The sequence below is a fragment of the Gorilla gorilla genome, chromosome 16 (genome assembly GCF_029281585.2).
Source record: "Gorilla gorilla gorilla isolate KB3781 chromosome 16, NHGRI_mGorGor1-v2.1_pri, whole genome shotgun sequence".
Taxonomy (NCBI): Eukaryota; Metazoa; Chordata; class Mammalia; order Primates; family Hominidae; genus Gorilla; species Gorilla gorilla.
This window is the reverse complement of record NC_073240.2, coordinates 20,848,748-20,960,011: the sequence shown is the minus strand read 5'-3', so window position 1 is coordinate 20,960,011 and position 111,264 is coordinate 20,848,748. Positions and strand designations below refer to the sequence as shown.

At 38.9% G+C, this 111,264-nt stretch overlaps 2 protein-coding genes, 1 long non-coding RNA gene and 1 pseudogene across 3 annotated transcripts; 1 reads left to right on the top strand and 3 right to left on the bottom strand.

The window, feature by feature from the left end:
- The first annotated feature begins 6,757 nt into the window (after positions 1 to 6,757).
- LOC134757227 (uncharacterized) lies at positions 6,758 to 13,357 on the top strand. The gene is made up of 3 exons (XR_010130916.1): positions 6,758 to 6,848; positions 9,064 to 9,230; positions 9,485 to 13,357. It is a non-coding gene; the product is annotated as an uncharacterized lncRNA (long non-coding RNA).
- A 2,327-nt stretch (positions 13,358 to 15,684) lies between these two features.
- On the bottom strand, positions 15,685 to 95,755 carry LOC129523572 (phosphatidylinositol 3,4,5-trisphosphate 3-phosphatase TPTE2-like). Its single transcript, XM_055364155.2, is given in 21 exon segments — positions 15,685 to 15,811; positions 15,814 to 15,908; positions 17,697 to 17,767; positions 19,180 to 19,272; positions 29,192 to 29,271; positions 31,195 to 31,300; positions 34,926 to 35,006; positions 36,785 to 36,846; positions 48,740 to 48,828; positions 48,927 to 49,008; positions 49,828 to 49,888; positions 63,049 to 63,113; positions 63,847 to 63,910; positions 64,057 to 64,156; positions 65,822 to 65,941; positions 72,484 to 72,645; positions 74,127 to 74,177; positions 81,039 to 81,098; positions 91,403 to 91,456; positions 92,002 to 92,055; positions 95,720 to 95,755. Coding segments are annotated over 21 exon segments (1,599 nt in total). The 5' UTR covers positions 95,731 to 95,755; the 3' UTR covers positions 15,685 to 15,773.
- LOC115933428 (cytochrome c-like) lies at positions 56,941 to 57,307 on the bottom strand. Its single transcript, XM_055364166.2, has one exon. It carries the CDS (start codon positions 57,305 to 57,307, stop codon positions 56,987 to 56,989), a length of 321 nt encoding a protein of 106 aa, XP_055220141.1. The 3' UTR covers positions 56,941 to 56,986.
- Positions 65,408 to 65,504, bottom strand: LOC129527330 (uncharacterized; annotated as a pseudogene).
- Positions 95,756 to 111,264: the final 15,509 nt, after the last annotated feature.

Below are 111,264 nucleotides of genomic sequence, written 5' to 3'. Positions count from 1 at the left end.
TGCGATGAGCCAAGATCGCACCACTGCACTCCAACCTGGGTGATAGAGTGAGACCCTGTCTCAAAAAAAAATAAAAAATAAAAACTCAGGGTGTTGAAAGAGAAGCAGAAAACCCCACCTTATTAAATTATCTGCACTGAAGCTCAGAAAGAGCATTAAATACCAAGTGAGTAAGAACTGGTCAAAGCGAAAGACAAGCATCGCAGGAGGGTTATCTAATGCTGGTGCTGGGGCCGCAGCCAGGAGCTTGCAGCAGGTTCATCATCCACAGTCACAGGATGGAAGGCAGTGTTTCAGGGGTGCCAAGTGGCCAGATGCAGTGGTAAGAGCTTGGAAAGTTAAGTTTTTGGTTTTCTAAAATTGAATTGGTTTGCTAAGATTTGGCCTCATCATCAGCTTCTGACTCTGAAGATTGCATTGAACAACCATAAAGGCCTTTGAGGAGATTAAGAATGTTCAAGTACAGTGCCATGATGTTCTGATCCCTGTAGAGGGAAATTAGTTCCATTTCAGTGATCACCTTAAACTGGGGATATGCGGTGTCAGGTGAGAAGAGCAGTTTGAATATAGCTGACCTCCCCCCCTGGGCCCACTCTGACCCATACACACATCCTCAAGGCAGCTCAGAGCAACATCATAGACTTTGAAAAGACCCAGCTGTGGGCTCATGGGACATGTTCCATTTCCGCCAATCCCTTTGGCACCACTTAGGATCTGTAAACATAATGGTTACCATTTCTTAACAGTCAGGCCCTCAGCCGAGTTTTCCACATGCAGTACTTAATTCTCTCAGACTCAGATCATTCTGATTTCAACGTCCAGATTCTTAACCAGCACACCATAGTGCAGCATGGTAGATCATACAAAGCGAAGGATCCGGAGTTTGTAAGGCTTAGCTTTGAATTCTTGCTTATTCTTTCTAGTGCTGTGAGTTTGGGAAAGTTACTTAACTTTTTTGCGTCATTTTCCTCATGTGTAAAATGGAAATAATAATATCTGCCCATCAGTGTTGTGGCTATTTGATCTAATAAATGTAAAGAACTTAGGGATTGTCCTTATGTGCAAAACAAATTATGACAAGGTTACAGGGAGAGGTGTGTGTCCTCCATGCCTTACTTGGTATTAGACGACTTGTACCATTTGATATTTCAAACCCGAAGAGGCCTGTTCCCTGGGGAAGTTTGCCCCAAAATAACTTTCGATTTAGCAGTGAATTTCTCACTCGTTTTATGATGAAACAGCTGGACTGTAGACTGAGCTTGAGTATCCAAGCAGAGGCTGGGGTGTAGATTCTTATATGTGCATGGCTGATACATTTTGACCCTTCTTGGAAGAGATTAATGATGTTAAGCTTAGTTACATCATGGTTTTATCTAATGGAAGAAAATTAAGATGTCAAAATTTGTTACATTATATTAGTTTCTGTTCTAAGGCCTGGTAAAAATACTTTTATTATCGTCTAAAATTATTGACCTTTGTGAGTGCCCAGCCACACAGTGTGATATGCAAAGAGAGTGCAGCTGCCACAGGCCTGATGTCTGGGGACTCCTGTGCAAAGGCGGGCCTGCTAACTAGAACAGGCAGGAAGGCTACTGAGTCAGAAGAAACATTAATCTACACCAAGTACAATTAGATAGTGATCCTGATCATCAAACTCAGGGCAAGCATACATGCCTTTGAGGGTTTTGTAAAACTGAGGAAATCCAAGAGAGGATGAGAAGGAGTTCCATGCACAGTCAAGGGGACAGTGTCTGACGTCCTCCCAGTCAGTACTAGGTGGGCCCCAGTCCTGGTGTCTCCCAGCCAGGCACACTCTAACCATTCATTGCAGGCAGCGTAGCCCAGATCGCTGAGAAACTCCAGGACGCACCTTTGCCTCATCTTGGGTGGCTGGCCAGACCGGGATTTCAGGAATCCTGCCCACTGGCTAGCGAGGTATTCATTTGCAGGATGGCAAGAGATTCTGTCTCCAGGACGGTGCTGACCTGCTGATTTGGGGAGACTCAAATTGCTCATATTAACAAGGACTCCATGAAAAATTTTTCCTGGCACCCTACACACCCTAGGGGCAGCCAAGCTTGCAGCAAATCCAGGTGTAGACAATGTTTTCAGATAAGTTAGATTTTTTTTTAATTTTTCATTTTGGTGTCTTCCCTGGATTATTGATTACAGATCATTAAATATTTTTGCCTTATTATTGTCACATGTTAGAATCTTACTGTTTATTATATGTCTGGGGGGTTTGTTCTTAATTTTCAAATATTTAAAGCCTCCTGCCTTTTCCTGAGTGAGGGAGTGATGAAAACAGTCTGTTGGAAAGATTAATTAGATAATAGAGACAACAGAGAGTAGTGGAGAAGACTTGATTCTGGAAGAACCAAGGCACACAGAGATGAGGAGCTAGATGAGGGCTGTGTAGAGAGGGGGAAAGCCACAGAGAGGTCCCCAGGAGGAAAGGCCAAGTCCTGAGAGCCGATAGGATAGAAGGGCTATTCTGGAATCATTTCCAGCCAACATGGCATGAAGGAGGCATCAAAGCCCACACATGAAAGGGGCGATTTTCCAGCCGTCTTAACAACAGCTATATTGCCTCTGCTAAGTCAGTGTTGGTAAGACTTCAGGTGGCTTCTATTCCAGTTGGACATGAATGAACCACCTAACCGTGGGACTGGGGCATTTTATCACATGACACTAGCTCTCCATTGCAAAAGTGAAGCCAGGGTTGGGAATTTGAGGGGCATGATACAAATTCAAGGAAATTCAAATAAATATGCCAAATCATTTTAAATTTGTCCTTGTTCCTGCAAATGTAGTCCATGTGGTCTCATCAGATGTATGGATTTTTTTCTTCTTCAGGTCATTGTATTTCAGACATACACAAATAAAAGGCATGTGCCCATTGAGGCAAAATATATCTTTCCTTTGGATGACAAGACCGCTGTGTGTGGCTTTGAAGCCTTCATCAGTGGGAAGCACATAGTTGGAGAGGTAAGGCAAGAAGATGCATCGTGCCCGCTCTCTGCTTTCAAAGTCAGCTTCCATTTCCCAGAACCTTTGTTTTCGGAGTCCCCATGGCTATAAGGTTGAGTAGCAGCCTTATCATAAAACGAGAATATTCTTTGAAGAACCAGTTCTTGCACAGTGAGCCTTCCTCAAATATCCCTCCCTGATGAAGGGTTTCTATCCCTATCTATCCAGTCTTCATCATCAGTGTTTTGCACATTCTTTCCCTTGGCACTGTAAGAGTGATTTCAGTATGAAAAGTTTAAAAGGGCCGGCTGTGGTGGCTCATGCCTATAATCCCAGCACTTCGGGAGGCTGAGGCAGGCAGATCACTCGATGTCAGGAGTTCGAGACCAGCCTGGCCAACATGGCAAAACCCTATCTACTAAAAATACAAAAATTAGCCAGGTGTGGTTGTGCACGCCTGTAATCCCAGCTACTTGGGAGGCTGAGGCAGGAGAATCTCTTGAACCTGGGAGGCGGAGGTTGCAGTGAGCCAAGATCGCACCACTGCACTCCAGCCTGGGCAACAGAGTGAGACTCCATCTCAGAAAAAAAATAAAAAGAAAAGTTTAAGAGAGGCACATTGGAAAATTGGTGAAGCCCTTATATATTTTTGTAAAACCTGATCTCCAGCATCCTGCTATAAAAGTCAAGCTGAAATGGAACCTATTGTAACTTTCTAAAAAAAAAAAAAAAAGAAAGAAAAGAAACAACAGTTTATTAATTCTTTGTATATTGTAAGGATTAGACCACAGTTACAATTATAAACTATAATTTACTAAATTTAAAGTAATTATTATTTTTTGTTCCACATAAACTCCCAACCAAAAAAAATTTTTTTTCACTATTGATTCTGAAATATTTTGATCCCAACTGAAAGAGACTTCTCTTTAGTTGGCCTTTCCTGGTTCAAATTCTTATCAGATAAGTACATTTTGATGATCACTTTATTTAAGTTTCCATTCATCTTAGACTCAGTTTTTAGTTTTTGCCTGGGTTTTAATAAACATTGATGTTGTTTTCTTCATTAAAGCCTGAAGTCACTCTTCATGTAAGGAATGATTTAAAACTCATCTTTTCCAGATTAAAGAGAAGGAAGAAGCCCAGTGAGAGTACCGAGGAGCCGTGACCCAGGGCCATGGCGCTTACCTGATGAGTCAGGATGCTCCGGTATGGCTTGGTGTGCATGCTGCGTGCATACAGGAGAGGGAAAGAGAGTTAGAACAAGATATGAAATACGAATTTCATGCTAGAGGCTGAGATAATTTACACTGTTGTAGGCCCAGAGTTCCACTTGCTCTAAGTAAGGGGAAGCCATGCCAGTCAGACCCATTTGACTTATCTAAACAAAAGAGGAAACGGCATCAATAGTTCCAGACAAACAGGAAGAGCTAGGCCTGTCATTGGGAACTGAGTTTCCCAGAAGGAATGACAGACAAAAAGATAACATTTGAGATATGTAACTTTCATCTTCTGATAAGAGTCTGATATATTGGTCATGCACAATGGCTCACACCTGTAATCTCAGCACTTTGGGAGGCTGAGACGGGTGGATCACCTGAGGTCAGGAATTCGAGACCAGCCTGGCCAACATGGTGAAACCCCATCTTTACTAAAAGTACAAAAATTAGCTGGGCGTGGTGGCAGGCACCTGTAATCCTAGCTACTGGAGAGGCTGCAGCAGGAGAATCTCTTGAACCCGGGGGGCAGAGGTTGCAGTGAGCCAAAATTGCGCCATTGCACTCCAGCCTGGGTAACAAGAGCGAAACTCCGTCTCAAAAAAAAAAGAAAAAAAAAAAAAAGAAGAGTGTGATATATTTACAATTTCCCTGGAAGTAAGCTCACCTAGCAGATGGTCCAAACATAAAGAAGGGAGGAATTTCTGCCAGGTCCTGTGCGGGCCCAGCTCCTGTGCTTTTAGGTGATTAGCTTTAGCAGGGATGTGACCTGGACAGCGTGGAAGAGGGAACAGCTGGCAGGTCCACTGGACTACTTTCCTTAAATGTCAGGTGTTTTCACGAGGCCTCTGGCAGGTGCTAGATTGCGTGCAGTCAGCGTCTAACTCTAGTGCAGGCATTTTAGTTATTTTTGCAGATGGGGCCATATGTTTGAGTATCACCTCTGAGGGTGACAAATGGCCATGGTGTTTTGAAAATTTAATGTTTGCTGGGGCTAGGGGCACATTCAAGATTAATATAGATCGAAGGGTTAAATTATTGCTCTTGACATCTAAGATATCCACTTGCAGGATGGGAATAGGCAATGAAGAGGTGATTATTGAACAGTTAACAATGCTAACTCTATGTATGGCCAAACTGTATGTACAGAAGCCTGGGGTTCATTATCGGGTTATCCTCCTATGTGAGTTGGTAAATGTTTCCTCCTAAATACGTACGTATTTCCCTAGGAATATGGTCCACAAGAAAACAGTCTTCACAAAAGATATTACCTATGGGTAAAGTCTGATCAGAGCTATTGCTAACCCAAGACTTCAGGTCTCCCAGAATGTATTTGACATCTTGTGACTATAATGTTCTCATATCATAATATATGGTATTCACTTTGGGAGGCCAAAGAAGGAGGATCGCTTCAGCCCAGGAGGTTGTAGTGAGCCGTGGTCAGGCCACTGCACTCCAGCCTGAGTGACTGAGCAAGATCCCATCTTTAAAAATAAACAAAATTTTGAAAAAAGGAAGGCATATGATGGAGAGTCTGGGTGTGCAGCGGGGGAGCCTGCTCCAAGAAGAGACTGTGCCAGTTAGCACCGCCCATGCCTGGAGGGGCTGGGATCCGTTCTGCTTTTCTGTGGAGTTTTTGGGATCTTTCTGTTTCTCCCTCATCTTCCAAGCATGTGTTTGCAATTATAAACTCTATTAAAGTGAGCTTTCCAGGGGTAGAGACCATCAGGCCTCCTCCTTGGCGTGAGTCCTGGTCCTCTGAGAGCCGCCCTGAAGGAGCACAGGAAGACTGCAGCCTGCCTTGCTAACGGGCGGAAGCTGTAACTACCAATAACCCATGTTAGGGATCTTCTAGTCAATGTTATGATCATCACCAATTAATATGCAGGGTAAAGATAAATCCAGTCTTTATCCATAGGTTGAAAAACATCTTGGAAATTGTTTTCATAAGCTCTTTTTCTGAAAAATAATTGATGTTTTCTTTAATATTTCAGGAGGAACTCCTCTAAGCAAGGAGTTCTTGATAGTTGTAGAATTATTGTAGAGAGAAAAGTAATAGGGCACTTGTCATTTAAATGTCAGAGATGCTCTTTGCTAGAGTGAGAGTTGCTTCTTTATGCCTTTTGCTATGTTGATGTGTATCAGATTTTAAGAGGTAGACTTTATTCACTCTTTGCCAGCTCTAGGCCTTTGGGATCAAATTCAGGTAATATTGTTATTTATGGAAATTAAGTTGATATCTTTGTCAGCATTCTGATACTTTATAGGGTTGTTTTTAGAGTCATCTACTCCCTCCCTCAGGAATTGAAAGTCAAGAATTTCAACTTTTTTCTATTTGAAGGATAAGTTAGTCCTCTGATAGATGGGAGCTTAAATTAGCCAAACTTTCAGATGTTTCCTCCCATTATCACTTTCTCTGTTTAACCTCAGCTACACATGAGTACATTCTTCCCCACTTCATGTCTCTCCTGTTGAGTTGTGAGCTTTCTCAACACTGTTAACAGGTACTTCAAAAATATTTCTCCAATGTCTTCAAAATTAAAACGTGAAATGCGATCAGTTCTACAGCAAATCGTTACATCCTAAGGATTTTGTCCCAGTGTGGTGCCAGAGTATTTGAATATTTTAATGCAAAATCCAAGCATAGTTGGAGAAAACAGATATGTTTTTTAAACATCTGGTTTTATGTTTACATGTGGAAATCTCACATTCTTCCAAGGCTAAGGAATAGGAATATCTGTGTTTCCTTGAGTGAGAGGGGAGCTGTAAAGAGGCAAGCGCTGCCACAGGTGTGAGCCCTGCCTCAGGACTGCACCAGCGGGAACACAGGAGTTCATCATCTGGTCATTCTCCCAGCTCATAGTTTGATTTCTGCCTTAAAAATCATGGACTGATTTTTTAAAAGTGAATTATTAAATATGTTTTGCTGAAATTAATTTTCTTTATTATAAAATTTACCATTTTAACCTTTTTTAAGTGTACAATTTAGTGCTGTTAGCTACATTCACAATTCTGTGCAACCATCACCATCTTCAAACTATTTCATCAGCCCAAACAGAAACTATGTATCCATTAAACAGTAACTCCACATTCCCTCCTACACCCAGCGCCTGCTACCACGACTCTACGTTCCGTCTCTATGACTTTGCCTGTTCTGAGTATCTCATATAAGTGGAGTCATAGGACATTGTCCCTTTATGTCTGGCTTATTTCACTTAGCATGATTTTTTAACATCCATCTATGTTGAAGCATGTGTCAGAATTTCCCTTCTTTTTAAAGCTGAATAATATTCCATTGCATGGATGGACCACATTTTGCTTATCCATTCATCTATCTCGGTGGACACTTGGGTTGTTTCTGTCCTTTGGCTATTGTGAGTAATGCTGCTATGAGCATTGGTATACAAGCGTCTGTTTGAGTCTGCTTTCAATTCTGGATATATGCGCAGCGTGGGATTGCTGGATCATATGCTCATTCTATGTTTAGTTTTTTTTGGGAATTGCCATGCTGTCTTCCATAGCAGCTGCATCATTTTACATTCCCACCACCAGTGCACCAGGATTCCAGTTTTTCCACATCCTCACCAACACTCATCATTCCGGTTTTTTCCATATTGATTGAAATCAGTCAGCTTTTCTTTGGTTTGTTTTGGTTTTTGAGACACAGTGTCACTCGGTCATCTAAGCTAGAGTGCAGTGGTGCAGTCATAGCTCACCACAGCCTCGACTTCCTGAGCCCAAGCAATCCTCCCACCTCAACCTCCAGAGTAGCTGGAACTACAGTTGTATGCCACCACTTTTTTTCCTATTGTTTTTTATTTGTCTGTTTGGTTTTTGTTTGCTGTTGGTGTTTTTTGAGACAGCGTATCACTTTGTCGCCCAGGCTGGAATGGAGTGGCGCAATCTTGGCTCACTGCAGCCCTGACATCCGGGTCTCAAGCCATCCTCCTGCCTCAGCCCTCCAAGTAGGTGGGACTACAGGCCCACACCACCACACCCAGCTAATTTTTTGTAGAGACAGCATTTCGCCATGGACCCAGGCTGGTCTTGAATCCCAAGCTCAAGCAATCTGCCTGCTTTGGCCTCCCAAAGTGCTGGGATTACAGGCATGAGCCACTCTGCCCAGCCACCACTTGTTTTTTAATAACAGCCATCCCACTGGGTGTGAAATGGGATCTTGCTGTGGTTCTGATTTACACTTCCCTAATGACTAGTGACATCAAGCATCTTTGCATGCACTTGCTGGCTTTTGTGTATCTTCTTTGGAGAAATATCAAGTACTGGAATCTACTCATACCAAGGCTGCATATTAATTATTAGCTAAAGGCGTAATTTCAGGATGCTTTGTAAATGTAAAGGATATGATCATGCTATTATTTAAAATTCTAGCTGGGTGTGGTGGCTCATGCCTATAACCCCAGCACGTTGGGAGGCTGAGGCGGGTGGATCACCTGAGGTCAGGAGTTCAAGACCAGCCTGGGCAACATGGTGAAACCCCATCTCTACTAGAAATACAAAAATTAGCCAGGTGTGGTGGCACATGCCTTTAGTACCAGCTGCTTGGGAGGCTGAGACAGGAAAATCACTTGAACCTGGGGGTGGGGGGAGGTTGCAGTGAGCCAAGATTGCGCCAGTGCACTACAGCCTAGGTGACAGAGCAAGACTCCATCTCAAAATAGAATAAATAAATAAAGTAAAATAAAATAAAATTCTGTTTAAAATCTTTTTGGGAAAGTACCCTGTAGCAGGAGGGAGAGAAAATACCATAGAGTTATAAAATTCCCGAAGGATAGAACGTATACTTTATTTTAAGTGTGAAGTAACTATTTTCTGGATGGAGCATTGAAAGGGAAATAATTCCTCTTTTATAAATAGACAGAAGACCAAATGACCAGGCTATGTTCTCCGAGTTGCCACTCTGTCTCCGTCAAATGGCAGCAACTCAATCCAGATGCGCCCGAGGCCCTGCAGGCCCCAGCCCAGGTGCCGTCCTTGTTTTGCAATGATCGACTCCTTGTCTATGGATTCATTCCTCATTGCACACAGGTAAGAAGGCACAGAGTTTGTTATTCTATGGGAAGACCAATATATTTTGCTAATTTTTTTTCTGTCTTATTCCCTCCCCTTCTCACCAGCAGATTTTCTTCTTCTGGGAACACAGCTGGTGGTTAGCCAGGGCTCTGGGGAGGCTTCTAGTTTTTATTGAAAGGGGAGAGGAAATCACCAAAAGAATTTCTGTTAAACCGAGACACTGCAGAGTGGAAAGGCTAATGAGGAATTTATTTTTTTTCCCATTTCAGGCAACTTTGTGTGCACTAATTTAAGAGAAAGAATTTTTGTACAATAGTGTCGACTATTGAGCTTCAGAAGACAACTGGAACTTTAAGATTCAAAACCTAAACTATCGACCCATTGTTTGAAAGTTATGATTTTATAACTCACGAGGTGGACCTCGTGATCCACCCGCCTCGGCCTCCCAAAGTGCTGGGATTACAGGCATGAGCCACTGCACCTGGTCAAATAAATTTTTGTTTAACCAACAAAAATTAAGGACAAAGAAGAGCATTCCTTATAGAATGTTAAAGGGCACAATTCAACCAGAAGACTTAGCCTAAATATGTACACACTCAACATTGGAGCACCCAAATTCATAAAACAAGTTGTTCTTGGCCTACAAAAAGATGTAGACACACAATAACAGCAGGAGACCTCAACAACCCGCTGACAGCAATAGACTGATCATTGAGGCAGAAAACTAACAAACTCTGTACTTGCACTTGACACTTGACCAATTGGACCTGATAGACATCTACAGAACGCTTTGCCCAACAAACACAGAAGATACATTCTCATGTGCACACAGAACATATTCTAAGATCAACCACATGCTTGGCCATAAAGCAAGCCTCAATAAATTCAAAAAGTTTGAAATCATACCAAGCACACACTCTGACCACAGTGAGACAAAAATAGAAATCAGTATCAAGAAGATCTCTCAAAACTACATAAATACATGGAAATTACATAATTTGCTCCTGAATAACTCCTGGGTGAAAATCTAAATTAAGGCAGAAATAAAAAAATTCTTTGCAATTAATGAAAATAGGGACACAACATACCAGAATCTCTGGGATGCAGCTAAAGCAGTGTTAAGAGGAAAGTTTATAGCACGAAATGCCTTCATCAAGAAGTTAGAAATATCTCAAATTAACATTCCTACTTTGCACTTAAGGGAACTAGAAAAAAAGGATAAACTAACTCCAAAGCTGGCAGAAGAGAAATAACTAAAATTAGAGAAGCACTGAATGAAGTGCTTTTTGAAGTGCTGTTTTTTTAGACTAGATGCAAAAATCCACACAAAACATCAATGAAACCAATAATTAGTTTTTCAAAAAATAAACAAGATGGATAGCCTGATAGCTAAACAAAGAAAAAAAGAGAAGAGCCAAATAAGTACAATCATAAATGACAAAGATGACATTACAAACAATCCCACAGAAATACAAAAGATCCTCAGAGAATACTACAAACAACTCTATGCACACAAATTAGATAATCTAGAGGAAATGGAGAAATTCCTGGAAACATACAATCTCCCAAGATTGAACTAGAAAGAGATTGAAACCTTAAATAGAAAAATACCGAGTTCCAAAATCAAATCATTAATATAAAATCTACCAACAAGGAAAAGCCCTGGACCAGATGAAGCCACAGCTGAATTCTACCAGATGTACAAAGAACTGGTACTAGTTCTATTGAAACTGTTCCAAAGAACTGAGGATGAGGGGTTCCTCCCTAACTCAGTCTATGAAGCCAGCATCAGCCTAATACCAAAATCCGGCAGAGAAACACACAAAAAGAAAACTTCAGGCCAATTACTCTGATTAATGTAGACACAAAAATTCTTAACCAAATACTAGGAAACAGAATCCAGCAGCACATCGATAAGTTAACACACCACAATCAAGAAGGCTTCAGTACAGGGATGCAAGGCTGGTTCAATATACGCAAATCAATAAATGCTATTCACCACATAAACAGAACTAAAAGCAAAAACCATATCATCATCTCAATAGATGCAGAAACAGCTTTTGATAAAATCCAACATCCCTTCACATTAAAAACCTCAACAGACTAGACATCAAGGGAACATACCTCAAAATAATAAGAGCCATCTATGACAAACTCACAGCTACCAACCTACTGAATGGGCAAAACTTGGAACCAATCCCCATGAGAAATGGAGCAAGACAATGATGCCGACTCTCACCACTCCTATTCAACATAGCACTGGAAGTCCTACCTAGAGAACTCAGGCAGGAGAAAGAAAGAATAGGCATCCAAATAGGAAAAGAAGAAGTCAAACTATCTCTCTTTGCTGGTGATATGATTCTATATCCAGAAAACCAGAGACTCTGCCAAAAGGCTACTAGAACTGATAAACAACTTTAGCAAAGTTTCAGGATAAAAAAATCAATGTATCAAAATCAATGGTATTTCTATACACCAATAATGTCCAGGCTGAAAGTTAAATCAAGAACAGAATCCCATTTACGGTAGAAACAAGGAAAATGAAATAACTAGGAATACAGCTAACAAAGGATGTGAAAGATCTCTACAAGAAGTACAAAACACTGTAGAAGGAAATCAGAGATAACACAATTAAATGGAAAAACATTCCATGCTCATGGATTGGAAGAATCAGTATCATTCAAATGGCCACACTGCTCAAAGCAACTGACAGATTCAGTGCTATTTCTATCAAACTACCAATGTCATTCTTCACAGAATTAGAAAAAAGTATTCTAAAAGTCATATGAAACCAAAAGATGGCCTCAACAGCCTGAGCAAATCTAAGCAAAAGGGCAAAGCCAGAGGCTTCAAACTATAAGGCTATAGTATCCAAAACAGCATGGTACTGGTACAAAAGCAGACATATAGACCAACGGAATAGAACAGAAAACCCAGAATAAAGCCTTACACTTACAACCAGCTGATACTGCAAGCTGACAAAAACAAGCAATGGGGAAAGGACTCCCTATTCAATAAATGGTGTTGGGGTAACTGGCTAGCAATATGCAGAATAATGATACTCGACCCATACCTTTCATCATATACAAAAATTAACTGGAGATAGATTAAAGATTTAAATTTAAGACCTCAAGTGATAAAAATCCTAGAAGAAAACCTCAGAAATACCCTTCTTGACATTGGCCTTGGGAAAGAATTTTTAACTAAGTCCCCAAAAGCAATTGCAATAACAACAAAGATTGACAAGTGGGACCTAATAAAGCTAAAGCGCTTTGGCACAGCAAGAGAAATGATCGACAGAGCAAACAGATAACCCACAGAACAGGAGGAAACATTTGCAAACTATGCATCCAACAAAGGTCTTAGACCTTAGACCAGAATCTATAAGGAACTCACACTAATCCACACGCAGAAACCAAATAACCCCATTAAAAATGTGGAAAGAACATGACACATACTTCTCAAAAGAAGACATACAAGTGACCAAGGAGCATCTGAAAAAATGCTTCACATCACGGATTGTCAGAGAAGTGCAAATCAAAACCACAGTGAGATACCCTCTCACACTAGTCAGAATGGAGATTAATAAAAAGTCAAAAACAACAGATGCTGGCAAGGCTGCAGAGAAAAGGGAACCTTTATACATTGTTGGTGGGAGTGTAAATTAGTTCAGCCACTGTGGAAAGCAGTCTGGAGATTTCTCAAAGAACTTAAAATGAGCTACCATTTGACCCAGCAACCCCATTATTGGATATATACCCAATGGAAAAAAGACCATTCTACCAAAAGACACACACACTGATATGTTCATTGCTGTGCTATTCACAATAGTAAAGATACGGAATCAACCTAGGTGCCCATCAGTGGTGGACTGGATAAAGAAAATGTGGTACATATACACGATGGAATTCTACACAGCCATAAATATGAGTGAAATCAGGTCTTTTGCAGCAATATAGATGGAGCTGGAGGCCATTATCCTAAGCAAATTAATGCAGGACCAGAAAACCAAATACCACATATTCTCACTTATGAGAGCTAAACAACAGGTATCTTTGGACATAAGCTTGGGAACAATAGACACTGTGGACTACTAGAGGGGGATGGGGGGGTGCGGGTTGAAAAACTACCTATTGGGTACTACGCTCTCTACCGCGGTGCAATATACTGATGTAACAAACTTGCACACATACCCCTACATTTAAAATTAAAGCTAAAATTTTAAGACATGAGTATCATTCTGATCTAAGTTTCTTGAGTTCTTCAAAGAATCATTCATTTTGCATTCTAAGAAAGCAATACCCAAAGAGGCCTTAAATGAGTTTTCTTTGAATAAGCAAAAGCAGAATAGTGTGACAACTCATAATTTCCAGAAATTTTGGTGGGTCTTGGAGGTCTGGGGAAGAGAAACCTTAATGGTAATCTCCTTATTTCAAAAAGGGAAATTCTTAAAATAAAAAAGGGGGTTTCCTTCCTTCCTGTGTTTCTAGTATTAAAAAGACAGATCTTATTCTTCCCTGAGCCAGCTAAGTATTTTCCTCCCTATTCACCTAAACCCAGGACGTAATCTGCCCTCTGTAGATTATGGCTGTGTGAATTTTAAAGGAAACAGTGTAACCTATGTTGTGCCTACACATGTTTCTGTCATTAATGGCAGGGCATAATATTAACATGAAAGGAATTTGAAAGCAAGTTCTATGATCTTTTCCTCAAAGGGGGAGTCAGATCAGGGGGAGTAAAGGAAAAAGGCCTTAGCTGGGCTGCTGCACGGGCAGTTGGAACCTTTTTTGGAATATTTAGAGGAGAAAAAATCACCTGCAGCGAGGCGGCTCACCAGCCTAGTGGGGCTCTTGGCTCCTGGCAGGTTGCTGCCTTCCATGCCCACCATGGCTCAGGGCTCTGCTCTCGTCTGTGCCACTCTGGTACCCACAGCCCCTATAGCAAGTATTTTTCTATTTCCAGTCAAAAATTAAAAAGCTCTATGGCAAACTCCCAACATTCAGCTGCTGATGTGGGTGGTCCCAGCGGTTAGTGTGTTGGTTAGAAAGTTGCTATGCCGGACAGGTTGGCCCTGGACTCTCAAACTCTGTATTTTCATGAACTGCTTCTTTTTTTAGTCCTTTCTGTAGAGTGCCAGGTTTTTCAGGAATGAGTATATTGTGTTTTAGCAGTGACACTTGTCTTATTAGTTGTTACCTTTCATTTCCTGATGAACTCATCTTGGTCTAGATTGTTGAGGGCCTTGCCAATAAAAGGAAAATCATTCAAATAAGAATAATTTCAATAAAGCCAAGATAGAAGGTTTTCAAGGACAATCATGGCCAGAAGATACAGTGGCAATAAAGGTATTTTGAATGAAGTAACACCCACAGACTGGGCATGGTGGCTCATGCCTTAATACTAGCACTTTGGGAGACTGAGGCAGGCAGATTGCTTGAGTTCAGGAATTTGAGCTCAGCCTGGGCAACAACGGCAAAACCTCATCTCTACTAAAAATACAAAAAATTAGCCGGGTGTGCTGGCATGCGCCTATAGTCCCAGCTACTCGGGAGGCTGAGGTGGGAGAATCAACTGAGCCTGGGAGGTTGAGGCTGCAGTGAACCAAGATCACACCACTGCACTCCAGTCTCGACAACCAGAGTGAGATGCTGTCTCAAAAAATAAAAAATACAAATAAAAAATTTGTTAAAAAAAGTAGAACCCAGCACCAAAGAGGAAATAATAATGATTTCCTGTAGACATAAGGCTAACCAGTGTTTATAATGAAAAGATAACCTCCCTTCAGAGTCCCCCCAAGCTTAGGTGAAGTTGGTTGTGAGCAGGAGTAGTGTATTTCAAAATAATACACCTAGATTACTCTAAGAACATTTCTTTTGACTTCACTTACAAATTTATACAAAAGCAGAAGTTACCAAAGATTACTTATCTTCATATTTACCACCATCTTCTTACCCCAACCCCCATGTCTGTGTGTGATTAAAGGAAGCTTGTCAAGTAAGCTACCTATTTAGTGCTCGGAATGAGAGACTGTGTGTTGGGAGTTGGGGGACTGCTTGTGTGAAACACTTCTCTCTTCTGGATTTAAAACTGAGTCTTGGTTGCCAGTCTGTTAACAGACAGTTTGTAAATGAAGGGGAAGAAAAATATATAAATTAGCTTTCTAATAAATCTGAAATTACAAATGTGAACCAAAGCAGGGAATAAATACTTGACCAAAAATATGTAAGTAAGTGGGGGTTGGGGAATCACAAATTCTAAATATCTCAAGTTTTTGCTATGAAAGCTCTATTTCAAAGTTCTTCAAAATGATGCCTGATGTTCCTGCATACTGTGTTCCAAATTTATGTAAATACAAGATGGAAACTGTGGAGTATGTGCCTTCAAAAAAGAAGAAAAACACTGACATTTTATCTATATATATTTAATAGATTTATGAAGAACATATATAAACATATATAAATATAGATGCATCATCAAGGAAGACTTAGGACATATGAACATGTGGCAGGGGTTGGAAAGAACATAATTCTTTCCCAGAAGGGGAAGGGGTAGCTATACTTAATCGGATCCAGCTACAACGTCATTGGAAGTCATTTCTCGCCAAAAAGTGTCTCCACGGCAAATTCTGGTGGATAAATTTTCCATGCTTTTTGTTTATGTGGATTATCCAATTCATTTTTGGGTAGATAAAGCCTAAGAACAGAAAAAAATATATTACATTTTATACTGGGGCTCACCGAAAAGCCACACAGTTGGGTACCCACGTTAGAGCTGGAAGAAACAAAAAAAGAACCTCACCATGAATAGAACTCCAGCCCCTTTTTTGTGTCTCAGTTGGTTCCTTCCACCTTTTTAGTGAGACTTAAAAATACTTTAATCTTCAGCAACACATCAGTAACACATGCTGACTCTCTTAGCATTGCTTTATATGGAATTAATGACATCCAAGTTTAATAAAATATCTAAATTTCTCTATGCGACAAATATCAGGATAGACATGAATGAAAACCCAGTAATAAAATACTATATCTCTTTTAATTTATGTGTGAGGTTGCAATTTTTTGAATTTTTACAATCAGACCTTGGAAATGACCTTGAGCAGTAGGATATAACTCCCATATGCTTAGCGTTCCAATAATGGAACACCAGGCATAAATTGGTTGACCCATTTATGCCTAGTGTTCTAAATGACAGAAGTTAGCATTTTTGGCTAAACAACAATCTCATAGCTAACAAAAACAGCTTTACCAAGTAGTATGTAAATTTAAATGTTACAGAAATCTTTAGAAATTTATATAAAAGTAAGAATAAAAGTGATCTAGCTTATCACTTCTCCAAAATGAACACAGTGTTTTAAAGGAAAAAAAAAACGGTATCCTTTAGCAAGAACCACTTTTGAGGAGCAGCATCAAATGAAGCTACACCTAGGTCTCACTTTTTGAGGGACTTTGCTCATGTTAGAAGAAAAAGCTTATTGTTTGTATGCATCCAAAAAAAAAAAAACTTATAAAAAATTTCCATCGAATCCAAGGTTGACTCTATCAAAATCCATTAAATGTTTTGCATTGCAAGTGTGTAGACCAGAGGTTTAATTTCCTGTTGCCTTGCTGGACTTAAGGAGTTATTCGATCCAGCTCACATTTGAAGAAAAGATTAGGACTAGATGTAAAAATAACTTTCAAATTCATGCCACATATAATCATAGCCACTTCTTCAACTCTGACCTAAATCATTTAAAAAATATTTTGTCCTTTTGTATTGAACATTATGGTTGATATAAAAAAAATCTCAATTTTTCACCATCACAAAACAAATGCTACTTATAGTGGAGAACTTCTAGATTGAGAAATGAGTTTCCAAATAAGGTAGAAGGTTTTTTTGGAACAATAATCTCCAAATCCAATTAATAATTTTTCAGAAAGGTTTCCCAATTCAGTTATTAGAAAGCCACATTTGAATGGCTATTTAAATAGACTATTACTTAATGATATTTCTTAGCTGTATTCCTTAATACTGTGTCTTGTAACTTCTCCCAGATATAAGTGTGTCCGTCAGCTTTTAATCTAGCTGAAGCCTCCCTAGGTCCTGCCTTACTTTAGCACAAAAGGTTGATGGTGGTTCGTCATTGGTAAATCAGCACCTACTGACAGGGACCTGATATATTGAAGGTGCTCAGCAGCCTCATATTGAACTTCTCTGGGAGGAATTTACTACCAAACTTAAGATCTGATGATAATACTTTTGAACTCATAACACAGTCCTATGGCATGGACCCTGAGGATACTGCAACAGTGGGTCTCAAGAACAAAGGTATTTTTAAAATAACCAAAGTAAGAGGAGTAAGGCAAGGAATAATGGTGGCTCAAGGATTTTGCTTTCTATAAATTAAGTTTATGACAACCAGCAAAAGACTTGCCATTACACCTTATATATAGACATTGAAGATTAGGCTGTTTCTATGGGTTTCTATTATATTCATACCTGTTATTTTGAATAAAAGATGTGTTGAACCAGAAGAAAAATGGACAATTGTCATAGTATTTAGGAAGATTCTAAAAAGAAAAAAAAGTCAAAGTAAAACTGACACCAAGAACTAATCATTCCAAAGAAATTAAAGTTCCTTTCTTTATTCCTTTATATATTTATCAAACAATTATAACCATTAAATAGGTAGCACTCTGCAATCTGTAACAATACACTCAAGACACAAAGGAGGAGGCTTTAAGAAAATGCTATTGCATTCTCTTGCTGTTTCTATCAAAATTTTCAAGGAATAGTGTTTTTCCCATGATAGGTATTTAATTTAAATGCTGCTATTTGAATCTGGTTTAGATAGTGCCAAACAGACGCTACTAAGGACCTATGCCTATATATACCCAACTACATTGTAGTGAATTCTTATAATTTTTTTGTTGCCTCAGCATCCCTTTTAATTATAAATTGGATTTTCTGATATCAGAAGTGGGGTTCAGTCACCCTCAGCAGTTTCCAGTTCACCTCCTCCCAGTTTCTCCATGTGACTGATCCTGATATCTACCTTATACAACCTTCTCCTGATGACAACTTCACTATGGGACAGCTATATATAACCTACTTGACTCACCCCACAGACCCCCATACTCCACAGGGACCATGTGGATATATCAGTGACCACCTCTCAGTCACAGCAGAGACTCATGGCTGCTTGCGTTAAACCAAATTAGACTTCCCCGCAGGAAACCTGCTCAGGTAACACCTTACATCCCAATAAAGGCTTCCACTCTCAGGTCCCTCCCTCTCTCTCGCTATTGCTCCCAACCATCAGTCAAGCACAGGTCTCCTGGATGGCTCCCCCTTCCAGTTGGCCCTGTGAAGTGTGCTGCCCTCTTCTCTCTGGAATTAATAAAAAACTGCTTTGGTTATTTCATGTGTTGTATTGTGCTGCCTTCTCTGTTTCACACAACTGAGTCACCCAAACCTAACTCTCTTTCCAATCAGTGCTCCCAGCTACTCAGGAGACTGAGGTGGGAGGATTGCTTGAGCTCAGGAGGTTGAAGCTACAGTTAGCTATGATCACGCCACTGCACTCCAGCGTGGGTGACAGAGTGGGACCCTGTCTCAATTTCTTAATTTTTTAAAAAAGATGCAAAACAAAATGTAATCATTGCTATGCAGTAAAACATACCTTTGGGTTTTTTTTTTTTTAGCATCTTGGGTTTTACTTTTTTGTGTTTATTTTGTATTTTTTGTATTTGAGAATACATGTAAATTTAGAAAAATTTAGAAAATTTACAATTTAGAAAAAAACAAATGAACAAAAATTATTTAAATTACATATGCTCTTTTAAAAAAATTAGTTATAGATCTGATTTATTCTTTTCCTCCCCCTCCCCCTCCCTTGTTGGGAATTGTAGTAAAGCAAATCTTAAATAAAATCATTAGACCAGACAAGAACAATGGCAGAGGCTATTTTGTGATTACTCACCAAAGAGAAAAACTGCACTTTCACATCATCATACAGAGGTGGACCGTCGAATACATCAATTAATACTTTGTCTGTTTCAATGTCATGCAATATCTATGAATGAACACATGGAATTGAGAACTATAAACCTAGATAATAATAACAATGAAGTTCCTTTTCACTTATCATGACTTCCTGTATTTATCAAGTACTTTTGGTCTCACAGCCCAATCACTACATGCATAAATAATTATTAATAATCTTTTCTAGTTGCAATACTATTGTTTATGTGTGTGTGTGTTTTCATTTGTTTTTTGTTTTTTGAGACACAGTCTCACTGTCCCCCAGGCTGAAGTGCAGTGGCATGATCTCAGCTCACAGCAACCTCTGCCTCCCAGGTTCAAGTGATTCTTGTGCCTCAGCCTCCCAAGTAGCTGGGACTATAGGCACCTGCCATCACACCCAGCTAATTTTTGAATTTTTAGTAGACATGGGGTTTCACTATATTAGCCAGGCTGGTCTCAAACTCCTGGCTTCAAGTGATCTGCCCGCCTGGGCCTCCCAAAGTGCTGGATTACAGGCATGAGCCACTGCACCCGGCCTGTTGTTTATGTCTTTTAAAGGCCAACATGTTTGAGGGTTATCATGAAGCACTTTTCTTTTTTTTTTTTTTTTGAGACAGATTCTCACTCTGTCACCAGGCTGGAGTACAGTGGCATGATCTCGGCTCACTGCAACTTCTGCCTCCCAGGTTCAGCTGATTCTCCAGCCTCAGCCTCCCAAATAGCTGGGACTACAGGCATGTGCCACCACGCCCAGCTAATTTTTGTATTTTTAGTAGAGACGGGGTTTCACCATGTTGGCCAGGATGGTCTCGATCTCTTGACCTCGTGATCCATCCGCCCTGGCCTCCCAAAGTGCTGGGATTACAGGCATGAGCCACCGTGCCTGGCCATGAGGCACTTTTCAAAAGTGCCGCACTTTTAAACAGTATTGAACTTTCCATTCGACTTTAATCAATTAAATATTATTATTTAATGTGTGTCATTTGATATTCATGTGTTAGGGCCTTTTTTGAGAATACATTAAGAAGCTCAATTTTAAAGCTAGCATTGACAATCAAAAAGCAATGCATAACTTATCATGGTTTTTTATTTTCTTTTTTTTTATTTATTTATTAGACTTTAAGTTTTAGGGTACATGTGCACATTGTGCAGGTTAGTTACATATGTATACATGTGCCATGCTGGTGCGCTGCACACACTAACTCGTCATCTAGCATTAGGTATATCTCCCAATGCTATCCCTCCCCCCTCCCCCCACCCCACCACAGTCCCCAGAGTGTGATATTCCCCTTCCTGTGTCCATGTGATCTCATTGTTCAATTCCCACCCATGAGTGAGAATATGCGGTGTTTGGTTTTTTGTTCTTGCGATAGTTTACTGAGAATGATGATTTCCAATTTCATCCATGTCCCTACAAAGGACATGAACTCATCATTTTTTATGGCTGCATAGTATTCCATGGTGTACATGTGCCACATTTTCTTAATCCAGTCTATCATTGTTGGACATTTGGGTTGGTTCCAAGTCTTTGCTATTGTGAATAATGCCGCAATAAACATACGTGTGCATGTGTCTTTATAGCAGCATGATTTATAGTGCTTTGGTTATATACTCAATAATGGGATGGCTGGGTCAAATGTATTTCTAGTTCTAGATCCCTGAGGCATCGCCACACTGACTTCCACAATGGTTGAACTAGTTTACAGTCCCACCAACAGTGTAAAAGTGTTCCTATTTCTCCACATCCTCTCCAGCACCTGTTGTTTCCTGACTTTTTAATGATTGCCATTCTAACTGGTGTGACATGGTATCTCATTGTGGTTTTGATTTGTGTTTCTCTGATGGCCAGTGATGATGAGCATTTTTTCATGTGTTTTTTGGCTGCATAAATGTCTTCTTTTGAGAAGTGTCTGTTCATGTCCTTTGCCCACTTTTTGATGGGGTTGTTTGTTTTTTTCTTGTAAATTTGTTTGAGTTCATTGTAGATTCTGGATATTAGCCCTTTCTCAGATGAGTAGGTTGCGAAAATTTTCTCCCATTTTGTAGGTTGCCTGTTCACTCTGATGGTAGTTTCTTTTGCTGTGCAGAAGCTCTTGAGTTTAATTAGATCCCATTTGTCCATTTTGTCTTTTGTTGCCATTGCTTTTGGTGTTTTGGACATGAAGTCCTTGCCCATGCCTATGTCCTGAATGGAAATGCCTAGGATTTCTTCAAGGGTTTTTATGGTTTTAGGTCTAACGTTTAAGTCTTTAATCCATCTTGATTTTTGTATAAGGTGTAAGGAAGGGATCCAGTTTCAGCTTTCTACATAGGGCTAGCCAGTTTTCCCAGCACCATTTATTAAATAGGAAATCCTTTCCCCATTGCTTGTTTTTCTCAGGTTTGTCAAAGATCAGATAGTTGTAGATATCCGGCGTTATTTCTGAGGGCTCTGTTCTGTTCCATTGATCTATATCTCTGTTTTGGTACCAGTACCATGCTGTTTTGGTTACTGTAGCCTTGTAGTATAGTTTGAAGTCAGGTAGTGTGATGCCTCCAGCTTTGTTCTTTTGGCCTAGGATTGACTTGGCGATGCAGGCTCTTTTTTGGTTCCATATGAACTTTAAAGTAGTTTTTTTCCAATTCTGTGAAGAAAGGCATTGGTAGCTTTATGGGGATGGCATTGAATCTGTAAATTACCTTGGGCAGTATGGCCATTTTCACGATATTGATTCTTCCTACCCATGAGCATGGAATGTTCTTCCATTTGTTTGTATCCTCTTTTATTTCCTTGAGCAGTGGTTTGTAGTTCTCCTTGAAGAGGTCCTTCACATCCCTTGTAAGTTGGATTCCTAGGTATTTTATTCTCTTTGAAGCAATTGTGAATGGGAGTTCACTCATGATTTGGCTCTCTGTTTGTCTGTTGTTGGTGTATAAGAATGCTTGTGACTTTTGTACATTGATTTTGTATCCTGAGACTTTGCTGAAGTTGCTTATCAGCTTGAGGAGATTTTGGGCTGAGACAATGGGGTTTTCCAGATACACAATCATGTCGTCTGCAAACAGGGACAATTTGACTTCCTCTTTTCCTAATTGAATACCCTTTATTTCCTTCTGCTGCCTAATTGCCCTGGCCAGAACTTCCAACACTATGTTGAATAGGAGTGGTGAGAGAGGGCATCCCTGTCTTGTGCCAGTTTTCAAAGGGAATGCTTCCAGTTTTTGCCCATTCAGTAAGATATTGGCTGTGGGTTTGTCATAGATAGCTCTTATTATTTTGAAATACGTCCCATCAATACCTAATTTATTGAGAGTTTTTAGCATGAAGGGTTGTTGAATTTTGTCAAAGGCTTTTTCTGCATCTATTGAGATAATCATGTGGTTTTTGTCTTTGGCTCTGTTTATATACTGGATTACATTTATTGATTTGCGTATATTGAACCAGCCTTGCATCCCAGGGATGAAGCCCACTTGATCATGGTGGATAAGCTTTTTGATGTGCTGCTGGATTCGGTTTGCCAGAATTTTATTGAGGATTTTTGCATCAATGTTCATCAAGGATATTGGTCTAAAATTCTCTTTTTTGGTTTTGTCTCTGCCAGGCTTTGGTATCAGAATGATGCTGGCCTCATAAAATGAGTTAGGGAGGATTCCCTCTTTTTCTATTGATTGGAATAGTTTCAGAAGGAATGGTACCAGTTCCTCCTTGTACCTCTGGTAGAATTTGGCTGTGAATCCATCTGGTCCTGGACTCTTTTTGGTTGGTAAACTATTGATTATTGCCACAATTTCAGCTCCTGTTTTTGGTCTATTCAGAGATTCAACCTCTTCCTGGTTTAGACTTGGGAGAGTGTATGTGTCGAGGAATTTATCCATTTCTTCTAGATTTTCTAGTTTATTTGAGTAGAGGTGTTTGTAGTATTCTCTGATGGTAGTTTGTATTTCTGTGGGATCGGTGGTGATATCCCCTTTATCATTTTTTATTGTGTCTATTTGATTCTTCTCTCTTTTTTTCTTTATTAGTCTTGCTAGCGGTCTATCAATTTTGTTGATCCTTTCAAAAAACCAGCTCCTGGATTCATTAATTTTTTGAAGGGTTTTTTTGTGTCTCTATTTCCTTCACTTCTGCTCTGATTTTAGTTATTTCTTGCCTTCTGCTAGCTTTTCAATGTGTTTGCTCTTGCTTTTCTAGTTCTTTTAATTGTGATGTTAGGGTGTCAATTTTGAATCTTTCCTGCTTTCTCTTGTGGGCATTTAGTGCTATAAATTTCCCTCTACACGCTGCTTTGAATGCGTCCCAGAGATTCTGGTATGTTGTGTCTTTGTTCTCGTTGGTTTCAAAGAACATCTTTATTTCTGCCTTCATTTCGTTTTGTACCCAGTAGTCATTCAGGAGCAGGTTGTTCAGTTTCCATGTAGTTGAGCGGTTTTGAGTGAGTTTCTTAATCCTGAGTTCTAGTTTGATTGCACTGTGGTCTGAGAGAGAGTTTGTTATAATTTCTGTTCTTTTACATTTGCTGAAGAGAGCTTTACTTCCAAGTATGTGGCCAATTTTGGAATAGGTGTGGTGTGGTGCTGAAAAAAATGTATATTCTGTTGATTTGGGGTGGAGAGTTCTGTAGATGTCTATTAGGTCCGCTTGGTGCAGAGCTGAGTTCAATTCCTGGGTATCCTTGTTGACTTTCTGTCTCGTTGATCTGTCTAATGTTGAGAGTGGGGTGTTAAAGTCTCCCATTATTAATGTGTGGGAGTCTAAGTCTCTTTGTAAGTCACTCAGGACTTGCTTTATGAATCTGGGTGCTCCTGTATTGGGTGCATATATATTTAGGATAGTTAGCTCTTCTTGTTGAATTGATCCCTTTACCATTATGTAATGGCCTTCTTTGTCTCTTTTGATCTTTGTTGGTTTAAAGTCTGTTTTATCAGAGACTAGGATTGCAACCCCTGCCTTTTTTTGTTTTCCATTTGCTTGGTAGATCTTCCTCCATCCCTTTATTTTGAGCCTATGTGTGTCTCTGCACGTGAGATGGGTTTCCTGAATACAGCACACTGATGGGTCTTGACTCTTTATCCAATTTGCCAGTCTGTGTCTTTTAATTGGAGCATTTAGTCCATTTACATTTAAAGTTAATATTGTTATGTGTGAATTTGATCCTGTCATTATGATGTTAGCTGGTGATTTTGCTCGTTAGTTGATGCAGTTTCTTCCCAGTCTCGATGGTCTTTATACTTTGGCATGATTTTGCAGCGGCTGGTACCGGTTGCTCCTTTCCATGTTTAGCGCTTCCTTCAGGAGCTCTTTTAGGGCAGGCCTGGTGGTGACAAAATCTCTCAGCATTTGCTTGTCTGGAAAGTATTTTATTTCTCCTTCACTTATGAAGCTTAGTTTGGCTGGATATGAAATTCTGGGTTGAAAAGTCTTTTCTTTAAGAATGTTGAATATTGGCCCCCACTCTCTTCTGGCTTGTAGGGTTTCTGCCGAGAGATCCACTGTTAGTCTGATGGGCTTCCCTTTGAGGGTAACCCGACCTTTCTCTCTGGCTGCCCTTAACATTTTTTCCTTCATTTCAACTTTGGCGAATCTGACAATTATGTGTCTTGGAGTTGCTCTTCTCGAGGAGTATCTGTGTGGCGTTCTCTGTATTTCCTGAATCTGAACGTTGGCCTGCCTTGCTAGATTGGGGAAGTTCTCCTGGATAATATCCTGCAGAGTGTTTTCCAACTTGGTTCCATTCTCCCCATCACTTTCAGGTACACCAATCAGATGTAGATTTGGTCTTTTCACATAGTCCCATATTTCTTGGAGGCTTTGCTCATTTCTTTTTATTCTTTTTTCTCTAAACTTCCCTTCTCGCTTCATTTCATTCATTTCATCTTCCATTGCTGATACCCTTTCTTCCAGTTGATTGCATCGGCTCCTGAGGCTTCTGCATTCTTCACGTAGTTCTCAAGCCTTGGTTTTCAGCTCCATCAGCTCCTTTAAGCACTTCTCTGTATTGTTTATTCTAGTTATACATTCTTCTAAATTTTTTTCAAAGTTTTCAACTTCTTTGCCTTTGGTTTGAATGTCCTCCCGTCGCTCAGAGTAATTTGATCTTTGGAGGAGGAGAGGCGCTCTGTGTTTTAGAGTTTCCAGTTTTTCTGTTCTGTTTTTTCCCCATCTTTGTGGTTTTATCTACTTTTGGTCTTTGATGATGGTGATGTACAGATGGGTTTTTGGTGTGGCTGTCCTTTCTGTTTGTTAGTTTTCCTTCTAACAGACAGGACCCTCAGCTGCAGGTCTGTTGGAATACCCTGCCATGTGAGGTGTCAGTGTGCCCCTGCTGGGGGGTGCCTCAGGGACCCACTTGAGGAGGCAGTCTGCCCGTTCTCAGATCTCCAGCTGCATGCTGGGAGAACCACTGCTCTCTTCAAAGCTGTCAGACAGGGACATTTAAGTCTGCAGAGGTTACTGCTGTCTTTTTGTTTGTCTGTGCCCTGCCCCCAGAGGTGGAGCCTACAGAGGCAGGCAGGCCTCCTTGAGCTGTGGTGGGCTCCACCCAGTTGGAGCTTCTCGGCTGCTTTGTTTACCTAAGCAAGCCTGGGCAATGGCGGGCGCCCCTCCCCCAGCCTCGCTGCCACCTTGCAGTTTGATCTCAGACTGCTGTGCTAGCAATCAGCGAGACTCCGTGGGCGTAGGACCCTCTGAGCCAGGTGCGGGATATAATCTCGTGGTGCGCAGTTTTTTAAGCCGGTCCAAAAAGCGCAATATTCGGGTGGGAGTGACCCGATTTTCCAGGTGCGTCCGTCACCCCTTTCTTTGACTGGGAAAGGGAACTCCCTGACCCCTTGCGCTTCCCAAGTGAGGCAATGCCTTGCCCTGCCTCGGCTCACGCACGGTGCACGCACCCACTGACCCGCGCCCACTGTCTGGCACTCCATAGTGAGATGAACCCGGTACCTCAGATGGAAATGCAGAAATCACCCATCTTCTGCGTCACTCACGCTGGGAGCTGTAGACCAGAGCTGTTCTTATTCGGCCATCTTGGCTCCTCCCCCCCGGTTTTTTATTTTCTAAATTTAAAAAATAACAACGGGGGTCTGTAACACTTGGGGGTTGGGCCTGCATGCTCCTCCCAAGGGAGGGGGACAGTTGGGTCCCCCTGCTCATCATGTTTTATCAGAACTCTTGTGTTTGTCAATGGGATCTTTGAACTTGACCAGTGCAGGCTGCTGGATGGAGGAAAGATAGCTCATCTTTGGAGCAAAAATTGACCAAAGATAGCTCAAGTTTTGGAATGAATGACTTTGAAGCTGTACTAGTTCTCTGACTCATTCTCATAGAAATAATGGCACCCACAATAAGAAAGGTCTATGCTAGGCCCTGTGAAAAACACAAAAGGAGGTGCAGACTCAGTTGGCCCCTTCAGGGAGCTGTACATTTAAGAAGCAATAGTAGAATGGTACATAACTCAATCTGTATGACAAAGACTGGGTGTGCTGTTATGCACTATTGGTGGCTAATTAACAGAAGGTGCAGAATGCAAAAATTTCATTAAGGAGGTAGAAATTGAATTGGGCATGAAGCAGTTTAGATAAAGGAAGAAGAGCTCTGAAAATAGAATCTAGTCCAAACGGAGGGAAAAAGACCAGCAATAACACAAAGTAGAAATTAGAAAAATGGACCAGGCATGGTGGCTCAAGCCTGTAATCCTAGCACTTTGGGAGGCTGAGGTGGGCAGATCACCTGAGGTCGGGAGTTTGAGACCAGCCTGACCAACACGGAGAAACCCCATCTCTACTAATAATACAAAATTAGCCAGGTGTGGTAGCACATGCCTGTAATCCCAGCTACTTGGGAGGCTGAGGCAGGAGAATCGCTTGAACCCAGGAGGCAGAGGTTGTGGTGAGCTGAGATTGTGACAGTGCACTCCAGCCTGGGTAACAAGAGCAAAAGTCTGTCTCAAAAAAAAAAAGAAAGAAAGAAAAAGAAAAAAAATTGGAAAAACAACAACAAACAATGTCGGGCAGTGTGGCTCATGTTTATAATCCCAGCATGTTGCGAGGCTGAGATGGACAGGCTGCTTGAGGCCAGGAGTCTGAGACCAGCCTGGGCAACATAGCAAGTCCCAGCCTCTACAAAAAAAAAAAAAAAAAAACTGGGGGATTGCTTGAGCTCAGGAGGTTGAGGCTACAGTGAGCCATGATCATGCCACTGCGCTACAGCCTGGGTGACAGAATGAGACCCTGGCTCAGGAAAAAAAAAAAAAAAAAAAAGGAAAGGAAGAAATAACCAATTAACTAACTAACTAACTAAATTAGAGTTGTGTTCCAAGAGCCAAAAGGGATGACCCAGTTTATTTGGAATGAAGTCTGCTGGTCAAGCTACTGATGGAAAAAAGCTCAGGTATTACGTTAGGGCTATTATATCTTCAGAGCTCAAGAGCCAAGGAAATAAGAGTGAAGTTGTTGAAAAATATGGTGGGGCATTTCCTATGTGAGAAAGAGGCCTGATAATTATCACATATAACACTTATTTAGTGATTTATAGTTTACAAGGAAACTTTATATATATTATCTAATTTAATTCCCATTACACTTGGATGTGATATTCATTTTACAGATAAAGATGTTGAGCCAAAGGTGTTAACTGGCTCTGACCACGGGCACACAGTGTGTCTTCTGCTCTAGCTACAATTTTTCACAATGAGAGCAATATTTCAGGAGGCATATTTCAGGATTCTATAGATTGCAATATAGAAGGAGAAAGAAAGGGTAAGGAGACCACTGCAGAAATCTACACATGAGCAAAGGAGATTCTGGACAATTAGTGGCAGTGATAACAGAAAGGAAGGAGAACATAGAAAACTGTCAAAGGCATAATCAACAGAGATGGATGACTAACTGGATTTAGGGGGCTGAGGCAAAGAGAATCAGAGCCCAAGGCGTGAGTGGAAGAATGCTGGTGCCATTTGCAGAAGCAGAGAGAAAGCTCCTTGATAATTCAGACTGGTGAATGCATTTGAGTTGGAGTGGAAACTGTTCATGTTGTAGCTCCTGCATCTACAACTCAGTGGATGCGCATAAATAGCTGTTCAGTAAATGAACAAATAATAGCTGAAGTAAGGGGAATGGGTCATCCTTTGAGAATAAAGCATTTGCTAAGAACAGAAAGCCAAGGGTCAGGCCTGGGTGAATGCCCTCAGTTGGGAGAGGCCAAAAAAGCTGGGGGCGGAGTGGGGAGGGGGTGGCAGGGAATAGGGTTAGTAATAGGAGAATTTGAGACAAAGGCCTGAGTAGGAATTCTAAAAGTTTATGGTTATTAGACCATGAAGGATGCTTTCTTACTGTTTCAGAAAAGGTACATAGTTTTAGGCATTTCTTCATTGTAGCAAAACATTGACTACCAGGTCCCTTTTGCTTTGGATAAAGAGGTTCCTCCCCAGTTCATTCACCCTTGCATTGTTTCTCACAGGGTCATCCCACAGAACCTCTGGCTTAGAATCACTTGGGACATTGCTAAGTCTATAGATTCCTGGGCCGCATTCCAGATTTCCCAAATCATACTTTGGGGGTACAACCTAGGAATGTAAATCTTTACAAGCTCCTCAGTGGTTTTCATGCACACTAAACTTTTAGAATCAGTGCTATATAATAAAAGATCAAATGACTGAGAAGAAGAGAATATGGCTAAAAATGACCAGATATGTAAATTAAAATCCTTAATACATTCCTGGGAACATGCTCAGCATTTGTGGAAGTGTGAAAGGCAAAGCAACACTGACCAGAAATAAACTCTGGAAAGCACCCTGAAAAAACTGTTTTGAACAAACAGGTTAATTTATCTCTGGTTTGCATCCAAACCCAGTGACACCAAGTTGGATGGTAACCAGAAAGCGTTACGGAATCTCTTTATGGTGAGTGATAGTTTAGGGAGGTGAACATTGCTGGTTTGACATTCAGCCTTAAAACAAACATCAGATTTTTTCAATTCACATGTTTTCTCTTACCAAACAATTTCCTAATGAAGTACTGGAAAAGACAACCTTTTTCTCCATTACTACTTGGACTTTTAGATCACATACATCACCTGTTCCAACAAAATGAAATTAAAAAGTTAGGTTGGTTAGCATGAAGATCAATATGTCTCACCAATTAACATCATGGATTAAAAAGAGAAAAAATTATGCAAGCTAACAATGTATCAATAGTTACTTATTTGGTCTTGCATGGATTTTGTCTTTGAAAGACAAGCCTTCAAGCCCATTTCTGTCTCCTAAAGCAGATTTTATAAGACGAGAGAAGAGAAAAGAATACATATAGTTCAGCTTCCAAGACTTAGAATCCCATCACTTTATCTTTCCAGAAAAAATATTTAGGGAAGCTAGGCTGGGCACAGTGGCTCACAACTGTAATCCTAGCACTTTGGGAGGGTGAGGTGTGTGGATTACTTGAGGTCAGGAGTTCTAAACCAGCGTGGCCAAGATGGTGAAACCCCATCTCTACTAAAAATACAAAAATTAGCCAGGCGTGGTGGCACATGCCTGTAATCCTAGCTACTTGGGAGGCTGAGACAGGAGAATTGCTTGAACCAGGAGGCAGAGGCTGCAGTGAGCTGAGATCACACTACTGCACTCCAGCCTGGGTGACAGAACAAGACTCTGTCTCCAAAAAAAAAAAAAAAAGAAAAAGAAAAAAAATTCAGGAAAGGTGACTTGCAACCTTTCTTGCTAATATGTTGCTTTCTTCAGACTTCTAATCATAATGATTCTTAATAATAAATACTGGAGTTTAACTACTTGGGCCCTACTTTAAGGCCAGTTCCTGATGCAATCTCTATAAAAATATAGGATAGTTATATCCAAAAATTCCCGTGGTGTTCAGTATATATTTACAGACAAAGGCTCTTTTGTTCCTTTTTTTCAATTCAAATGACCCACTTCCCTTAGCGTTTCCTCAAAGACTTGGTTTCTCAGCCAATTAATTTTTTTATTGCTTTCCTCTCAACTCTACATTAATTTTAGTTTAAATATTCACAAAACTAAAGGTAGAGAATTAAAACAAATATTTTAATAAACTAGTGTATTAATTATCTTTGATTGTTCATCTCATATGCTGTTTGTTTTCATTTAATTTTGTTTTCACTAACACCATGATATTCATTTGTCATTAGAAATCACAGTTTCTTGCCTCAGTTCCCTCTTTCCCATTCCAGGTGCAGAACTTTTTTCTATTGATGTCTACCAGAAATCAGTGAAATGTAGAACTAAACTCAGAAGGCTAAAAATACTAGGCTGTCTATGTGGACACCAGCATCCTGGCCCCATGGCACCTATAGCACCCAGCACTGGCACCATCTCAGGTCCACAAGCTGGCTGCTAGAAGAGGTTTGCTTTAGGGGTTCCGAAGCATCGCCTCCCTGCTACCTCTCTGGCAGTGGGAGTGGTGAGGCCCCATCCCTTCCACACAGACACATCCAGCTTTCCCACCTCCCCTGAGTGTAAGCTGGGAGTGAGAGGGTTACAGATGGAGGAGAGAGGGGAAAGGGAGAGCCCAGGGTGATGAGAAAAAATATGCCTCTAAAAGAAGGTGAGAAAATGATACGATACGGAGACACCTCCACCAAGGCAAGCTCTGAACTAGAGGTGGTTCTGAGAAATAAGCAGGCTTGAGGGCACATGGGTCCTCCTCCTCCCTCATCAGAGGCTCCCTCTGCCCGGAAAAGTCCACCTGGGTTGAGACCAGAGGAGCAATGAGAACAGGAGAGATGGGAAGGGGATGAAGTCCCCCAAGTTGGTGATGGAAAAGAAAAAGTGAAGAACATCTAAGGGCTGGCAATCAATGGGCAATTGCAGGAGGAGCGGCATAAATAAGGAGGAGTTCCTGTGTGAGGATATGTAAAAAGACAGGTATGAGTTAGGATCATCTGTATATATAACTATGAACAAAACCCTCCCAGAGTGGGGACATTGGCCCTCCTGCCCAATTCTTCAATTATACATAAAGCACTTACCACGAATCGAATAAATAATTAATCTTTTTATAAAGAGTATCCGTCTTGGAGGGAGATTCCAGTTGTAGAGATGTTTCACGTGTGCAAAATATCCAACATATCTATTCTGAAAAGCAACAGAAATCTTCCTTTAAGTGGAGATGAAACGTCTAAAGTCAGCATTCCTTTTTTTTTTTTTTTTTTGCATAAAGCTTGTTAATGGAGGTAAGTAATTAAGAAAACATTTACTGGATGCCATTATATAACTAGACATTTTTAGGGATGCTGCCCCACAACTATCTACCTTGAGGGAAAAATACTGAATTCAGTGCAATGGGGAAGTAACAAGGATGGAGCCAGGCCCTGTTTATAGACTGCTTATGGTTGAGAGGGCAACTAATCAGAAGCACAACAAAACAGTTACAGCATCATCAGTGTCCAGACAGAAGCTTAGTTGTGACTGAGTTAGAGGAAGGCTTGTGGTTTGGTGAAGAGCAGCTTCCTGGGCATGAGAAAATGGTATAAGTGAAAACTCCAGAGGAATACCTGCAAACCTCAGTAGCAGGTTTCCCATCACTCTTCTCTTGTTCCTGACAGCTAGGATTTCTTCACTTTGCATTTCCTCAATTCTGTTTTCTCAAGGAGGCCCTGGAATTCTCTCAGCCTTGTCCTTTCCCTGGGGCAAGCTGTTCACAACGGTTCTCCCCTGAATCTTTCTTCAAGGTATTGAAGAGCTCTGGTACTCAATCAACTGGTTCAGAATTCAAAAGTTGGCCATCATGGTGGCTCCCGCCTGTAATCCCAGCACTTTGGGAGGCCGAGGTGGGCAGATCACCGGGCGTCAGGAGTTTGAGACCAGCCTCGCCAACAGGGTGAAACCCTGTCTCTACTAAAAGTACAAAAATAGGCCATGCGTAGTGATGGGCACCTATAATCCCAGCACTCGGGAGGCTGAGGCAGGAGAATCACTTGAACCCAAGAGGTCGAGGTTGCAGTGAGCTGAGATTGCACCACTGCACTCTAGTCTGGGCGACAGAGCGAGACTCTGTCTCAAAAATTAAAAACAAAACAAAACAAAGCAAAACTCATAAGTTCACAGACTGTTCCTTACCCATTGGGAAATGTTCATTAAAGTAACTAACTGCCATACTTCCCTTTAGAAAGGGCCAGTCATGAGACAGGTTCATGAAAGTCCTTAACTTAGGAGTAGATGTAGTCAGTAGAATGGCCCACAATACAGGATCAGAATGTGATGGTGTCTGAGAATCACCACCAGACACAGAGGGCACTCTGCCCTGAGGTCTTGCCAACACAGCTCTCAAACGTGCAGCTGAATCCCTGTGTTGCTTTTTCGGTGAATCAGCAGAGATTCAGTTGCAGCCTTTGGTGTGCTGGTTCTGGACTAAAGTTAGGGAAACTATGCATGACTGCAGAAGAAATGGGGATGGGGAGATGTGTGGGGAGAGTTGTTGAAGGAGCTCCATCTAGCATCCCGTTAGTTTCTGCCACTAGATTCTCCACCTTTCCCTAAGGGCTGTAAACCACCAGGGCCCTCAAGCTGCTTGTGCTCCCACGCTTCCTTCTCCTACAACTTAAAACAACATGGACTTGTAGTAGAAATTAATACAACCAACACATAGGAGGCACTCACTACAAACAACAAGATATTAAGAGAAAAGGGTGGAAAGATGGGTAAGCCATGGGCTTTGCCTTTAAAGGGGATACAGAAGTCACCACTTCAAATAACTAGAGAATGATGCAAAGCGACGTAGTCCCTAAAAGAAACACAAAGGGCTCTAAGAATTGAAAAAGCAAGAGACTACTTCAGGCTGAGAAGGGAAAGGGACTCTAGGAAAAGGGGCATGAGCAATGGCATGAGGGTATCAAGTGTCCATAGGCTGGGAAAGAGCGCACAGTCTAAATGTGTTGGAGTATGGGATGTGTGCATGCACATAGCGGAAGAGAAGGTTGGAAAAGTCAAAGTGTGGCTCTTGAGTGCCAGGTTGAAACGTTTAGTTTATTGCCATTGGCAGTGGGGACATAGTATGGATTTTGAGCATGGAAATGGCATGTTTAGGGCTGCACTTCAGTAAATTCACCTATCACTTTTAGCTTAGGGTCTATGACTATCTTTGTTTTGTTTTGTTTTGTTTGGGGCTTGGGTGTGGGAGAAAAGTAGCAGTGGATAAGGCTGAGTTCTTCTGGCCCAAACTAAACGTTTAGGGCCAGTAGTTAGAGTGTTCTTCCAACGGGGCCAAGAGTACTTACTCAGCTCCCACCACTTTAAGAAAAACTCATTTACAGCCACATCCAAATCCATTTAGGAATTCCCAACCCGCTCTCACTTTGGTTTCAGGGGCAATATAGAAAAGGCAATATAAATGAGAAGCTGTGCACAGCAAGGGCTTCAGAGACTGACATCTAGATTTCAGTCCTTGGTTCAAAGGTTACTTTCTCTGAACCTCAATTTTCTAATTTATAAGATGAGAATAATAGTAGTGCCTACTCATAGAGTTACTGAGAATATTAAATGAGATAGTGAATAGAGAACTCTTAGAATAGTTCAGCAAAGTCTAGAATGTTGTAAATGCTATAGGATAAACATCCTGGTTTCTGCAATAAACAAATTACAAGTAATAAAAAATGGTGAGAAATCTATGAACTTAGATTCTTAAAAGAGACTTAGGAGACACAGCAACCAAATGAAATGTGTGGACTTTGTTTGAATTCTGATTAAACAAACTAAATTTTCAAAGATTTTAAGACAATTTTGGAAACAAACATGGACTACAAATTTGATACGTAGGATTTTTAAGGTATAATATTGTTAGATATGATATAAAGTGTTAAGGTTTTTTGTTGTTGTTTTAAGAGTACTTAAATGTCATACTAAAATGCTGTGGGATAAAATGATCTGACGACTGAAATTTCCTTTACAATAACTCAGATTTAGGAAAGCCAGAGTGGAGAGTGGGGTTGGGGGGTGTGAGTGGAGTGGGAAAGAATGGATGAAATGTGGCTGGCGCCGGCTGAAATGGCTGTTGCAGCAATGTGATGACTACATGAGGATATATTGTATGATTCTCTGGACTTTTGTATATGATTAAAACTTTCCATAACAAAACGTTTCTAAAAGAAAAAACAGAGTAACAGTGTATATTTCATATAGGTGTTATGGGTATTAAATGAGATATGTAAAAGTGCAATACTGTCTGGTATACAGAAGGGGTTTTGAAAAGTGTATTTCCCCTTTTATTTTCTGTTTTAAAATACACCTCCCCCACAACACACAGAAAATACACACACACACACACACACACCATGAGTCATCCAAAAACAGTCTTTGTGATGTTCTGCAAGGGTTGAATTGCCCTAGTAAGGGTTTGTGAAAGACTTGGATCTTTTTTACATTGAAATCAAAGGCTGGTGATTTTAGATACACTTCAGGGTCCTGGAGCCTTGGGTACTGGACCTTCCTACTTTGGGAAAATAATTAACTCCTGATCTCCGTAAACAATAACCAGTATAGAATAGAAAGCAGGATTCTCTGAGGAGAAGCCAGAGTCCCCAGCATGTGGGCAGCACCTGAAGCGTGACCCTCAGACTCAGGGAGGGACCAAGGCCTGTTGCAGGGCACCCAACTGCTGCTGCCTGATCACCAAAGGAGAAGAGTCTAAAATGAAACCAAATAACAGGTGGCAATCTTAACCCACTCCCCTTAAAAAACTCCCATTTTTAAAAAGAAAACTTACCTGAGAAGGAGTTTCTACTCCCTGAAATTTATTGCTGTGGGTTTTATCTGTTCGACTTTCTCCAAAATAATATAGGCTTTCCTACAAAAAAGGGTACAATCCAACCATGGTTCATCTGCACTCTTTCCTTTCCTATATTAGGTACCCTTAGTGTTTCTATGCCCACCTTCTTTCCTAAAGTCAGTGATTTTGTTTGTTTGTTTTTTGGTAGAGTCTTGCTCTGCAACCCAGACTGGAGTACAGTGGCAGGATCTAAGCTCACTGCAACCTCTGCCTCCTGGGTTCAACTGATTCTACTGCCTCAGCCTTCTGAGTAGCTGGGACTACAGGTGTGTACCACCATGCCCAGCTAATTTTTTGTATTTTTAGTAGAGATAGGGGTTTCACCATGTTGGCCAGGCTGCTCTCAAACTCCTGACCTCAAGAGATCCACCTGCCTAAGCCTCCCAAAGTGCTGGGATTACAGGCATGAGCCACCCATGCCCGGCCACAGTGATCTTTGGGCAGAGGCTACCAAAAATAACAAAATTAGGACTTCTCTCATTCAAGGATTCACACATTCATAAATTTTAGAGCTGGAAACACCTTAGAAAGCATCTGGTCCAACCCTTCTTTCCATATTACAAATGACAACACTGAGACCAAAAGAAAACCAAGCAACCTGCCAAGGAGATGCTGCAGCCAGTTAGAAGAAGCACAGGCCTGGAATACAGGTCCCTGGATCTCAGTCTAGGGCTCTGGATCAATGGCTGTCAATGACTTTCAAACCTTTTGTTTTTTAAGCTGCAATCCACATTAATAAACCTAGGAGACACACACACACACACACACACATACACCAATATTTAAACCTTTTGATATTTTCTATTCTGCTCTATTCCATTTTATTTTCAAAAGATGTCAGTTACAACCCAGTAACTTTATTTTAAAACTCACTGATAAATCATGATCCACAGCTTGAAAAACACCATCCTAGAACACCCATTTTCAAAATCTGTGTATCTCAAATTAGAGAAAGCAAAGGTGGTGGAACTGGAGTCTGGGTATTGTGCACAACCACCACCTCTTCCGTAGACTGAGGCCAAACAACTCGAGTAGAGCTGCTGGAAATGGTAGCATCTCAGCAAGAAAATGGCAGAAAGAGAAATGACTGAGAACTCTGCTTGAAGTGGAAACAGCCCACCTTGTCTTATCAGAAATGTCTAGAGGTCACAGACTCCACATGTATTGACTAAGCAAAATATTTATATTCAGGAGACGCTTTGTTTTGAGTTGTGAAATGCTGCTTTTTATCTGCCTAAGAGTTGTGAGGATGGGCAAGGCTCTTTGGAGAATTTATCTAATTAAGCTTGATACTATTCTCACGAGGAAGGAAGAAGACATGGTACTGGCAGGAGTAAGAGCAGGGCCAGGTGAAGTGAGGGAAGCATCTTGATTACTGAATGTTTTTTTCTGTGTAACATGGCTTTACACCCCTCACCTTAATCCTGCCCCATCAGGTCTTGTCTTTATTTAAAATGTTGATATTGTATACATCATAGATTTTTTTGCATTAATTTTTATTAAAATATTGTGTTAAGATTATTTATTTTAATTACTACAATTTTTAGCATTCCCTTAAATGTTGCACCTCATTGACCTCACTCTAGTCCTGGCCCAAAGAGATTCTGCAGTCAGCTACTAACTAGTGCACGTTAAACAAGAAAGTATCAAAAACAGACTTTCTAAAAACTGCTTCTCTAATTACAATTTTACTAAGCACCATAACTCAAATAATCATCTTAACGTCCTACCAGCGATGTTTCAGAACTAGCAAACTCAATCATCATAAGACAAAGTTTGTAGAACATCTTTCATACCTCGGCAGTTAAAAATATTTCGGAGGCAATAAGGAGGGCACAAACGATAGTCCCGGTTCTTCCTAGAAAAGAAAAGAAGTTAGTTCAAGAACATACATGGTATAAAAATACACTCAGAAATATTCAAGGAGTGCATTTTAACTTGATTTTCTTTCTTTTTTTTTGAGACAGGGTCTTGCTGTGTCACGCAGGCTGGAGTGCAGTGGCACAATCTTGGCTCATTGCAACCTCCGCCTCACAGGTGAAAAATACGCAAATTACATTTACAGTAAAAATATCTCTCGATATCTCTCCACAAAAGGACACGATGAGGTTTTTACTAAATCTATAAGAAAGCAACAATTCATGTCTTTTATAATTTTTTTGGATAATAGTAAAAAAGAAAAATTCCCAACTCATTTAGTACATTAATATAACTGATTCCAAAATTGCACAAATACAGTAGAAGATATTTTTACACCAGTCTCATATATAAATGTAGATTTTAAAATATACATATATTTTCAAAGTGAATTCAGCAACGTAGAAACACCATGTATCAACACCAAGTGCCATTTCTCTTAAGGATGCAAGGATTTTTTTCCAAGATGGCAGATTACAGGCTTTTAGCATGCCTCAGCCATTTGGAAATAGCAAGCAAGTACATAAAGACCAACTCTGTGAGCTTTAATTCAAGAAAGAAAATGGCAATTCCCCGGAATTATGAAGGACATCCCAGATCCTGGGGAGGACATTGCAGGCAAGCAGCCCTCAGGACAGCATTCGACTGATAAAAGTGAGTGAAGCCTCAGTATGTGAGAGAGGCAGACAGCATCCCTCTGTCTCACCTTTCCACTGGAGATCCACGCAACCCGGGCAGAGGAAGAGATTGTTTCTCCCAAGCCTTGGAGCTCATTTGAGGAGAGACTTGGAGACTTTGTGGGGGAAAGACACAGGGAAACGCCGCTGGCATTGTCCCAAACCTGGACTGGGAGCAGGACAACACTTGGGGAATCTTCCCTATCTGGCTCCACCCATCTTGTGCCCCCAATCCCCCTACCCCTAGGGCTGAGGGAGCTCAGATTAATGTGTACTCAGGAAATCAGCCCTTCGCCTGGGGCAGCAGAGAGCTCCTCCCAATAAACAAGGATCAAGTACAGAGCCAGCAGCACTGGCAACAGCCAGCTCTTACCCATGGCGCCATCTACTGGCTTGTAGGTCAAACCACACACCCAATATAAAACCTGCTGGCAGAAGTGCATAGGGCTACAGAAGCAAAGCCAAAAGACCCTACCCAGCATGCTCTACAGTCACACCCCCTAGGGAGAAGGGACAGGGAAAGAAGAAAAAAATAACAATAATATTATAGGAAAGGAAAGAAAAAGAAAAATCCTACCCAAACAAAAATAATTACACAAATTAGAAGTGCTAGCATCTCCAGATGAGAAGGACCCATGCAAGAATTCTGGCACCATGAGAAATCTGAATGTAGTGACACTACCAAAGGATCACACTAGCTCTCTGGCAATGCTTCCTACCAAAATGAAAACTCAGAGATGACAATAAACAATTCAAAGCTTGGGTTGCAAGGAAGCTCAATGAGATTCAAGGTTGAAATCAACAAAAGGAAACTTCTACATCAATCCAGGAAATGAAGGAAGAGATAAACATCTTAATAAGAAATCAATCAGAACTTCTGGAACTAAAAAAATTCACTTAAGAAATTTCAAAATACAACTGAAAACTTTATCAATAGACTGGACAAAGTAGAAAACATAATTTCAGAGCTTGAAGACTGGTCTTTTGAACTAATCCAGTCAGACAAAAATAAAGAAAAAAGATTTTTTAAAAGTGAAGAAAGTCAGAAATATGAGATTATGTAAAGTGACCAAACCTACAAATTACTAGCATGCCCTAGAGAGAAAGAGAAAAAGAAAACAGCCTGGAAAACATATTTGATGGAATAATTCAAGAAAATTTCTTGAATCTTGCTAGATAGACATCTAAGTACAGTGAAGCCAGACGGCACCTGTGAGATACTATAAAAAATGAACATTACCAAGGCATATACTCACCAGACTGTCCAAGGTCACTGTCAAAGAAAAAGCCCTAAAGGCACTGGAGAAAAAGGCCAGATCACATACAAAGGTAGCCCCATCAGGATAACAGCCAAATCCAACAGCACATCAAAAAGTTCATGATCAAGTAAGCTTCCTTCCAAGGATATAAGGTTCAGCATAGGCAAATCAATAAATGTGATTCACCACACAAACAGAATTAAACAGAAACCACATGATCATCTCAATACATGCAGAAAAAAAGCTTTTGATAAAATTCAACATCTTTCTTGATTAAAAAAAAACCACTCAAGAAACTAGGAATCAAAGGAACATACTTCAAAATAGAGCCATGGGCCGGATGCAGTGGCTCACATCTGTAATCCCAGCACTTTGGGATGCCAAGGCAGGCAGATCACTTGAGGTCAGGAGTTCAAGACCACCCTGACCAACATAGTGAAACTCCGTCTTTACTAAAAATACAAAAATTAGCCAGGCATGATGGTGCACACCTGTAATTCCAGTGACTCAGAAGGCTGAGGCAGGAGAATCGCTTGAACCCAGGAGTCGGAGGTTGCAGTGACTGAGATTGCACCACTGCATTCCAGCCTGGGTGACAGAGGAAGACTCCATCTCAAAAAAAAAAAAAAACCAAAAAACAAACAAACAAAAAACAGGCTGGGCACGGTGACTCATGCCTGTAATCCCAGCACTTTGGGAGGCTGAGGTGGGTGGATCACCTGAGGTCAGGAGTTCGAGAGCAGCCTGGCCAACTTGGTGAAACCCTATCTCTACTAAAAATACAAAAATTAGCTGGGCATGGTGGCAGGCACTTGTAATCCCAGCTACTTGGGAGGCTGAGCCAGGAGAATCACTTGAACCTGGGGGGTGGAGGTTGCAGTGAGCCAAGACTGCGCCATTGCACTCCAGCCTGTGCAACAAGAGCAAAACTCCCTCTCAAAAAAAAAAAAAAGAAATCATTTCCTTTGCAGCATCATGGATGCAGCTGGAAGTCATTATCCTGAGCAAATTAATGCAGGAACAAAAAACCAAATACCATATGTTCTCACTCATAAGTGAAAGCTAAACAATGGGTGCTCATGAATATCAAGGTGGCAATAATGGACCCTGGGGAGTTCTAGAGGGGGCACAGCAGAAAAGGGCAGAGGTTGAAAAACTAACTATTGGGTCCTGTGCTCAGTACCTGGGTGATGCGATCAATCACACCCCAAAAAACCTCAGCATCACACAACATTACCAATAAACCTGCATATGTACTTCCAAATCTAAAAGTTAATTTATACCAAAAATCTAAGCTCAAAAAGAAAAAAAAAGTCCTTTGCCCATTAAAAAACAAATAATAAAATATACAAGAATCATCCTATATCAGAAATCTATATTAATGCAATTTATCATATTCATTGATTAAAGAAGACATACCTTACAATTATCTCAATTAATGCAGGAAAAAGCATTCACTAAAATTCAGCCTGCACCTGTGACTTTAAAAATTAACAACAACTAGGAAACTTCCTAAACTCAACAAAGAGAATCTACCAAAATAACTACCAGGAACATCATATTAATGACATAATATTGACAGCATTTTCTTTAAAGCCTGGAATTAGACAAAAATGCCCTCTCTTCACTGTTTCCATTTAACAGTATACTGCAGAGCCTAACCAGTGTAGAAAGTCAGTGTAGTAAGTAAATCTTTAGAATAACTCCTTAATCTAATGAGAGAATTTAGGAAGATTTCTAGATGCAGTCTCAACATAAACAAAAATTAATAGCTAAATCAAGGATGCAGGTTGAAATCTTTACAGTAATTACTAAAAACATAGAAAAGGAGTATATGACTTCCAAGGTAATGACAGAGGGTAAGAAGCAAAAAATTATATTATTAAAATTCAATGGAACGAAAACAGAATTTCAGTAGGAAAATAGAAGAGTTAAATAAAATAGATGTACATAGAATGCTGTTCTCAACAATGCATAATACATGTTCTTTTCAAATGTACAGAAAACATTTGACAATATCGACCAAATTCTGGGCCATTAAGCAAGTCTAAACAAATTTCAAAGAACTAAAAAAGAAAAAAATACATAGTATGTTCTGTGTCCACAACAAAATATAATCAGAAATCAAAAATTTAAAGATAAATACAAAACTCTCATATGTCTGGAAATAAGGAAGCACACTTCTACATAACTCATGGGTCAAAAAAAAAGCACAAAGTTGGAACATAGTTTGAACTAAGTAAAATAAAAACACTACAAATAAAAATTTATGGGATGAAACTAAAGCAATTCTTAGAGGAAAACTTGTAGCCTTAAATGGTAAATAGAAAAGAGAGTGGCCGACACTCTAAGAATTATCCATGTCAAGAAGTCAGGAAAATAACAAATTAACCCAAGGAGTACAGGAGAAAATACCAAATATCATAGTAATTGATGAAATAAAAAATAAGTAAAAAATAGAGACCACCAATAAGGCCAAAAATTTGGTTCTTTTAAAAGACTAGTAAAATTGATAAATCCCTGGTGAGACTAATCAAAAGAAAAAAGGGGAGAAGGCACCAAGAAAGCAATGTCTGGAATAAAAAAGGGAACATCTCTGCAGACACTAAAATGGTAAAATGATATTGTGAACAATTTGATGTCAAGACATTTGCAAAGTTAGATTAAATGGACAAATGCTGGGAAAACTATAATGTACCAAAATGGGCAAAAGAAATAAAATTATAAAAACATTCTATATAGGGAATTGAGCCATAATTTAAAGACTTCTCTCCAGAGAAAACTCTAGGCCAATGTGCCTTCACTGGTGAATTTCACTTTACACTTAAGAAGGAAAAAAATCAGCATGCATAAATTTACCCAGAGAATAAAAACAGAGAAAATGAAATCTAACTCATTTTACGAAGCCTAGATTTGAAAAAACTATGAGAAAGGAAAATTATAACCAATTGACCAGATGACATGAATTTGAAAATCCTAAACAAAATATTAACAGACAGAATCTGGCAATATAATAATAAAATAATTTAATAAGTATTTAACAAAATAATACAGCACAACTAAATTACATTTATTCCAGAAACATGTTGGTTTACCACTTAATCAATGTAATTAACCACATTTATTTATAGGATAAAGTAGAAAAATTATCATCTCAAAGATTCAGAAAAATCTTTAAGAATTCAACATCCATTCATGATTTAAAAAAAAAAAAAACTCTTAGCAAGCTAAAGGAATTTCTTTTTTCTTTCTTTCTTTTTTTTTTTTTTGTTTCATTTTTTCAGACAGAGTCTCACTCTGTCATCCAGGCTGGAGAGCAGTGGTGTGATCTTGGCTCACTGCAACCTCTGCCTCCTGGTTTCAAGTGATTCTCATGCCTCAGCCGGAGTAGCTGGCATTACAGGCATGTGCCACCATACCTGGCAAATTTTTGTATTTTTTAGTAGAGACAGGGTTTCACCATGTTGCCTAGGCTGGTCTTAAACTCCTGGCCTCAAGTGATCTGACCCCACTGGGCCTCCCAAAGTGCTGGGATTACAGGTGTAAGCCATGGCGCCCAGCCAAGGAATTTCTTAATCGATAAATGGTAGCTAATACACACACACACACACACACACACACACACACACACACACACACACACACACACACATAGTCGTTAAGCAATTGGAGAGATGTTGAAAGCTTTTCCTTTGAGAATGGAACTGTATGTTGATGGCTGCTATTGCCACTTCTAATTCTACACTGTACTGAATGTTCTAGCCAGTGCTAGGGGAGATAAATGACTGAAATGGAAAAAATACAATTTATTATTTTCATATGATGTAATCATGTACCATAAAATCCAAAAGAATCTATAGATAAATTAGTAGAACTAATAAGTGAGTTTAGGCTGGGCACGGTGGCTCAGGCCTGCAGTCCTAGCACTTTGGGAGGCGGAGGCTGAGGCTGGCAGATCACTTGAGCGCAGGAGTTTGAGACCAACCTGGGCAACATAGCAAAACCCCATCTCTACAAAAAAATGAAAAAATTAGCTGGGCATGGTGGCACCTGCCTGCAGTGCTAGCTACTCAAGAGGATCACCTGAGCCCAGGGAGGTTGAGGCTGTAGTGAGCCATGATCATGCCACTGCACTCCAGCCTGGGTGACAGAATGAGACTCTGCCTCAAAAAAAAAAAAAAAAAAAAAAGTGAGTTTAGGAAAGTTGCTAATTGCAAGATTAATAAATAAAATGAACTGCATTTAAAACAATAAAAAACATTTAGAAAATAAACATTTTAAAGGGATATCATTTAAATAACCACAAAAAAAATCTAAGAATAAATCTCACCAAAAATATGCAAGCTTTCTATACAGAAAATGAGAAAGCATTGTAAAGAGAAATTGAAGAGGACCTAACTAAATGAGAGAATACCTCTGTTCATGGGTTGGATGAGTCAATATTGTAAAGATTCAATTCTCCCCGGTCTATAAATTCAATGCAATTCCAAACAAATTTCTATCCAGTGTGTGTAATTTGACTAGTTGATTCCCAAATTTATATGGAAATATAGATGACCTAAAATACCCAAACAATTGTGAAAAAGAAGAAGATGATGAGGACATATTAGAAAGCTACAGTAAGATAGTTGTGCTATTGGCACACAGATGAAAAATCAATGAACAGAATAGAAAGGTCAGAAACAGATTCATGTTCTTCAGAGTAGCAAAGAAATGAAAATCTTCTGAACCAGTGTGCTGGAATAACTGGATAGCCATACATGAAAAAAGATGAAACATGATGCCTTCCTCACACCACACACATAAATCAATTTTAAAAGGAATGAACCTTCTCGAAGAAAATATAGTAGTAAAATGTCCTTTAAACTCAAGGAAAATTTTCTTAATCAGGACACAAAAACACAAACTTTATAAAGGGAAAGCATGATACATATGATGGTAATACAACTAAGAACTTATGTTAACTAAAAGATACTCCTGAGAGACAGAAAAGGCAAATCACAGAGCAGAAAAGCTTTCTTGAAATACATTTATGACCAATAACAGAATTGAAATCAGAATACATAAAGAACTCCTACAATCAGGAGAAAAAAGATGAATAATCCAGGAGAAAAATGGTTAAGAAAATAAAAAAGTTACTTTACAAAAAAGGATATCCAAATACTTAATAATCTTAAAAAAACTTCCTCAATCTTATCAGTAATTATAGAAATGCAAATGATCACCACCATAAGATGCCATCACACAAACACCCAAAGGCTAAAGATAAAAATACTCAGAATTGCAAGTATTGGGGAAGATATGGAATGCTTGAAGTCTACAATACCAGTGGAGTAAAAATTGGTACAACTGTTTTAGAAAACAGGTGACATTATCAAGTAAAGTTCAAGATTCATTACCCTAAGACAGAACAATTTTAGTCTGAGGTATACACTCAACAAAAATGTGGCCACATGTGCAATAAGAAACATGTATTTTTAAAAGCAGTATTATTGGGCTAGGCGTGGTGGCTCATGCCTGTAATCCCAGCAATTTGGGAGGCAGAGGCAGGCACATCACTTGAGGTCAGGAATTTGAGACCAGCCTGGACAACATGGCAAAACCCCATTTCTACTAAAAATACAAAAGTAGCTGGGTGTGGTGGTGGATGCCTGTAATCCCAGCTACTCCGGAGGCTGAGGCATGAGAATTGCTTGAACGCAGGAGGCGGAGGTTGCAATGAACTGAGATCATGTCACTGCACTCCAGCCTGGGTGACAGAGTGAGACCTTATCTCAAAACAAAAAACAAAATAAAAATTGGAAACAACCCAAATGTAATAGAAAAAAAGAGATTCCATTTTCAGTCACAATTTGTGTAGGAATGAATTTTTGAAAAGACGTGCAAAGACATGATAAAAAAGTATAAAATATTATTAAAGAATGAACAAGATGATTCACATGTACAACTCAATATCTCAAAGTTGTCAGTTCTCTCAAATTAATCTGTAAATTCAATGTAGTTCCAGTAAAAATCCTAAAAGTGTTCCATTATGGCACTTCACAAAATGCTTTTAAAATTGAATGTAATAATAAAGTTCCAAGAAGAGCAAGACAATTCTGCCTTTATCAAACCATATTATAAAGCTACAATAATTACAAAAGTGTGGTAGAGAGAACTTAGGAACAGTTTTGAATATTTATAGAAACTTGGTATATTACTGAGAGGGACTAAAAATTAATGGAGAACAAAATAGCATGCAATTGACGGTGTTAGGACAATTGGCTATCTATATGAAAAAAAATACTTCCCCCCCAACTTCCAATTAGATTAAAGACCCAAATACTAAAAATGGAACTTGAATATTTTTGAGGAAATGTGGAATATCTTTACTATATCAGTATAGGGGTGAATTTCATAAACATGACAGAAAAGCATGAAATACATACACACACATAGAAAAACAAATTTTACTATATTCAAAATTACAAACTTCTCTCCGGGCATGATGGCTCATGCCTGTAATCCCAGCACTTTGGGAAGCTGAGGTGGGTGGATCACTTGAGTCCAGGAGTTCGAGACCAGTCTGGGCAACACAGTGAGACCCTGTCTCTATAAAAAATACAAAAATTAGCCAGGCATGGTGATGCTCACCTGTAGTCCCACCTACTCAGAGGGGCTGAGATGGTAGGATCACTTGAGCCCCAGGAGGTTCAGGCTGCAATGAGCTGAGATCATGCCACTGCACTCCAGCCTGAGTGACAGAGCGAGATCATGTCTCAAAACAAAACAAAAATTTACAAACTTTTGTACAACAAAATAAATCACAATCAAATTTAAAAGGCAACATGGGGGGAGAATATAATTACAATACTAAGAAAAATTGGCATTCAGATTCTTTAAAGAACTCCTGTAAATCGATATAAAATATTTTTACTATCATGATACTACTGGTAACCTGCAGGCAGCAACCAACCAGAAGACAGCAAGACTAATATGAATGAACACATAAAAAAGAGGCTGCTCTGGTACATACCAGCTGAATATTAGCCCTCTAAACAACCTTTAACAAAATCAGCAAAATATTATGTGAACACAGAATAATGTAAACCCCCTCTCAGCAAAAAAGAAAAAAGTCAAATTTGAAATGAATGTTTTCCTTCAAGCAAGGAATTAGCATTAGTTAATAGAAAGCTGATGCTAACTTCTTTAATAATAACATTTTAGGTTGGGCAATGTGAAATGGCCATTTTTAAAGCAAAAGATGGTTAAAAACTGGCAATTTCAAATGATTCAACCTCTATATTCTTAACTATGGTATTGTAAATTACCAGTTTATACACAATATTCCAACCTGTAGAGCTAAACACAGAACCTGTATATTAACTAATATACAGCTAAACACAGAACCTGTATATTAACTAATGGGCTTGAAACTAGTCAATAAGACTAAAACTTGATTTTACTGAATTATGTAAGTCAGTTTATGGTGCTATGTTTTCCTGGAATTTGATATAAAAATTCATTTGGAGCCCACTAAAAATGTAATTATATATGTTTGTCAAAATTTGTGAAACATGCTTAGATGATTATTTAAAGCCTAAACCTGAATGAGAGAAAATCTAACTAAACTTAAATTGGTTGGATTTACAAATGGCATTTTTTCCCCCATTTTAACCCCACCAATGTCAACTTCTTCGTATCATTACACTATAAAAATTCCAGTATAATTTTTGAAATAGCATCTCTGTTGGCTCCCTTAATCTAAAAGGTTCTCACAAAGTTTAAGAACAACCTTAAATATTACTGGAACAAAAACAGACATCTAGACCAATGGCACAGAATAGACAGCCCAGAAAAAATCCATGCATTTATACGCAGCTGATGTTCGACAAAGGTGCCAAGAATCCAAGATGGGGAAAGGACAGTCTCTTCAATAAACGATACTGGGGAAAATGAATATCCACTTGCAGAAAAATGAAATTGCAACCTATCTCACCCAATATACAAAAATCAACTCAAAGTAAATGCTTAACTGTGAAATGTGAAATTGGAAAACTACTAGAAGAAAAGATAGGTGAAAATCTTCTTGACATTGGTCTGGGCCAAGATATTTTTGGATATGACTGAAAAGCACAGGCAACAAAAGAAAAAGTAGACAAACGATACTGTATCAAACTAAAACGCTTTTGCACAGTGAAGGAAACATTTATAGAGTAAAGAGAGAACCTACAGAATGGGAGAAATATCTACAAAGCATACATTCGATAATAGGTTAACAGATTTTTTAAAAAAGGAACTCAGACAACACAATAGCAAGAGAACAAGTTACTTCTCTAGAAAATGGGCAAAGAACCTGAAAAGATATTTCCCAATGGAAGACACACAAATGGCCAAGAGGTATAATGAGAAAATGCTAAACATCATTAATCATCAGGGAAAAGCAATTTAAAACCACAAAGAGATATCCTCACACCTGTTAGGATGGTCATTAACAAAAAGACAAAAGAAGAGTTGGTGAGGATCAAGAGAAAAGGGATCCCCCTTGTACACTGTTGGTGTGAATGTAAATTAGTAGTTATTGTGGAAAACAGCACTGAGATTCCTCAAAAAACCAAAAATAGAACTACCATATGATTTGGAGATTCCACTTCTGGGTATATATCCAAAGGAAATGAAATCTGCACTCCCGTGTTCACTGCAGCATTATTCGTAATACCCAAGCTATGGAGTCAATCTAAATGTCATCAGTGGATGAATGGATAAAGAATATGTGGTATACATAAATAAAGGCATACTATTCAGCCTTAGAGAATATCCTGTCACAAGATAATATGGATGAACCTGGAGAACATTATGATAAGTGAAATAAGCCAGGCATAGAAAGACAAATACTGCATGTCTCGCTTATTTGTGGAATTTTAAAAAATCATATTCATAGAAGCAGAGAGTAGAATGGTGGTTACCAGGGGCTGGGGGGACAAAACTGGGGGGATTGTGAAGATGTTGGTTTTTACTTTATTATTATTGTTATTTTTTTAGATGGAGTTTTGTTCTTGTTGCTCAGGCTGGAGTGCAATGGTGCGATCTCAGCTCACTGCAACCTCTGCCTCCCAGGTTCAAGCGATTCTTCTGCCTCAGCCTCCCGAGTAGCTGGGATTACAGGTGCATGCCACCACATCCGGCTAATGTTTTGTATTTTTAGTAGAGATGGGGCTTCACCATGTGATCCACCTGCCTCAGCCTCCCAAAGTGCTGGGATTACAGGTGTGAGCCACTGTGCTCAGCCTGAGATGTTGATTAAAGGATGCAAAATTTCAGTTAGACAGGAAGAATAAGTTCAGGAAATTTATTGTACAACATAGTGACCATAGTTAATAATAATGTATACTTGAAAATTGCTGAGACAGTAGATTTGAAATGTTCTTACACAAAAATATGTGGAGTAATGCATATGTTAATTAGCTTGATTTAGCCATTTCACAATGTTTATGTATATCAAAACATCATGTTGTACACCATAAATATATTGATTTTTCGTTAATTTAAAAATAAAAAAGATCAGCCTTAAATAAAATAAAAGTACTCTGATATTCTAAAATTAAAGACTGTTTGTATTTTGAGAGATATAAACTGGCAAACCAAAAATAAAAAATCCAAATACTAGGAAAACAAGGGAAAATATGCTCAACCTTCCTTAGTTCTTTTTTCCTACTTTCTTCCATTCCTTATCCTCTCCCTATCTCCCACCCTTCCTCCTCTCCTCTTTCCTTTCTCCTTCCCTTCTTTCAGTCTTGGAGCTAATATTTAAAAATGCTAACAATTATTAATACATATTAATAGCAATACGTATCTTGTTCTTCTACTTTATATTTACATGTCTTTAGAAAGGGAAAAATAAAAAGGAAAATGTTATTACCTTTGCCTCCTTTACAGTGAATCGCTACGATGTTTTCAAGATCTTGAGCCATCCACTCATTTACTTCCTTGGTGAAAGCCACCATCTCACTGATTTCAAGTTTAAGATTTTTAGTTAAAATATTTTCAAAAAATCAAGCCCAATATATTTAGCTCTCTTCTGATAGTCAATTTAGCATAAAACTTACTGTAGAGTGGGGACATTATGATCATCAATCATGATTCTACCGACCCTATTATGGAAGTGCTTAGGATCATAAGCTCTTTCACCTAAAATAAATAATATGTATGTCATATCTCTATAGGGAATAACATGATAAATGATGAAGTTATGAATAAGTTAACATCTTATTAGAATTCCTTATCTATCTTCAAAAAGAGCTTTCCAAGTTGCTCCTGCCACTCTAAAATAAACGCAAGCATTTCAAAAACGTAAGGATGGTAGTGGTTTATCCATCTCATGTAACCTAAACTCAACTTATTTTTGTTTAATAGGTATAATTTTTAACTTTCTAGCAGACTATTCATTATATTATTTCAGGGTAGTTAGAAACCACACAAGAGGCAAATGTAGCTGACCAAAATGTTTGCCCCCTGAAAATGTCTATTGAGTATACAGGTAGAGGAAAAAATCAAGAGAGACAGGGTATTAAACTGGGTTACAACCTATTTTCTACAGAGTCTTTTGCTTTTTTCCCATCTAGAGGCTTGCTCTCATCACATGCCACTGCTGATGGGTCAGAGGGCTCATTTGTTAAATTGTCTATGTCCTCATAACACAATCCAGCAGGAAAAACAGAAAAGATTTTCCTAAACCTAATATCGCCAGAACAGATCTTCCCTAAAATGGTTTGCTTCCACTCCGGCCTCATTGGTCCTGCCAAAGCCTCATCCTTCATACGGTACCTTGTGCTGCTGGGCTAACTCCTTCTACTAAATGGGGCCAGTCCAAGATGGGGATTTTTAAATTCATTCCTTGCCACTACCAAATACTTATGATTAAATGCAATCTAAAAAACAAAATCATCTTCTTACATGCAGTAATCTGTTTTCTACCTACAGTAGCAAAATATAGAGTAATGTACATACTGCATAGATTGTAGACTCGATAGTGGTTTCGATGTTTCTTATCTAGAAACCGCACAACTTCCTAAAAAAGACAAACAACATATCCTACATATTTACATGGCACCAACACAAGCTATTTCCTAGGGGGAACCTAAAATGGTTATTACTTTTATTAATTTGTCTCTCACTAGCATCTTCTAGGGGAGATTCGGGGAATAAGAAGGTATGCAAATTTCAAGTTCTAATCCACTGTGATTTTTCAAATAGTCCACAAAGTGTGTTTGGCTACTCAGATGAGTCTCTATTGTAAATACACACTGTTTAAAGCTATCACATATGTAAATTAGCTGGTTAACTAACTTTAAGTAATTTGTTCTAAATCATTAATTCACAGTTAATATGGTTCTTGTTTAAATCTATATTGGTTCTTATTTAAATTTAATTCTGAATAGATACATCTTTAGAGAGTGATCTGCATATTATAGTCTATCTAAGCACTATGGAAACAAATAAATGCAAAAAGTATAGAGTATGACTGTGTGTATGTGTGATAGAAAAAGATAAACGTATCAAATTTTAAATAACTGGTAACAATATGGAGACTTTTTGGCTCATTTGTTCTCTTTATTTTTTTAAATGAAGATATATGTGTACCTATAAGTGTGTGTGTGTGTGTTTGTGTATATATATATGTATATATATATGTATAACCTTTAAAATGAAAAACAAATAGTAGTTATTATTTAAAATACAATCAATACCACTATATGAATCCAACTTTCAGTACATATATCTTTCTGAAACATACACACACATACGTATATATCTCTGTGCAACAACAAAAATGACACAAAATTTTAAAACTGATTAGTATGGTACCCTCAGAGCGATGTTTACGGGCTTAATATTGAGAAAAATAAAATGAAGGTATCAAAGTCGTCCATTTATTAAACTGGCTATCTCTGTTAGGAGGAAATAATAAGTCAAAAAGATGAACGCTCTGAATCTGCATAGTGGGGGAGGCAAGGATAAACAGTTTTATATACTTCAGAATTCATGGAATTTCTTACATAAAATCCACACGGGTTTAGAAATCACATATAAAAACTATAAATATCTATGAGAAATTTAAGCAAATTTTAATCAATTCTTTGGATGAGGAAGAACTAAAGGTGTTGAATCAATGGAAGATCAATAGGCTTAGGTTTGACTTCATAAAAATCTGAAATTTCTGCTTAAAAATGCTATTAATGAATAACAGGGGAAACGATTTTTCAGAAAAATTGGCTGAATGGGGACTATGCCTAGTATGATAAATTAATAATTCATTAACAGCAACTTAAATATTACTCACTCACCTTATAGATAAATGGGCTAAGGACATAAACAATCCATAAAAGAGAAAATCTAACTGATTAACAACCTACGTAAACATTCAGTGTCACCAATAACAAAGTCAAAACAACAATGAAATGCCATTTGCACCCATGAAATTAGCCCTTTCTCTTTTAATGAGAAAATCCAATGCTGGCAAAATAAGGCATGAAATTTAAAACTTTGATTTATTGTGGATACAAGAATACAATTGCTCTTGGAATTGGCAATATATATTAAGAACCCTAAAAATATTCATACTCTTAGCTAGGCAATTTCACTCCTAGCAATCTATACAGAAAAAGCCTTATGCGCAAAGATGTCTGTTGCTGTATTATTGATTATAGTGACACTTACATGTCCAACATTAGAGGTTAATCATAGCACTAATGAAATATCATGCAACATTTAGAATACTGTCCTGTCCTTCATATTTTATTTATTTTATTTTATTTTATTTTATTTTGAGATGGAGTTTCACTCTTGTTGCCCAGGCTGGAGTGCAAAGGTGCGATATCAGTTCACTGCAACCTCTGCCTTCCAGGTTCAAGCAATTCTCCTGCCTCAGCCTTCTGAGTAGCTGGGATTACAGGTGCCTGCCACCACGCCTGGATAATTTTTTGTATTTTTAGTAGAGACAGGGTTTCACCATGTGGCCAGGCTGGTTTTGAACTCCTGACCTCAGGTGATCCACCCTCCTCGGCCTCCCAAAGTGCTGGAATTACAGGTGTGAGCCACTGCGCCCATCCCTGTCCTTCATTCTCTCAACAAGTAAATATCTCACACTGGTAATTTATGTGCAGCCTTCCTTAGTATACATATATAGAAAAACAGTCAATATTTGCTTTTTCATGGGAAAACAAATATAACTGGACAGTTAAGCTTTAGGGATTTTTCCAAATCCACCTCCTAGTTCTCTCAATGCCTAAAAAATGATATATATATATCATTTTATAATCATATGTATATATATATATAGCAACTCAACATTTAGATGATTTACTGCTGTGTTTTCTGATCTAAGTAGTTTACCGAAGACTGCAAATACCTCTTATCCAAATTAGGTGGAAAAGGACATAAAGAATCTAGAAAAAATTCAACTCTGCCAAGAATCTACATTTTTCTGGTCACAATCTGTCACCAGATGGACAGTTTCTGTTTTCAGCCAGAATAAAGTGCATTCAATTCTACCAAGAACAGAAATTAAAAGATGGCTAAGATTGTAGGAATGTAGGTAATTGTATACCTGATTTTTCTCAATAGCTCAGCCTTTGCATGGCTCACTAAGTTTATAATTTCTGAAACTCTTCCTTGTGATGCAAAAGTAAAAAATGCTGTCTCCTCTTAGAAAGTCTCTTGCAACAACCTCCACTACGGGTTTTCCTAAATCTACCATACTCTTCTCTCTGCCTATCTTAGTACATTCCTTGATTTGGAGGCAAAGGTATACTTCCGTACTTGCATGGGGTGGTAGCAGTGGCCAAACTTGTTGATGCTTCCACCATAGTGCTTGTTTCTCCACTAACTCTATGGGTCCTGCATCTCTAAAGTTTTTGCTACTTCAAGGCAGCATCTGACATTTCTCCACTAGCAAATTTACCACTTATGAAATTGTAATGTCTGCTTTGCTTATTCGCTGTTGTTCAAAATGTAACCCTGCAACTTGATTCCCTTTTAAGAATAAAGGGGAATCACACGACTGTTTAGCATCCTCTCAGGACTTAAGTATGCCTGGATTTCAATCTTCTCCCTTTTAGTCAACCTTGATTTAATATACTTTGTAGATGCTTCTCAAATATGACAGAGACACTCCCAGTGCAGGACATGCATTATCACTGAACATGCAATCACTGAAGGGCTCCATGGCCTGATTCCCAGCCTGCCCAGGTAGCTGAACTAGTAGCTTAGATTTGGGGCTGCACTCTGGCAAAGATGAAAGATTAAATATTAATATGGATGGTAGATTTGCTTTTTGGGTGGTTTACGGTTTGTGGAATTTATTAAAACACATGATTACCTCCTTTTGGGATACTCTGATTAAAAATGGTAAAGGAATCAATGACTTATTAGTACTTTGTCAATGCCCCAAGGAGATAACAGTTTAATAACTAATAGAAACCAAGAGTCTAGAGATCACCCCAGAAAAAAATAGTAATGTCTTTGTCTTGATTTACATGCTAAAAGTTTTTGGCTTTTTAAAAACACCCCAGCTAATATTAAGTGTTGCCAAATTTATATTAGTCACCACCAAATCTACTAAAAGAAAATGGGCTCAATTTAGACATGCTATAATTAACTCACAGTTATTAACTTAACCTGCTTTAAAAAACAATATTAGCAATCAAGAGATGTTTTCACCATAAAGATGGAATTTGGAAATTTTGGGATGGCTGCCCTCAAGTGCCATGACCCATCCAGTGGACCCTGGTCACATTACTCCATGACTGTGCCCATTCGGAGCGACAGAAAGTACTTCCATCTCAAATAAATAGTTTGAAACAATTTTCAAAATTGGCCAAGGGAGTGGTAGAGTCATGTCTTAGCCGTGAATAGCATAACCTGGGTGAGATGTGGTTCAGACCCTTCTCTTCAAGGTCTTTAGGTATTTACAAATGTATTTTTATACAATTGCTGAAGTCTTGAGTCTCTGACTATATAGCAGTTATTTCTTGTGAACTATCTGCATGTATAAAAATGCTTCCCTGCCTGAGAATAAGGTAGAATCATTCCATCAATGGTCTCAATTCTTCAACTTTTCCTGAATCCAAGCCCTCACATTTCACCTCGTAGTGCCCTTTCTCTCTAATTTTGTGTTCCATTATGTGAGTTGATTTGGTCACTGGGATGCCACAAAGGAGAGGCTTGCAAAAGCATTTGTAAGATTCCACTCTAGCTCTTTCCTTTTGCCATGACCTTGAAACATACCCATCATATTCATCCTGATGGAGGATGAAGATAAGTTGAGTAGATAGGAGTTACCCAAGACACCTAAGCTAAGGTAATTGTAGACCAGCTGATAAAGACATTTCAGGAAAGAAAACTACATATCCCTCATGAACACAGATGAAAAGTTCTAAATAAAATATTAGCAAATAGAATCTAGTGATACATAAAAAATACATTAAGACCAAAAGGAGTTTATTCCAAAAATAAAAAAGGTTGGTTTAACATTTGAAAATCTCATTAATGGAATAACAGAAAAACATTTTGATTATCTTGATAGATGCAGAAAAAATATCTGATATATTCAACACCAATTCATGATTCAAAACTTTTAGCAAACTAGAAATAAAATGGACTGTCTTAATCTAGTAAAGAATGACTACAAAAGCCTATAGCAAACATCATTTCAAATAGTGAAGCATGAAATTCTTTCCACCTGGGTTTGGGAACAGGGCAAGGCTGCCTCCTCTTACCATTTCTATTCAATATTACCGTGAAAGTCCTAGATAATTCAATAAAGAAAGAAAAAAGTATAAAAAGTGGGAAGAAAGTAGTAACTTTATATGATTGCATACATTTTAAAAATCCCAGGGAATCTACACATTCATTATTAAAATGAATATGTGAATTTATGAAGGATGCTAGATGTAAAGTCAACATACAAGGCCAGGTATGGTGGCTCACACCTTTAATCCCAGCACTTTGGGAGGCTGAGGTGGGAGGGTTGCTTGAATCCAGGAGTTCAAGACCAGCTTGGGTCAGTGAGACCAAAGAGACTCCTTCTCTACAAAAATTAATTTAAAAAATTAGCCAAGTGTGGTGATGCCTGCTTGTAGTCCCAGCTATGTGGGAGACTGAGGTGGGAGAAATGCTTGAGCCCAGGTGCCACTGCACTCCAGCCTGTGGTGACAGAGCAAGGCCCTGTCTTAAGACAAACAAATAAACAAAAGTCAATATACAAAAATTAGTTATGTTCCTACATACCAATAGCAAATATTTAGAAAATGAAGATCTTCAAATATCATTTAAAATAGCACAAAAACTTATCAACTACATAGAAATAAAACTAACAAAAGTTGTAAAACCTGTACACTGCAAACATTGCTAAAAGAAATCAAAGAAGACATCAGTAGAGAGATGTATTATGTTCATGAGTTGGAAATCTCAATATTTTTACATGTCAATTCTCTCCAAATTAAGCTATGTAGTCAATGCCCAAGTCAAAATACTAACAGAGTGTGGGGGTGTGTTTGTGTGAGTTTGAGTGTGTGTGTGTGTGTATGTAAATTGCCAAGATGATTCTAAAATTTATATGGAAATTCAAAAAATCTAGGAGAGCCAAGATAGTTTTTAAACAAAGAAGTACAAAGTTGGAGGACTTATACACAAGTTCTCAAGAGTCACTATAAAGCCATAATAATTAAAACTATGGTCTGGACTTAAGTATAGACAGTCATAACGAAAGGACAAAAAGCCCAGAAACAGACCTATACGTATATGTTCACTTTATTTGCAATAAACGCACCTCTGCAATTCATTGGGGGAAATCATGCTCTTTACAATAAATGGTACAGGAGGAATTGAGAGCTATGTGAAAAACATGAAACTTGATACTTTATATCTTTACAACAATTAATTGGAGGTCAGTCATAGACCAATATATTGATAGAGGTGTTGGTTACATGCATATATACTCAGGTAAAATATCATCAAGATATATACATGAGTAGTGCAACCTACCATATGTGTTATACCTCAGTAAAAATGTGGTTATAGATTCATGCATATATAATGTATACGTACATCAGGGCATATGTATATACAGATAATTTACTTCAACTTTTATTTTAGGTTCAGTGGTACATGTGGAGGATGTGCAGGTGTGTTACACAGGTAAATGTGTGCCATGGTGGTTTGCTGCACAGATCATCCCATCCCTAGGTATTAAGCCCAGCATCCATTAGCTATTCTTCCTGATGCTCTCCTTCCCCCATCCCCTCCCTCCCCACAGGCCCCAGTGTGTGTTGTTCCCCATTGTGTGCCCATGTGTTCTCATTGTCAGCTCCCACATGTAAGTGAGAACATGCGGTGTTTGGTTTTCTGTTCCTGTGTTAGTTTGCTGAGGATATCAGCTTCCAGCTCCATCTATGTCCCTGGAAAGGATGTAATCGTGTTCCTTTTTATGGCTGCACAGTTTTCCATGGTATTTATGTATCACATTTTCTTTTTTTGTTGTTGTTTTTTTAAGTGTTAAATAATCTTTATTTGATATTACACATAAACCACACAAAATGCCTTTGAATAAGTAAAAGGAACCATCTTAAATACAAGGAATTCTAATTACATTGGCATAGTTAAGGCCAAAAATACAAAGTAGACATTGCTACCTTATCTTCAACCCTTGCCTTTAAGAGGCAAATAAACACAAAATACAGGTGAATCTTGCTTGGTTCTGAGACAGTGAAGGAATTTCCCCAGTATTTAAATATATTCACATAACCAGTCATATAAATCTAAATATAAACCAATATAAACATAAAACCAATCTTCAATAAGTTTTAAGATGGTACTCACCATCTTTGTAAAAAGTTGAACATTATTAACAAAGTCTAATCATATCTTTAGAAGGAGTAAACAGTGATAGCATTCACTGAATTGGAATTACTATTAATATTCAAAAACCAAACTTATTCATTTAACCACAAGCCAGTCTTAGTTTTAAATCAGGACTGCCCAAAAAATATTCTGACAGTCATTCATAATCTGAATTCTGGTGTATGAGATCTATTATATCATGGGACACATAAAAAAGTCATGAGACATTTCTGTTTTGTAATATAAGGTATAAGGCAGTGGCCAATTATTACTCACTAGTAACTTTTTTGAGATAAGCTATCAAGTCTGCCCTTTCTGCATTGTTCTTAATGCTGGCAAAGATCATTTTTGTTCCAGGAATGTACTTCCTGGGATTCTCAGGGCAATACTCTATCAGTGTATCCTCTCCCCAGGTGATGCCTTTGTTCTTATCGGTGTCTATGTAAGATAATCCAATGGCCTGACCTGTCTTCCACCTGAAGAGACCATGGAGATTAGGCCCAGTCTTTTGTTTGCCTCCCTTTTCCACGGTGTGGCACTGGGCACACTTCTGAACAAAAATTTTCTTGCCTTTCTCAGCATCACCCATATTTAATTCTCTCTTTCATCACTGGCACTACAAAGATTCCCGCTCAGAAGCCAGACATCCCACTCTATGTACCACATTTTCTTTATCCAATCTATCATCGACTGGCATTTAGGTTGATTCCATGTCTTTACTATTGTGAATACTGCTGCAATGAACATATGTGTGCATGCATGTATTTTTATAAGACAATGATTTATATTCCTTTGGGTATATACCCCATAATGGGATTGCTGGGTCTGATGGTATTTCTGCCTCTAGGTCTTTGAGGAATTGCCACACTGTCTTCCACATGGGTCGAACTAATTTACACACCCACCAACAGTGTAAAAGCATTCCTTTTTCTCCACAACCTTCCCAGCATCTGTTATTTTTTGGCTTTTTAATAATAGCCATTCTGACTGCCATGAGATGGTATCTCATTGTGGTTTTGTTTGCATTTCTTTAATGATCAGTGATGTTGAGATTTTTTTTCATATTTTTGTTGACTGCATGCATGTCTCTTTTGGGAAGTGTCTGTTCAGATCCTTTGCCCACTTTTTAATGGGGCTGTTTTTTTCTTGTAAATTTAAGTTCCTCATAGACTCTGAATGAGATATTGCCGGTGAAGCCTGAGAAACAGCAAAGATGGCAGCCAGCTCCTTCCTTTGGAAGCTTCATCCCAGGGGGATACTGACCTGTAGCCAGCCCGCACATACCTGCAGGAGGTGGCTGGAGACCCCTGTTGGGCATTCTCACCCAGTCAGGAGGCATGGGATCAGGGACTCCTCCAAAGAAGCAGTCTGGCTGCTTTGGGGTAGAGCAGGTGTGCTGCATTGTGGGGGATCCTTCCTCCTCCGGACCACCTGTATTCTCCAAAGCCAGCAGGTTGGAGTGGCTGAGTTGACCAAACTGCAGAGATGGCAGCTGCCCCTCCCACCAGGAGCTCCATTTCAGGGAGAGATCAAAGCTCTGTCCATAGAACCGTTGCTGCAGTGGTTAAAGCCCCCACAGGGATTCCTGCCCAGTGAGGAGGAATGGATTGGGGTCCTGCTTAAAGAAGCAGTCTGGTCATGATCTGGCAAGCCAGCTGTGCTGTGTTGTGGGGAACTCTTCCTTGTCCAGATTGTCTGTATTCTCCATAGCTGGCAGGCTGGAGTGGCTGAGTCTATGAACCACAGTGATGCTGGCTGCCTCTCCCCACCTCCCCGGGAACTCAGACCCAGCTGAGGTGGATTCCAACCTGCTGCTGTTGGCAGGCTAGGATTCCAAGCCAGTGGGTCTTAACTTGTGAGGTGCCATGGAAATGGGGCCTGCAGAATGATGCTGCCTGGCTCCCTGGATTCAGCCCCCTTCCCAGAGATACATATGGACAGATTTCCCACTGTGCTGAAGATCCCAGGCTACAGTGTGTAAAACTCCTGGGTTTCTGTGTGTGCCTGAGCAGCTGATGTGCCCAGACTCCATACAGGTCTGTGTATCAGACCCACAGCCCTGGTGGCATGGGCTCACAAGGGGATCTCTTGATCCATGGCTTGCAAAGATCCATGAGAGAAGCATGGTTTCCTGGGCAGGACTGCACACTCACTGCTTCCCTTGGCTGGGAGTCGGGTTTCCTTTGGCTCCATGCCGCCCCCGGCTGGGCCATCGCACCCTCTGCCTGCTTGTCTTCATTCTCCATCGGTCGACCTGTTCATCCAGTCAGTCCCAATGTGAGAACCTGGTTATCTCAGTTGAAGGTGCTGAATTCCCTCGCCCCTTTTCATTCCTTTTTGTGAGCGCTGCAGACTGCAGCTGCTTCTAATTGGCCATCTTGCATCACTCTAAACATTTCTTTTTTAGCCCTAGTTCTTAATTCCTATAGCTCTTGGTTTATCACCAGTTTCTTGATAAAATAATCCATCCACGTTCTCTAGTCATGGGATGATGACTCAGGCCAGGGATCCAGGACATTTTCTGGGAAGTAGCTGAACTTGCAGACCTGTCCTGTTCAGAACTGAGCTAACAAACTGCAGAGAGGTACTCCTTCCACCTCTCGGCAACTGATGCCAGCCCTCGATAGTTATATTTTTATTGAGGTATAATAAGTATTGTAAATTATATAAAATTAAACAATGATCCTTTCAGCTGGCATTTCACAGTAAACAGCATTATATGTTTGAAATTAATTTAGTCATCCACAGAGCCTAAAGCCATATGCCCTGACTATAATTTAGGATCTCAACCTAAGAATACACATTTTGGGTTATAGCATCCCCATCTTTCTTCCCTATGGTAGACTATCAAAAACTGCCACAATTCTTTATAGTTCCTTCCATCAAGAGTTGGAGTTTATTTTCTACTCCTTGAATCCAGACTGGTAGTGTAATTTGCATTGTCCAATAAAATGGGGTAGAAGTAATATATAATTTTGAGCCTGGGCCTGAAGAGGATTTGCATTGTTTTGTTGCCGCTCCTGGGACTCTTGCCTCTGCCATCATGTGAACAGGCCTGAAGTAGCCTACTGGAGAATGAGAGACCACATGGGGCCATTCAGCCAAGTCAAGTAATTTTCTTTTCTTTCATTTAAAAAATCTGTTTCCTTCATTCTTTAAAAATATTTTTAATTGACACATAATACTTGTTCATATTTATGAGGTAGAGAGGGATATCTCAATACTTGCATACAATGTGTAATGATCAAATCAGGATAGTCAGCATATCTATCACCTCAAATATTTATCATTCTTTGTGTTGGGAACACTCAACATCCTCTCTATTTAAAAATATACAATAAATTATTGTTAACTGTAGTCACCCTACAGCACTAAGAACACCAGAACTTTTTCCTATCTGTAAGCTTAAATCTCATATTTCTTTGTTGATTTTCTGTCTAGATGATCTGTCCAGTGGTAAGAGTGGGGTGTTAAAGGCCCCAACTGTTACTGCATTGGAGTCTATCTTTCCCTTTAGACCTAAAAATATTTGCCTTGTTTATCTGAGTGCTCTAGTGTTGGGTACATATATATTTACAATTATTATATCTTATTGCTAAGTTGATCTCTTTATTATTATAAAATGACCTTCTTTGTCTCTTCATACAGTTTGACTTAAAGTCTGTTTTTATCTGATAAATATGGCTACCTCTGCTCGCTTTTGATTTCTGTTTGCCAGGAATATTTTCTTCTATCCCTTCACTTCCAGTCTGTATGAACCTTTACAGGTGAAGTTAGTTTCTTGTAGGCAGCATACAGTTGGGTCTTTTTTTTTTTTTTTTTTTTTTAAATCTTGGCAGCCAACTCTATATCTTCTAATTGGGAATTTGATCTGTTTACATTACATTCAAGGTTACTATTAATAGATGAGGCTTTATCCTGTCATTTTGTTCATTTTTTTCTGGTTGTTTTGTATATCCTTTGTTCTTTTCTTCACCTATTTTTTTTTAATCTTTGTGGTTTGGTCATTTTCTGTAGCAACAAAGTTTGATTCCTTTCTCTTTCTCATGTGTATATCTGCACTACCAGTGAGTTTTATACTTTTGTGTGTTTTGACAACAGTAATCATCCTCTTGCTTCCAGATGTAGAACCACCTTAAGCAGTCCTTGAAAGGTCAGTCTAGTGGGAATGAATTCCTTCAGTTTTTGCTTGTCTAGGAAATACTTTATTTCTCCCTCATTTCTAGGGGATAGCTCTACTAGGTATAGTATTCTTGGTTGACAGTTTTTTTTTTTCCTTCAGTACTTTGAATATATCATCCCATCTTATTGTCTACTGACCTGTAAAGTTTCCACTGGGAAATCCACTGTTAATCAAATGGAGTTTCTCTTATATGTGACTTGATGCTTTTTTCTTGCTGTTTTTAACATTTCCTTTCTTTTTTTTAATTTTTTTGGATACAATCTTGCTCTGTCACCCAGGCTGTAGTGCAGTGGTGTGATCTTGGCCCACTGCAACCTCCACCTCCTGGGTTTAAGCAATTCTCGTGATTTAGCCTCCCAAGTAACTGGAACTACAGGTTCACGCCACCACACCTAGCTATTTTTTTTTGTATTATTTGTAGAAATGTGGTTTCTTCATGTTGGCCATGCTCGCCTTGAACTCCTGGCCTCAAGTGATCCACCCTCCTCAGCCTCCCAAAGTGCTGGGATTACAGGTGTGAGCCACTGCACCTGACGAATATTCCCTCTTTTTGACTTTTGACAGTTTGACTACTATGCACCTCAGAGAAGATCTTTTTGGGTTGAATCTATTTGAGAACCTTCGAGCTTCCTAGATTTTGGCCATATCTCTCTCATGTCTGTTTTTAAAGCTCTTGATTGTATTTTTTTTTTTCAGACAGGGTATCACTCTGCCACCCAGGCTGGAGTGCAGTGGCACAATCTTGGCTCACTGCGACCTCTACCTCCTGGATTCAAGCAATTCTCATGTCTCAGCCTCCCAAGTAGCTTGGATGGCAAGCATGCACCACCAAACCCAACTAATTTTTGTATTTTTTAGAGACAGGATTTTGCCATGTTAATCAGGCTTGTCTTGAACTCCTGGCCTCAAGTGATCCACTGCCTTGGCCTCCCAAAGTGCTGGGATAACAGGTGTGAACCACTGCACCTGGACTCTTGATTGTATTTTTATTTTATTCCTTAAATTCTTCAGCTCCACAATCTCTGTCTGGTTTTTAATGACATATATATCCTTGTTGAATTTCCCATAAGATCATAAATTGTTTTTCTAATTTCATTGATTTGTCTATCTGTATTCTCTGTATCTCATAGTTTCCTTAAGATCATTATTCTGAATTCCTTCTTAGCCATTTGATATACTCTTTAAATTTAGGGTCTGTTAATGGGGAATTATTGTATTTCTTTGGAGGTGTAATGTTTCCTTGCTTTTCATGTTTCTTGTGGCCCTAAACTGATTTTTGCACATCTGGGGAAACTGTTGCCTCTTCCAATGTTAGGGAGCTTTCATAGAGAAATACTTTTTCCAATAGTTGTCTCCTATAGTGTTCATTGAGTAGGGTGCTTTGACTTTGGTTCTGGGTGGGTGCAGTAATATAGTCTTCAGGTGACTTTTTTGGCTGTAATCAGCATTCAGTGGTGTCTGTGACTGCCTCAGTGGCCTGATGGTGAGGGTTTGTGGAGACAGTGCTATGGCTTTTCTTGGTATGAGAGCCATCATTCAGATTAGTTCTCAGGCCTTAGGCATATGCATGCTAGCTGCAGTAGCTTTGCTAGCTGTGGGGTATTGCCAACAGCAGTGTAGGCACCAGGTAGGCCAGTCCTCAGTGCCTTAGAAGTGCATGCAGCATATGGTGGCTCTGCTGGTGAAGGGGGTGGGGCTATTGGCAGCAGTGGGTGCCAGATGCGATGGGCCTTGGGCCTCGGGGGGGTGCACGTAGCATGCAGTGGCTCTGTCAGTTGAGGGTAGCCAAGTCATTTTAGACTAGCCAGTCCTCAGATGACCCAGTAGCTGCCCAAAGATACATGAATGAACTTAGCTGAGACAGGAAATCCTTTCTGCAAGCACCTGAATTGGACAGTTAAGCCCATACCAAATTCACAAACCATAGTATCATGAGCCAGATAAATAGTTGCTGTTATAAGCCAGTAAGTTTTGGGGTGGTTTGTAACCACTGGCACAATTGTAACTGGTATCAATCCATTATGATTTTTTTACTTGAAAGAGTACATTTTTAAAAGAATACTGCCATATCTGGGTCAATATTAAACTTATGACTACACAGTCTACATTCACTGAGAAATGAGTATTTGTCAGATAAAGACCCTTACCTCAATTGGATTTCTATAGAAAGACTGCCTTCCAGAAGATGGAAATGACATAGCAATAATACGTTCTGAAAGTCAAAATCATCACTATTACAAACATTATTATAGATTTCATATAACACAAAAAAAATTAATTTATACATGATCAGACTCCATTTTCACAGAAAAAAACTTTTAAAATTGAGGTTGACAGAAAAGAGCTAATACTCAGGATAATCAAATAACATATTAAATTATCCAACACAATGACCATTAAACTGGCATGGAGTTCTTAAGTCTCCACTAGTTCTAACTGTATGCCATGTACTTATGATGGCCTCAGTCTGAAGTTCCCCCTGTTCTTAGAATTTATTTCTTATCTTAAATACCAGAGAAAATCCAAGATTTCTGGGCACCAGTGATGGTGGCAACTCCCAAGGTGCTTTGCAGCCCTCTGACTCAGAAAACCTGAGATCTACAAAACACTGACCTCATTCTCTGGGGTTCTAGGATGAGAAGAGGTCTCTGTGGGATCCTTGGGACTCAGAAATAACTACTAGAGGTTAATAAATTGAAACTCAAATGGAGTCAACTGAAAATCCATTCAAGTTCCTATGCTGCAACTGAGTAGTCCTGAATTGAGAAGACATGCAGATCTTCCATTGCCAGGGCTAAACCACAAATATGTCACACTATCACAGTGGCATATATTCTCATGAATAAAGAATATTTTGAATGAATGTGTCTTAGATGAGGCAAAAAAATACAATTACAAGAAAAAGTGAAGTAATACAAGTAAATCAACAGTTAAGTGTCACAAACCTGTAATGTAAGTGAGGTCTAGGTCAAATCCATCCCTTGTGTATCGCCTTTTGTTTTCTGAAACCTGAGAGTTTAAAAGCATCATTAGTTTGTGAAACATTCATCAACATAAAAATAAAAAACATTATACAGTATAGATATCAACTCTTGCCAATGGGTCCCAAAACACAAAATATTTTTCTGAATCATAAGCATGTTTTGCCCACTTACCAGCCTTCTCATCAGCTTTTCAAGTTGTCTTTTTTGATGAAGCAGATGAAAAATTCTTATCAGAATAATAAGTCGTAGAAGTCGAACTAAATGTGTCCATCTAACAATAAATTTAAAAGATCCATTTTTGCTTCAGAAACAGAATTTTATCAATATAAACTATGTCTAGAGCAGCAGTTGTTAACCAGAGGCAATTTTCCCTCCTCTCCCCAATTACCTACCTGGGGGATATTTGGCAATGTCTGGAGGCATTTAGGTTTTCACAACTTGCATGTGTGCATGTGTGTTTGTGTCTGTGTGTTACTTACATCTAGTGAATAGAGGCCAGGAATTTTGCTAAACACCCTACAATTAATATAACTGCTTACCACCCTCTTATGACAATGATCTGGCCCAAAATGTTGGTAATGCTGAGGCTGAGAAATTCTGGTCTAGAGAAATAGTGATACGATAGACTCTTAGCATTTGTAAATTTAATTTTGGGATTTAAGACTAGCATTTTCAATTTTTCCACATCAAAACAAATCGATTATTCTTGTTCATCTTTGTTATTCCCATGAGTAACAGATGTTCACTACACTACAGCTGCTAATGCACATCAGGCAGGCAACAGATTGAGATACTTCCAAAGTGTGCTAGCTGGTATCTCTCCTGCCATCAGAACCACCAAAGCAGAGAACTGATGGTCTGGACTAGTGCTTCTCTGATTTGGGCACACGTCAATAAGAGCCACCTGGAAAAGCTTGTTAAGCTGCAGATTGCTGGGTCCCAGAGATACTGATTCAGTGGGTCCAGGGTGGGGCCTAAGGTATTTTTCTTCTTATATTTCTAGCAAGCTGTCAAGTGATGCTGAGGTTTCTAGTCAGAGGACCACATTGGCTGAGGTTATTTTCAAATAACTCCAAAAGCCAATCACTTAACATGCTTTTAGTTGGGGCCTGAGCTGTAGTCCAGGGAAGCTAGGGTACAAAAAGAAATCAGCTATTTGACCCATGAACAAGCTTAGGAAGCCACCATCTACATCCCAGTATACATTTGCTCTTTCATTTTCCTCATTGTCACAGTAAAAAAAGAAAAAGAGTCACCAGGGCCTCATACACTCTTTAGTTTCCTAATCCCTAACAGTTCTAACTTTGCCTAAGCTTTCTTTGTTTCTACCACAACTATACTGCAAAACTCTACTATTGTGTTGCTACATGTGTCATCTCCTAGTTTCTGTTCTGTTTGCTATTTTTTAGAAACTCATGATTGAAATCACTCAAATTTTGCATATGCTCAAATAAATTCCCTCTTGGCTGTAGGAAAAATCCAGACAGAACATTACGTGTAAGGGATTTGTAGTTGAAGCACAGAGGGGAATTGTTTTCAATATAAGTTTTTTTGATATAGCAGATATTAAACTGATAAGAATATTATACTTGATCTTAGCCAAAAGGCCAAAAAATGATACAAATGGGAATTTGATGAGAACTTCAAAATGTAGAGAAGTTAAAGTTAGTACAAGAGTAAAAGTCCTTCTTTGGGTACTGCCATCTTCTTTATTCCATTAATGGTACTTAGCGTGTATACGCTTCACTGGTCCCTAAATATCACAATCTTTTAGTTTCAAAGTATGTGGGAATTTACCCAAACATTTCATTTTAAAGCAATGTATTTGGTATAGAGTGAGAACATTTGAAGTTGAAAAGATTATATAGAATAAAAGCCACAGAAAATGCTAAAATTAATGAAAAACTTTAAGAGAGGTAAGTCTTATGTTTCATACCTGGGAATATTCCTAAGCAACTTAATGTCAAAAAAAATGTAAATGACATCAACCAGCAGAGGAATCACAATAATGGCAGTATCTAAAATGTTAAATAAGTCAGAAAAATACTGCTGTCTCCTGTAATATAAAACAAAAAAAAAGTTCATTTCCCTCTGCAAGAAGAGATAGGAATATTTAAAGACCACAAACTATTGACTCATCCCCATTAAGAATTCTACTAGCATGAATTATTTAAAATGTATTTTCTAGAGTAGACTAAGGGAAAAACATAACATTCATGGGAAGTTTTCAAACAATAAAATTATATTCATCATTTGACATTTATATGTGACTAAAACACCAACATGGCAATTCAAACATAATAAGAGATATAACTAAATGTGTAATAATCACCCTTATTGTGGACAATGGGGTATCTATCCCCTCAAGCATTTATCATTCATGTTACAAACAATCCAATTACACTCTTTCAGTCATTTAAAAATATACAATCAAGTTATTGTTGGCTATGGTCAATCTGTTGTGCTATCAAATAGTAGGCATTACTCATTCTATTTTTTTGTACCCATTAGCCATCCCCACCTCCCCACCCCCAAGCCCCTACTACCATTCCCAGCCTCTGATGATCATCCTTCTACTCTCTAGGTCTATGAATTCAATTGCTTTTTTTTTTTTTTTTTAGAGCCCCATAATAAGTGAGAACATGTGATGTTTATCCTTCTGTGCCTGGCTTATTTCACTTAACAAACATAGTGATCTCTAGTTCCATCCATGTTGTTCCAAATGACAGGATCTCTTTTTTTTTTTTTTTTTTTTTGAGATGGAGTTTCACTCAGCTGCCCAGGCTGGAGTGCAATGGCGTGATCTCGGCTCACTGCAACCTCCACCTCCCAGGTTCAAGCGATTCTCCTGCCTCAGCCTCATGAGTAGCTGGGATTACAGGCGCCCGACACCACACCCAGCTAATTTTTGTATTTCTAGTAGAGATGGGGTTTCTCCATGTTGGTCAGGCTAGTCTCAAACTCCCAACTTCAGGTGATCTGCCCACCTCAGCCTCCCAAAGTGCTGGGATTACAGGCATGAGCCAGTGCACTTGGCCAGGATCTTATTGTTTTTTTATGGCTAAATAATACTCTCTTGTGTATATGTACTATATTTTCTTTATCCATTCACCTGTTGATGGACACTTAGGCTGCTTCCAAATCTTAGCCATTATGAACAGTGCTGCAACAAACAGGGAATGCAGATATCTCTTCTATATACTGATTTCCTTTCTTGTGGGTATCTACCCAGCAGTGGGATTGCTGGATCATATGGTAGTTCTATTTTTAGTTTTTTGAGGAACCTGCAAACTGTTCTCCAGTTGATTCTACTAATTTACATTTCCATGAACAGTGTATGAGGGTTCTCTTATCTTCACATCTTTGGCAGGATTTCTTATTGCCTGACTTTTGGATATAAACCATTTTAGCTGGGGTGAGATGATATCTCATGGTAGTTTTCTACACTGCGAATTTCTCTAATGATCAATGATGTTAAGCATCTCTTGATATGCCTGTTTACCATCTGTATGTTTTCTTCTGAGAAATGCCTATTCAAATCTTATGCTCATTTAAAAAATTAGATTAGATTTTTTCCTAGAGAGTTGTTTGAGCTCCTTACATATTCTGGTTATTAATCCCTTTTCAGATGGGTAGTTTGCAAATATTTTCTCCCATTCTGTGGGCTGTCTCTTCACTTTGCTAATTGTTTCTTCTGCTACGAAGCAGTTTTTTAACTTGATGTGATCCCATTTGCCCATTTTTGCTTTGGTTGCCTGTGCTTGTCAGGTATAGCCCAAGTAATTTTTGCTCAGACCAATGTCCTGGAGATTCTTCCCAATGTTCTCTTGTAGTATAGTAGTTTCATTGAGGTCTTAGATTTAAGTCTTTAATCCATGTTGATTTGATTTTTGTATACGGTGAGAGGTAGGGGTCTAGGTGCATTCTTCTGTATGTGTATATCCAGTTTTCCCAGAACCGTTTGTTGAAGAGACGTCTTTTGTTCAATGTATGTTCTTGGCACATTTATTAAAAATGAGTTCACTGTAAGTGTGTGTGGATTTGTTTCTGGGTTCTCTATTCTGTTCCAGTGGTCTATGTGTCTGTTTTTATGCCAGTGCCATGGTGTTGTGGTTATATAGTTCTGTAGTATAATTTGAAGTCAGGTAATGTGATTCCTCCAGCTTTGTTCTTTTTGCTTAGAATAGTTTTGGCTATTCTGGGTCTTCTGTGGCTCCATATAAATTTTAAGATTGTTTCTTCTATTTCTGTGAAGAATGTCATTGATATTTTGACAAGGAGTGCATTGAATCTGTAAATTGCTTTGGATAGTATGGACATTTTAACAATATTGATTCTCCCAATCCATGAAATGGAATCTCTTTCCATTTCTTGGTGTCCTCTTCGATTTCTTTCATCAGTGTTTTATCATTTTCATTATAAAGATCTTACACTTCTTTGGTTAGGTTAATTTCTAGGTATTTAATTTTATTTGTGGCTATTGCATATAGGACCACTTTTTAAATGTCCTTTCCAAATGGTTCACAGTTGACATATAGAAATGCTACTGATTTTTGTATATTGATTTTGTATCCTGCAACTTTACTGAATTTATCAGTTCTAATAGTTTTCTTTGTGGAGTCTTTAGTATTTTCCAAATAAAATGTATCATCTGCAAACACAAGGATAATTTTACTTCTTCCATCCCAATTTGGATTTCTTTTTTTATTCCCTTTCTTTCTCTTCTATAATGGCTCTAGCTAGGACTTCCGGTACTATGTTGAACAACAGTGGTAAAAGTGGGCATCCTCATTGTGTTCTAGATCACAGAGAAAAGCTTTTCATTTTTTCCCCATTCAGTACGGTACTGACTGTGGGTCTGTCATATATGGTTTTTATTATGTTTAGGAGTTTTATTTCTATACCCAGTTTTTTTAGGGTGTTTACTATGAAGGGATGTTGAATTTTATCAAATGCATTTTTGGCATCAACTGAAATGATCTTATGGTTTTTATCCTTTATTGTGTGGATATAATGTATCGCATTGATTGATTTGCAAATGTTGAACCATCCTTGCATCCCAGAGACACATCCCACTTGTCATGATGAATGATCTTTCCCATATATTGTTGAATTCAGTTTTCTAGTATCTTGTTGAGGCTTTTTGCATCAATATTTATCAGATATATTAGCATGTTTTTGGTTTTGGTTTTGGTTTTTGGGTTTTTTCATTTGTTTGTTTTATTTTTATTTTTATTTTTTTTGAGACTGAGTCTCACTCTGTCACCCAGGCTGGAGTGCAGTGGTGTGATCTCAGCTCACTGCAACCTCTGCCTCCCAGGTTCAAGTGATTCTCCTGCCTCGGCCTCATGAGTAGCTGAAATTACAGGTGCCCAGCACCACACCCAGCTAATTTTTGTATTTTTAGTACCGACGGGGTTTCACCATATTGGCCAGGCTGGTCTTGAACTCCTGACCTCCAGTAAACCACCCGCCTCTGCCTCCCAAAGTGCTGGGATTATAGAAGTGAGCCACCACTTCCAGCCTACATGTGTCTTTATGGGAGAAGAGTATTTCCTGTAGGCAACAGATCAATGGATCTTTTTATTTTATTTATTTATTTATTTATTTTTGAGATGGAGTCTTGCTCTGTCACCAGGCTGGAGTGCAGTGGCACCATCTCAGCTCACTGCAACCTCTGCCTCCCGGGTTCAAGTGATTCTCCTGCCTCAGCCTCCTGAGTAGCTGGGACTACAGGTGCGCATCACCACACCCTGCTAATTTTTGTATTTTTAGTAGAGACAGGGTTTCACCATGTTTGCCAGGATGGTCTCTAGCTCTTGACCTCATTATCTGCCTGCCTTGGCCTCCCAAACTGCTGGGATTACAGGCGTGAACCACCACACCTGGATGTGTCTTGTTCTTTCATCCATTCATCCACTCTGTCTTTTGATTGAAAAGTTTAGTCTGCTGACACTCAATGTTATTATTGATAAGTAAGGACTCACTCCTGCTATTTTGTTATTTGTTTTCTGGTTGTTTTGGGGTCTTCTCTTCCTTCTTTCCTTCCTGTCTTCCATTAGTGAAGGTAATTTTCTCTGGTGATATGATTTAGTTTCTTGTTTTTTATTTTTCATGTATCCATTGTTATGTTTTTTGGTTTGAGGTTACCATGAGGCTTGTAAATACTATCTTATAATCCATTATTTTAATCTTATAACAGTTTTCATAAACAAATAAGTAAAAAGGAAACTAATAAAAACCCTACAACTTAAATTTGTCTCGCTATTATTTAACTTTTTGTTATTTCTATTTATATCTTATTATACCATCTATGTCTTGAAAAGTTGTAGTTAATATTTTTGATTGGCTCATAGTTTAGTCTCTCTACTTAGAATAAGAGTAGTTTATACATCATAGTTACAATGTTATAACATTCTGCATTTTTCTGTATACCTACTATTACCAGTGAGTTTTATACCTTCAGGTTGTTACTTATTGCTCATTAATGTCCTTATCTTTCTGATTGAAATACTCCCTTTAGCATTTCTTCTAGGACAGGTCTGGTGTTGACAAAATCCCTCAGCTTTTGTGTGGAAAAGTCTTTATTTCCCCTTCACTTTGAAGGATATTTTCACTGGATACACTGTTCTAGGGTAAATGTTTTTTTCCTTCAGCACTTTCAATATGTCATGCCACTCTCTCCTGGCCTGAAACGTTTCTACTAAAGAGTCTGCTGCCAGATATATTGTAGCTCCATCGTATATTATTGGTTTCTTTTCTCTTGCTGCTTTTAAGATCCTTTCTTTATCCTTGATCTTTGGGACTGTGATTATTAAATTCCTTGAGGTAGTCTTGTTTGAGTTACATCTGCTCGGTGTTTTATAACTGTCTTGTACTTGGATATTGAAAGCTTTCTGTAGGTTTGGGACGTTCTGTTACTATCCCTTTGAATAAACTTTCTACACTCCCCACCTCCTCTTTAAGGCCAATACCACTTAGATTTGTCCTTTTGAGGCTATTTTCTAGATCCTGTAGGCATGCGTCATTGTTTTTTATTCTTTCCTTTGTCTCCTCTATGTATTTTGAAATAGCCTGTCTTCAAGCTCATTAATTCTTTCTTCTGGTTTATCAATTCTGCTATTAAAAGACTCTAATGCATTCTTTGGTGTGCCAATTACATTTTTTGGCTCCAGAATTTCCGCTTGATTCTTTTAAATTATTTCAATTTCTTTGTTAAACTTATCTAATAGAATTATGAATTCCTTCTCTGTCTTATCTTGAATTTCTTTGAGTTCCCTCAACACAGCTATTTTGATTTCTTTGTCTAAAAGGTCACATATATCTGTTTCTACAGGATTGGCCCCTGGTGTCTTATTTAGTTCATTTGGTGAGGTCATGTTTTCCTGGATAGTGTTGATGCTAGCAGATGTTCTTTGGTGTCTGGGCATTGAAGAGTTCGGTATTTATTGTAGTTTTCACTGTATTTATTGTAGTTTTCACTGTATTTATTGTAGTTTTCACTGTCAGGGCTTGTTTGTACCCATCTTTCTTGGGAAGGCTTTCCAGATATTTGAAAGAACTTGGATATTGTGATCTAAGCTCTATCTGCTCTAGGGGGCACCCCAAGCCTCCTAAACTCTGTGGTTCTTGCAGACTCATAGTGGAACTGCCTTAATGGTCTTGGACAAGATCCAGGATAATTCTCTGCATTACCAAAAGGAGACTCTTGTTTTCTTCCCTTACTTTCTCCCAAACAAAGAGTCTCTCTCTCTCTGTTCTGAGGCACCTAAAGCTTGGGGTTGAGTGACACAAGCACCCCTGTGGCCACCAATACTGTGACTGCATTGGGTCAGACCTGAGGCCAGCACAGCACTGGGTCTTGCCCAAGACCTGCTGTAACCACTCCTTAGCTATTGCAGAAGTTTGCTGAAGGCCCTGGGGCTCTACAGTCATCACATGGTAAAAACAGCCAGGCCTGTGTCCTTCCCTTCAGGATGGCAAGTTGTCCTAGCCTCCAGGTGGATCCAAAGGTGCTGTCTGGGAATCAGGGCCTAGATCAAAAACTTTAAAAGTCTACCTAGTGTTTTATTGTGCTACGGCTGAGCTGTCACTCAGACCACAAGATGCAGTCCCTCCCACTCTTTCCACCCCTGTCCAAAGGCAGAGGAGCATCAATCCATGGCCACCTCAAACACAGGCCATGGGGAGTACTGCCAGACTACCACCAATGTTCTCATAAGGCCCAAAGGCTCTTAAGTCAGTTTGTGGTGAATGCTCCTGTTAATTATTTTAAAATGCTTCTTTTTTTTTTTTTTTGAGATGGAGTCTCGCCCTGTCACCCAGGCTAGAGTGCAATGGCGTGATCTCAGCTCAGTGCAACTTCTGCCTCCCAGGTTCAAACAATTCTCCTGCCTCAGCCTCTCAAGCAGCTGGGATTACAGGCAACCACCACCACGCCCAGCTAATTTTTGTATTTTTAATAGAGACGGGGTTTCACCATGTTGGCCAGGATTGTCTTGAACTCCTGACCTTGGGATCCTCCCACCTCAGCCTCCCAAAGTGCTTCTTATAAAAGTACAAAATAGCTTAATGCATTATAAAAATAATCAAACTTACCCTTCTACAAATACTCGAAGAAGAACATCCATGAGAAAAAATAAGCCAATAGCTAGAGAAATAGAATGATACTCCAAAGGAATATAAAGTTTGCTGTCAGTGAAAATTAGGTCGGCAAGGAGGAGAGTGACATCCAGTAAGACCAGGAAAACTCCAAATATTCTAAAATAAATAAATAAATAAATAAATGCAAAGATAAAGGGGCGTTTGTCCTTATAGCTATACTATATTTAGGCCACTGATCGGGTACCAAAATGTTATTATTTAGTATTAAGTTGCCCAGTGGCAGAAAAACTGTAATGCCTTAGAATATCAGAAAAATCACTGTTTTCACCCAATAGAAGCAGTTCTTAATAAACAAAATTCTCACCAAACCACTTCACAAGATATTATCATGCCCTTTTACAGTAGACACATCAGACCAACACCTCAAGACAGAAAAGTAAAACTGAATTAAAATCACCTGTGTCTGTTTGCAAACTCTTCTAAAAATTTGAGAATTTCCTAAGAAGTTTATACCAATTTCTCATAAAAAATAAACCCTCATTAATCTGGATAATTCTAAAGAATTAATTAATAAAAACCAAATGAAAGCGTGAGTAACATAAGCTCTTAAAAGACCAAGATTTTTCATCAGTGACATTTTCAACAAGTCCATGATTCCATATTTATGGGTGCTTCTAGCATAGTGATGGGCACATGAGTCTTGAACTCTAAAGTACCTCCTGCCACTTGCTGTTACATATTCTAAATACATTCTCCATAAATTGATTAGACTATATGCCTAATCCATGAAGATGAATTAGTCTTTGAAGTACTTTTTTAAAAATTTGCAGCTCAAATTCAAATATTATTAATTCAAAAGGAAACAATTATATTGCATAAATCTATATCATAGTATGAAATCTTACTCTTATGTAGAGAAGAGTCTAAGTAAATTGTTTCCAGAATTAAAGAGTAATTCCAGACGTATAAGGTACTTAATAAAACACTTTACTAATAATTATAGAATTTTAACATTTGATTTTCATTAACGTTACTTTTGCAGATGGAAGAAAAACAATATTAATATGTTACTATTAATTTTAGGCAAAAGCCATTTATTTGCAATTCTTAATGTCCAGCTTAAACCAAAATTCCATGATAAATTAGATTACATTAGATGGGGCACATGGCTACTTAGCAACTGATGGACAGTGGAAATGCTTTTTTGTTATTTGATTTCAGTGTTTCTCATTGAAGTATTAAGTCTCATATATATATGTATGTATAGATGCATATGAGACTCATATATTTTTTTTTCTTTTTTTTTTTTACATGGAGTCTTGCTGTGTTGCCAAGGCTGCAGTGCAATGGTGCAATTTAAGCTCACTGCAACCTATGCCTCCTCGGTTCAAGCGATTCTTCTGCCTCAGCCTCCTGAGTAGCTGGGATTACAGGCACCTGCCATTATGCTTGGCTAATTTTTGTATTTTTAGTAGAGATGGGGTTTCACCATGTTACCCAGGCTGGTCTTGAACTTCTGACTTCATGTGATCTGCCTGCCTCAGCCTCCCAGAGTGCTGGGATTACAGGCGTGAGCCACTGCACCCAGCCAAATCTCAGATATATTTAATACATGGTGTTTTCTATGTCTCACATACCCAAATGCAAAGGATGATACAATTGAATGCACAATTTTCTTAATCTTGCTGCTGCAAAAAGAAGTAAAAATAAAATTAACCAGATTTCTTCTTATATTGTAAATTTAACCAAAAAACAAAGGCCTTTATAAATATAATTTTAAAAGAAAATTATTCAGAAGTTGTATAACAAAATGCTTTTTACTAATAGCTAAAATTTTATTCTTCCTGCTCCATGAGTATTTTACTTGTTTACTATGCTATCCAGAAGACAGTAAACTTTGGATGTTTAGTAACATTTCCATTGCATGCAAAGCCCCAACCCCAACTTTATGGCAATACTAAACTTAAACTTGTGGTCATCAACTCAAGGAGTATAGCATGAAGACAGAAAAGGTTGGTAGAAGAGAACTGTATTTTAATGCCAGCCTGGGCAAATCATCAAACTTTGGCCAGATCTCAGTTTCCACTGCAATAAAATAAGGTGTTTCAGGAATGAGCATAGGGAGAGTAAATGATGCTCTTGTCATCTCCTCAAACTAGACACCTAGTGAACAGATACACATTAGCAAGAGTCGCATATGAGGTTGCAAATGAACTTCAGAGGTAAGACATTTTAGTAAGATATACTTCAAAGGACAAACACCCGAAAGACTGGGCTCCTTCCATTAATCAAAGGAAGGAGAACCTGTTTGATAGAGCCTCCAATAATGCCTCATTTTACCTTATGGCTGGAGACAAGGTAGCTGATGAGGAACAATTTTTTCTGTCCTACTGAAGCCTCCTGTGTTGGAGGCTCTTCAGGAGGAGAAGCCTCCAACACATGAGGCTTCAGTAGGAGAAGTCTTCAGGAAGTTTCTGTCATACTGAAGCCTCCAACACAGGACTCAAATTCCACCCCAAGAGCCATGAATCCTAAGACAATGCTCACAGCCTGTGCCTAAGACTGGAGAACAAAGATGGCAGATACTGAGCAGAACTGGGGCACTGACAATTGGCCTTTGACATGAACAGACATTTCTCAAAAGAAGACATGCATGTGGCCAACAAGCATACAAAGAAAAGCTCAATATCACAGATTAGAGAAATGCAAATCAAAACCACAATGAGATACCATTTCACACCAGTCAGAATGGCTATTACTAAAAAGTCAAAAAATAACAGATGCAGGCAAGGTTGCAGAGAAAAGGGAACACTTATACATTGTTGGTGGGAGTGTAAATTAGTTCAACCACTGTAAAAAGCAGTATAGCAATACCTTGAAGAGCTAAAAGCAGAACTATTTGACTGAGCAATCCCATTACTGAGTAGATACCCAGAGGAATATAAATCATTCTACTATGAAGATACATGCATATGAATGTTCACTGCAGCACTATTTACAACAGCAAAGACATGGAATCAACCTAGGTACCCATCAATGACAGACTGGATAAAGAAAATGTGGTACATATATACCATGGAATACTATGCAGCCATAAAAAAAGAATGAGATCATGTATTTTGTGGGAACATGGATGGATCTGGAGGCTCTTATCCTTAGCAAACTAGTGCAGAAACAGAAAACCAAATACTGAACGTTCTCACCTATCAGTGGTAGCTAAATCATAAGGACTTATGAACACAAAGAAGGAAATAGACACTGGGGTCTACTTAAGTGGGGAGGGTAGGAGGAGAGAGAGGAGCAGAAAAGATAACTATTTGAGTACTGAGTTTAATACCTGGATGATGAAATAATATGTTAAAAAAAAAAACCTCCCTGACACAAGTTTACCTACATAACAAACCCCACGTGTACCTCCAAACCTAAAATAAAAGTTAAAAAAAACAAAATTGGCCTTTGATGAATGATGTTAGGTTAACCTGAGATAAAGGAAATCCCCAATCCGTCTAATCTTCCCCTCTCCACCTGGACCCACCACCTCTGCCAAGGCTTGGAGAGTTAAGGCTGATGTAGATGGAGGATCAATTGGCCAAAAGAGGTGAATTCTCTCCTCAAGTTGCCATGCCTTTACTACAAGAACCTCTGATCCCACACAGTCTACTGGATCTCCAGGTATCAAGGAAATGTCATAAATCTGAACTCACTTGACAATGTCACCATACAGAACCAAGTCTGACAGATTACGAAGGCATGAAGAAGTGGCTTGGGTGGCTTTAGCCCCTTAATCTGTTTCAGTGTTCCCTGAAACTATACCAAGTAAATACACAATTGAGACTTTTTTGGTTAAAAAAAGTGTACTATGTAAATGCAGCTTCAAGCAGTTATGTGCAGAGTTTGCAGGGAAATAACTATGACTCAGTAAATCCATATCCAGGAAAAGTACTGTTCACACTCGGGAGCAACAGACAGACACTCCAACATGAAGCAACACGAAGCATAGCCTCCATGTACCTTTCCTAAAAATAATTACTCAAAGTGCTTGAGTCAGCTAAGCAATGAATCAAAATGAAGAACACAGAAATAAGGAAGATGACTTACAGAGAAAAGATGGTAAATAATATAAACTCAAAATTAGGTAAGTCTAAATAATAATTGTTAATGTAGCATAAAAATGTAGCAGGTGAACAAAAGCAATGGCAACAAAAGCCAAAATTGACAAACAGGATCTAATTAAACTAAAGAGCTTCTGCACAGCAAAAGAAACTACCATCAGAGTGGACAGGCAACCTACAAAATGGGAGAAAATTTTTGCAATCTACTCATCTGACAAAGGGCTAATATCCAGAATCTACAAAGAACTCAAACAAATTTACAAGAAAAAAAACAAACAACCCCATCAAAAAGCAGGAGAAGGATATGAACAGACACTTCTCAAAAGAAGACATTTATGCAGCCAACAGACACATGAAAAAATGCTCACCATCACTGGCCATCAGAGAAATGCAAATCAAAACCACAATGACATACCATCTCACACCAGTTAGAATGGTGATCATTAAAAAGTCAAGAAACAACAGGTGCTGGAGAGGATGTGGAGAAATTGAACACTTTTACACTGTTGGTGGGACTGTAAACAAGTTCAACCATTGTGGAAGACAGTGTGGTGATTCCTCAAGGATCTAAAACTAGAAATACCATTTGACCCAGCCATCCCATTACTGGGTATATACCCAAAGGATTATAAATCATGCTGCTATAAGGACACATGCACATGTATGTTTATTGCGGCACTATTCACAATAGCAAAGACTTGGAACCAACCCAAATGTCCAACAATGATAGACTGGATTAAGAAAATGTGGCACATATGCAGCCATAAAAAAGGATGAGTTCATGTCTTTTGTAGGGACATGGATGAAGCTGGAAACCATCATTCTCAGCAAACTATCGCAAGGTCAGAAAACCAAACACTGCATGTTCTCACTCATAGGTGGGAATTGAACAATGAGAACCCTTGGACACAGGAAGGGGAACATCACACAACGGGGCCTGTCATGGGGTGGGGGGATTGGGGAGGTATAGCATTAGGAGATACACCTAATGTAAATGACGAATTAATGGGTACAGCACACCAACATGGCACATGCATAAATATGTAACAAACCTGCACATTGTGCACATGTACCCTAGAACTTAAAGTATAATAATAAAAAAAGTAGCAGGTGAAAATGTAAATAAATGATTCTAAAAGTAAAGATAAATAATATAAAATCATGAATAATAGTATTGATTTGAATTTTTAGGCATTCTTACACTAGGATTCAAGGTGTGGAAGAAGATAGAAGTAAAGGCAGGTTGCATTTCTTATCTTTCACAGGTACATCTCGATATTGATGGAAAAAATTGTATAATTATGTTTTCTAAGCATTTAAATATAAACATTGATAGACTAGAAATGGGCTTCTGACTTGCATATCAATAAAATTGCAAGGGATAAAAACAAATCAATTAATAGCAAAATATAGACAAATTTACAAAGAAAATATCAAAGTATTTTTAATAAAGAAAAAGATGATAAATAAAACCAAACATACCAGAAATCATAAATACAAACATATTACTCTCATATTGCATATTGAGAAATACTCTCAGATAACTTTGAAATTAAAGGCATTACATGCTATACACGAGAGACAAAAACTAAATTTAAATGACAATTCAAAAATAAAGAGATAGAAGCCAGGCGCGGTGGCTCACGCCTGTAATCCCAGCACTTTGGGTGGCCAAGGTGGGCGGATCATGAGGTCAAGAGATCGAGACCATCCTGGCCAACATGGTGAAACTCCATCTCTACTAAAAATACAAAAAATTAGCTGGGCGTGGTGGTGCGTGACTGTAGTCCCAGCTACTCAGGAGGCTGAGGCAGGAGAATCGCTTGAACCTGGGAGGCGGAGGTTGCAGTGAGCTGAGTGGTGTCACTGCACTCCAGCCTGGTGACAGAGCGAGACTCCGGCTCAAAAAAAAAAAAAAAAAGAGATAGAAAAAGATATGAGATACTAAACCTTAAAACACTAAAAGTTCCAATATTAATATCAAAGTTGAATTAAAAGCACAAATATTAACTATGAACATGACTCATTTTTTATCAATAGAAGGTGGAAGCTACATGACACTAACAAGACCATGTTTAATGAAATGGGATTTGTATTGAAGGCAGGTGCTATCTCTCCCACTGGACACATTTTTCTCTGGTACAGACTCTGAGGGTAGGGAGGTGGCCATGATGTAAAGCACGAAAAACACTGTAGTGACTCTGGTCTTCCTGCTCACTCTAGATCACTAAAACAGGGTAAGGACAATATAGGGGGATGACATTTTCATGCTGAGAAAACTATGAGTCACTTAGGAGAAAAGTAAATTTCTACACTTTATACCTTAAGACAAAGTAAATTCAGGGCAGATATTTTATTTAAATGAAGAAAATAAATTCAAAACAGAAATTTTGGTGAATATATTTAAAATCTTGGGGTAAGAAGGACTTTCTGAGAATAACATTAAAGGCAAAATCACAAAGAAAGGAACAGATACATTTAATTACATGAGGATTAAATGCTTTTATATAGTGAAAAGCAAGACAACCTGGGAGAAATTGCTTATATTACATAAAATAGAAAAAGGATCAATAGATTTAACTTTTCAGTCCAAAGACAGAAAAGGATAAATGAAGGTGTGTCAAAGAATGTGCATTAAAACAAATATATTTACTAATATCAGAGAAATCAATGATGGCTAGTGTCAAGTGTGGGAGGGGAAAAATGTACACTTTGCATCTTGATGTTAAAGCACATATCAGTATCAATAGCGTCACAATCATTCCCTTTGACACAGAATTTCCACTTCTGAGAATTTATAACAAGCAAATAACCAACAATATAGAGATTTAACCTCAAATATATTCATTTTTGTAACAGTTAAAAACTTGTAAAAAACTTAATTGTTCAGCAATATCTGACTATTAAATGAATTATAGCTCATCTACACCATGAAATATTACACAACTGTTACAAATAATGTTGTATGTGCACATGAATATATATTAACAAAAAAATATAGTCATGATGTCGTTAAGTAATAAGGTTATTTACAAAAGAATAAGTATGGTCTCATATCCGTAAACAAAAAAGTATATGCCTAAAGAACTTAGAAGTGCATGCATCAAAGTTTAAGAATGACTATATGTGGTTAGATTTGTTGATTGTATTTTCTGATTTTCCTTTAATGAACTCTTTCGTTATTTTCAGTTTTTAGAATAAAACCTATTTACAGAACTACAGAGTTTTCAAAGTATTTTTGCATCTTATTTTCATTTTATTACTAATTTTTTACAATACAATATCCAGTACATAGATTGCATTATAGCCAGTTTACATTTGAATAATCTGAAAGTTAAAGAGGGTTAGTGACTTGCTGAGTATCAGGTGAATGAATATATGATGTCAAAGCCAAGCACTGATTCCAGCTTTTACTATAAATCCAATATCATCCCCCTGGTATGAAACACCAGCATTTCTCACAGGGACTACTGCAAATTCCTCCTATATCTATGTAATGAGACTTTGTAATTTAAAAATAAAATAAAATAAAAACCTGCTTTATTTTGTTTGGAGTGGGGAAAGAAGGAAATGCTTGCCTTGCTTAATCTGTCTAATTTTGTTTCAGCCCTGGGCAGCTCCATTACAGAAAACGTATAGCTAATTTGCAGACACACAGTTTAATTCAGTGGCAAATTCAGGGTAATTTGAAAAACTATTTGTATTTGCCCTCTTTGTTTCCAATCTTTGTTTAGACACCAACAGCTTACAACCATGGTGAGTTAACTTCCTCTATGGCAGTACTTCCTCTCCAGCATTGACACAAGCTGGTGAATGGTTATACAACTGGGCAAGAAAGAAGCAGAAGAAAAATCTCCTGAATATGTCTGCAGTTCAGACACAAGCCAGTTTAAGAATGTATTGTTTCATTACAGTGAGTACATGATAAAATGCCTTCAGGTCAGTGCAACAGGAAGTACTCTAGTGAGATTAGAAACAAATAAGAATAAAATCCCAATGAGCATAAAGAGGTCTTTAGTCAGCAAAACGTGTTTGCTTTTGCTATCAATACTATTTGCTCATAGGCAAAATCTACAAAATTGGGAATCACACCATATCCAGTAAAAATGAGAAACGTTCACTATTGATGAGTTAAGTAGCATTCTGCATTCCTGTTTTTAAAAAAAAAAACTTTTAATGGAATTAATTTCCTCTAAGAATACTTTTTACATTTTCAAGCTAGAAGAACATTTATTTCTGAATGGATGGAATTTTTTTTTCAAAATAATCCTTGTCTAAGAATTCAACTGGAGTAAATACGGTGTACCCTCCCACCCATACATTTTGATATCTTTCCATAGTTTCCCTTTTTCCTTCTTGCCTCAGCGGAAGCCCTGTTTCACTAAAGGTAAGAGATCCATCAGTGGCTCCCTCCTTTCAAACTTCAAACTGACTTACTCATATGAAGCAACATTTTCAGCATCTTCAACTTCAAACTTGGAAAGTCGTTCTAACATACTTTAGCCACCAAAAAAAAATGCAAAAATATATCATTAGATATTTGCTACACAAAATAGTGATGAAAAATATATTTGAATAACAAGAATCCCATGAATCTAAAGGATATAGTAAACATGACTTAGCTCACTGGAAGACCTAATATTTAAGAAAGAAAATTACAATCATTAACCAGAAACTCTTTCCTCATGGATACTCCCAACACTGAATTTTGCATATTTTTATCTTCTTTTCTCTCTCTATCCCTTTCTATATATATGTATATAAAGATATATAAAAGAATATGTATACAGATATATAATATATAAATAATATAGGTATAGACATATCTCAAAGACATTGTGGGTTTCAATCCAGACCACTGCAATAAAGCAAAAACTGCATTAAGCAACTCACACAAATGTTTTGGTTCCCCTGTGCATATAAAAGTTATGTTTACCCTACACTGTAGCCTGTTAAGTTTGCAATGGCATTATGTTCAAAAAACTTATGTACATACTTTAATTAAAAACTACTTTATTGGCTAAAAAATGCTAATGATCACCTAAGCCTTTAGCAAGTCACAGTCTTTTTGCTGGTGGAGGGCGTTGCCTCCATGTTCATGGCTGCTGACTGATCAGAGTGGTAGTTGCCAATGGTTGGAGTGGCTGAGGCAATTTCTTAAAATAGGACAATGAAGTTTGCTGTGGCAAATAACTCTTCTTTTCACAAGTGAGAATTAAGTGGTGAAGCCATCAGGTCCTGGACTTTGTTGAAAGCCTTTTTATTACTGATTCAATCTCATTACTTGTTTTTGGTTTGTTCAGGTTTTCTATTTCTTCTTGGTTAGTCTTGGTAGGTCATATGGGTCAAGGATTTTGTCCACTTCCTCTAGGTTTTCAAATTTATTGTAGAGTTGCTCATAATAGTCTCTAATAATTCTTTTTATTTCTGTCAGATCTGTTATGAGGTCTCTTTTTTTGTTTCTGATTTTACTTATTTGGGTCTTCCCTTTTTCTTAATTAGTCTAGCTAATGGTTTGTTGATATTTTTTAAACCTGCTTTTTGTTGTTAACCTTTTGTAATTTTTGCCTCAAATCTGTTCATTTCTGTTTGGTCTTCATTATTTATTTCCTTTTAACAATTTGGGGTTTGGTTTGTTCTTACTATTCTAGTTTCTTGAGGTAGAATTGTTCAGTGGTTTATTTGAAAGTTTTCTAGATTTTTTGATCCAGGCATTTATTGCTAAAAACATACTTCTTTTTTTTTTATACTTTAAGTTCTAGGGTACATGTGCACAATGTGCAGGTTTGTTACATATGTATACATGTGCCATGTTGGTGTGCTGCGCCCATTAACTCGTCATTTACGTTAGGTATATCTTCTAATGCTATCCCTCCCCCCTCCCCCTACCCAACAACAGGCCCCAGTGTGTGATATCCCCCTTCCCGTGTCCAAGTGTTCTCATTGTTCTATTCCCACCTATGAGTGAGAACATGTGATGTTTGGTGTTTTGTCCTTGCGATAGTTTGCTGAAAAAATGATGAGTTCACGTCCTTTTTAGGGACATGGATGAAGCTAAAAACATACTTCTCAATAACTGCTTTTGCTGTGTCTCCTGTTTTGGTATATTGTGTTTCTAGTTACATTTGTTTCAAGGAATTCTTAAATTTCATTGTTAATTTCTTTCTTCACTCATTGTAACTCAAGGGCATGTTGTTTAATTTCCATATGTCTGTATAGTTTTGAATGTTCCTCTTGTTATGAATGTCTAGTTTTGTTCCACTGTGGTAAGATAAGATACCTGATACAATTTCAATTTTTAAAAATTTGTTGAGACTTGTTTTGTAACCTAACATATGGTCTATCTTGGATAATGTTTCATGTGCTGATGAAAAGAATGTGTATTCTGCAGCTGTTAGGTGAGATGTTCTGTATATGTTTGTTATTTATGTCCATTTGGTCTATGGTGGAGTTTAAGTCTGATGTTTCTTTGTTGATTTTCTGTCTAGATGATTTGCCCAATGCTGAGAATGGGATATGGAAGTGCCCAACTCTTACTGTAATGGGGTCTATCTCCCTCTTTAGATCTAGTAATATTCACTTTATATATCTAGGTGCTCTGGTGTTTGAGTGCATACATATTTACAATTATACACATATTACAATTATATTTCTTGCTGAATTGAACTCTTTATTATTACATAATAATCTTGTTTGTCAATTTTTATGGTTTTTAACTTGAACTCTGTTTTGTCTGATGCAAGTATAGCTATTCCTGCTCACTTTTGGCTTCCATTTGCATAGAATATCTTTTTGCATCCCTTCATTATCAGTCTATGTGTTTCTTTACCGGTAAGATGAGTTTCTTTTAGATAAAATATAGTTAGGTCTTATTTTTTAATCCACTCAGTAAGTCTATATCCTTCATGGGGTATTTAATCTATTAACATTCAAAGTTATTATTGGTAGGTGAGGAGTTACTTCCAACATTTTATTGTTTTCTGGTTGTTTTGTATATGTTTTATTCCTTTCTTCCTGTTTACTTTTGAAGTTGGGTAGCTTTCTATAGTGATAAGGCTTCATTCCTTTCTCTTTCTCCTTTATGCATTGACTCTAACAGTAACTTTTAAAGTTTTGCATGTTTTTATGATGGTGGTTATCATCTTTTTACTTCCAGATGTAAGACTCCCTTGGGCATTTCTTGTAAGGCTGGTCTAGTGGTGATGAATTATCTTGGTTTTTGTTTATCTATGACAGATTGTATGTCTTCTTCATTTGTAAAGGATAGCTGTGCTGGGTATAATATTCTCAGCTGAAAGTTTTTTTTTTTCTTTCAGAACTTCGAATATATCATCCCATTCTTTTCTAGCCTAAGGTTTCTGCTGGGAAATCAGCTGTTAGTCTAATGGGGATTCCATTATAAATGTGTTACTTTTCTCTTGCTATTTTAAAAAATCTTTGTCTTTGATTTTTCACAATTTGACTATAATGTCTGGGTTGAATGTATTTGGGGTTCTTTGATCTTCCTGGAACTAGATGTCTAGCTCTCTCTCAAGAGTTAGGAAGTTTTATGCTCTCATTTTATTAAATATGTTTTCCTCATATTTTCTCTTCACTTTTCCTTCTGGAATGCCCATAATATGAATATTTGATCAAACTAATGGTGTCCCATAAATCCTGTAGGCTTTTTTCATTCTTTTTTATCCTTTTTTGCCTGCCTGTGTTATTTCAAAAGACTTGTCTTCAAGTTCAGAAATTATTTCTTCTGCTTGTTCTTGTCTGTAAAGCCATTGATTGTATTTTTTCATTTCATCCATTGAACTGCTTAGCTCTTAGGGCTTCTGTTTGGTTATTTTTATGATATCTGTATCTTTACTGAATTTCTCTTTCAAATCATGTTTTCCTGATTTCATTGACTTGTCTATCTGTATTACCTTATATCTCACTGAGTTTCCTTAAGATTATTCTTTTTTCTGTCATCTCTTATGTTTATGATTGGGTTCTATTACTGGATAATTATTATTTCCCTTTGTAGATGACATGTTTTCTTGCATTTTCACGGTTGCTGTGTTTCTAAATTGATTTCTATGCATCTGGTGAAAAAGTCACCTTTTCCAATTTTATGGAGTAGGTTTACTTGTATGAATTTATTTGTATGAATAGGTCTTGGATGTCAGTTCATTGGGGTATACTGGCCTTGGTTCTACATGGATGCAGTAAGTGTAGTCTCCATGTAGTTTATTCAGCTGTGATCCACACTAGTAACATTTGCAAGTTACTCAGTGGCCTAGGCTAAGGAAGTTCGTGGTGATGGTGGTGCAGCCTTGCCAGGGGTGGGCTCACTGGGCTGTTTCTCAGGGTAGGGGTGTGTGCAGGCATACACTGGGTCAGAAAACTTGGAGTATGGCTTTATGTGGCTGGCCATGGTGCTGTCACTCTAGCCAGGAGCATGGGGATGCAGTTGCTCAACCAGGGCATGACTGCCAGATGTGCTTTGCAGGACAGTTTCTCAGGCCCAGGACGCAGGCAAACAGCTGTTTGCCTGGCCTGGAAGCACGCACTCCAGGAGTGGCCTGAAGGGCTGTTTCCCCTACCTGGTATGTGGGTACACAGCTGCTCATCTGGCCTGCAGCCAGTCTGCTGGGGGAAACTCATGGGCCAAATATATAGCTGCATAGCTGCTAAGCTGGACTGAAGATATCTTTGCCAGGGCTGGCCAAGAGGGGGTGTTTCTCAGGCCTGGGATACAGTCAAATGACTTCTCAGCTGTCCTGGATGTGTGTCTGCTGGGGGTAGTCCATAGAGCTATTCTAGCTCAGGATGTGGGCACACTGCTGCTCAGCTGGCCTGGGTGGTGCCTGCCAGGGGAAGCCCAGGGGATTGCTTCTATAAGCCAGGATGTGGACACGAGGCTGCTCAGCTGGCCTAGGGGCATGTTTTCTGGAAGTAGCCCATGGAGCTCTTTCTTAGGTCCAGGACATGGGCATTCATGGCTGATTGGCTGGTCTGGAGGTGCATCTGCTGGGAATGGATACAGGACTATTTCTCAGGCTCGTGCAAGGTTGCATAGCTGCTTAGTTGGCCTGGGAGTATTTCTGTGGGGGTGGCCTAAAGGGCTGTTCCTCAAGCTGGGACATAGGTATGTGGCTGCTTAGTTGGCCTGACAGTCTGCTGGCCAGAGTAAGCTCCCAGGGTTCTTTCTCGGCCCTGAGACTTGGGCATACACAGCTGCTTGTCTCTCAGGTCTGAGACACAGGTGCAAGGCCCACTCGGTGGTGTGCCTGCTGGGGGCAGCCTGTGGGACTGTTTCTCAGGCCCTTATTAAAGGCAGAGGGCTCCTGGACAGGCCAGGAGCATGTCTGTGGTGGATGGGGCCTGCAAGGCTGTTTCTCAGGTCCTGAGCATGGGCTCATAGTCACTCTGTTGACCTGGGGGTGTATCAGCTGCTCAGAGGCTTAGGGGCCTCTCCCACTTGGGAGAGGGCTTGCAGTGGTTTGGCTGTCTTAAGAGTGAGTTTACCCTGGATGGGACTGCAGATTATTCCTCCGTCTGAAAGTGTGGTGGTGGGGGTTGATTTCCTGCTCTGCATTACTTGAGTTACAGCCAGTCCTGGGACCAACCTCCACACAGCTGGGATTGTGGCTTTAACCCACCCATGTGGGCTTGGTGTACTGAAGATAAAGCTCCAGTGCTGGAGAGGCACAGTGGCTACTGTCCCCCAGAGGAGAGCACACTCAAGAGATGACTCTGGTCTCAAGATGGTGCTGTGTTGCTGCAGCTTAAGTCTCTGGGGGTGGGAAGTCTTCACCTTGTACTCCTAGTCCAGGACATGCAGCTTTGTCAATTCTTGGCAGTACTCCAAACTGGCCTCAGGGCTTGCAAAGACTGTGAGATTCTCCTGTTGTAAAGACTTTGTGTTTGTGATGTCAGTGGGGTGACAGGGATCTTCTGCTTACCTTCACCCTGCAATGAGAAGTCCCTCCTGTCTCTGGGCCAATTCAATCCAGATGGGGCAGAAGGGGCTGCACAGGCTGAGTGCTTCCATGCTGTGGCAACTTCCAGTCACCACGGATGTGTCTGCACTCCTTTGCTGCACTCCAGGACTATGCCTTTGATACTCTAATCAAATCTTAGACGTGTATTTGTTGCCTCGGTTCTTTCTCGTAGGGGAGATGAGCACCAGGCATCTCTATTCACCCATCTTGCTTGATTTAGCATAATTCGTAAGGGCCCTAGGATTTTCAGAATAGTCAATGATTGTTGGCTTCAACTTAAAAGTCACCAGCTTCATTAGCCCCTAACAAGAGAATTGGCCTCTGCTTTGAAGATTTGAAAGCATGTGGTGACTTCTCCTCTCTAAATATAAAAGTCCTAGATGGCATCTTCTTCCAATAAAAGACTATCTTGTCTACATTGAAAATCTGTTGTTTAGTTTGGCCACCTTCATCAATTATCTCAGCTAGATCTTCTGGATAACTTGCTGCTGCTTCTGCATCGGCACTTGCTGTTTACCTTGCACTTTTATGTTATAGAGATGGCTTCTTTCCTTAAACCTCATGAACCAAGCTTTTAGCTTCAAGCTTTTCTTCTGCAGCTTCCTTACCTCTCCCAGGCTTCATTGAATCGAAGAGAGTGAGGGCCTTGTCCTGGATTAGGCTTTGGCTTAAGGGAATGCTGTGGCTGGTTTGATCCTTTATCCAGACCACTAAAACATTCTCCAGATTAGCAATCAGACTGTTTTGCTTTCTCATCATTTGTATGTTCAGTGGAGCAGCAGTCTTAATTTTCTTCAAGAAGTCTTTTGGCTTTTCTGTTTTGTTTTGTTTTTGTTTTTGTTTTACATTCACAACTTGGCTGAACTGCTACAAGAAGTCTAGCCTTCCTCACAATCATTTCTAGCTTTTGGTTTAAAGTGAGAGCCATGTGACTCTTCCTTTCACTAGGACACTCAGAGACCATCATAGGCTTATTAAATGGCCTACTTTCAATATTGTTGTGTCTCAGGGAATAGGGAGGCCCAAGGAGAAGGAGAGAGATGGGGGAATGGCTAGTCAGTGGAGCAGTCGGAACAAACATGTCATTGATTAGGCTTGTCACCTTAATATGGGCATGGTTCGTGTTGCCCCAAAACAATTACAATAGTAACATCAAAGATCACTGATCACAGATCACCATAACAGATATGATAATAAAAAGTTTGGAATATTGCAAGAATTATTAAAATGTGACAGAGACACAAAGTGAGAACATGCTGTTGGAAAAATAAAACCAAGAGACTTGCTCAATGCAGGGTTGCTACAAACCTTCAGTTTATAAAAAAGTAATATCTGAGGGGCAATAAAGTAAAGCACAATAAAACAAGATATACCTGCATATACACACACATATATGTATATATAAACTATATATGTGTATATATACATATATATGCTAAAGGATATATACATATATGTTTACATATATATACACATGCTCATATATATATTAAAGGATATATATATGACTACTGATGTTATTAATTTGGGTCAGTGCTAAAGAATATATCTATACATAGGTATATATAGATATATATACACACATTTAAATATGCACATATGTAGACATATGTATATAGATATGTGTATATCTATATACACAAATACATATTTATATATCTATATATACTACATATATAGCTAAAAGATATATCTGTATATATATACACACACACACATATATACATGTGTGTTATATGTGTGTGTGTGTGTAGATATATCCTTTAGCACTGACTCAAATTAATAACATCAGTAGTTTTCAGTGACACCACCATTGAAAGGTGAGTTATATCAAAGATATATCAAAGTAGTGAAAGACTACTGATGTCATTTTATCCGGGCCAGTGCCAAGGATTAAAAATGTACACATCAGGTCAAGTGACTTCAGAGACATACTTTTCTGGTTGAAGTTATGTACAATTGCTCTACATTTATAAACTGGTTGAACTCTGAAAATGTATATGTCAATGATTTGGAATCTACTATTAATATATCATTTTTTCCTAGAAGAAAAGCTTATATTATGTAAAGGTGCTCTTGGGCCTTAACAAACAATCTAATGAATCACAATTTAAGTGCGGTTCTTTATTACTTCATTTGTGAGTGAATTTTACCAATCTTAATATATCCCTCTCTTCTTTCTCTCCATATTTTGAAATCTCACCCATCATTGATGACTCTACCACTCATTACTCTTTTTAATTCAATAGCTAAAGGATTAAAAATGAACATAGCAAGACTCCACATGTTATCCTAGACTTAATTTTCTGACACAAGTTAGCAATAATTATTCTATAATTTATAATCTAGTTACCCTGAAAAATGGACATTAATCAGTTATTTATTTGAAACATGGTATTTAATTTTTCTCTGGAAATGAGGTTTTAGATGTTTGTAATGAAATTTTTCAGCCTGTGAAAAAAACTTAATGAATCAAGTTTATATACATTTTTTTACTCCTAAACCTCATCCCCAAGTTACTGTTTCTGGCAAAATTTACATAAAATCAACTTCAGTTTGTAAATACCCACCTTGCTTGCCCTTGTAATTTTCTGCCTTCTCAAATACCAACAGTAACTCTTCACCAATCATGGATGTCTTTCCTGCCCCTCAGATAGGGTTAAGTAACTACAGACCCAAGGCAGGGCCTGCATATGACCTGATGGTGGGTTTACCTTTGGGGCAGTAGCCTCATGTGGTAACAGACGAAGAAACCAGGGGTCTATTAGCTTTGCTCTTTTCTGTTGAGAGCTCCTCAGCTCCCTGCCCACTGTTACCTCCTCCTTGCACCAAATAGGACTGTTGCCTCTTTTGGCTCACTCTAGTAGAGTGTCATACAATACACACATTCTCATATTTTCCTAAGGTTTCAGGGTGCTGCTAAATAAGGGTGACCAATGGAATAGGAATAAGAAGCATTCCTCTTAAGACCTATTCCTCTTTTATCCAACTAGATTGAAGAAAGAAAGGTACCTGCAGATACTACAGAAATAAGACTTTAGAAAACAGTGTCTAAAACACTCTGTATTGTTATGGATGCTCCATACAATGAACTTCCCAAATCTGAATCTCTCCTTTCTACATATATACTTTTGTGTGTGTCTATGTGTGTATTTACATATATATGTTTACATCTAGCTTTTTATTTACTTAAACCTCAAATTTTGTGGAAGGTCCCTTCATGTGTTACTGTTGTCATTTCACTGAAGACAGTGCTGATGGAGTAAAAAGGTACATAGACATATAATGAATTTCTCTTCTTGACACTATTAGCAAATACATTTTTTGCACCAAAAGGAGTAGATTTTCCATAAATATGAAATACATACATATATAATAAGTGAGGGTATGCAAATCCTACCACATAAGCCCAGTAAGTAAAATCCAACAGTTAACAAAGACTCATTTACCAATGGCCAGTTAATCAGAGATTAATTAAATTTATATAAATTAAACCTATGTACATATTAAAAATACATTTTAGCCAGGCGCAGTGGCTCATGACTGTAAACCCAGCAGTTTGGGAGGCTAAGGCGGGTGGATCACGAGGGCAGGAGTTCAAGACCAGCCTGGCCAATATAGTGAAACCCCGCCCCTACCAAAAATACAAAAAATTAGTCGGGCATGGTGGCACGTGACTGCAGTCCCAGCTACTCAGGAGGCTGAGGCAGGAAAATCGCTTGAACCCGGGAGATGGAGGTTACAGGGAGCCGAGATCGCGCCACTGCACTCCAGCTTGGGCAACAGCGAGACTTCATCTCAAAAAATAATAATAATAATAGAAATACATTTTAATTTGCCCATGCCTCCAACGTCCTATAAAATAAATTCTTTTAAAAATTTATTTATTGGCTTAAAAATCAATGCTACATACAAAACTCACATGCTATTGCTTAATGAGCAACTACAGAATTCTCACCTAGATGTTCCCTTAATCAGCCACTGATTAAACACAATCCTTTTATTCCTTCTGTAAAATCTCATTCATTTTGCAAGGTTTCTTGAGCATTACACTATAATTAACTTGAATCAGGTTTTCCGTATTACTTACACCTTTATGATTTATTTCCAGGAGAGGTTTTCACATGACTGGGAAAACCCTCCACCACCTCCTTCCTTTCACTGATCATGCTAGTCTCTCCTGCCCATGAGACACAGTGAAGTACCCGCGCACCTGAGGAAAGCGGCATCCAATGAGGTGGTGGGTTTGGGTTGGGTCTAGGCACCAACCTCACATGTGGACAGAGCTCTCGAGGGTATGGGACAAGTCCACGTTCCATTAGCTCCGTCCTTTTTTTCCCAGGGCTTCACTACTCCTTATTGGCTGCTATCTCCTCCATGTTGCAAATAGGATTCTCTCCTTTCTTGGAACACTATGGTAGGGTCTCAAACTCAGGAAACCTGAATCCCTTAAAAAATTGCCTACTAGAAATTGAGGGTGACAAATACACTAACAGGAAGAAGCAGGTCTCCTACGAACTGACCTCCTTATACAACTCCATCAAAAAAGGATGCAAAGTTACCTGCAAATGCTACAATGAGAAGAATTGGAAACCTTGTTAAAAAATACTCTGTATGGCCATGAAGGCTCCTGAGAATAAATTCCACAAATGTCCATCTGTCTCCGTGTTTGGTGTTTCCATTTTATGCATGGGTTTGTTTGTGTAAATGTGTTGACAAAAGTGTGTATGGATGAAGATGGATGGATATATTTGTGTATGTGCTTGGTGTGTGTACAGCTCTATGCACTCTTATGCATACGTGTGACTTCATGTATTTATAACTCACCTTTTACTGATAGGTGACACCAGGGCTGCTCCTTTAAATTCACTTGTGTGTGGGCTAGAGGATGATAAAAGAATACAGTCAGATAGGAGACACGATTCTAAATTTACTTTTTTGGAAAATTAGCTTTTATTACTCTAGACAGAAACCAATTAATTTCTGTCAGAAATCTGAGTCCCATAAAAATACTGCTTAGTAGGAACTAAGGGTGGCAATTACACTAACAGGAAGAAGCAACTCTCCTATGACCTGCTCCTTTTTATACAACTCCACCAAAGAAGGATGCAAAGTTACTAACAAATGCTACAATGAGACGAATTGGAAACTCTGTTACAAAAAAAAAAAAAAATCTCTATGGCCATGCAGGCTCCTGAGAGTAAATTTCACAAACCTCCATCAGTCTTCTTTCTCCTTGGTCTATGTTTCCATCATGTGCATGGATTAGTTTGTGTACGCATGTTGAAGAGAAGTGTGGATGGATGGATGGATGGATGGATGGATGGATGGATGGATGGATATATTTGCTCATGTGCCTGTGTGTGTGTATAGTTCTATGCACACTTATGCTGACGGGTGACTTTATTTAACTATTTATTACTCACCTTTCTTTCACAGGTGCCTCCTCAGTTGTTCCTTTAAATTCGTTTGTCTGTGGACTAGCGGATGATAAGAGAATACAGTCAGAGAGGAGACATAATTCTGAATTTATATTTTGGAAAAATTACCTTTCATTACTCTAGACAGAAACCAATTAATTTCTGACTATTCATGTATACAGCACTATTGGAACCTGGAATGTCTTTTTTTCTTTATTAGAAATGAGGATGTATATGACGACAACCAAAATCTTAGGCTGGGGAAAATAGTAATGCTTCCCGATTTAAGTAAACCTCTTTATTATGACCTCAGTCCCAGTGTGTGACAGACTTTCTGGTGGCAATTATTTCAAACTCAACTCCAGTTTGTAGGTAGGCAGCCCTCTTATTCCATTCAATGTCCTGCTTAAAAGGCCCTCCATTAGCTCCTTACGTTCACCCAGCATGGTGGTTTCTCATGCCCCACAAAAAGGGTCAGGTAACTAGAGGTCTGACACAGGGGTACAATCCAATAGGATGGTGATTTGAGGTTTGGAGCACCTGCCTCCGTGGTGGCAGAGTTCTGGAGGGTGGAGAACACCTCCAAGCCTCTTAGCTCTGTTGCTTTCTGCTGAAGGCTGCACAGTTCCCCAAGTACTCCTACTTCCTCCTCACTCCAAACAGGATTCTCTCTTCCCTCAGCCTACTCTGGTATGTCTGGTACACAGAAAATCTGCTTTTCCAAAGCATTTGCCTGCTACTTACTAAGGGCGACAAGACAGTAACAGATGGAAGCCTCTCTCTATAGTCGGTTTCTTTTTTTCTAAACAATGTTAAAATGCAGAAGTTACCTATACATGATACAGTGAGATGATAAAGAACCTGTGTCAAAGAAACACTGTATTATCGTGAACACATCTAAGAGTGAATCCCATTAATCTCGGTCTCTTTCTCTGTCACTGTTTTGTGTGTGTGTGTACATCTTTTGTTTTTCCTTTTTTTTCTTTTTTGCAACAAAGTTTCGCTCCTGCTGCCCAGGGTGGAATGCAGCGGCATGTTCTCAGCTCACTGCAAACTCCACTTCCCAAGGTTCAATCGATTCTCCTGCCTCACCCTCCTGAGTAGCTGGGATTAGAGATGCCTGCCACCACACCTGGCTAGTTCTTGTAGTTTTTGTAGAGACAGGGTTTCACGATGTTTGCCAGCCTGGTCTCGAACACCTGATCTCAGGGCATCTGCCTGCTTCAGCCTCCCAAAGTGCTCAGATTACAGGTGTGAACCATTGCACCTGGCCATGTGTACATCTTTTATAATTCACCTGTCACTGGGGGCTCTCTCAATGATGACTCCCGCCAGGGCATTCAGATCAGGACTAAAGGACAAATATGGGCAGTCAGACACAATGCGTAATTCTAATGTTTTGCAATCAATAGCTACAGTTAGTCTATGTGTCATTCCCTAGTTACATTTTAATTATTCACATGTACGTATATCACTAAATTGACCTGGGATGGCACTTGTCTTTTTATTAGAAATGAGGTTTCCTATGCCAACAGTGAGCATTTTAGGCTGTGAACATAGTGATGCATCCAGATTAAGTAAGGGTATCTACACCTCAATGTGTAACAGCATTTTTGGAGAGCATTTAATTCTAGTTCAAATTTACTTTCTAAGTCCCACTTCGTATAATCCCATCTGAGTTCCTCATTCTCTATCACCTCCAATCACCTCCTCACTTTTCACCCATCCTAGTTGTCTTTCCTGCCCAAAAGTTGCGGCCAAGTAGCTGGAGGCCTCAAGCAAGGGCTCCATCCCATGTGAGGGTGGGTATGGGCAAAGGCAGTCAGCCTCACATAAAGGCAGAGCTCTGGAGGGGGTGAAATAATTCCAGGATTATTAGCTCTGTTCTTTGTTTTGGCTGGGATTTTTCTGATCTTTGTTCACTCCTATCTCCTTCTCGCTGCAAGCAGGATTCGCTTCTCCCTTGGTCCACACTACTAGCACAGTCTCATTCTCACTGAATGGTAATGTGACAAACACTAACATAAAAAGCCTCCCTCTGTGAGTTCCTCCCCATTTTCCTACCTCCATCCAAAAAACAAAAGAACATTGCATACAAAGCTCATTCTGAGAGGACTCTAGAAATATTTTCAAGGGAACTCCTTGTTCCCATGGATGCTTGTCACACTCAATAGCCCAACTCTCTCTTGTGTGTACGAATGCATGTATGTATGTGTTTGTATATGCATAGATACATGTATAACTGTATTCCTTGATATCACATGGTGCATTGACCAGCCTACTAGAAGATACTCTCAATTCATACACAGGGCAGTGCCAAAGAACTTAACATGTCCATAGTAAGACAACATGTAACTTCCTAGACTTAAGGTTTTCAGTTCAAAATAATTCCAATTGCTTTTGTTTTGTTTTTTTGTTGTTGTTGTTGTTTGTTGCTGTTGTTTGTTTTTTGAGACAGAGTCTCACTCTGTCACCCAAGCTGGAGTGCAGTGGCATGATCTCAGCTCACTGCAACCTCTGCCTCCCAGGTTCAAGCAATTCTCCTGCCTCAGCCTCCCAAGTAGCAGGGACTACAGGTGCCCGCCACCACACCCAGCTAATTTTGTATTTTTAGTAGAGAAGGGGTTTCACCATGTTGGCCAGGCTGGCCTTGAACTACTGATCTCGTTATCCACCCGCCCTGGCCTCCCAAAGTTTTGGGACTACAGGCCTGAGCCACCGCACCCGACCTTCCAACTACTTTTCAACCTGTAAATTGCCTTACCCTTACAGAAGTCATGTGTGTATTTGGTTCTTTGGAATCTGCCATGCCATTTACCCTACACATCATACTTTATATGATTGCAACACATACTTTACACCTATCTAAGACTCACTGACTCAAGAGTTCACCAAAACTCTCTACCACTGGAGCTGGCCAATGCACGACAGCCTTTTGTGGGTGAATTTCTTTTAAATTCAACTCTACTGTGTAGGCATTCCTCCTCCTAATCCCATCTATGGCCCACTTCCTGGATCTCTCCATCACGTCTTTCCTTTCACCCATCATGCTAGTCTTTCCTGTCCATGGGACACAGGCAAGTAGCGGTGGGTCTAAGGAAGGGCTGCATCCAATGAGGTGCTGTGCTTGTGTTTGTGTTTTAGCACCAACCTCATATGTTGACAGAGCTCTGAAGTGTGAGGGACAAGTCCATGTTCCATTAGCTCTGTTCTTTTCTGCCCAGGGCTTCCCTGCTCCTTGTCAGCTGCTATCTCCTCCATATTGCAAACAGGATTTTCTCCTCCCTTCTGTCAATCTGGTAGGCTCTCAAACTCAGGAAATCTGAGTCCTTTAAGAAGCTGCTTACTAGGAACTAAGGGTGACAAATACACTAACAGGAAGCAGCAGCTCTCCTGTGACCTGCTCCTTTTCCTATGACTCCATTAGAAAAGGATGCAATGTTACCTACAAAGGCTACGTTGAAAAGAATTGGAAACCCTGTTAAAAACCACTCTCTATGGCCATGCAGGCTTCTCAGAATAAACTCCACAAATGTCCGTCCATCTGTCTCCTTGTTGTGTGTTTCCACTGTGTGCATGGGTTAGTGGATGTGTTTGAGAGAAGTGTGTATGGATGGATGCATGGATGCATGGATGGATATATTTGTTTATGTGCCTGTGTGTGTGAATACTTCTATGCTCAGTTATAATTAGATAAATAAAGACACACATATGCATAACTCACCTTTCATTCATACATGCCTCTGGGTTCACTCCTGATAATTCATTTATGAGTGGACTAGAGGATGACAAAAGAATACAGTCAGACAGGAGACACAATTCAAAATTTACTTTTCTCGTAAAACTAGCTTTCATTACTCTGCACATAAACCAGTTAAGTTCTGACTATTCATGTGTATAGCACTATTTGTTCTGAAATGTCATTTTTTTTATTAGAAAGGAGGCAATCAACAAGATGGCAACCAACATCTTAGGCTGGGGAAAATAGTAATACTTTCAGATTTAAATAAACCTCTTTATTATGACCTCAGTCCCAATGCGTGACAGCTTTTGTGGTGGCAGTTATTTCAAACTAAACTTTTGTGTGGAGGTAGTCAGCCCTCTTATTCCACTAAATGTGCTGCCTTGAAAGCCCTCCATTACTTCTTCATTTGATTGTCTCTCTTGGTCCACAAGTAGGGTAAAGTAACTGCAGGTCTGAGTCAAGGACACAATCCAATATGATGGTATTTGGGGTTTGGAGTACCACCCTGTATTGTGGCAGAGTTCTGCAGGGTCAAAAACATTTCTAGGGTTGTTAGCTTTTTTCTCTTCTCCTGAGGTCTTCACTACTCTCTGTCCCTGCTGTCCTTTCCTGTTTCCAAAGAGGATTCTCTGCTGTCCTCAGCCATTATAGTAAGGTCTCACATATGGGCAGTCTGAAAATTACTTTTTATTTTTACTCAGAGTATCAAACAGACTAGTAAGAAAAATCTTCTTTTTATGTGGTCATCTTTTATTTAAATTCATTCAAGACATAAAGTCACCTTCATATCCTATAGTGAGATCATGTAGACACATGGGTCAAAGTGTTTTGTTTTTCCATTAATGCCCTTGAATGGGAACTTCCCTAATCTCTTTATATTTCTCTGCAGTACCTGTGGGTGCATGCCTTGATTTAATACGAATGCATATAGGTATATATAAATGGTATATAATTGTTTCCTCCCTTGTTCATATATCCTTATATCTATATTGATTTATTTCTTTTTTTTTTTTTTTTTTTTTGAGATGGAGTCTCGCTCTGTTGCCCAGGCTGGAGTGCAGTGGCGTGATCTCGGCTCACTGCAAGCTCTGCCTCCCGGGTTCACGCCATTCTCCTGCCTCAGCCTCCTGAGTACCTGGGACTACAGGCGCCCGCCACCACGCCCGGCTAATTTTTTGTATTTTTAGTAGAGACGGGGTTTCACCGTGTTAGCCAGGATGGTCTCGATCTCCTGATCTCGTGATCCACCCGCCTCGGCCTCCCAAAGTGCTGGGATTACAGGAGTGAGCCACCACGCCAGGCCTCTATATTGATTTATTTCTGTCTCACAGTTCACTGATAGCTCCACTCCAGGGTACTGATTTGAATTTAGATTTGGCAGCGCTACAGAATTTAAATATATATATGTATCGTCCAACACCAATATGACATCCTAGACTTCACTTTCTGGTTTGAATTACTCACAAGCAATGTTTAGTTCTTTACAATTGAATGAAGCACAAACTAAGCATTTGGTGGTTTACTTTATTTCAAATTCAGCTGCAGTTTCTATGTACAAATCCCCTTGACCTCATCTCATTTCCTGACACTAAAATCCCTTCATCAGTGCCTTCTTTTCACCATCATAGGTGTCTTCTCTGCTCTCACACAGGGTCAAGAAACTGCCCCATACAATGTGATGATGGGTGTGGGCTTGTAGTGTTAGCCTCACATGGTGGTAGAGCTCTGGGTGTGAGGAACCCTGCCAGGGCCATTAGCTCTGTCTGTTTTTCCCTAAGGGCTCCACTGCTCCCTGTCCACTGCTACTCGCTTGTTGCTCTGCATAGGGTTTTCTTCCCTTGGTCCACTCTAGTATATCTCATACACAGGAAATCTGACTTTCCTAAGTATGTGCCTGCTACTAAGGGTGACAAGACAATAACAAGAAGTTTCCCTTTTTTGCCCTGTTCCTTTTTTATCCAATTTAATCAAAAAGTTGGATGAGAGACCTGCAGGGCCTATAGTGAGGAGATTTATAAATGGTGTAAAAGACATTCTGTATGGCCATGGATGATCCTGAGAGTAAAGCACATAATCTTCATCTTTCTTTCTGTTGTTTCTCTCTCTCTTTTCTCTTTCTCTCCCTTTCGCTCTCTCCCTGTGTTTGTGTGTCTAGATAGACAGAAGTAGTATATCTGCATATACATTTCTTTACATATTTCTGTACATATATTTTATAATTCACATTTCATTGGTGGTTCTATCACAGGTCATTGATGTCAATTCTGTATGCAGGCTAAAGGAATATAAAAGTAGATAGTTGGACACACAAATAATTCTAAACTTACTTTTTGGATCAAACAGCTACAGTTACTCTATAATGTACTATCTGGTTGATATTTAAATATTCATGTGTATATCACTAATTCGAACTAGGTGTATCCTTTTTTTTAGGCGGATTCTCACTCTCACCGAGGCTGGAGTGCAGTGGTGCGATCTTGGCTCACTGCAACCTCCACCTCCCAGGTTCAAGCAATTCTCCTTCCTCAGCCTCCTGAGTAGATGGGATTACAGGCATGCACCACCACACCTGGCTAATTTTTGTATTTTTAGTAGAGACAGGGTTTTGACATGTTGGTCAGGCTGGTCTCAAATTCCTGGCCTCAAGTGATCTAGCTGTCTTGGCCTCCCAAAGTGCTGGGATTACAGATATGAGTCACCATGCCTGGCCAGTGGCATTTATTTCTAATGTAACTGCAGTCTGTAAGGAAACATGCCTCTTACCCCATCTAAATTCTTGATTCCTAAGTCCTTCTGTCACTTCTTTACTTTCACCCATCATGGCTGTCTTTCCTGCCCAGAAGATATGACCATGTAGCTGTAGCCCTGAGTCAGAACTCCCTACAAAATGATTGTGGGTTTGGGTTTGGTTTGGGGCACCAGCCTCACATGGTGGTAGAACTCTAGAGGGTGAGGAACCTATTAAGGTTTCATGAACTCTGTTCTTTTTGCTGAGTGCTTCACTCCTCCCTATTACCTGTTACCTCCTCATTGCTCCAAATACGATTCTCTCTCCCTTTGGCCCACTCTAGTAGTAGGAGAGTCTCATAAATGGAAAACCTCAGAGGTTCCTAAGGGATTGGATACCACTAACTTAGAGTGACAAATATACTAAGAGGAAGAAGCATCCCTTTCATGACTTCGTCCTCTTTTATCCAATTTGGTCTGAAAAAAAAAATAGAAGGTTATCTATAGATCCTACAGTGAGAAGATTTAGACATAGTGTCAAAGATACTCTGTATTTCCAAGGATATGCCTGACAGTGAATTTTACAAATATCAACTTCTCTTTCTCTGTCATTGTTTTATGTTTCTGTGTGTGTATGTGTATGCATGCGTGTATGTTATGTGTATATATGTATATATACACTTACGTGTATATAAATCTTTGTTTTAACTCACATTTCATGGGTGGCTCTATCATAGGTTACTACCATCAACTCAATTGGCTGTGGGCTGAGGAATTATAAAAGCATATTATTCAGATACAAACATAATTTGGACTTACACTTTTGGTCAAATAGCTGCAGTTACTCTAGACATGAGTCTACCTGCCAAGGAATGCCAAAGATTGCCAGCAAGCAGCAAAAGCTAGCAAAGAGGTATCAAGCAGATTCTTCCTTATAGCCTTCATAAAAAGCCAACCCTACTGACAACCTCAATTTCAGATTGCTAGTCTCTAGGACTATGAGATGATTAATTTTTGTTTAAGCCACTTGGTTTGTGATACTTTGTTAAAGCAGCCCTAGAAACTAATATAGCCCAACCTGGTAGAATCTCATACACAGGCAATCCAACAGTTTTCTAAAAGTTTTGGCTACTAGTCAACTCAGCTGGGAAGAAGAAGTAGACTTCTTGTGATCTATTTATCTTGTATCCAACTAGACCCAAAAAGAAAAGGATGTTACATACAGAAGCTGAAACTACCAGTACTTTAGAAACAGTGTCCAAGAAAGTCTATATTTAACATTTGCGTGTATCTTTATGAACATACACACACACAACACCTTTTGCTGATGACTCCATTATAGGCTAGTGATATCATTTCACTTTCACTGAGGACTCCATCATGGGATAGTGATATCACTTCATTTGGGTCAGAGCTAAAGAATTAAACTAAATTGTACATAATCAAATACCATGTGAATTTGTAGGCTTAATTTTTATTCAAATTAGCTAAAATAACCCTACAACTAATAAACTAGCTGTTCTAAAAAAAAAAAAAAACACACACACATGCAATTTAGCCATTTGGAAACAATAGTGACCATCCCTGCCTGTCTCCATAGACAATAACAGCAACTACCCAGGAGTAGTTACAGTAAAATTAGGAGAGCATTAGGCTGGCTGATGAAAACAGGGAAGGGCTGAAGAGCCATCCTTGGGCCTTCACTCCTCCACCTGCCTCCATCTCCAAAGCCCAGGTTACAAACCAGAGAGATTGTCTCCTCCAATGCTGCTTTGTTCAGGAGCTTCAGGGTGATATAGTTGTTTAATTAAACGAAATTTTCCCTGAGGTTGCCTCTGTGCTTGAGTCCTTATGCAACAAACTGCAAGCTAACCCAGTGTGTAAACTAACAGCATAATTATGAATAGAATATACACTTGTAACAGATAGCTGTGTCTCAGTCAATTATAGCAGCTGAGCTTCAGTCAATTGTGGGTGGCTGACTGACTCAAATAAGACGAAACATCCAGCTATACCCAGTTGTAACCAACAAAGCTGTTTCTGGACCTCACTTCCATTTTCTGTCCATAATGCTATCTGGCCACATTGCCAGCTTGCAGTTCTCAGAACTTGTTCTCGTTCTAAAAGCTTCCCAACTCACGAATCATTCTTGCACTATTAAACTCTGTTAAATTTACCTTGTCTAAAGTTTTTCCTTTTCACAACCCAGAGGAGTTGCCTGGTCAGTGTTTCATGGTTCCTGAGACTCTCTACCCTTGGGCACATCACTTCTCTTCATTTTAAACTTACTGACAATGACACAGCTTACGTCCTAGATTTCAGTGAGGCTGACTATATAATTCCTGCCCAAACCAGGACACTTTTGAAAGGAAAAAGTGGGTGCTATTAATAATTATGTTGCAAGAACAGCAGCAGACTTTGTCCTTCAGTCCTTCTCCAATACAAATGACCAGACAGAGTAGCCAACCACCACACAAAATCTGAGTTCACAAACCAACATGATTAGATACCTGAGGAATACAACTACTGAAAAAGAAATACAACAAGCTGAACAATAGCATACCAACTGTAGCAAAACTACTGGAACACACTGACCAAGATTTTAAAGTAAGCATGACAAATATTCTTAAGGATAAGAGGACACAAAGGAAGATGTTGAAACATGAAATGAGAATGGGAGTCGTAAGAAAAAATAAAAGAGAAAGCCTTAACTGTAAAAGTATGACTGTCAAAAAATATAAATTGTTGAGGGATAAATAGTAGTTTGGATACATGTGAAAAGCTAATTAATTTAGAGTTAGAAGGTTAGATTGAGAAGATTGAGGAACTTACCCAGAAAATAGTAGAAAAGAATAAAGAGAACATACTAAAGAAAAGAAGAATGTTATGGAGGATAAAAACAGCTATCTAACATCTAGAATAGGGAAATCTAAGAAGAAATGAAAACTAAAAATGCAAAATGTGAAAATTTATGATGATAAATTTCCCAGAATTCAAGAAAGAAGAAATAAATCAGCTTTAAGTATCTAATGGAGACAAAGAGAAAATTCTAACACCTTCTAGAAAGAGCAAAAGACCTATGAGGGCACAAGGACAGACCAACATCATAGCTCTCTGTACCATAAAGAAAGCTTCCACAGGATAAAGTCCACAGGATCAATATCATATTGCTGTCCTCTGAATATATTGTAATATGATTAGCTTTTTTAAAAAAACCCACATTTGAAACTAAATTACACATTACTGAATACCTCTTATGTTAAAAGGGAAATCACGAAATATTTTAAATACTAAGAACTGATTGATAATAACATGACAAAGTTTGTAGGATACAATGAAGCAATATTTAGAAGAAAAAATTTACTGATATATAAGCATTAATAAGAAGTCAAGATGGTTAAAAGCAAAGAGTACACATTTAAGTAGAAAGGTTGGAAAAGAAGCACAGGGCAAAGTCTATGGAGTAATAAGGAAGCAAAACATAAGGAGGTAAGCATAAGTCACTGAACTGGAGAAGAAAAAAACCGTGGAGAAGATTAACAAAACAAAAGTGTGTCTCTTTGAAAAGATTACTACAATAGACCTGTGGCAATAATAATCAAGAACAAACAGAGTGAATATCCAAATACAATGTACAAGAAGGGAGCATAACTATAACACAACTAAAATTTTTTAAAATGAGATTATTCAATTATATGTTAATAAATGTGAAAACTTGGATGGAATGGAAAAATTCCTAGACAAATATAAAACACTAACATTAGTGCAAGAAAATATATTTATATAGAAATAGAATACTCAAGTAACAAAGAAATCAACCTAGTATTTAAAGCCTTTCCCTCTCCCAAACACCACAGGGCCCACATAGGTATTTTTCAAAATTTTTTAGAATATTGACATACTTACTACAAAATCTATGTCAACATATAAAGGCTCCATTAATAACTAATCGTGGTAATAAAAAAAGGTGTAGGGATGCCATAAGTATCAATGGAGCAAAATATTGAGCTCAGAGATAAACCTATGTAGATATATGTCATTGATGATGATTATATAAACAAGGAAAAAGGATGAACTGTTTCATAGGTGGTATTTGGAAAATCAGCCTACCATTGGGAGAAAAATGAAACCAAATCCCTACCTAACACCATATTTAAGGGTAACCTCTAAGTAGATTAAAGCATTAAATGTGTAAATTAAAACTATGAGGATTAGAAATTACCTTTGTAGACTGAAAGTGGGAAAATTTCAAACTTCAAAAGTAAAATAATAAGGCAAAAAGTTCTGTCATGAAGAGAATGAAGAACAACAATGCCAAAGCTAACAGGCAGATGACCTATTGGAGAACATAACTTCAATGTCTAAAACTGACATGAAGGATGATTTGAATACATAAAGCGATAGTCTAAACTTTTGAATGGGATTCCATGCATCTGAGTCTGTTTAGTGTTGCCATAAGGGATACCTGAGGCTGGGTAATTTATAAAGAAGAGAGGTTTATTTGGCTCACAGTTGTGTGCTGCACAAGAAGCCTGATGCCAACATCTGCTTCTGAGGCTGCTCCCATTTATGGTGGAAGATAGACGAAGGGGAACTGACACGTGCAGAGATCAAATGGCAAGAGGGAAAGCAAGGTAGGGGAAGCCACCGGTCTCTTTTTAAACCAACAGCTCTTGCAAGAACTAATAGACTGAGTACTCACTCACCCTCACTCCCAGGGAGGGAATTAATCTATTCATCTTCCAAACACCTTCCATTAGGCCCCACCTCCAACACTGGGGATCAAATTTCAACATGAGGTTTGGGGGTACAAACCTCCAAACAATAGCACCATGTTTTTAATGTTACTAAAAAGAGTGAATTCTTGCTATATCGTTTACAAATGTAACATAATCACTTTGAAAATTAAACATAATTTTAAAAGAAATTTGATTAACTTATTCTAAAATATAAAATATTCAAAAACAACAGAGGTAAATTAACAAGACAAAGACAGGAACACTAGTGGAAAAATGGGCTAAGTTCATGAATGGACCATTACAGAAGAAATCCCAAATGCTATAAGAACATAAAATGATGCTCAAATTCATAAGTTATCACATAAATGCAAAGTAAAACATAATGCAATATGTTACCATCTATTAGACTGATTATATAAATTGGAAAGTTTGATTATGTCAAGTGTTGTTGTGAATGTGTATGTGCAGGAACCATCATGCATTGCTGATGAGATGCAGACTGGTACAACCATTGGGAGAGCAATAGGCAGTATTCAGTCAAATTTAAAATATGCACTCCCATGGCCCATCAAGTCCTGTTTCATGTTCCTACAGAAATACTCAAACAGGTCTATAGGGGTCTGGCATAAGGATAATCATTTGGCGGCAGTCTTTATGAAGGCAAATGGTAGGAAGCAATATATGTGTTCCTCACTAGGGGATGCATGCTGTGGAATTTTTCATACCAGTTAATAGCAACAACTAAAGGTATGCACAAGAAGAATAATCTTATGTTACTAAGCAAAAAACTAACAAAATGAGATATAACTTAATACCATTTAAGTAAATTTAAAAACATATAGGCAAAACAATAATACATAGTTTACAGAACACATATAAATGTATATACTTTATATTAAACATATTAAAATTGTTGCATATATGCATATATCTCTATATGTCAATATGTATATCTGTACTCTCATCTATATATTAAAAAGGCCTACAAGTAGCAATGAGCCAATGGCAATGAGCATACCAAATGCAAAATATTGGTTTCTAAAGGGCATCAGGCTCTTTGGGTAAACGGCTGATTCCAGGACTGGGGAAATGCTCAAAAAGTCATGGGAACATGTCAAGTCAAAAGGACACGGGGAGGAGGAGCCAAGATGGCCGAATAGGAACAGCTCCCGTCTACAGCTCCCAGCGTGAGCGACGCAGAAGACGGGTGATTTCTGCATTTCCATCTGAGGTACCGGGTTCATCTCACTAGGGAGTGTCAGACAGCGGGCGCAGGCCAGTGGGTGCGTGCACCGTGCGCGAGCTGAAGCAGGGCGAGGCATTGCCTCACCTGGGAAGCGCAAGGGGTCAGGAAGTTCCCTTTCCTGGTCAAAGAAAGGGGTGACGGACACACCTGGAAAATCCGGTCACTCCCACCCAAATATTGCGCTTTTCAGACCGGCTTAAAAAACGGCGCACCACGAGATTATATCCCACACCTGGCTCGGAGGGTCCTGCGCCCACGGTATCTCGCTGATTGCTAGCACAGCAGTCTGAGATCAAACTGCAAGGCGGCAGCGAGGCTGGGGGAGGGGCGCCCGCCATTCCCCAGGCTTGCTTAGGTAAACAAAGCAGCCGGGAAGCTCCAACTGGGTGGAGCCCACCACAGCTCAAGGAGGCCTGCCTGCCTCTGTAGGCTCCACCTCTGGGGGCAGGGCACAGTCAAACAAAAAGACAGCAGTAACCTCTGCAGACTTAAATGTCCCTGTATGACAGCTTTGAAGAGAGCAGTGGTTCTCCCAGCACGCAGCTGGAGATCTGAGAACCGGCAGACTGCCTCCTCAAGTGGGTCCATGACCCCTGACCCCCGAGCAGCCTAATTGGGAGGCACCCCCCAGCAGGGGCACACTGACACCTCACACCGCAGGGTATTCCAACAGACCTGCAGCTGAGGGTCCTGTCTGTTAGAAGGAAAACTGACAAACAGAAAGGACATCCACACCGAAAACCTATCTGTACATCACCATCATCAAAGACCAAAAGTAGATAAAACCACAAAGATGGGGAAAAAACAGAACAGAAAAACTGGAAACTCTAAAACGCAGAGCGCCTCTCCTCCTCCAAAGGAACGCAGTTCCTCACCAGCAACGGAACAAAGCTGGATGGAGAATGACTTTGACAAGCTGAGAGAAGAAGGCTTCAGACGATCAAATTACTCTGAGCTACGGGAGGACATTCAAACCAAAGGCAAAGAAGTTGAAAACTTTGAAAAAAATTTAGAAGAATGTATAACTAGAATAACCAATACAGAGAAGTGCTTAAAGGAGCTGATGGAGCTGAAAACCAAGGCTCGAGAACTACGTGAAGAATGCAGAAGCCTCAGGAGCCGATGCGATCAACTGGAAGAAAGGGTATCAGCAATGGAAGATGAAATGAATGAAATGAAGCGAGAAGGGAAGTTTAGAGAAAAAAGAATAAAAAGAAATGAGCAAAGCCTCCAAGAAATATGGGACTATGTCAAAAGACCAAATCTACGTCTGATTGGTGTACCTGAAAGTGATGGGAAGAATGGAACCAAGTTGGAAAACACTCTGCAGGATATTATCCAGGAGAACTTCCCCAATCTAGCAAGGCAGGCCAACGTTCAGATTCAGGAAATACAGAGAACGCCACACAGATACTCCTCGAGAAGAGCAACTCCAAGACACATAATTGTCAGATTCGCCAAAGTTGAAATGAAGGAAAAAATGTTAAGGGCAGCCAGAGAGAAAGGTCGGGTTACCCTCAAAGGGAAGCCCATCAGACTAACAGCGGATCTCTCGGCAGAAACTCTACAAGCCAGAAGAGAGTGGGGGCCAATATTCAACATTCCTAAAGAAAAGAATTTTCAACCCAGAATTTCATATCCAGCCAAACTAAGCTTCATAAGTGAAGGAGAAATAAAATACTTTCCAGACAAGCAAATGCTGAGAGATTTTGTCACCACCAGGCCTGCCCTAAAAGAACTCCTGAAGGAAGCGCTAAACATGGAAAGCAACAACTGGTACCAGCCACTGCAAAATCATGCCAAGATGTAAAGACCATCGAGACTAGGAAGAAACTGCATCAACTAACGAGCAAAATCACCAGCTAACATCATAATGACAGGATCAAATTCACACATAACAATATTAACTTTAAATGTAAATGGACTAAATGCTCCAATTAAAAGACACAGACTGACAACTTGGATAAAGAGTCAAGACTCATCAGTGTGCTGTATTCAGGAAACCCATCTCACATGCAGAGACACACATAGGCTCAAAATAAAAAGATGGAGGAAGATCTACCAAGCAAATGGAAAACAAAAACAGGCAGGGGTTGCAATCCTAGTCTCTGATAAAACAGACTTTAAACCAACAAAGATCAAAAGAGACAAAGAAGGCCATTACATAATGGTAAAGGAATCAATTCAACAAGAAGAGCTAACTATCCTAAACATATATGCACCCAATACAGGAGCACCCAGATTCATAAAGCAAGTCCTGAGTGACTTACAAAGAGACTTAGACTCCCACACATTAATAATGGGAGACTTTAACACCCCACTCTCAACATTAGACAGATCAACGAGACAGAAAGTCAACAAGGATACCCAGGAATTGAACTCAGCTCTGCACCAAGCGGACCTAATAGACATCTACAGAACTCTCCACCCCAAATCAACAGAATATACATTTTTTTCAGCACCACACCACACCTATTCCAAAATTGACCACATACTTGGAAGTAAAGCTCTCCTCAGCAAATGTAAAAGAACAGAAATTATAACAAACTCTCTCTCAGACCACAGTGCAATCAAACTAGAACTCAGGATTAAGAATCTCACTCAAAGCCGCTCAACTACATGGAAACTGAACAACCTGCTCCTGAATGACTACTGGGTACATAACGAAATGAAGGCAGAAATAAAGATGTTCTTTGAAACCAACGAGAACAAAGACACAACATACCAGAATCTCTGGGACGCATTCAAAGCAGTGTGTAGAGGGAAATTTATAGCACTAAATGCCCACAAGAGAAAGCAGGAAAGATCCAAAATTGACACCCTAACATCACAATTAAAAGAACTAGAAAAGCAAGAGCAAACACATTCAAAAGCTAGCAGAAGGCAAGAAATAACTAAAATCAGAGCAGATCGGAAGGAAATAGAGACACAAAAAACCCTTCAAAAAATCAATGAATCCAGGAGCTGGTTTTTTGAAAGGATCAACAAAATTGATAGACCGCTAGCAAGACTAATAAAGAAGAAAAGAGAGAAGAATCAAATAGACACAATAAAAAATGATAAAGGGGATATCACCACCGATCCCACAGAAATACAAACTACCATCAGAGAATACTACAAACACCTCTACTCAAATAAACTAGAAAATCTAGAAGAAATGGATAAATTCCTCAACACATACACTCTCCCAAGACTAAACCAGGAAGAAGTTGAATCTCTGAATAGACCAATAACAGGCTCCGAAATCGTGGTAATAATCAATAGTTTACCAACCAAAAAGAGTCCAGGAACAGATGGATTCACAGCCGAATTCTACCAGAGGTACAAGGAGGAACTGGTACCATTCCTTCTGAAACTATTCCAATCAATAGAAAAAGAGGGAATCCTCCCTAACTCATTTTATGAGGCCAGCATCATTCTGATACCAAAGCCTGGCAGAGACAAAACCAAAAAAGAGAATTTTAGACCAATATCCTTGATGAACATTGATGCAAAAATCCTCAATAAAATACTGGCAAAACGAATCCAGCAGCACATCAAAAAGCTTATCCACCATGATCAAATGGGCTTCATCCCTGGGATGCAAGGCTGTTTCAATATACACAAATCAATAAATGTAATCCAGCATATAAACAGAGCCAAAGACAAAAACCACATGGTTATCTCAATAGATGCAGAAAAAGCCTTTGACAAAATTCAACAACCCTTCATGCTAAAAACTCTCAATAAATTAGGTATTGATGGGACGTATTTCAAAATAATAAGAGCTGTCTATGACAAACCCACAGCCAATATCATACTGAATGGGCAAAAACTGGAAGCATTCCCTTTGAAAACTGGCACAAGACAGGGATGCCCTCTCTCACCACTCCTATTTAACATAGTGTTGGAAGTTCTGACCAGGGCAATTAGGCAGCAGAAGGAAATAAAGGGTATTCAATTAGGAAAAGAGGAAGTCAAATTGTCCCTGTTTGCAGACAACATGACTGTATATCTAGAAAACCCCATTGTCTCAGCCCAAAATCTCCTTAAGCTGATAAGCAACTTCAGCAAAGTCTCAGGATACAAAATCAATGTACAAAAATCACAAGCATTCTTATACACCAACAACAGACAAACAGAGAGCCAAATCATAAGTGAACTCCCATTCACAATTGCTTCAAAGAGAATAAAATACCTAGGAATCCAACTTACAAGGGATGTGAAGGACCTCTTCAAGGAGAACTACAAACCACTGCTCAAGGAAATAAAAGAGGATACAAACAAATGGAAGAACATTCCATGCTCATGGGTAGGAAGAATCAATATCGTGAAAATGGCCATACTGCCCAAGGTAATTTACAGATTCAATGCCATCCCCATAAAGCTACCAATGACTTTCTTCACAGAATTGGAAAAAACTACTTTAAGGTTCATATGGAACCAAAAAAGAGCCCGCATCGCCAAGTCAATCCTAGGCCAAAAGAACAAAGCTGGAGGCATCACACTACCTGACTTCAAACTATACTACAAGGCTACAGTAACCAAAACAGCATGGTACTGGTACCAAAACAGAGATATAGATCAACGGAACAGAACAGAGCCCTCAGAAATAATGCCGCATATTTACAACTATCTGATCTTTGACAAACCTGAGAAAAACAAGCAATGGGGAAAGGATTCCCTATTTAATAAATGGTGCTGGGAAAACTGGCTAGCCATAGGTAGAAAGCTGAAACTGGATCCCTTCCTTACACCTTATACAAAAATCAATTCAAGATGGATTAAAGATTTAAACGTTAGACCTAAAACCATAAAAACCCTAGAAGAAAACCTAGGCATTACCATTCAGGACGTAGGCATGGGCAAGGACTTCATGTCCAAAACACCAAAAGCAATGGCAACAAAAGCCAAAATTGACAAATGGGATCTAATTAAACTCAAGAGCTTCTGCACAGCAAAAGAAACTACCATCAGAGTGAACAGGCAACCTACAAAATGGGAGAAAATTTTCGCAACCTACTCATCTGACAAAGGGCTAATATCCAGAATCTACAATGAACTCAAACAAATTTACAAGAAAAAAACAAACAACCCCATCAAAAAGTGGGCGAAGGACATGAACAGACACTTCTCAAAAGAAGACATTTATGCAGCCAAAAAACACATGAAAAAATGCTCATCATCACTGGCCATCAGAGAAATGCAAATCAAAACCACAATGAGATACCATCTCACACCAGTTAGAATGGCAATCATTAAAAAGTCAGGAAACAACAGGTGCTGGAGAGGATGTGGAGAAATAGGAACACTTTTACACTGTTGGTGGGACTGTAAACTAGTTCAACCATTGTGGAAGTCAGTGTGGCAATGCCTCAGGGATCTAGAACTAGAAATACCATTTGACCCAGCCATCCCATTATTGGGTATATAACCAAAGCACTATAAATCATGCTGCTATAAAGACACATGCACACCTATGTTTATTGCGGCATTATTCACAATAGCAAAGACTTGGAACCAACCCAAATGTCCAACAATGATAGACTGGATTAAGAAAATGTGGCACATATACACCATGGAATACTATGCAGCCATAAAAAATGATGAGTTCATGTCCTTTGTAGGGACATGGATGAAATTGGAAATCACCATTCTCAGTAAACTATCGCAAGAACAAAAAACCAAACACCGCATGTTCTCACTCATAGGTGGGAATTGAACAATGAGATCACATGGACACAGGAAGGGGAATATCACACTCTGGGGACTGTGGTGGGGTGGGGGGAGGGGGGAGGGATAGCATTGGGAGATATACCTAATGCTAGATGACGAGTTAGTGTGTGCAGCGCACCAGCATGGCACATGTATACATATGTAACTAACCTGCACAATGTGCACATGTACCCTAAAACTTAAAGTATAATAAAAAAAAAAAAGGACACAGGGGCTAGCTTTTAGGGAGTCCCACTGGCCAAATATGGGACCATTTGAACATCAAAATAAATAATGACACGAAGGATTGTAATTCATTGAAATAATGTAAGAATTTATAAGTTCATAGTAATAGTGAATAAATAGGGGTAGGGATCGCTCTCCTTATAATAGAATGATACTTATTAAACACAGAAAAACTACTTTTTAAAAAAAAAATCACCATTTTGTAATGATCACAGTTACAACTGATTCACATAAAAATCAATGAATGCTAAAACTAGTGCATCAAAGTTTTATGTGGAACAGGATACTGAACATTAAAGATAGTTCTAACATAGACTGAAAGTATCTCCCCCCAAAGTGGATATTAATTAGAAACTGAATAATATTTACTTGTTAGTGAATAAATCTGGCAATACCTCTCAACCACAATAGAGATATGAACCATAAAACAGTGTAATATTCAATAGAGGAGTTACTTAATCTGAAAGTGGTATTCAAATCTCTCATCTACCCTTTAAAAGGCCATGAAATTATTTCCTGTCATCTCATATAAAAGACGTTGTAATATTCTGAGAGCTTGCATTTAGGTTGTCTCTGAAAAGAGACTGATGAATAACTTGACAATAAGAAAGTGAATGCTGAGATTTTAGAGTGAATAGACATTTTAATCTCATAGTCTACTTTTTGTTAACTAACTCACCCCTCTCACACTTCAAAAATATCTAAAAGTAGCTGTTAGACATTCTATTAAGTCCTCCTGGTGAAAATGGAAATGTTTGGAGATTCCATCTTTGCATCATCTTCCTATATCCCACTTTTAAACATTTTTGGCATTGAAACTTATTCTTCAAATGAACTTTTCGATATCACACATGCTTAGTAAACTTCAAATC

What these genes read in the sequence shown, in the direction of transcription:
- LOC115933428 (XM_055364166.2), bottom strand. Translation starts at nt 57,307, where the DNA reads ATGGGTGATGCTGAGAAAGGCAAGAAAATTTTTGTTCAGAAGTGTGCC.